The following is a 144,179-nucleotide window of genomic DNA, read 5'->3' on the forward strand; positions in this document are numbered from 1 at the left end:
ATCCATTTCATTCTTAATCCTTGAAGATCTTGGTCTTCCTTTATCACATACTAGAGTTGGATTAGGATGAACAATTGGAAAATTAGGTTCTGGCCAATAGGCTTAATGTGAAATTGGATTAAATTGTGGTATATAACAACAACCATATACATCCATCCTATAATGTTTGTCAACAAATTTCCAACTATCAATCCTTGCACGTGCACATACAACTAGCACATGTGAACATGGGATACCAAATGATTGTCATGTATTACAAGTACATGTTCTTTCTTTCAACTTCATAATTTGTATATTGTTTCCTTTATCCATATGAAACCCATGGGGAGTAGTTGTCACTTTAAATATCTCATTTGAACAGTGAAAGATATTAACAGTGTGTCCATTAGCCCTTGATTCATATTTTGTTATTTTGTTAATGGCATAGGAAGTATACAAATCTCCATTTGCAATTCAAGTTTGTATTTTTGTTCGATGAGTCTCGAAATATGAAACACAACGATAGAAAGTTAACCGAACAAGAGCAGTGATAGGTAACATTCTAGCCCCTTTAAGTACTCCATTTATGCATTCAACAATATTTGTAGTCATCCACCCATACCGATGTCCTCCATTATGTGTCAAAGTCCATTTCTTTGTGTCTAACCTGTTAAACCATTCTAAATATTTCTTATATAATCATTTTAATTTAGTCATACATGACTCATACTTTCGTGGTTGATGTTGAGACCTAGCTCTATACACCGAGTCTTTTAACATCTTATTTCTATATTTATCATTGAAGCTGCTTGCCACATGCCTAAGACAATATCGATGGTGTGTATAAGGCGGGTTCCATCCAACACTAAAATCCCTAATGGCGACTTGTATTCCTACATAACGATCATAAATGAGACATATGTCTTCTCTTTGCGTGACTTGACTCCTTAATATATAAATAAACCAATACCAACTATTCGATGATTCTTCTTCAACTATTGCAAATGCAAGAGGGAAGATATGACCATTAGCATCGATTGATGTTGCAATCAAAAGTTTCCCTATGTATTTTCCATATAAAAAGTACCATCTATTTGTATTACTAGTCTACAATGCTTAAATTCTTCAACACATGCCCCAAAAGCCTAGAACACACACATAAAACGTACATTTCCATTGCAACCTGCTAGTACTGATGTCTTCCAAACAACCTTAGTCCCAGGGTTAGTAAGTTTAACAATATTCATCCACCTAGGTAAAACTTGGTAAGATTCATCCCAATCACCAAATATCCTTATGATTGTTTTCCTCTTTGATTACCAAATCCTTTTGTAATGAACATTATAACCAAATTTATCTTTCACTATTTGATGTAATGTAGCAATTGAAATTGTATGATCACTTTGGAGTACATGTTGAACTTCTCGTGCAATGAATGTGGAGTGTAATTGTGAGTGGTCTTGTGATAGTTTAGGGTAAACACAAGTGTGAGGACCTGTGTATTTTGTTATCTCAAACAAACCATGAGATTTACGACGACATGCACGAAGCCTCATATTACAACCCTCATACCACTTTTTGCACTTTACAACCCACATATCTAGCTTAGATTCAATAACAATCAAATGTTGATTCCTACATATGGAATAATGTTTAACAGCATATTGTAAGTTTACCTTACTCTCAAACCACAAACCCTTAAATAATTCATCTGATTCATTCCATAAGCTAGTGCATGCTGTCAAATCCTTGTCAGCCATAGAGTTAATTACATCCCAATTCAATTTTCTAAATATTGGGGAAGGGACATCATGTTCACCACCACCTAGCAATGATGTATCATTTTCTATATTTTCATTATCCTCCATGTCCATAATATTCTTATTACCATCATCTTCATCAAATAACTCTACATTGTCACTATCATTTCCAAGTAAAATATCAATATAATTTTCAACTATTATTACAATTGAATCAATGACCCGCACCAAATATACCCTAACTATAGGTTCCATGTCATTATCATAACTTTGCATATACATAGGGGAAGAGGTGTTCTTTTCTACCATTTGTTGACTTGGACCTACACCTTCAATATGCATTAGGGTAGTAAAACTACTTGGCATGGAGTGATGATCAATTGAAAAAGTTTGACGATATATTTCAATAGTATTTGGAGGAGCAGATTGTACGATAATAGTAAATATTATGCTCACGTCACCATTATCTCAAATAGGTAAAGGGACATAATTAACAGTACCCATTCCATTTGGAAAGGGAACTGATATCGAAACACTATATTTAACTTGGTCTAAGTACAATTAATATTTAGAGCATGACACAATTTTGTTTCTAACTCATCAAATGTTATCATACTATTGATTGAAATACCTTTCTCAAGAGGACGATTATAACATACCTTAAATTCACAATCAATAATTTCACCACTAGTATAACACAACACTGTGGTGTAACCATCCATTATCAAACCTATTTAAAATATCAACAAAGTGTTATCATCAATAAACTTTATGACAATGATTGATACACCATATAACAAATATGTATTTTGTAAATCTATTTTACTAATATTATAGTGCATTGTCCATTACTAAATCTATTTTTTAAAAGTCATACTTTTCAAAAATAATAATACACGACTACTATTTTTATTGTTATATTATCTACATTCAAATAAATGAAATAACAATTTTGTTTTATTTCTATTTCTATTTCTCATATTTTAATAATTTTTTAAATAATATTATATACAAAAAATAATTTAATACTAACAACCATTACTAAATTCAGTTTATTTTATTTTATTATATATAACAAAACAAGAATATCATCAATACATACAAGAACAAAAGAATATTTACCAAAAATAATATCCATCATTCGTTGGAATATCTGAGGAGCATTTTTTAGTTCAAATGGCATTACATTCTTTGTTATATATTTAGCTTATGTAAATATGTCTATTATAAATAGAGAAAATTTTGATTTAGTACCGTAGCTCATGGATCAGGGAATTGTAACATCTCATCAAATTAACAAAGTAGAGGCACAAAAGGATGGCATAATTCATGACTACTCAGAACAATTAAGAAATGCAAATAGATTAAAAAACCTTTATTTTAATGTTAGCAATAAATGTGTTCACACTTTAATTCGATATAAAACTTTTATAACTCAAAGTTAGTAAATATAATGTTAAAGGAATTTAGTAATCCAACATTACTAGACGAACAAGCAATTTTATTTGTCCATCCTCTAATTCTAATCCTAAAAATTCTATTTGAGTTTAGTAATTAATATAGGAGAAGAAAAACTTTGTAGATATTGTAGTAGAACTTTTAATGATTATCAAAAGAACCTACCTTCTTCTTTTGAAAAATTTCCTTTGATTATTATTTGTAAATATTTCCATATACAAAAAAATAATTTAATACTAACAAACATTACTAAATTCATTTATTTTATTTTATTATATTCTAACATTTTACAACTATATCTTTTTGTTCTTTTTAAAATGGATATTTAAATGTATATAATATAACATTTTAAATATAAATTTACTTATTATATACTTTTAATATTTAAATATATATTATATACATTTAAATATACCGTTACTATTTAACATTTTAAATGTACATTTACATATTATATACATTTAACACTCATGGTTTATACACAATTACTTATATATATATTACATACATTTAAATGTCCATTTAAATAAATCAAATAACATTTTAGTTTTATTTATACTTTTATTTATATTTGTATTTTTACATCTCACTGTTTTACAACAATTTTTTTATTGATTTATGACTAACATTAATTTTAAAAAATATATGCAATAAATTAATAATTTTGGATAATGTTGTATTTCTATTTTCTATATTTTAATATTTTTTAAAATTATATTTTATGCTAACATATAGATATATAATTATTCTATTATTATTATTTTTCATTCTCATTTTACTAATATTTTATTTTATTTTTAAATTTTAATTTTAATATTTTATAAAACATGCATATTATTTGATTGATAAACATAAACAATAATCCTATTATTTCATATTAATTAAATAAACTAATATCATTTTTATTTTTTGAATGATTTAATCCATTCGTCTCTATATAATGATAATTTACAACAAATAATATTCTAAAAAAATTAGCATAAATCCAATAAATTAACAAATATATATAGAAATAAATATCTATCATGCATTACAAAATAAATATAAAACAAAGACAAAAATATTACCTAGCAATAAAATAACATAAATTTTATTTTTTTAATGATTTAATCTATTTAAACTAAAAAAAATTTATAAATATTATTGAAACAAATATTACATAATCCAAATAAATTTAAAAACTTATATAATAATAAAAACCATACATTACAAAATAACTTGAAATAAAAATAAAGCAAAAATATTACCTTTCAAGATAAGCAGTGTGAATGTCCGAAGAAAAGAGAAGAGATATGCGAAGAAGTTCCCAAAGAGAAATGAGATGGAAAGTGAAAAACTGGGTTTCAAATAGGGAAGAAGAAGAAAATGAGGATGAAGAGATTTGAAGCCGATTTATATTGTAAGTGAAGTTTGGAAGAGGTAGAATAAGTATAGTGTGAAGGATAGGAGGTGAACATTTGAATGTTTCAGAAGAAATGACAATACCTGTAACAGTCAAATTGGTGAAGTGTTTAAATATTTAAGAAGAAATGACAAAACCTCAAATGGACTTCAAATTGGTTGAGTGTTCCAATAAAATTGCAGTGTAATAGTGTGTGAAGTGATGGAGTGCAATAGGTAAGATTCTCCTATGGGCTGTGGGTGTAGTAGATTGTTGGACTTGGGGAAGTTGGGGAAATGATATGATACTGTAGTGGAAGCTTTGTGGTAAGTTAAATTCTCTTAAAAAGATGTGAAATTATTCTTTTTACAATCAAATTTTAATTTAAAGATTAATATTTTTAATCTTAAAATTTATATAATAAAATTAATTTAAAAAATAAAACAAAACAAAATTATGTATTTTATAAATAATTATTTAATAAATTAATAATAATTTTTTTAAAACTCATTTTTCACATAAATTGATAATATTTTTTTTTTAAATTCCAAAGTAAGAGAAAAAATAAATAGATTATTTATCTTATATTAAATTTAGTATGTTATTTATATATTAAATTTAGTAAATAAAATTAATTAATTTATAATATATATTTATAATAATTGTATTATTGTATAAATAGAATAAAGAATGAAAAAGTGGATTTTTGAAGGGTTTTTATTTTTACTTTTTATTTAAAGTGAGGATTTCTCACTTTTATGGTTGTTTCTTAAAAAGACGATTTCTCACTTAGTTTTATTTATTTATTTATTTATGTATTTTTAAGTGAGTGTTTCTCACATATATATATTTTTTTTTTTTGTGGAAATCATCTCTTTAAGAGACAATTTCTCACTTGGTTTTATTTTATTTTATTTTTGAAATCGTTTCTTCAAAAGACGATTTCTCACTTCTTAATTTTTTATTTTTTATTATATTTTTTGTGAAAATCGTGTCTGTGAAGAGACTATTGATATCGTACTTGTAGGAAAACTTGAGGAGAAGAAAGGAAAAGAAAAACTTAAATTTTCATATAATAAAATATTTGATAAGGTCAATGATGATATGACAGAAGGTGGTAGAGAAGATTGACGGTGCACCCAAGAGTGCAAAGCTTTATGATGAAATATTTGGGCAGTGGAAGTGAGCCCAGACCCAGAGGAGCAGCTAATGTTTTGATCCTTGGAGCAACCAAATTGAGGTGTGAATAGAGTTGTACCATTGTGAGTACTAGACATATGTCAATCTATGAAACCTAGGAATGGCAAAGCAAGGTAAGGTTAATTAGCTAAAATCACCTCCTAATAACAATCTAATGCTAAGTGGGTTGGAATATGCATTAGAACTAGTAATGCTTACAAATACCAACACAAAATGATTCAATGATTCAATGATTCAATGATCTAGGAATAAGTATAAAAAGAAGAGATGACATCAAATGAATCAAAATGGTTTGGACATGATTCAATGATATTTCTTCTACTCAAATTTGAGCATAAATTATTATTATTATTAGTGTTTTTGATAGGTAAATAAGAATTACATTAAAAGAAAGAAAGTATAGACGTCGTATACAAAATAAACAAAAGATCAAAAAAGGGCGCAAAAACACAAACCCATTATTGTGCCTTACAAAGAGCTTATCCAATTTACAAAGTCTAATAATGACAAAAAATCATCCCCATTATATGATCTAACCCGATCCCAAAAAAGATACAAGAAATAATTTTTAATTGTTTGGTCCATTCTTTCACAATCATTAAAGGTCTCATATTCTTTTTCTGTCATAAAATCCAAAACAAACATGTCGGAGCAACCTTCTAAATCTTTTTCCTCTTTTTATCAAAAAAAGGAATCATGCCAGGTCAGAAGGACCTCTTCAACTAAAAAGTGCATCATCAATTGAATATCGAAAAATGTAAAAATCAACTACCACAAATTAATTGCTTGAGGAAAAATAGGAATTGTGTCCCAAAGCAGAAATACATGTTAGGTTAATTAAATGTTAGCACCTAAGTATGAATTTCTAAAAATTGAAAAGAAAATCAGCAAAGCATCTAAATCTGCAAAAGAAAATTTGATACCATCAACACTTATCTGGCAATTGTGATGTGCTCTCAAACTTTCAACCAACATGATTTTAGTTTTGTAGGAGAGACATCTGGACAGTTTTTTAGCAAATTGATATGGTATAGATAATTTTCAAGAACAGAGTAAGCATGAGAGTAACCGGTCATGCCATTCAACTTCAAGGGAAGAACCAATATAAGTGAGTAGTCAAGTTTAGACATACAAATTAGTCAAATCTTATGCAAACAAAAATGGACACAGCCAGTCATCATTCTCCAAACCATTTGCAGTCCCAACAGCAAGCCCATTTTCTTAAGAGAAAAAAACCCTCCATGCTTCCTAACTCCCTTTGTGACTAAGCAATCAACCCAATGCTAATCATTTCTTGTTAGCTTTGCATAGTGGACTCGCTTTGACTTAGGCATCAGAGAGGCTTGGTTGACCCTCCTCTGCTTGCTCTACTTGGCAAATCTTGCATATTGGGAGAAGATGGTTTGTTCAATCACCATTTGGAGAGGAGAAAATTGTTGGAATAGCCCACTTGTCAACTCGTGTTAGCTACTTGTTCACCAACAACTACTAAATTCAAATTTTATAGTCTAAAATTTAACTTGAAAAATGTAACACCAAAGCAATGACAAACTACTTGAATTCTTGTACAAAAACTTTCCTTCAAACATTAAATTTGATAGAAAAATACAACATTAAAGAGTTAGTATATCAAAAATTTCATACCCCAATCATCTTTTTCTTTTTTTTTAATATTTTCGGTTATGTTCTTTGTACTTTATTATATTCTTGTTTACAGCCGTTCAAGTGAAATTGATATAAACGATAAAATTGAAATGAAAAAAATGGGAGGCAGGGAAGTGATTCCGTCCCAAAGAAGATTTGTTGGGCCAAGCCCAACTCTGTCAAGAGTTCGATACAAATATAGAAAAGGTTAAGACATCGTTAGGGCCAATCCAATTCTGTTCAACCAAAAATTACCCAGCGATGCATTTGGACAAAAAGGAGGTCCCCACCTACACATCACCCCCAAGGCTTGCTACAAAACCAATGGCGTGTTTGGTAACTCTTTTTTAAAATGGTTCTTAAAAATGGATTTTGATAATAATTTTTTTAAATTGTTATATAAAAAAAATTTATTTGAAAACTTGAAATACCTTTTAATATTTTTAAAAATAAGTTTTATGTCTAATGTTTTATTTTTAATCATTTTAGATATTTGTATAATTATTTTTTAAAATAATCCTAAAAAATCAAATGAAAACAGCTGAAATAACTAAAAAAAATTTCTCAAAACACCTTGTTTCTATTCTTAATAATAAAAAAATATAAAACAAAAAATAGTTTTTGGTTATCAAAGTGTTGTATTCCTTATTTTTTTTATCACGAAGAATACAAAACTGCTCTCGAAAACAATGGCCAAACACACCATATGTTTCTTGGTTTTTCCCTTTTCCCGGCGTAACTTCAATATATACATGGTACACCCCTTTCCCTGTCCCTATTGGGCGAACCTAGTGAACTGCTACCTTATCTTCCGTCGAGGGCATTGAGCGTTCATTCGCTACCTCTAAAGTGGGGGATCCTTGCTTTATCGCTGGCTGAAGACTAGCTACTGCAACTGCGCTTCTCTGACTCAAGGTTCATGAAAACACAGGTCTTATGCCCTTAGCCAGCTGTTTTGACCACTGGAACTAAATGAATCAGGCTTCAAAGAGAGCCCTTTCATCTTCCTTTTCTGTCCCACTAAGGATTTCCTTTTATATAAAAACGAAAAAGACCAAGCTCAAACACTCAAAATCACCCCACCCAGGGGGAAGAAGGTTGGGGAAAGTTCACTAGCATGAGGTGAGCTGAGGCCACTGCTTCACATCCATCACTGCCTCACGTTGAGTTGTTTTACTTAATTCATTTGAAGTAAAATATACAAAATCAAGGTGTTTGGTGTGATAGGGGAAGAGGTAGATCATCCGGCATGGTATTCGTTTTTGGACCAATTCAATGATCCATGGTCTATGTTCGTATGTGTTGAAAGAAGCGATGGAGGATGAAGAATCAGACGGAGAAGCGTTTTGATTATCTGAACATTTGATCAAGCAAGATCACAAGCGCCATAGCCACCGGCGTATCCATCTCCGGCTGCACAATGAGGCGGAACACGTCCACACCTAGAGCCACTCCCGCCATCGCCTCTTTCCGCTTTATCTCCGCCACGCACCTCCGCCTCTCGTCGTACACTGCGCAGCACCGCTGCGAGTACGACCCTTCGATCTCGTACATCGCCTTCCTCATGCTGCTGCTGCTGCCTCCACTCACTCGTGCCAGCGACTTCGAGCTCAGCAGATTCAGATGCTTCCTCATCTGAAACCGCGGATTCGCCGCAGTTTCTCCATCGTACACCAGCCAATTATCGCCCAAACTCAGCCTCTGCAGTCACCACCACCATTTAATATCAGAATCAAAATCAAAATCACAGAGAATCAATTCATGAACCAAACCATAAACAACATCACACTACTTGCATACCTTGCGGCGGATGGTGAGAAGAGGCTTGCCGGAGGCGTCCATGAGGACGATCTCGCCCTTATTTCCCGCAACATAATTGTCCACCCTAAAAACCAAATTCCCCTTCCCGTCGAACACCGTGAAGCCACTGCAGTTGAACAGCAGCGACTTCTTCCATACTGTCAGAACCGCCGGGTCTCCTCCGCCGATGCACAGCTTCACTCCCTCCGATCCGGAACTCGCTGCAGTGGCATTGGGATACACCTTTGTCATCGCCACTCACCTAATCCAATGTGAGGCTCTCCAAAGTTTACAAGTTGGAAGAAAGTGGTTGCTGTAAGACTTAACAAGCACAAAGCAACATTTATAAATCATAGCGAGAAAGGCTGAGGACAGGAAGGAACGCGTGCGTCTGTCGTTATCGACAGACGTATGATGGGACGGAAAGAAAGAGGTAAGGACGGGCTGAGGTTACCAAGTATTAATCCTTATCATTCCGTCGACTGCTTGAATATCTTAATAATTGATGCCGTAATGAAAAAACAACGATAAAACTCGTGGCTCCCAGCCATTCTGCGGTGGTGGATGTGGCTCCTGACATCTGACATCTGACACCTGTCCGCCCCAGTGGAATAGATAATTTCTTTGTTCATTGCTTTGACATGGTAGCAAATTCATTTGGACGAATATTTTGAGTAGGGAGGATCCAATGGACCAATGGACCAATGGACGGCCTTCTTTTTCTAGCTAAACAAACAGCACGATTCCCCATTGGTAATTTTGGTGCAAATTCTGAATTTTCAGTTAAAGTTTCTGAAAATAACAATTATTTTTGGGGGCCTCGGTTTGGTTTGATTGTGATTGGAGAGCCAATGAAGGGTCGGAAGCTTCTAGAATAATGGTTAGGATGTTAGGCATGGTGTGTTAATATGATTGAAATAATTTTTACCCATATGTTATATCAAATAGATGAAATAAAAGTTGGAATTCATATTCAAATTCAATGAATGAGCCAAGTTGAAAAGACTTTTAGATGAAAAAGTTCTCAGCTAGAGGATTTTGATTTTGATTTTGATTTTAAGTTAGAACCCAATTTCTATAACTTCATTAATTTTGGTTTTAATTGTACGTGTGAAAGGAATGGATTAACAAATATAATTTTATATATTTTTTTTGAAGTAGTCATTGAATTTAATTTTTAATTTTTGTTAGAAATGATAATGAAAAATTTTCATGTATTTATATGTCCACCCTAATGGGATGGGTTTAAAATTAAAATAAATTAATTATTTTTTTATAAAAAAAAAATGACAAGTTTAAGTATTATCTTACCTTGTTTTTACTAATTATGTATATAATTAAATTAAAAGTAATTTAATTTAAAAAATATTTTTCAATTTTTAATACATAAAATAATTAAAAACCTTTTTTTTTTTTTACTAAATAAGTTTTAGATATATATATATATATACTAGGATGATAATGGGAAGTTTTCTATGGATCATTTCTATTTCATTTATATAAATAAATTTTTATTTCTATCCCAATATAAAAAAATTAAATGAGAATAAACAAGCATAAGAATTTCTTGTACCTACTTCAATTGTTTAATTTTTTTTATTGGGATAGAAATAAAAATTTATTTATATAAATGAGATAGGTATGATATTGAATGATTTTATTAGAACAATATAATATGTAAAAAAATTTCTTATAAATTATGTCATTCCATTATCTGATGCTGGTCTTGTTGTGGGACGGTCAATACCTCAAGGTTTGATCACTGTGGATAATTCTAGAAGCTTGACTAGTTATTCGGTTATAAAAATAAATAAATAAATTATGTCATCCCATGTCATTTTTGGTTTGGTATGATCCTAATAAATTTAAAATACTTTAAGTGTGCTTGGAAGCATGGGCAGACATGAGGGTGACGGGGCGGCTAGAACTATTTATGAAATATGTGACCATTGGAGGGTGGTGGGGCCAAGAGACACACATTCTCAATTATGGAAAAGATTTTTTTGAAGGTTAAGGGAGAAGGCCCAAATAAAAGGTCAAATTTACGGATTTAGCCACGTGGCATTGAGATTGAGTTGAGATACGAAAAATGTGGAGAAGTGCGAGAACATTATGACAAAATTAAGAGGGGACATAAAAGGAGAGTGACACCCTCCTAAAAAGTCTCTGAAATTGTTCTCTAACCCAACGTCCACCTCTTGGAATAATGAAATGAATTCGATTCCCATTAATACCATTTGACGTCCAAGCAAGCAACACTTTTCTCATTTGTCTTCCACTTGAATACTGCACGATTCTTTTGGGCTCCATTGGACCATCTTACTAAGTGTCGGTGATGCCTCTTCCATCCTTTCTCACTTCCTCATCCCAACCTTTATTATTCTTCCCATCAATTATCTCCCATGTTACCTTTTCTCTCTTTTTCAAAATTTTTCCATGGTCGGTAGGTGGTTGTATGTGATTGTGACAGCGACTTGTTAAGAGAAAATGGAAAATGTGATAAATTGAACCGAATAGAAACACGGTGACTTCCGTGTTTTTTCTATCCATTACTCAAAACAAAACTTCGTTGTATCTTTACAGCTATTTAGACCTTGTTAGGAATTTTTGTAAGTTTTATTGACTTTTTTATGTTCATTTTGGAATTTCCAAAGTTGTAGTGATTTGCTATCTTGAATGTGAATTTTGTTCGCTTTGAGTTCAATAGATCATTTCACGTAAATATTGTATCTTTTAGATCCAATCAACCCTCATGTAATTTTTTTTTTTAAAAGAAATTTATCATATATATAACACAAAAAAGTTATTTTGAATTATAGACCACTCAAATACACATACCCCTTGTGGGGTGAACTATATAGGTATAGGTGATTCTGCTAAGCCTATTGCTCTGGTTGTGGTTTCGATGGATGTAGAAAAGGATAGTAACAACCTTGTTAACCCATTCATGCACGTTATTAATTAGACTACCTTAAGAGAGTCATAGCTACTCCCACCGTTTATCTGCACTTGATTGAATTTCTTCACTTTGACATTTAGAGCATTGGGCAGAAATCAGAGCATTCGCAAAGACCATCACAATGCTTTGTTTTAATAAACAATCGAATTCCCCTTGTCTGTATCCGTTCTAAGTCAATTGTTCGACACCCGAGGAAGGCCCCTAAGGGAGTCGTTCCCAATCCGACCAAGATGACTATGAGAGAGTTTTTTTGGGTACTTGTCCCACCTATTATGGGACAAGTTTAGGATTAAAATAAATAGGTTAGGCATGAGTTTGGGCTTTCTCTTTAAACTTAGGATGAATTCGAGTATTACCTTCTTTCGTCTTACTTTACCTTGATTATATATGCAATTAATTTTAAAAAATAATTTAATTTTCCTATTTCAACATATATAAAATAATAATAAAAATACTTTTCAATAAAATAAGTTATAAAAAATATAATATTTTATTTATGTATTTATTTTTATTTGATTAAAAAACTATATTGAATTTAATAAATATATTTATTTTTAGGCAATTAAAAATATTTAAATTAATTTTAAAAAATTAATATTTTTTTTAGAAAAATTAAACAAGGTGATGTGAGTACTAATTTAATTTTTTTATTAGGGTTGGGATGAAATTTACTTTGTATAAATGGGACAAGGTCGTGATGGGGGCAATCCATTCCAAACCCACCACGTTGTGGTAGCTAAAGTTTCAAGGCAAATGTGTTAATATAAGAACATAAATATCAAACAATTTATATATAAAGTTTTATCGTGAGTCAACTAATTATGCCTACATTCATGAATAAGATATTCATTTCATTATACCATAAAATATCATAAGCCACTACACTATAGAATATCATAGAGATAAAAACTAGATACAACTATTGGATCAAGAAATATCTTAGATTTTTTCACTCTTTATAAATTAATATTTTTTTTTAGAAAAATTAAACAAGGTGATGTGAGTACTAATTTAATTTTTTTATTAGGGTTGGGATGAAATTTATTTTGTATAAATGGGACAAGGTCGTGATGGGGGCAATCCATTCCAAACCCACCACGTTGTGGTAGCTAAAGTTTCAAGGCAAATGTGTTAATATAAGAACATAAATATCAAACAATTTATATATAAAGTTTTATCGTGAGTCAACTAACTATGCCTACATTCATGAATAAGATATTCATTTCATTATACCATAAAATATCATAAGCCACTACACTATAGAATATCATAGAGATAAAAACTAGATACAACTATTGGATCAAGAAATATCTTAGATTTTTTCACTCTTTATATCTACACCTTAAATCACGAATCCCTTGCTTGATTAGATGTTTATGAATCTCCCTCATATCTTCATTCACCACATATAATCTTCATAAGTCCTTCTCAATATCATAAACTCGCCTGACCTAAAATATTTATAAAAATATTTCCAATAACTTGTAGATATAAAAAATATTTTATAGAATATTCTTTTTAATAAAGGGAATTTATACTATCTGTTATATCTGTAGCATAACACTTTCCAATAATAGAACGTTTGGATATGGGGGATACATTCTAATATCATTTTGTAATAATCCACTCTCTTATATGTACATATTGTTTGTTTTGAGTCTAATGGACCTTTGTGATTTCAAAATGCGTTTACATGATTAAAAGAAATCCACTACATATATAATATAATAAATCATGCCTTTAACCAATGTAAGATATTATGAAATTTCAATCTTTCTATAATCTTGTGTGAAAGTATTTCCCTTTTCATAAACAAGTTTAGATTACAATCCTAACATTATGTTTCATAGGTATTCTCGTTTGTATCTAAACTCAATAAAATAGAGAAACAAATGAGCAAAGAGGCATGCACTCTTTGCCTTCACAAAAATAAACTTATAACTAATGAATAGGTTTTTTTTTTTTTTTTTAACACGAGCTAATAAAAAAAAGTAATGAAGTTGGAATTGATAATCTTTTGTTAAACAAACAAGGTCGATCTACCAATTTATTAAGCTAATAAAATCACTAACTTGAATGAAAACTCTAAGACTATGTTTGGTTCCCGAAAAATATGAGGGAAAATGCAAGGGAAAGAAAATACAAAGGAAACGTAAAAATAAAGAAAAAGTGAACAAAAATTAAAAAAAAAAAAAAAGATTAAAAGTCGATAAATTATTTATATTTGTTACTTCAATCTCATTTTATTTATTTTAACTCATCCATATAAAGATTAAATAATTTAAACATACATAAAATTTTAATTATATTTTATTTTCTTTTATATTTTCATAAGATAATCAAATATGAAAAAATTATTTTTCTTTATATATTTTTTATTTCCTTAGTATTTTCCGAGAACCAAACACAACCTAAAGGATTTCATATAAAATTATTATTATTATTATTATTTTGTAACAAAGTTGTAAGCAATCAATGATTGGAGTACATACTATATGACCTTCCGTGGCAGCATAGGGTCAATCCAATGTGATATATATATATATATATATATATATATCCTAGTTGGAATGGAGATAGCCTCATGCCAATTCACATAAATCCATGCCTAATAAAAAAAACTAAAAATAAAAAATAGAAAAAGAACCAAACAAAAACCCTAATGGGCGTTTGTGATTGTTGGTCCAAATAAGATGCCCAAGAGGGGGACCAAACCACAAAAATAAGATTGTGTGAACATTGAAAGCAAAAGCCTGAGAAAGAAAGAAAGAGTTCACTCATCACATGCAAAGCACATGGAGCAACCAAAACTTATGCAAAAAGGAGGCTTCTCACCAAATTTGTTTGGTCATTCAAGTCCAATTTCAACTTAACTTAAGATGGGTGCTATTTTGATTTCTAATTCTAATTCTAAATGATTTCTACTTTTTGTGTGTGTATTCATTACTTGTTTCATTTGAATTGGGTCTAAGATTTTTAACAACTTTTTCTCATACAATCATAGTCATAGGAGTCCTCTATGTAAAGGGTGTTTAAAAACCCCAAGTAATTGCAATGTTTTATCAAAGAATTTCCAACTCCTTTTGCTGACTTAGCTCTTAATTAATTGGACAAGAGTACGTTTCATACTTTTTAAGGAAGCCTAGAGATTCATTTGAAGGAGGTTTAACTTTTTCTTGGGTGAAGTACTCTTTTCAAAAACACTTACTTCCGGATCTCTCTATACTAATGAAATAATGGTTAGCTTGTCTCTAAAGTTATATCAATCAAGGATCATGCAATTATTTTTTTTTTCTTATATATAATTGCTTTTTATTTTAGTTTTATTGTTTTATACCTTGGTTTCTTTATTTTGTACCATGATAGCAATGCTAGTAGCATCTCTTCCACTTCACTTCTAAACGTTTTCCTACGATCGATGATAGAAACCCACTTGGGCAAGATCTTCTAACTCTTACTTAAAGCTAGATTAATCATCGAGTTTTGGAAAAGACTAACTTTCTAAGGTAAAGAATTCACTTCCCGACATTCTTTGTACCATGATCCTATATATTTGAGTCCTTATTTAATAGTCCATATATTATTATACACTTAAATGACTCATATTTAAACTCCTTTACAGAAAGAATAGCATAAAATTTTATTCACATTAAAAATGAGTATATTTAAAGTAAATTTTCCTCCTACCAACATTTGGATCAACTAGTTAAAAGTCAAAAGCACTTTTTAAAATTTCATAAGAGCTTTATGATGTTTTCCCCACATGTGTGACTAGTTGTTTCATGTTGGATAAAAATTTAATGATAGAAAGATTATTCTTTTGACCTCATTAACTATAATTTTACTTTCAACCTCCATATCTAGTAAATATAAAAAGTACAAAAGCTATTTCAAATTTAAAAAGTATTTGGTAAAACAACTTAACAATTTAATGACTTAATAAACATGTTTGATAAAATAACTTAATATCAAAACTTAAAATTAAAAATGATGTTAAGTATTAAGTTAAAATAGTCAATTTATTCTTAATCTCAATTTTCTTATTTTATCTTATTTGCTCACATCTAAAGAGAATATATTTAATAACCATGACTCAATATCTATAACTCATTTTCTATAGTAAATATTTTAAAGTTATATTATAAATCTACAGTACTTTAAATATGGATGTTTAATAAACAAATTTATTGTTTAAAATTAATGAAAATAAAAATTAATTAAATTTTTTAATAATAAACATTAATTACAATTAATGGAATAAATATGTCAATTTAATAACTTAAAATAAATTTTAAGTTAATTTTACCAAACAACCTTAATAAAAAATAAGTAATAAGTTTTAAGTTAACACTTAAGAACAATTTAACTTAAAATCAATTTAAGTCATTAAGTAATAAGTATTAAATTTTATCAAATACCTTAAAATTATTTTAAAGGAACCACAACTTTTAATAAAATATTTATCCAAAAAGTATAATTTAACATGTAAAAGAAATAATTCTCAAATCTTCATTATCATTTTATTTTAAATCGGTTTAGGCCCGATCAACCTTCATGGCTTTAAACTACATTTACCTAATTAACTTTTTCCTCTAATCCATGGAGGATACCGTGAAAAGTGTATCAAATGGAAGATTCATCTCAAACTAACCAATATTTTACATAAGAAACCGACTGAGTTTCTATGGAGAAAAACGTTAAAGCTATAGTTGTTCCCAAAAAATACTAAGAAAAAATTAATAAGAAAAATGGTTTTTTCATGTTTGCTTTCACTGTAAATATATAAATATAATTAAAATTAGTTAAATTTTATATATTTTAAAATTATTTAATCTTTATATAATGTAGGGTAATAAGTGAAATGAGTTTGAAGAAGTATATAAAAATAATTTATATACTTTAATTTATTTTTATTTTTATTTCTTTTACATTTTCTTTTCTTTTTTATTTTTCCTCTCTATTTTTTTTCCTAGCATTTTCCCTCGAATTTTCCAAGAAACAAACATGCCCTAAAAGGAAATGAAAATATGAGATACCAAGTTCAAGATTGTGTCAACTACTTTACTAAACATATGTAAGGATGTAGTGAATGTGGACATATTCCTAAGCCATGTGTTTATTAGGTGCAAAGCTGGCATTGCAAATATCAAATATATACTTTTTTTCTTTAATAGCTAATGGTCATTTTTGACCTACTTGATGGGATCTGTAAAGCTCAATTTGAGTCTGGCAGAGGAAAAAAAAAAAACCAAATTGTGAAAAGGATAAAGAAAAATAAAATTTAATGAAAAATAATTTTTTTAAAATTCGTATATTTTTAAATTAAATAAAATAAATAATTTTGAAGAAGATTTTTTTTTATTGAGTTTAAATCTATTATTTTTCTAAAATTTTCCTAAGTCCAAATAAAAGAGATGAGTTACAAAGTTGAGCAAGGTAAATTTTAAAAATTTGTAGCTTGATTTAAAATTTTGATAAAATTTATGGGTAAAATCAATTCCTAAATATACATGTTTCCTTTGGGAAGAAGTGGATTGTCAAAGAGATTGACGTATGATATATGGATATGCAAGTTAAAAATAAAAATAGTAGTTTTTTTTTTTGTTAAAATATAAATTTGATAAAAGAACTTTGAATTGTTAGGTATCGAAACCAATACTATTAAGCAGTGTTTTTACTCAAAATAATTTTGATAGAAGTATTTTTTTTTTTAAGTGCTTTTAAAAGAATCATTTATCAAAAGTTTCTCCAGAAATTACTGTAAGCGATTTTTGAATATTTTAAAAGTATTTTCTAAATTTTATAAAACATAATTTTTTTTCAAAAACACTTTTTAGTTTAAAAGTGTTCACTCTTTGTTACTATTGTGATCCCAAAGTATTTCTTTTGTGCTGTTCAAAAACAATGATAATTTGACACATGAATTTTTTTTTCTTCTTTGAATCTTGTACTTGTGAGTTCAATAAAAAAAGAAAAAGAAAAAGAAAAAATACAAACAAACAAACAAATGCTGAAGTTAAAACCTGGGTTTGGTTAGGGATGTTTTCAAAAATAATATTAAAAAAATAAATTTTGGGAATAGTTAAATTATTTTTAAAATGAAATTTTATTTAGGAACTTCAACACAAAAAATAGTTTTCCTAAATTACTCTCCATAAAAGTGTTATTCACTATATAAAATAAATAAATAAAATATAAGACCTCAAACATTACCTCTTAGGAAATAGATATATCCTAACCTTATAGTGCATTCACCCAAGCACCCACGGCGAACACAAAGGGAGTTGATGGACGCGGCCAACACTCCAATCTGCTAACACCCGAGGCAAGTTAGGTTGTTAAAAGATATAGTGAGGATTAATATATTTTTTTAGAATTAAAAAATATTTTATTTAATAGTTAAAAACTACAAGGACCGCTCAAACACTCGAGGTGCTAGAGCGATGGTTAAGTGCACTTGAGCACTCTTGTTGAATATGCTAGACTTTGACAATATATTTTTGAGATATTCATGCAAATCAAGTTTATAAACTTTGAGATACCAATTCTCTACAACTTCTATGTTCATATATACCTTAATTTAACTCTTCTAGGGTTAAAGATCATAAGAGATTTTTAAGGAACTTTATAAGAGAACAAGTTTAACAAGCCACACCATTCTCGATCTCTTATACAAAGGATTCACTTGTTGAATCTAGTTGGTTGAAGACTTGCATCCCTTCAAAGAGACTAAAGTGCATTCATTGAAGCAATTGGAGGTTGTTGTGTCACAGACGTGGAACAAGTTGTAGGTTCTAAAGAGTGAGCCTTTAGGGTTAAACAACTAGATAAATCTGTGTAACTTGTTCTTGAATAGTGGATTTAGATTAGAGGTCTTAGAACTCATGGTTTTTTATCTCCATAATTTTGTGGGGGTTTTCCACATAAAAAAATCCTTGTGTCTCATTGCTTATTTATGTGATTTTGTAGTTACTTTGATCATATATATTATCCTTGATATCTCACATTTAATTGGGTAAAAAACTGATCATCTCCAAAATTTTTAAATATGCACATTCACCACCCACACCAATCCCCACCCTCTAGGTGTTACCCTACTCAACCTCGCTTTTTAAAAAACAACTTGTTTTTAGAATCAATTCTCAAAAAACTATTTATGCTAGAAGTTTGCTAAACATATTTTTAAAATTAGGAAACTATTTTACAATTTAAAGAATATAAAACTGTTTTTGAGAATAGTTTTAACTAAGTCATAATTTTGTGAAAATTAAGGTCAAACCGTTGAAAACTTCTTTCAAAAATAGTTTTTAAATAAGTCAAAATTTTTTGAAAATTAAGGTCAAACCATTTTTGAAAAAGAATAGAAAACATATTTGACAAACTTTAGCAAAAATCAATTTTTGAGAATTTGTTCTAAAAGTATATTGTTTTTTACAATACATTTTAGGTGCTTTAAGTTACTTTCTGTAAAATGTTTTAAACAACAATTGAAAGTATGAAGAATATTTTAAACAATTTTAAATTATAAACAAGTGTATGTAACTATTATGGAAAACATGGTAAGAAAATTGTTTTTCATATTTAAATTTTCAAACAGAATTTTATTCTTAAAATGATTGAGAGTTGTTTTAAAGATTTTTTTTTCTTAAAATCATTTTTTGAAAAATTTTCCAAACAAGTCCGAAGATTGCCTGAGATTCTAATATAAAGTTAAGACCTTCATGTGCATGATTCTAAGAATAGAGAATCATGAAAAAGTGGATGCATGAAAAAAGGTTAATTATGAGAAGTTGATGCATTTGCAAGTTCAATGTATGCAATGGGTGCATTGGTGCCTTATGCTTGTAAAGGCCCCTCACTAACCTACTTTTGACTTCCATGGAGCTACAATCCACAATGCTTTAGCCTGTTTGGGCCGAGTTCACCTTGAGAATTTTGGGTTAAAGTCTTACTACAATTTGTATCTAAATCCAATCCAAGTCCAACTCCACCTACAATTTTATAAATTAAAAACAACTGAAAACATTTTAAATTTGTTTTAAAAAATACAACCTATTTTCATAATAAATTAAAAAATATATATTATCAAATGTTTGTCAAATATATTTTCTAAGTTGGAAAATCATTTTTTGTTCTAAAAAAATAGAAAGTTGTTTTCAAAATTAATTGCCAAACAAATCCTGAATTTTAAGTCTAATCCTAGCTCCAATTAAATTCAAGACAAATAATGTTGAGTTTTTTCTTGTCAAGCCCATTTACATGCTGTCATTTTTAATTCTTTATGATAGATTATGTTATCTATTGTTACGCCACCAATATAAAGGGGAATTTATTCTAATCAATATTGTTGGGATGGGATTGTAGGTGCATGCATCTAAGACCTTAGGGCTAATACATGTAAGAAGAAGCAGAAACAAATAGGTTTTACATTAAAACCTTAAATCTAGGCGTTGTTTATTATTATTTTTTTTTATTTGAGTCTTCCATATAATGACTTTGTATTGGATGCTTAGCACTAAGGATGACAATAGGGTAGTGTGGACCCCGTATTTCGCTCGATGTGTTCCCACTTGATGACAAAACTTGTTTTTTTTTTATTTGGTGAAAATTGTAATTTTTTGAAAAAAACTTGGAGTTGCCACTTATTTTTGTTTTATTTTTAAAGGGAAAATAAAATAAGAAAGAAAACCCTAAGTGCGACTCCTTATTTGGAAAAGACGATCTGTCAAAAACCAAATCTGGGTTCGGGAATCAGGTTACTTATTGGGAAGGTGCGATAAAGACCATAACACTCCTCTAAGTCCCTAAAAACGGGTCTCTACTAAATAAGGTGAAGCAAGTGTGACAATTGATAAGGAAAACAATGAATACCAAATAATAAAATGAATCATGCATGAGATTAAGTAAAGTGGAAGTAAGATCGTACCTTAGCAGCAAGTAAAGATGCGCTATCAATGAAATGGGGTTAGTTCAAGTATAAAATTATTACATGCATTAGACAAAGATCAAGTGATATTCATTAAGCATAACAGTTGACAATCAAGAGAGAAAACTCATATATAGGGCTCCCACCAAAGCCCAATTGATTTTGCATGAAATGATCCCACAAATTCCATTATTTTGGAATTATGAAAATTGCATTCATGCTTATTTTAAATCAAGAGAAACAAGATATTAGTTGAAAATCAGGGAAAATTAGTGAAAGTGCTTACCCGAAGGGAAAAGTAGCAAATTTATTAAAAATGAGATTTTTGGTGACTTTAAACCCTAATGAAGGAAGAAGAAAAAGAATGACTTAAAATTATTTGAAAATCAGGGTGCAATTAAAATTATTTGAAAAACTGAAATTTGAAAATTGAAGTTTCCAAAATTATTTTGAAATTGAAAATTTGAAAATTATTTTAAAATTGAAGTTTTGAAAATTATTTGAAAATTGGAATTTTGAAAATTAAATTTAAGAATTGGAGTTTTTGGAATTAAATTTGAAAGAAATTGGAGTTTTGAAAATTATTTGAGAATTGGAGTTTTGAAAATTAAATTTAAGAATTGAAGTTTTGGAAATTAAATTTGAAGGAAATTAGAGTTTTGGAAATTAAATCTGAAATAAATTGGAGTTTTGGAAGTTAAATTTGAAAGAAATTGAAGTTTTGAAAATTAAATTAAAGAATTGGAGTTTTGAAAATTAATTTTAAGAATTGGAGTTTTGGAAATTAAATTTGATAGAAATTGTAGTTTTGAAAATTAATTGAGAATTGGAGTCTTGAAAATTAAATTCAAAAATTGGAGTTTTGGGAAATTAAATTTGAAAGAAATTGGAGTTTTGAAAATTAATTGAGAATTGGAGTTTTGAAGAATTATTCGAAAATGAAAGTTTTGAAGAATTATTCGAAAATGAAAGTTTTGAAATTAAATTTGAGAATTGGAATTTTGAAAAATTATTTGAAAATGAAAGTTTTGAAAATTATATTTTAAAATCGGAGTTAAATTTAAAAAATGGAATTTTGAAGAATTATTTGAGAATAGGAGTTTGGAAAATTAAATTTAAGAATTAAAGTTTGGAAAATTAAACTTAAAAAAAATGGAGTTTTGAAAATTGAAGTTTTAGAAATTATTTGAAAATTCAAATCTTGAAAATCAAATTTAAAAATTGGAATTTTGAAGAATTATTTGAGAATGGAAATTTTGAAAATTAAAGTTTGGAAAATTAAAGTTTTGAAAATTAAACTTAAAAAATGGAGTTTTAAAAATTAAATTTGGAACCGTACTTATATTGATCAATCATTCACCTTGTGTTCAATTTGAATTTTGGGACCGCACCTATATCGATCGACCATCTTCTTGTCAGTTTGAGTTTGAGTTTTCAAGTTGGGATCGCACCTTTATCAATCTGTCATCGTCTTGTCAGTTTGAGTTTGGGTTTTGGGACCGCACCTATATCGATCAGTCATTGTCTTGTCATTTTAAGTTTGAGTTTTTGGAACCGTACCTATATCGATCGATCATTATCTTGTCAGTTTGAGTTTGATTTTTTGGGATTACACCTATATCGATTGGTCATTCATCTTGTCAGTTCAATTTTTTGTATCATACCTATATCGATCGGTCATCTTTTAGGTCAGTTTAAGTTTAGTTTGAGTTTTTGGGACCACACCTATATCGATCGACCATCTTCCTATCAGTTTGTGTTCAATTCGAGTTGGGGTTGCACCTATATCGATCGATCATCTTCTTGTCAGTTTATGTTCAGTTCGAGTTGGGACCGTACCTATATCGATCGGTCATCGTCTTGTCAGTTTATGTTCAGTTCGAGTTGGGACCGTACCTATATCGATCGGTCATCGTCTGGTCAGTTTGAGTTTGGGTTTTGGGGTCGCACCTATATCAATCGATCATCTTCCTATCAGTTTGTGTTCAATTTGAGTTTGGGTTGTACCTATATCGATCGGTCGTCGTCTTGTCAGTTTAGGTTTGAGTTCCAAAACCGCACATATATCGATCGGTCATTTTTCTTGTTAGTTTGAGTTTTTGAGATCGCACCTATATCGATCGGTCAGTTCCATGTCAATTTGAGTTTTTGGGACCACATCTATATCAATTGATCATCGTCTTGTCAGTTTGAGTTTGAGTTTTTTGGGCCGCACCTATATCGATTGATCATCTTCCTGTTTGTGTTCAGTTTGAGTTTTCAAGACCGCACCTATATCAATCGACCATTCATCTTGTCAATTTAGTTTTCGGGACTGCACCTATATTGATCAGTCATGTCCATGTTAGTTTGAGTTTTTGGGACCACACCTTATACGATTGGTCACATCTTTGTCTTTTCCTTAGTTTGGTGATTTAGGTCATGATGATCGCGTTCCGTCTGTTTCAGGTGATTTCAGTCATTGAGACCGCGTCCCATTTAGTTTAGATTATTTCGATCATAGCGACCGCGTCCCATTCTTTTTTTTAGTTTGGTGATTTTGGTCATTGCGACCGCGTCCGATCTTTTCTTTGGTTTGGTGATTCCGGACATTATGACCATCTCCCATTCCTTTCTCTATTTTCAGTGACTAGTCTTTTCACACCTTGTCCTCACAACTTCATATTTCACCCTATTTCGTATAGTAGATGTGTGGTTTTCCCCTTTATGCTCGTCTCTATGCTCCTAGGTGGTTCGACTGCTACTCAACTTTGACATCAATCTTTGAGTCATTTTTAGAGACATCTTAGAGGGAGTCTGGATCCATAGCACAACTTTAGAGGCATTCTGAGAACTACCATTCTCTTAGGATTTTAAAGCCATTTTTGTTCATTTGTTGGTTTGAGCAAGTTTGTGTTCTATTTGTGTACCTTTAGGGGTATTTCTTTTTCTTCGGTAAAGTTCACTTCATTCTACTCACTATTCGCACTTTCTTTTCACTCTAGTATTCATATTCCTTACACTCATGAACTCTACCGAAGAGGGGCATATTTGTAGACCTCTTTATGGAGAAGGTTTTTTTTTTTTTTTTTTTTTTTTTTTTTACCATCCTGGGAAGAGCTAGCAGCATGTTGGAATGAGTGGGAGTTGGTTTCTTCAAGTGCTAAAGGACTACATGGGATCACATCTATTCATGGAAGACCACCTATCTCTACGCTCATGATGGGATATTATGAACAGAGGAGTGGGGTGAGTAGAAGAGTGGGTGAAAGTTGGACTGAAAAGAGGTAAGGGGGAATAGAGAAAGAAAGTATGAGGTGTTTCGAGTTGAATAGAGGAAGAGTTTGTTGTTTTGGTCCAGGTATGATTTTAGCATGCTTTGCATTTTCCATTTCGGTTTGTTCTATTTCATTTCCTACCAATTTTGGGTTCATCTTGGTGCTTGAATAAGGTTTTGAAGATCATGTTCTTGCTTCCTTTTGATTCCACCTATATCCAGCCCATTGATCTTTATGAAATGGAGGTAGGTTTAACAGTATTATTTATGTTTGTGCATGCTCTGTTTTTTTTTTTTTTACTTTCTCCTCTGTTTTTGGTATATTTTGGAGTGTTAGACATCACGTTTGAGGTTGGCCATCTTGGTTGGGGGTGTTTCTAGGATAGTACCATGAGAGCCATTTTTCATACTGTTGGGAATTTGTGGATGTTTGAGAGCCATATGGGCCACATTGAAATGCTTAGGAAAAGATGTGGAGAGGGATGTGGGACTTGGAAGAGTCGTTCATCATAATCGTGATCTGATCCGATCGGAGCTTTTGCGGGTCCAAAAGCTTGGTACTGTCACATGGGTCGTTGGAGAGTGTACGCAGACTTAGAGTTCCGAGATGTGCATAGACAAAGAAGAAAACGACGACGAAAAAACGGTTCTCATTGAAGCTGGACTCAGATTCTGGCGTCCAATGGTCTACGGAGCATAATCGGATAATGGAAGAGAAAGGTTGATTTTGAGTTCCAATGGCGATGTCGAATTATCCATGGCGGTGAAGGGCAACATCTCCAATGATTAGTGGCGAGAACAACTTCTGGGATGGCGGTGATAAGGTAGTAACCAACCATAGCGATGGGTTTGTGTGGCAGGAGATTTCTTCACCCAAAGGACAGACGTAGATGCACAAAACTTGAGGCCACGTCATCCGGAGTAAGCAGTCCGACAGGGCCTCTAGCTTGGACCATTTCTCTACTCTCGCTAAACGGAGACATGACATTATTGCAATATGGAAAATGGGTTTGTGGTGCTACTAGTGCTTCACCTTTTCCATTTATTTATTCCTAGATCATGTGTGTACGCGTTTGGCCAATGATACTAAGGTCATATGTCTTCTTTTTTTTTTTTCTCTTTTTTTTCTTCAACTTTTGATGCAAAAAATTTAATTTTCAAAATTTTAATCTTAAGATAATTTTTCAAAACTCGATTTTTTTAAGTTTAATTTTCAAAACTTTAACTTTCCAAACTTTAATTATCTTTTTAAATTTAATTTTCCAAACTTTTATTTTCAAATAAATTTCCAAAACTCCAATTTTTAATTTAATTTTTCAAAACTCCATTTTTTTTTCAAAACTTTAGCTTTCCAAACTTTAATTATCTTTCTAAATTTAATTTTCCAAACTTTCATTTTCAAACAAATTTCCAAAACTCCAATTTTTAATTTAATTTTTCAAAACTCCAATTTTTAAGTTTAATTTTCAAAACTTTAACTTCTCAAACTTTAATTATTTTCAAATTTAATTTTCAAAATTTCCATTTTCCAAAGTTTCAATTTCCAAATTTAGTTTTTTAAAAGATTCCATTTTCAAATTTAATTTTCAAAACTCCAATTCTCAAATAATTTTTAAAATTCCAACTTCTTTCAAATTTAATTCCCAAAATTTCAATTCTTAAATTTAATTTGCAAAACTCCAATTCTCAAATAATCTTCAAAATTACAATTTCTTTCAAATTTAATTTCCAAAATTCCAATTCTTAAATTTAATTTTCAAAACTTCAATTTTCAAATAATTTATGAGACTTCAATTTTCAAATAAATTTCAAAACTCTAGTTTTCTTTCAAATAATTTTAATTTCACTCCAATTTTCAAATATTTTTTTAATTCTACCACTTTTCATCCTTCATTAGGGTTTTAACTCGCTAAAAATCCCGTTTTTAAATAAACTTGCTACATTTCCTTTCAAGTAAGCACTTTTCTCAAATTTTCTTTGATTTTAAAATAATTTTTTTCGTTTTCCTTGATTTTTAACAAACATGAATGAATTTTCGTAACTCCAGAAACAATGGAATTTATGATATCAATTCATGCAAAATCAATTAGGCTTTGGTAGGGGCCCTACACATGATCTCTTCTGATTGTCAACTACTATGTTTAATGAATATTTTTTTATCCTTGTCTTGCTCTTTGATATGCATGTAATGATTTTATGTTTGAGCTAACCCTGTTTCCATGATAACACACTATTACTTGCTACCAAGGTACGCTCTCACTCCCACTTTGCTTATTCTTATGCGTGATTCATTTTAGTATTTGATCATTTCATTAGTATCCATTGATCTCCTAGTTAATTGTCATATTTGTTTCACCTTATTTAGTATAAACTCATTTTTAGGGGCTTAGAGGGGTGTTACGGTCTTTATCGTATCTTCCCAATAAGTAACCTGACCCCCAAACCCAGGTTTAGTTTTTCACAAACCGTCTTTTCCAAATAAGGAGTCACACTTAGGGTTTTCTTTCTTATTTTGTTTTCCCTTAAAAAAAATAAAACAAAAATAAGTGGCGACTCCAAGTCTTTTCTGAAAATCATATATTTTCACCAAACAAATAAAATGAAAAGCGAGTCACACTATTAAGTGGGGACGCATGAAGCAAAATATGGGGTCCACAATAGGTTTTTCCTAGTACCGACCTCTAATAGGAAGGATTTGGGATAAACATAAATATATTTGGGGCAAGTTTTGAAAGTTTTTAAGAACCTATGATAAAAGATGGTTCAAATATGGCTTTGTCTCGTCTATCCTACCTTGATTATATATAATTTTAAATAAAAAATATTTAGTTGACTATTTTTCAACTTTTTTAACATAAATAAAATATTACTTTTCATAAAAATAAATTATAAATTTTCTTTATTCATATATCAAATTTATTTTTAATAAAATTTTAAATTTTAAAATAAAAAAATTGAAAAAAAAATAATTAAATGGGATGGGGTGGGATAGGTGTGGGAATTTCGTATACTTACCCCATCAGCCCTGCCCACCTCGCCTTGGTTATCTTCTCTTTTTGGGTAGAGATGAGAATATACATAAATAATTGAGATAAGCTTGGGATAGGGGTAACCCATCTCAAATTTGCCCCATTGTCATCCCTACTTGGCACATGTGTAGTGTTCCTATATAATCTTGAGAGAGAGACAACGCCCAAGGTTTTCTCTAGAAGAGAAAAAAATTTATAGGTAGATAGATAACTAACCCTAAATCTCAAGAAGATTTACATAGCTTTTATTGGGCTTTAAGTGGCTTGAGCTCACCATGAGCTTAGGTCACTTAATTTACCTTATTAGGTCTTAAATTAATTAATTAGCTATAGTGAGTTTCAATTAATTATCTAGTCTAATCCAAAAAAACCTATAAGTTCTTATGTAATCTTGTATTTTTACCAAAATACTCTCATGCACACATATGATTAATTAAACCCAATTTTTCTCAATTTTTTTATGCGAACAAAGGTTGTGAGTTCAAACATGGATCATTAGGATTGATAGAAAAATCTTGACTTTCTTAGAATCTAGTTCTAAAGTTAAGATTTCATTAAAAAGAGTTAATTGCACTTCAATACTTTATGATATTACATTAAGATGAAATTGATTAAATCTTATTTAATCAAATTTTCACGTTTGTGATCTACTATTCACTACGATGAATTCCCCATGAACTAGTGTTCATAATATAATTGATAGTAGTTATAACCTCTCAATATTACCTCTAATATTCTTAAGTCTCAAATCTGCCTATTTTGTGATTAATTGATATATTCTAATCCACGAATGACATGTCAAATCTCACTTAAAGAGTTACTACAACCATAGATTTCGTGAGTGCAAGCCTTTAGGATTACCCAATGAGACACTTTGTCTCAATACATGAGATATCATTGTATTTATCTTGAGAATACTTGTTGTCACTAGCTTTAATCAATAATGATCCAATTTATAGGGAATATGTGACTGCATTAAGATCTCACTCATAGATCAAAGCTACTAAAGGCCTCAACATTAATTCAATATTTTCTCCATGTTTAGAACATATGCAACATGGTAGTTTGATAAGATTATGACAATCTAATAGTCAATATTATGATTCATCGTAGGTTTTGTTTAATATGTAACCATATACATTGATGCACTCACTATAAGAAACTCATCCCAATGACAGGTCATTTGTCCAATTATGAGGTAGAGAATATTACAATCTCAAATGGATGGCCTAAACTCATAAACTGATTGAGAATAACTCAAACTTACAAGGAACCTATGACTTTTAATATACTTAAGTCATGTACAATGTAAGTGATATAAATTTGAATGTTTACATGAGTAATAACGAAATCATGTATAAAAAAGTGAAACTTGAAATCACAATATAAATATATTATTAAAGCTTTATTTTATTTCATCATATTATACTTTTAAGGGTTCTATCTCAACAAAATGTTTGCAATGGAATTGACAAATTCATTTTTCCAAAGTTCTTGTTTCTCAAGATTGATATAAAGTGAAGATGAAAGAAAACAAAGAAAAGTAAAAAATAAAATTAAATAAATAAATAAAAATTAAATTAAATGCACTAATTTTTTCATATCCCATTCTAATTTCATTTTATTTCCAAGTAGAAAACAAAATGTTTATATTAAATTGTTGACATATGCACTTTACTAATATTTGTTAAGGAAAATTGGAAGAATTTTTTCTAAATCATTTTTATCATATTTTCTTAGGTTTTTTTTTTTTTATTGTTCTTAACTATATATATAAAAACTACTTTCTAGGATCTAAAAAATTACAAGGGCTTGAAGAACTTTTATATTAGAAACAATTCAACTACCTCTTTGCAATTGGATGACAAGTGAATTTACTATAAATTAGCAGATTTATCATCAAGAAAAAACTAAATATTTTAGTCCATTTTTCCTCTCTTTTCTCATAAAAAAAATAGATCTAAAATTTCTTATTAATTGTTTCTAATAAACAAAATCAACTATATAAAAATCATTTACTTTTCATAATAAATTAATATAAAAAATTCACAAAATTCCAAAATTAAAAAAAAAAAAAAAAAAAATCTACCACATGGAATTACCATTTTTTTTTGTCTCAAACTAATCTAATTTTCAACAAGATTAAATTCCATAAATTTCTATAGATGCCTCATTCAAAATGAAAATAAAAAACATTAAACTTATAAAACTTGGATTACAAATAAGTTTACTACAAATTTTCAAATTAAACTAATTTTTTAAATTTATATAAATTATATTCGTTAATATATTAATTTTATAATTAAATTAAATAAATGTACTTGGAAACAATTTAGATTGATATTATGTTAAATTTATACTATTATATTTACAAGCCCAATATATTCATTTTTGCTTCTTTATATTTTATTTTGTCTGTATATAAAATATTTTCTGATATTATATTTATATTCCACAAGATTTAATCACTTTTTTTTGTTATTATTTATTATCTTTTTTTTTTTTTTTAATTTGGATTGAACATTGGGCTCAAGGATTGTGAGTCGTACATTTAAATTCAGAACTTGGGCCTTAATATTCTGTTTCGACAATATTGGGCATGGGTTTTGGGCTTGGGCTTTGGTTTAAACTTTATTATTGTGGGTCTAGCATATGATTATCAGACTTGGGCTTAATTAATTTGGACTATTTCACGTAGATAATTGGATTCAACATTGGGCTTCAATCTTTTAATTTGAGCTTGGCTTATTGATTGGATTAATTTGGGGCATAGATTATAATTTTTTTTGGGTTGGACTATTTTAAGTTTGTTTATGCATTAAGCTATTTAGATTAAGTTGATAATTTTGTCTTTCATATGATTTACCCTGATTTGAAGATTCAACGTTGCTGTAGAATTAACTCGGGATTAAATAGGTAAGTTTGGTTGAGTTGTTTGAGAACAATGATATAAAAGACATAAAATGAACTTATGAAAATTAGAAATAAAATTTATTTGAAAAGAATTTTAAAAGAAAAATATTTTCAAATAATAAAATTAATTTGGAAAAAAATTTAATTGAAAACTAAAAAAAAAAATTTCAAATCATTTAAGAAATTTAGAAAAGATATTTGGAAAAGAATTTAAATTAAGAATTTTGAAAGGAAAATACTTCCAAATCTCTTTGAATTTAAAATATGAAATATTTTCAAATCTTTCTAAAATTTTTAGGTTTTTAAATTGTTTCCGGTAAAATATGATTTATAAATTGATTCCAAATCTGTTAGGTTTTTTTATATACATGCCTATCGAAAATATATATATATATATATATATATATATATATTTAAATCTAATGCACCCAAAATTTTAAGTCATTATTTTTGGCACTTAACCTAAAGCTCTAAAAAGTTTGTCACTCTTATTTTTAGGTTTTGAAAGAGAATCACATCAGATTAATTTGTGTAACTTTTTTATTTTCATATTTAGTGGATTATAACTCTATAGTATTTGATTCAATGGTTTTTATATTCAGAAAGTGGGGGATTTTCCACATAAATTTTTTTTTGTCTTATACATTATGGCTATGTTTGGTTACGAAAAATTTGAGGAAAAATGTGAGGGAAAGAAAATAAAGAGAAAAGGTAAAAGGAAATAAAAAAATGAAAAATAAAAAATAGATTTAAACTTAATAAATTATTTTTATATATTTTTTCAAACTTATTTTACTTAATTTCCTCCATTATGTAAAGATTAAATAATTTTAAAATGTATAAATTTCTAACTAATTTTAATTTTATTTTTTTTTTTTTTTTAAATTATAATGAAACCACACAGAAGAAAACCATTTTCCTATACATTTTTTTTTCTTTCCTTGGTAGTTTATTGGAGCCAAACATAACCTATTGTTTTTTAGCTCTTCCCTATATTAAAGGAAAAAGTCAAATATTTGAAAATATTTAATTTTTAGGCCAAAAATAATTGAACACCTATCCACCCCTTTAGATTTTCCATAAGCAATGTCTACAAACTTTCAAAGTTAATTAGGGATTTTCATTTGGCCTTATACTTTGGGTTGTGGGTTTGGCCAACTTAATTTGGACTTTAATTAATTTTTGGGTCTCTTATGGGTTGAATCTAGGTTGGAAAATGTGAGTTGAAATATGAGGTTATTGGAATCTTATTCCTATGAGTCAAGATATGTGAATCATACGTAACTTCCCCTATTTTGTTCATTTCCATAATCTACTTTGTCTTTGTCAGCATATTTGTGTTGTATGTAAAATTGGATCTCACATTTGTTGACTAATTAATTGAATGTCTACATCTCCCTACATTCATTAATAGAGATCGAGTTAAACTCAAGCTTAGAGACTATCTCCATGCCTTCCTACCTAACCCTTCAATTAGATCTAGGTTTCATAATACTGCTTTCCATTCTTTGTCGAAGTCAATTAGAGTTCTCATTTTCTTATTTTATCTATTAGAGTTCAAATATTTTCAAAGAATAAGAGACATTTCCTAAAAAAAGGAAATTTAGTCATCGAGTGGGTCCATGAAGACTTTTTTTTTTCCCCTAAATCCGAGATATGTTGTTTAATTTTTTTTTCTTACAAAATGATTTAACCCAATAATCACTTCAAATGCTTTTCTAAAATTTAAAAAGTTACTTAATGTCTTATTTTCATTTTAAAAAAATTACTTTCAAGTATTAGAAAACACTTCTGACTTATTTCAAAGTCAATACTCTAAAAAAGAAACCTCATTTGAAAGTGATTCTAATGAAAACACTTTTAGTTTGTGGTGCTTTAATTCATTAGTAACACGTCTAATAAAAATAATATAAGGAGAATCATGGTAGTGTTTTGAATATAAACAAATATATATATATATATATATATATATATATATAGTAATTTATTATATAACAAAAAAAATATATTTCTTTTTGGAAGAAACACTAAGTAATTCCTTTTTTTTTTTTTAAATATCAAAAAACAGTTTTAAAAAACAATTATCCAACATGCCCTAAATTATTAAGTTCTTCTATGAAAAGTACTACAAATAATTTTTTAACCTTTTAAAAATAATTTCTAAATTTTATCAAACCTCCGATTTAATGTTGTCTCTTTGAACCATAACAATCCGGTCCAAACTTTCCATCTGAATAGTGCTATAACACATGTATACCAATTGATCTTCCATCATCACCAACCTGTCTCTTTCTCTTCATGGCAATCCTCCACTTTCAAAACCATATATAAAAATTTTGCAGTGATTTTATTCATTTGAACATCATGCCTGATAGACATGAATGCTTCCCAAAAAACATTGACAGTATAAAGGCATGTAATAATTGGGAACCTAACAAAACAAATCTTCATTCATACATGAAACTACATCTTTTCATTAATTGCCCAAATTGCTCTATAAACATAAGTTGCTAAATCAGATGAAAAAAACCCGAAAAGAAATTGGGAGCCAGGATTCATTGTCCTTATTTATCATCCTTTCACCTAGCTAACAGCCTAACACAGCATACCGGCCACAACCTCCTATATTAATGAAATTTTGTCCCAAGTCCCAACACAAATTCTGTCTGCTGCATGAATGTTTAATTACACAGATGGCAACACAGACCCTCCAAAACCACTTCACCAAGCATGCTCTGATCTTGCTCTCTCGCTCATGGCTCCATCCACCGCTGTAACACACGAAGAAGAAGAAGAGCAAAAAGAAGGAACCATGGACGACTTATTACCAGTGAGGCTTTGCACCAGGCGCATGAAATCCTGAGGCTTTACATGGATAATCGTGGGAGATCTTAGGTATACTATAACAGGAGAACGCCTTCGATTCTTAGGTACAGGCTTCTTGATCATCTCTGAAGAAGTACTACAACTCCTGTTTACAGTGAGAGGCGTAGGCCTTGGACCCTGCATCTGCACTCTTCTAATGGGGGCCATTGCTGCTGAACCTTAGGGTTTGAATGAACTTCTTGCTAATAAGCGCTTATAATAGATATGGGCATACAAGGAAATGATGAATAGAGTGTTTAGGAAAATGCCAAATATATACGAACTGGTTTAGCTTTGAAATGGTCATTTGGATTAGAATATTGGATGGCGGGCTCCAGATCTATTTGTGAAGAAGTCTTTTTGACCTTGTGAGGAAGAATAAGACAAGGGCAACGTGACAAGGTCAAGAGGAAATGAATGAATGTGGGGGCTGGTAGAGAAAAAGTGGTATGAAATGGTCATATTTTCTGGCTCCATAAATATGTACGTTTGACATGGTTTTCTACTTGGAAGGTTGCAAAGGACAGTCAATGTGAGGTGAAGGCCTGCAATTAGTAAAATATAATTAAGAGGTGTGGCCCATGGTAGTTGGAACTTGGAAGAGGGTGACACCAGTCCTCAAAATTTTAAGTTTGCTTTGAACATGATATTCCTGATAGTGGGAGAGAATATTCAAAGTAAATTAGGAGAGGTAAATTAAGCCTTTTTTTTTTCAAGTTATAATTAAACCACATAGAGATTTTTATTGAGTTTTTTAGCAAAAAAAAAAAAAATTAACTCCAAAACCAATTGAAACAAAAACTCCTATTATCTATCACATTTATTTACTTCAAGTATCATTTCTATAATATTAAAATTTGGATTAATTTCATTAAAACCTTCGTAAATACATTCAACCACTATTGATTTTAAATTTCATTATAAGCACCCTTATAACTTTATTTGAGTTATTTTTTTAGATAATTTCAAGTAAAAATATTTTAGATAATAATATTTAAAAATTCTTTAAAAACTAAGTTTTATTCTCTAAAAAATAAAATTATATATGAAATATATTTATAAGGGTACTAATCGACAAAATTTGAAACCGGTGGCTTAGTGTATACACACTATATTAATTATTATGTTTTATTATTATTTTAATTCAATGATAAAAAATAAAAAATAAAAATTTAATAGCAAGATTTGATTATTATAAATGAGTAAAATAAAGGTAAGATGTTGTTTTCAACCGTGGCAATGATTTTACATTTTATAATATAGATATAATTTTATTTAAAAATAAAATTAATTATAATATGATTGGTGTCCTAGATGTATATATTTCTTCGTGAATAAGGGTTTTCATGGCCAGCCCATAAACTAAAAATGGCAAGAAGTTCAAAAGCATTGAAGGAGGAGGTTTGATTTGGACTGCAATCTCATGTAACAAGAGGGTGGTGGAGTTGAGGTCTAGAAGATCCCACCGAGTCTAAATTAGACCATATTTCACAAATCATGGGCAGAAGTGGTGGCCACTTACGTAACTCAAGGCAGCTTTTGCTACCAACTCTCTTTGATTTTCTCTGATGCCAATTTTCTCTTTAAAAAGTGGTCGAATATAACGACTTCTACTTAAGTTTCTAAAGTCACTACAAGGGAATAGAGGTCAAAGATGGCCCTTACTGGCACAATCATCATTAATGTCTATTTTAATAGTCATTAATGATATCTTAATGTCATCTCACCGAACGAAGCTTATCTTTCTTCCTTGTTATAACTAAAATGGGAAATTACATTTATTTTTAAAATAATTTTCATTTCATGCACTAAAATCGTAATTTTGTGTATATTTCTAACACTACCCTCCAACCACCTCAAGATGGGTTATCACCTAAACAAAGCAAGCTTATAGGTACAATTAATTGGACCCACATGCACGATTATCATATTGCCTATCATCACTTTAGTCTCTACATCAGGCGTGTCATTAGAAATAGTAATATTGTTTTTACATAAAAGTAACAATATTAATAAATAAAAATGTCACTTCAGATAAAATATATATTATTCTATTTATTACTCATCACCACTCCTCTCTACATCAAACATGCAATTAGAGATAGTAACATTATTTTTACTTAAAAATAACAATATTAGTAACTAAAAAAGAATCACTGTAAATAGTCTATTTAGTTTTTTTATTGTTATTGTTATTGTTATGACTTTGACAGTAATTATTAAATAAAATGTCAAAAAAACACAAAATGTACTTTTTTAAAACATTATTTGTTAAAAATAAAAACAATTTTAATGGTTTAGATTTTTAATTAAACAAAAATGTAATTTTTTCCATATTTAATTAAAAAACATTAGTTTTTTTTTTCATATTGATGTATTATGATGGGAATTATGAATTTATATAAATAAAAAATTAATGCCAATATCTGTAAAATTTTAATTTTACCCACCTTCAAATATTGCTTTTAAAATTAAATACTCTTAAAGAATGATCATAACTAATTTTGTATTGAATGAAATTAAAGGTAAATTAAATTTGTTTATATTATTTTTCTGTTTTTATTTTGAAGAAAACAAAAAAAAAAATAGTTTCAACAAATGTGGATAATGGTTTTTTTAGTTTTATTTTTAAAAATTTTAGGTTTAATATTCTATAAAAAAAATATAAATATAAAAAATATAAAAAATGAAATCCATAATATGAAAATTATAAATGTTATAAATACAAAAATATTATGAATACAAAACAAAATAAAATATTATCTATATATATGTATTTGAAACGTGATGTTAAAATAAAAATTTAATAAAGAAAATGAATAAATGAATTGTACTTTTTAAAAAATAAAGTTTGTTTTTAAAATTAAATAGATTTTTAAAAATAGGGAAACATGGGAATTAGTTCACAAAATTAATTAAAATCAAAGTATTAAAAAAGAACAAAACTTAATTTATTTAATTGTAATAAAAAAAAACTTAATTTAATTTGGTGAGAAGGTGGGAATGGGGGTGGTTGGGTGAGGGAAAAAATAAAAAAGAAAAAAGAAATGAGTGGGGAGACCCAAAAATTGGGTCATTGAAGTGAGAAAAAAAGGAAGATAAGGTAAAAAGAAAGAAAAACAAAAAAAAATATTAAAAAAAATGGGGGAGCCCACCTTGAGATAGTTTGAGGATAATATTTGAAACATGCATAAAGTTATTATTTTAATGCATGAAATGAGAATAATTTTCCTCAAAATATACTCCTAATGAAAGTAATTTTTATTTTTATTTTTTTGAATTCATCTATAGTATATATATGTAATACATATTTACATAATTCCCCCTATTTTAAATTGGTTATCTCCATCCTTTATTGATTATATATATATATATATGTAAAAGTAATAAAGAAAGGTAAAAATTATTTTCCCATATTTGATTATAGTATGAGATTTAAATATAATTAAAATTACTTAAAAACTTATATATTTTTTAATTATTTAATCTCTATTTAAAAGAGTTAAAATAAATTAAATGATTTTGGGATTATATATAAACATAATTTATTGATTTCAAATTTATTTTTTATTTTTCTTTACTTTTTTTTTTCTTTATTGTATTTTTCCTCAAATTTTCTTAGAATCAAATATAACGTCAATGATGAAATTGTTAAACAAAGAAAATTAATAACTTGTTGGTATGGTAATGGAAACTTGTTGCAAATGTAGCATGATTTTTATATTTCAAAACAAAATAGAAAATTAAAAAGGAAGACGTATCATTCACTTTGCAAAAGCAATATCTCTTTATGCCAACTAGTCCAACCGTCCATCATTGACCTTTTCGGCCCAATTCGATCACGGGCCGACCCTTGAGGAACTGTTCAATGCCACCCCTTTTATTCAATTCAAACAGGCCCAGCCCGCCTCCCTTCCCCATTTTATTTAATTCAAACAGGCCCTTTTTATCATTAAAGCCTAGCTGCCCCACTATCATTAAAAAGGCCCAGGCCCAATTAAACAATTTCCATTTAAATTTTTAATGTTTTCACCTCAAAATCCCACCTAAAAGATTTGAACTCTTTGGACCTCAAAATCATTAAATAAATTAAGATCAAGGAGGAAAATATTGTGATATGTTGGAGATATATCGTCGATATATCATGTATCGGGAGGGGTCGACACAATATTTCATGGAGAAATATCGGTCAGACGATATTTCGGGAGAAATCCCCAGAATATCTCACGATATATCACATGGTCAACGCGGGTCAACGGCGGTCAAGCTCGCTACAATGAAAGTCAATGTGCTACAATGCTTGAAAATCTCTTATTGCTGAGGGGATTTGACCCATTTACCATCCAAGCAAACTCACCCTTGTTATATAATATGCAACAAACATATATATATATATATATATATATATATACTTAAACTCATTATATAAAGAAAATATTTAAAGAATATTTTAAAGAGCAAATTAATTATAATTATTTTATAATTAAATGCAAAATTTTCTTTTAATTGATTACAAAAAATATAAAAATTATATAATTTTCTTCATAATGTTTTTAATATCATTAATAATTAATTAAATATTAAAAAATTATACATATATCATAATTTGTTTTATATTGTTTAATACAATTGAATTAAATGGATCATAATTTTAATATTAATATATATTTTAAAATTAGACATATTACAATCAAATATCATATTTTTATCAATACATGCGATATTATTATCAAATATGATAAATCATATTATACATATATCCAATTATTTAATAAAGCAACTTAAAAATATCAATATACTTCTAATTACATTTTTATGAAGTTTTTCTTATATTTTTATAAATTTTGATCAATTTTAAGTTTATCAATATTTTTTTCTAAAATATCCACCGATATATCTCAGATATATCCATAAAATCGAAATACCGATATATCCGTGATTACCAATATTTTCATCATTGGATACTACTCGCTACATCCAACTTGTTGCTTCATATAGCAAAAAAATGAAATATTTTCTTTGCTAAAAAATTATAATATTAAATAAAAATAATATAATATTTTTAAAATTTATAAAATTAGTTAAAATTAAATAATTAAATTTTCTTTCATTTTCAATATATTCACATTTAAATATTATATATTTCATTTAATAAAATTTAAAATATTAATAATTTATACTTATGCATAAAATAAAAACTAAATATTATTGATTTTTAATTTATTTATATAATTTTTAATTCTTTTGTAATTATTTTTAATTTTAATAATATATAATAATATATTTACGATGTTATCGATTCGATTGTGATTCAATCACCAGTTCGACCAATGAACCATGAATTGATAATTTTTTCGATTCAATTATCGGTTTAATTTTGAAAACATTAAACATAATAGAAATGTTAAAACTATAAAATATATAAATTCATGTTATTAAAGTTAAAGTCTAGGAGACAAAGTTTGTCATAATTTGTACACTAACAAATATATCCCAAATATATAAAACTTTGCAAAGATATGTTGCAATTCTTCTTTCTTCTAGAAACTAGTTTCATAAAACCTTGCAAAAGCTCTCTAATGAGAGACCAATAGCCTTCCAAGAAGTCAGAATTTATCAGCTAATCCTCCAAGTGTTAGCAAGAGTTTGATAAACTCATTTGTTATAGTGAAATTCATTATTCAATGGGTGTGGTGCTCTAAATTCATTGAAAGTAATGAAATTTATACAATATTAAATAGAAATGGATCAAATATGAAGTCTTGCTTTAGTGGGTTGAAAATAATTTCCCAAACTAGCTTACAAATCTAAACAACCAACTCAAGTGTCCTATTTTTTAAAATGCTTTTATATATGTCTCAAGGAAAATTGAATAGAAATTATTATGTCAGTTTGAGAATATAAAAAGAAAAAATCATCTAGGCTCCATGAGTGGAATATGAACCAAAATGACATAGAAGACAAGTCACTACTACTAATACTATCATATTTTTATTATAGACATTACATGTTGAATTATTAGTTACTAAACAAAGGCTATATAACTAAAAGGGCATTTGGTTTAAGTATCTTCCATGTATATATCAACTATAACTAAGAAATATATTGTATTTATCATCAAGAAATATATTATATTTATCATGTTTATAGGAAACACAACTTTCTAGTATGCAATAGAAATCCTCTCATATCCAACAACGTATGAAAGTGGGAGAAAAAAAACATTGTACATTTTATAAAAAAATATCTATTCACTTCCAAAGTCTAGATGGTACCTAGTCAACATGTTCTTTTTTTTTCTTTTTCTTTTTTTCCCTTAAACGATTTCATATGTTTGTTGAAAATATAAATGTAAAAAAGGAAAAGAAAAAAAAGAGGTTCATATACTTGTTCAACATGTTCCTTTATTAAGTATAAGTTTAGTTATGTATTCTACTTTTCATATCTTACTTGATCAATTTCTTTTTGAGAATATATTTTTGTTAAAATAGAATCTTTAAAAGCTTAACCTGATGTATCAATAAATGAAATTCATTAATATTTATATCATGATTTTGGTTTTTCTTTCCCTATTCTATATCTATGTTGAACATTCAAGACAACATCACTTGCATTCACTACAAGAAAAATGGCTTTTAGCAACAAGAGTTTTAGTGGTATTTCAAATTTCGCCACTAAAACCCTATTTTTAATGACATAAATATATTATTGTCAATAAAAGTATTATAATAATTATATTTAATGGCAAAATCAATATTGTCACTAAAAGTATTATACTTTTAATGTCATTAATTATTTGGCACCGGTTTAATTTGGAGGGGAACAGATTTAATGACAATTATTATTTTATGGTCGTTATGTACCGTTTTGATTTTAGTGGCAATAATACTATCGTCACTTATATATATATATATATATATAATTTTATTAAAAATAATAAAATAATTTGAATGCAAGTTTAAACAAGCATTTATATTATATTCCTTATATAAATTTTATAAAAAAAAATTATCTTATAATTAAATTTCACATTTAGGATAACATTTTTCTAATTTTTCACTTCATTTATAGTTCAAAATTTTAATTTAATTTATTTTTTTTTATTCTCTCAAATTTCATTTTAAGAGTCATTGTGAGTAACTAAAGTAAGAATAATATACATGATATTTATAATGAGTTAATAAACGATTAATTTATATTTAAATCAAACATAATCTAAATGAAGGACTAAACAATAATTTGTATTGTATTCATATTACACTTTAAATATAAAAAAAAAAAAAAATACCATTCCTATAACAGGTGGAGCATACCCTAGCTAAGTCAAATATTAACAAAAGGAAAAAATAAAAAAAACTTTTTTTTATTATAATATCTTACCAAATATTTTCCTTTTTGTCTTTTTGAGAACTTTAGCATATTAAAACCAAACAAAGAAAACTTTCTTTAAACAAATTATTATATTAAATGATTTGCCAAAATTTTCAACTATTTCCTTTCAAAATTTTATCTATATTAGAAGGGACGTAGAAAAAACTTTCTTTAGAAAATTATTTTATAGAGAGATTTTGCTATAATTTTTTCTCTTTCCTTTTAAAAGTAGTTTTTTAATAATAGCAAAGTTGTTTTATTTCTTTCATTTTTTTTTTATCTCTCTCATATCTCTTGCCTCAAGGTTGAAGGCAATACACATTTCTCTTTGGAGTATTTCGTTGAAAGAACAAAAAGATATTTAAATTAGTCTACTTGTGTTTTTTTTTTTTTTTTTGTTATGAAGCAAAATTTTATATATAGATTTAAAAAAAAAAATTCTAATTGGTTTTTAGATTTGATAGTTTTGATTTTTTTTTTAAAAAAAAATATGTGAATCAATAACAATAAATATTAATTACACTTTATTTTTCTTAAATATTAATATATGATACATTAAAATTAATTTTGCACTTCAAATATATTAATTTTATATTATCATAAGAAAATATTATATGTGGTACCTTTTTTAATAGCAATTTGATTATTCTTTATTTGTTTTCTTGCAGGTTGGAAACATGTGATACTATACAATTATGACATTGTATTTTTTTTTTTTCAAATGTAATTCCTCTAAACTATTCAATATAGTGATGTTCATGTATAAACAATTATTTAAGAAGATTACATAAATTGATTATGAAAATGTAAATTTTTTTAATTATTCATTGTGATGAAATTTTATATTCTCATTCATCTATAGCATGTAAGTGATATATATACACACAAAAAAGAATAATTATGGATAGATTCATTTAGTGATATTGTATAATTGAAGCTAAATACAGTTATTGATGATAACATATTTTAATAATAAAAATAACATATTACGAATGATACAGGATACCTAATAACGATTGAAAACACATTTTTAATAGCAATATAAAATTGTAGCAAAAAGTGTAGATTTATTATCATATAGAATTTCTTATAAAATATATATATATAATGGTGATAAATAATTGTCACTAAAACATTTCTTTTAGCCATGATATAAACTTGCCACTAAAAGCATAAATCTAGTGATAAAATATTATCATGGCTAAAAGCTCACATTAATGGTCATAGATAATTGTCACTAAATTTTATTATTTAGTAGCAACTTTGTACTTTGTGTGGCAATTATAATTTGAAATAGTGGTAATAAGTATTGCCACTAAAAAAAAAAAATATTTACCAACAAAAAATCTATTATGGCTAAAGTTGTTATAATTAGCAACAATATTTTAAAGTGGTGGCTATAACTTTTAGTGACAATACTTATAGCGACAATCTTGTGGCAACCAAAATATTGTCACTAAATCTTTTAGTGACAATGTTTAAACTATTAGTTGCAATTTTATTCACGGTTAAAAGCCTTTTTTTTTTGTAGTGATTGTATATGACTTGGGTACATTAGGAGTTGTATGAAAGATCTAAGTCATAGGTTTCTAATAAAATTAATGAGTTGTTCATAGCAAGTTCATGGATTTAGTCAATTCATTTGAAACTGTAGTGCATTTCCTCTTAATTGAAATGATGACTTGCCTTGGTCATCGAGATGAGTTTTCCATATTGAATACACTAGTGTATATGACTATACATTGGATAAGACCTATGGTGAATCATGACATTAGCTATCAGGTAGTCATGATTCGCCAAACTATTATGTTGCATGAGTTCTTAACCTTGAGAGAATATTGAGCTAGTATTGAGGTCTTCAATGACTTTAACCTGTAGTTGAGACCTTAAGGTGGTCATATGTTCCTTATGGATTTGGCCACTATTGGTTTAGATAGTTATCAATAAGAATTCTCAAGATAGGCATCATGATATCTCATGGGTTTGAGATAATATATTCCCTTGTGTGATCCTAAGGACATATAATCATGAAATATATAACCATAGTAATTCCTAAAGTAAAATTTAACATATGCACTTTGTGAGTTAGAATACGTTAGTTGATTACATAATAGGTGTTATGATATAGCCTTATAAAACATGATGTGATGTAACAATTTTAAATTCATTAATAAATTTGTTTATTTATGATTCTTATTCTCTTCATTATCCCTTATGCATTAATTGGTTATTTGAGCATTCATGTCCACATCATTTTACATTATACATGATTTGGGTACATTAGGAGTTGCATAGAAGATACAAATCATAGGTTCCTTACAAGATAATATGTAGTTCACAATCACTTTATGGATTTGGGAAATCCAATAGAAATTGTAGTATACTACCTCCTAATTTGAGGGATTACTTGGCTTGGCTATTGGGATGATGTTCCCATGGTGAGTGTACCCATGTTTATGGTTATACATCAGACAAGACTTATAATGAGTCATAACATAAGGCTATTAGGTTGTCATGATTTATCAAGTTATCATACTACATGAACTCTCAACCTTAAGAGAATATTGAGTCTATGTTAAAGTCAATAAAAGGTTTTAACAGATTGGTGATACCTCAAGATGGTCATATATTCCCTACAGATTGGGTCATTATTATAATGGCTAATGACAATATGTATTCTCAATTGAGACACCATTATATCTCATGAGATTGAGATTGAGTATTGTAGACCCTCCATTTTGTCCTCTTAGCATATATGACTCTAGGTGCCTTCTTGTACTTCTTTCTTGACTCATAGTCATCCCTTGGCTGCCTTTTGAGCTTAATTTAGGCCTCACTTAGATCATTTTAAGGATAGATTTCACTTGGGCATTTTTAGGCTTAGGTCACTTGATGCTTTGTTTAGTTTACTTAATTTTTGGTAAGTTTTTCTTTTTGAAGTATTTTTAATATAGATTATTTGATGATGTGTATGTAGAGAAAATTTTGTTAAGTTAGTTGTTTTTTTGTTTTTTTTTTATTTTTTTTATTTTTTTAAATTTAAATTTTTAATGTCACGTACATAAATAGTTTTGGTAATTTATTTTTTAAAATGTTTTAATGAAGGTTTTAATATTATGTATGTAAATGGAATGCTTATTTTTTTTATAAAAAAACGTTATGGAAAGGTTGGATTTATTTTTAAAGTGGAAAATCATTAGGAAAGTGGTCAAAGACATGTAATATTGGAGATCCGAAATTGGAATTTTGAGAAAGGAATGTGGCCGCTACTTCATTCCACATATAGGTTGCATTGAAGGGAATTTTGGGGGGATCCTCACACAACCATAAATGGAGGGAGCTGCCATATAAATAAAAAAGAATATGGAGAACCATGAAAAAAGGAAGAATTGGGACTTGAGAGAGATTAAAAGAGTTTTGGTGGAAAATGAATTGCATGGGGAAGGAGCGAGCTGTGATTTTCAAAAAGACAGAGAGAAGTCTTCGAGAGGAAGGATTCTGAGGAGGATAAAAAGGTTTTTTGAAAAAAAAAAAAGAAGGAATGAATGAGAGAACAAGAGAAACAACCAGAGAGAGAAAACGAAAAGGAGAAAAAGAGATTCAGGAGACGTTTGGGAGAAGGATTTTGATTTTCAAAGGAGAGGTAACATAATTTTCTTTTAAAGAATGGTTCTCGAGCTGGTAGACGAGGCACAACATAGCTAGAAGCCCAACAGATCTTGCTGGCGGGGAGCATTTCCAAGTACGTTTGTTGTAGGTTCTTTGTTCATTTCCATTACCCTATTTGGATATTATTTTGATATAATTAATGGTAGGTTTTTAAAAAAATTCCTAAATTGTTGTTTGATAAAATTGATGTTAGGTTTCTTTTAAAAAATCTTTGGATGTTATTTTGATAATATTTGATGTTGAGTTTCTCTTAAAAAAATTCCTTGGATGTTATTTTGATAAAAATTGATGCTAGGTTTCCTTTAAAAGTTCTTTAAATGCTAGTTTGATAAAATATTGATATTAGTTTATAATAATCTAACGTTGGTTTCCTTTGAAAAAAATTAAAGCTATCTCTCTTTGTAGGGATGTTTTCACTTAGTGCATGGCTTTTTTTTTTTTTATCACAAATGAGAGACAACCCAAGGTTGCTTAATTGATATTTTCTTTGATTTTGTTTTATTCATTTAGTTCCTTCCTTGGTTGCTAGTTGAAAATCTCTTATCTTGTGTTTTTGTAGTGTTTAAGATTGTTTGGTATGTTTATTGCTTGAAGACTAGTTGTCATTTATTTTTATTTTATTTTAAAAAAAAACTTTTTAAAGGAGTTTAAAATATAAACTATGCAATAATTATTATTATTATTTTAAACTTGGAATGCATTTCTTTTGGTTTTCTAAAATTCATATTTTTAGCACATAAGTTTAAACTTGTGATCCCTAATTAATGGGAGGGTTCTTGGTTTTAGTGAATGAGCAAGTATTCATTTGAGGTTGAGGATGTACAAGTTGAACTTACGTAAATTGAATGAGAACTTAGTGGCAATGTTTTCAGAACTGGACTGGTTATTGAACTGGAAAAGTTACCGTTCACGGTTCACTGGTCGAATTGGCGGTCGAACCGATGACGTCATATATATATATATATATATTATTTTATATATTGTTAAAAATTTTAAAAATAATAAATTCTATATAAATTTTGATAGCATATACTTTTTTTGTTGAGTTTTTTCACAAAATTTTTTTACTTGTAGAAGTCATCAATATCATATATGATATCTATAACACAATATAAGATGTTATACATTTATAATGTCAATAAACCCAATATTTATCAAATAATCAAACCATTTCTTTCCTATAATAACCAAATTATCAAAGAGTTGTTAACTTAACACATTGTCCATAATAGATAATACAAATGTCAACTACAACACTTAAATAGTTACTCAAAATATAACATGTCAATGTTTGAATATTCATGAAGATTTTTGCATACTAATAAATATAAAATTCATGTCTTCATTCATTTTGGAAATTGAAATATGGAGATTGAAAATGATCACTCGGAAAACCAAAGTTCTCCACATCAAGCCCTTCTATAGCCACACCACCACCATCCTCATCATCTACAAAAATATTGAATATATATCAACAAAAAATCATTTTTTAAGAAAAAAATATAATTATTGAACTTTTATAAATTTAAATATTCTACTAACCAATGTGAGAACTTGAACCTTCCACTTCATTTATTGGAATTCACCCTTCTTCATAAAGAAGATTTTCCAATTCTCCAACATCTAGCTCTACTGGTTGATCCTCATCAACTATCCAAAAATCGGTCTCATCAATGCATGCATAGTCATTGGGATCATAGATTCTTTTCTTGTTATAAAACCTAAAAAAAAAAGAATATAATTATTCATAATTGTGAATAAAAAAATTTAAATTCAAAACAACTAAGAAAACAATTATATCGATTTTTTTTAGCCGCAAATTGTAATGAACATATACAAGATCATTAAGCCTTTGATGTTCCAATCTATTCCTTCTTTGGGTATGTATATGTTTAAAGACACTCCAATTCTTCTTACATCCAGAAGACGACGCAGTTTGGCTCAATATTTGAATGACCAACTTTTACAAATGTGGTGCACTGTATCCATGTAGCCTCCACCATTCATCTAGTTACCATTTTCACATTAAAAATAAGAAAAAAAAATTATCAGGTTTAAAATATTAAATAGTAAGTAGATAACTAATGAAAAAGAACAAACACTAATAAATGAAATTATATTTTACCAGGTTGAAATACTTCACATGAAGAATAAGCAAGGTCTCTTCCAAAACGTCCCAATCGATCACGAAACAACTTCATTTCATTCATTATATCAAACTTGCATTTTAGAACTTTTTGATCAACAACATCCAAAACACCTCCAATAACAATTGGCTTATTACAAAAGTTTTCCTGATCATATTGGAAACATGAATTCAATCAATAAGTTGTCAAATGAATGTCTTTCTTTAGTTGTTGATCTCAACGTTGCTTTATGATCTTTGTATAAGGTTTGTATAGTTTTTTGTTGTAGTTAAACAATTTCTTGATGCCCAAACAAACCATATACATGCCTTTATACACATATCCCATCGAAAGCCTCTCATCACAATCAACAATACATAATAAGCGCATTAGTGGAGACATAAGATTCACAACAATCAAACAATCATTCCAAAATCTATTATCTAAGATGATGAAAACGACAACTTTGCTTTTATTATCCCTTGAATATCTAGAGTCCACTAAGAACTTACTAGTCACCAAAGCTTGCAAGTCATGTTTATGATCATGAAGACTCTTGAGTGCAATGAATGTAGTAGTAAAACGAGTTGCACTAGGTTGGAGAATCTTTGTCCATCCTTCTCTTTTTCTTAACCAACTTAACAAAGCAACACGATTATACACAAAAATTGTCACCTTTGATGGACGTCCTACAAGTTCAGCAACATGGTCCATCTTACCAATATCCTTAAAAATCAAATTAAGACAATGAGTTGCACAAGGTGATCAATTGATGTGTTTATGCTTCTGAGAAATCAATCTCCCTACGGTCACATAATTTGCTGCACTATCAGTCACTATATGAATTACATTGAGTGGACTCACCCCTTACCTCATTAAATAACTTAAACAAATTAGTTACATCATTGACAATGTTTGGAACATTAATAGATTTCACAAACGATATTCCTTTAGGACAATATACAAGGAAGTTGATGAGTGTTCTTTATCTATTATTTGTCTAAACATAACCCATTATTGTACACCCAACTTTTTCCCAAATTGAACAATAAGAGTCCATAAGCAACTGAACTTCCTTCTTGACATCCTTTAAAAGATTAACCCGCAGCTGATGGTAATTTGGACCCTTATATCCAAGACCAATTGCAAATATAGCATCCAACATTAACTTGAAGTAAAAGGAGTAGGAATGCATGCATCATAGAAGAATCTCCCAACCGCCATATCTACTCTTCAAATAGTTTTTTTCCTAACTAATACACTCTTCAGGGAAGGTTGAGCTTCTTGAGTATTTCTTGGTACAAAATACTTATCCACTATTGATTTTTTTCTTTTTCCATTACTAGCTGTCATAGGACTTTGCATTTCTTAAGCCTCTTCTTCACTTTCTACTATATCCCCTTCAAATTGTGACACATTAGGACCATAAAGATTTTTATATTCATATGCTTCTTGCGTTGCTTTCTTGGAATTCACAACTCTTGCAAAGAATTTTCCATTCGAAATTTGACATCAGGAGGAACAGATTTACATGGACCAATATTTCCTTTCACTCCAACAAGATGTTGTTTCATTCTATGAATACCTCCACCTTTTACAATTTTTTTACAATACAAACAAATAAGAGTTTTTCTTCCATTTGTATATCTTTCTTTAGAAACATGCTTTCATGCAGGGTCGGTATGACTTCTAGTTGTTTGTAAATTGGTAGTTGAATCTTGATCAGAGGATGGGGTCAAGTTTGATTCCATTTTTTATTTCTCTATCAAATTAGAAACAAAAATCCCACATTAATCTAGAGAATCAAAGTCATCAACAATTTAATTTTGAAAAAAAAAATGAAGTCATTAACAATTTATAAAAATCTCACATTAATCTAAAGAATCAAAGTCATCAATAATTTAATGATTTATAATCAAGTCATCAACAATTTTATTTAAAAAAAAATCAAATCATCAACAATTTATAAAAATCTCACATCAATATAGAGAATCAAAGTCACCAATAATTTAATGATCTATAATCAAGTCATCAACAATTTAATTTTAAAAAAATATCAAGTCATCAACAATTTATAAAAATCCTACATTAATCTAGAGAATGAAAGTTATCAACAATTTAATGATCTATAATCAAGTCATCAACAATTTATAAAAATACCATATTAATCTAGAGAATAAAAGTCATAACAATTTTAAAAAAAATCAAATAATTAAAAATTTTGATATTTATTAAAGAAAAAATTTTCAACGTGAGAAATTTACTTTTAAACCAAACATTTATCTAAAATTTATAAATCATTGCCATTTGCCACCACAACTGGAGGGGTGGGAGAGGGGGACTTTGTGAACATTTGAAAATTCAAATCTTGCCACCATAGCCCACATGCTCATTCAAATCTCATACTCTCTTTACTTCATCTCGAAAATAGTCTATGAAATAAGGGTTGCATACATCATGAGTTTAAAATTTCACCAGATATCACTCTTAATTTGAATCGAAATAACATATCAATCCCAAACTTTCTCATGCTCATTCCATGTCACAATATTTAAAATGTTTATCCAACTCCTCAACAATGGATTGTAGATAACAAAATTTTTTATTTCAGTAAACCATACACCAATGAAACCTAACATCTGAATTGAAATGAAGACAGGGGTTACATCTTACTTAGGATGAATCAATGGGTAAATTTATCTAAAATTTATAAATTAAAATGTGTAATAAATAAGTTAAATATTAAATATTAAACCTAAAAAATAAATATCAAACCTTTGCAGCTATTGGTTGAAGTGGGTCGAGTGGAGGCTTTACAGCACGCGTGGGGAGAGGGGGGAGGAACGATAGGGGGGGTTTGTAACGATGCGGAGGGAAGATGCGGTGTTGTAACGGCCGGTGGAGGGGAGGTTTTGCAAGGTTTCCAAGCCGCTGATGAGAGTTGTCTCAGCGTAGGTGTCGCTGCGCGTTAGGGACGACAACTTCTGTGGTTTGGACTTCAAGATGGAAGATTTGGAAAGTGGTTTTATATCTTCCAAAACGGCGTCGTTTTAATACTGTAAAAAAAATAATTAATCAAACCGTCCAGTTTGGAGGGAACGGGTTGGTTTGTTTGGTTCACCGATCGGGCCATCAGTTCAACCTATTTTCGGGCCAATTGATCGGATCGGACTAGAACCATGACCGGTGGATTTGGTTCGATTTTTAAAACCATGCTTAGTGGAACCCCAATATAAAAAGAATTTCAAAACTCTCTTGTTGCCCTTTTAGCCTAGTTAATGCATCCTCAAAAATAAAATTCGACTTGAACCTTTTGTAGTGTCTTCAAATTTTTTCTAAGGGTTGTGGAATAAACTCAATATTTTTTCAAGGTTGATAATCCACACAATAAAATAGCTTGATAAATCATGACATAATTTACCGTAAGTCATATCCAATGTATAACCATACACAGTAATGCACTCACCATGGAAACTCATCTCAACAATTAAAACAAGTAATCTCTTTAATAAGAAAGTAACACACTACAATCTTTGTTGGATTGCCTAAATTTATGAACTAACTATGAACTACTTATCATCTTACAAGGAATTCATGACTTGGATCTTTTGCGTAGCTCCTAATGCACCCAAATCATGTACAATGAAAATGATATAGGCATGAATGGTCACTTGCAAGGAACCCATGACTTAGATTTTCTAAGTAAATCCTAATGCACAAAAATCATGTACAATGCAAGTGATATAAACATGAATGGTCAGATAACTAATTAATGCATAAGAGGATAATAAAGGTATTCAGAAGCATAATAAATAAATTTATTAACAAATCTTAATATGTTATATCATGTCATACTTTCTAAGGCTCCATCCTAATAGAAAGTCCATCATAGACATATCTTTTTCTTAAAAAATAACACTTCTTATATAAAATGTATTTAAACTATTTTCTCAATATAATTTGTATATGTAGTATTTCGAGGAAAACTCATATTACAACCAGAATGAAATTTATCCAAAAAGGTATAGTGTAGATGATGTTATGATACATGTACTTAGTATATATGCTTCTAGGCATAACTTGAAATTGGTTAAATATTACTATAACTTGCAACAATTTGTAAATTCAACTATTCCACCAAATTTGTAGGTGATCAAGGAGAATAAAATAACCATACTTCTAGTAGCATTATTTATTATTAGATACCACTCTTTTATCATAAATTTTTTTTAATTAAAATGACTTCTAAATATGTAAAGTAATTGATATCTTAATCAAAACAATCTTTCTTATAACTCTACATGACATGGATCATATAAATACCTAATGAATAAGGAGGATGTTGAGAATTAAAGTGGCTTCTTAATCAAGTAATATACCTTACAAATCTTCCTTTTTTATTCATTTGATTAATTTGTTCACCATGTGCACTTTGGGATGGAAATTCATGATTAGTGGATCATGTTCATGTTGTACCCAAGCTTAGGTAGTCAACTAAATAGGTGAGCCCAAACAGAACATAAATAATAATTTGGTTAAAAACATAAATCCACATAGTACCTAATTGTTAAATAGGTAATATGATGTGTAACCTATTTAATAATAAAGCTCTATTTAATAATAAGGTTAAGTTATGTCTTATATGAATTTACCTCCCAACTTAACATATTTATAACTTAATTGACTTATTTATTCAAAATCAAATTTGAAATGAATCAAATATGTGTTAAATATGTTATAGTCAAATAAATTAGTACGATAATTCAATAGGTCTATTTAGCTTAAGCTAAACTTGCAAAAAATACGTGTTAGGTTCAAGTCAGGTTTGTAAATCATATTAAACTTTGTCATCCTTATATGCATTAACCAATTAGACTTATTTTTTACAACAAATATGATCTCTATAATAAAAGCAAAGTTAGAATTGATGTTAAAAAGACCAACACATACTATCTCTTCCTCACTGAAAATGTGATAACACCATTAATAATTCTTTGTTTAGTGGTTAGTTTTCTTAGCTTTTAGTTTTGTTCTTGCTTCATTATGAGAATTCTATTGTATTATTTCCTTGTAAAGCTCATATATGAGGGGTTGACGCACATTGGATTAAGAAAAGGGATTATTCTTCATTTCTTGTAGTGAACCATGGAGGTTAAGGTTGAGGACTTGAGGGATTCTTCCCTACAACTACTATTAATGAAATGACATAATGTGGAAGCTTTATGGCCTTGCTTTATTTTACTCTATATATCACTATATCTTTTTGTGGACCCCGCATTTCGACTCATGCGTTTTCCACTCGATGGCGAGCTTGATTTTACTTTGAAAATGATTTTATTGTTTGAAAAAAAATGACTTGGAGTCGCCACTTATTTTTGTTTTATTATTATTTTTTTTTTAAAAAAAGGGTAAACAAAATAAGAAAGAAAACTCTAAGTGTGAAAAATTGGAATTGTGGGAATTGGGGATTAGAATTTGGAATCTGGAACTTGGAGGAATTATTTAAATGGGTACACAATAAACTAGAAACATACATAATAATAAATAAGTAAAAAGATAAAACTCATGTCTCATATGCTAACACCTGGACCATAAAGAGGCTTGGGGTTTTTTTTATTGTTACCCCAAGAACATTCCTTTGGCTTGCACGTGGCCATTAACTTTTTGCAACCAATTAAATAATCTTTTCCCTCCACACTCTCCTTCTTCCACAAGAATTATTACAAAATTCCATGGTATTTATTTCTACAGAGATACACTATATATCACCAATCTTCAACATCAAAACTGAAAATATCAACTATGAAAACGACATCTGAACTGAACATGACAAAATCACCCAAAGATGCACACACAACATTCAACGTCAAACGCAAAAATTATATTAACTATCAAGGCAAGAGACGAGCTGAAAGTGATAGAATCACCCACAGATGCCCACACTTCGCAGCCCCCGCAGCGTTGAAAACCGGGGAAATTCAAAGACAACCAAGGCATATAGAATCATTTTTGCAGTGGAAGGCCGAGTTTCGAGCAAAATTACTTTTGAAGCCTGAAAACTCTGAAAAATCAAAAGCTAAAGCTTCTGCTCATATCCACCATTGAGGCAAGAAAGTGGAGAAGAAGACAGAGCATGCATATATATATATATGTAAAAGAAAACTGTTGGGTCTTGCCTCATTCCACAGATGCCGCTGGAAGGGATTTCAAAAATCAAATGCAATGACGAGTCTACACTCAGGATATCCCAAAACAAGAAGCAAAAATGCACAAGTGGTCTCCAGATATCAAAGGGATCCGCAAATGACTAAAAAAAAAAACAGAGGAAAACAGTTCAAAACAGGGGAGAAGCAAAATAAATTAGAATCATACCTGAACCCAAAACCCAGAGAAGTCAGGGTGAGTGGATCCTCAGATCCTTTTCCTTTCTCGTTTTCCCCCCGGATATCTTCCTTCTTGCAGCCTCTAAAATCCCCCAGCTTACTCTGTTTTTCCCTCCGAGCTCTCTCTCTCTCTCTGGATTCCTCCTCTATTCTTACAGTCCCCTCCCTTTTTTACAGATCCCTCCTATTTTCCCTTCAGTCGACCCCTGTTTTCATTTTCCTTGGCAAGTCTCTACTTGCTTTCCTGTTCCTCTCATCAGCAGCATGACGTCTTTGACCACTAGCACGGTTGGCGTCTCTGCCCCTCTCCATCTACACGTCTCATGCAGGCGACATCCAAACTCAGCTGGGGGTCCCCTACCCCTCCAACAAGATAATGAAAATTCAAAAAAACAAACCCCCCGGGTCCTCACCACTAAAGGGGGTCTACACTTTTATTAAATAATGTATTATATCTTTAGTTTGTTTTGAGAAATGTTTAAGGGCATGGACACCGACAACATAGGAATAAATATGGAATAAACTTTTCTCTAAGTGGAGGGAGGTGGGTGGGTGGGGATGGGGAATGAATTTGTAAGGATGGAGGTTTTTTTGAAAAAAAAAATACAACAATTTTGAAAAATATTTATTAAAATATGGTAATTTGAAACTATTTTCAAATGTATTATATTTTTTACAACATTAATGGGAGGTTGTCTTTTAAAAATACATTCAAATTTGGAATGTGTATTTTCAAAAACAATTTCAAAATTTAATTAAAATTGTTTCTTCAAATGTCAATTTTTAATTAAAATTTTTGAAAGTATGGTAAATTTTAAAATAGTTTTAAAAGTGTCATATTTTAATAAATATTTTTAAAAATGACTGCATTTTGTTTTTTAAAATCACGAGTCGAGGGAGCCCTTCTAAACCCTATCCTCTACCTTTTACATCTCTACTAAAAATAAAGTAATGACTTTTAAATTAATAACTTAATAATAGATTAATATCTATTTAAATTATTAATTAATCAATATTAAATTAATTTACAAAATATCCTATCTTAAAATCAACTTAAACTATTAAAGAATAAATATTAAACTTTATCAAATACTCCCTAAAAAGAGTTCTAAAAAGGTATCACTTGAAATAATTTTTTTTAAACTATTTTCTCCATTTTGTAAATAGGAAGAAAATAAATTATTTTAATATATGTGAAAGGAAAAAATCAATAAATTATTCAAATATATATATATTTACTTTAAATTAATTTATTTTATTTATTTATTTATGGAAAAATTAAGTAATTTAAAAATACATAAATTTTAATTAATTTAAACTATATATAAATTTTTAAAAATTCCCTCACTCCCAATTTTCACTTTGAAGCATTTGGAAAGATAGATACTAAAAATGATAGAATGCAAGCAACCAGGCATCCGCATGCAATAAACGTAATCACCAACCACAAGATAGTCTCAAATTTGTCATATCATTCATCATGCAACTTTAATGGCGTCCCTCTCTCTCTTTCCCTCTATTCATTTCTGGAGGATGATGAGCAAAAGTTAATACGCCATACCAGAAAGGCCAGCCACCCTCCTTCTTCTTCACTTTTCTCTCTCTTTCCTCCATTTTCTCCCAAACGCCCCCATCCCTTTTTGTTTAACCGTTTCTTTGATTTCTTCATCAATTGGTTTTCAAATTTTGAGATTCTTGGTGCATTTGGCGAAGGCAAATTTATTAGTTTTGCGTTCGATTCCGAGAGCTGTGCTGTTTGGAGCCGAATTGGGGTTTCAGATCTGTAGATAGAGTGTGAATGGGATCGAGAGAGATTGATTTGGATGTGGGAATTGAAGATTGATAGTTGATTGATGGGGAACACATGTGTAGGACCAAATCTTGCGGCCAATGGTTTTTTGCAATCGGTCTCCGCCGCGGTTTGGCGAACCCGGCCGCCGGAGGACATGCTTCCGCCTCCCAATGCCGACGGAAGCAGCAGTGGGGACAATGCAGGTTCTGATGGCGCCAAAGGATCAGATCCCCCAATGCCGGTGCAGAGCACCCCGCCTGAAACCGTTAAAATCACTGCTGAGGTGCAGAAAGCCGAAAAATCTGATGGGAATTCGGGAAAGCAGAAAAAACAGACTCATATGAAGCGGCTTTCCAGTGCAGGGCTTCAAATAGATTCTGTGTTGCAGAGGAACACTGAGAATTTGAAGGAGATCTATAGTTTGGGCCGAAAGCTGGGGCAGGGGCAATTTGGAACCACGTACCTTTGCGTGGAGAAGGCGAATGGGAAAGAGTTTGCATGTAAATCGATTGCCAAGAGGAAGTTGACGACGCGGGAAGATGTGGAGGATGTTAGGAGGGAGATTCAGATTATGCACCATCTGGCAGGGCATCCCAATGTGATATCAATTGTGGGTGCTTTTGAGGATGCAGTGGCTGTTCATGTTGTTATGGAGCTTTGTGTAGGTGGGGAGCTTTTTGATAGGATTATTCAGAGGGGGCACTATACGGAGAGAAAGGCCGCCGACCTTGCAAGGGTTATAGTTGGTGTTGTGGAAGCATGCCATTCCTTAGGTGTTATGCATCGGGACTTGAAGCCCGAAAATTTTCTCTTTATCAATCAGGATGAGGATTCACCGCTTAAAACAATAGACTTTGGACTTTCCATGTTCTTTAGGCCAGGTACATGTCTGGATTGTCACATATTTCTTTGTGTTGGTAATCTTATAGATTACATTGAGGATGATTGGACTTAGAAGCTAGACGCCTTATTCACACGAGCATTATGTCACTAGGGCATCTAACATTGACCATTATAGTTAACAGAGTGCTATTTCTGTTCTAGAACAATTATATGTTGGTTTTTGTTATGGGTAAAGTTATATTTTACTTGAGCTCACCTGATTCTTCTGACTTCAACAACAAAAAATTTATGTTGATACTTTGTAAAATGTAATATCAGCTCCTATGTATGACTTATAAGCTATGTATCATTTGATTGAATATGCATTACACAATGTTTTTGAATGTCTTTTATACCTGATTTCTCATTTATTTATTCTTATTTTTGTAACAAGTCAAAATGGGAGACAAAATCTGAATGAAGCTGTCTGGTCTAATGAACAGGGTTGAGGTCTTCTATGTGTAGTTTAAAATCTCATAGCATGGAAGATATAATTTGTATACTACATCAATGTGTCATTCTTCAAAATAGAAGAGATAAAAAGTTTCTGGTGTAACAACAAACTAGTTTAAAATCTTCAAAGCAAATGAAGATGGAATGTAAAGATGAGTTGATGCAATTATTGCTTATGAGTCGGTGCAGGTAGGTGAGCACAGTTTTGATACCTGCCTTGCTATGCCTTAACAATTAATATAAAGCATGATCTAATTGAAGGTCATGGCCACTGGAACTGGAGATTTACTTAGAGCTTCCACAATTGGGAATTGGAAGAGGTGGGGAACTTTTTGGTTTTTATATACTAGCCTGTTGTTGGAGGGTCTAGAGAAGATGTTCCTTTCTAGTTCTGCTAGGGTGGTCCCTTGTACACTTCTTTGTACTTGGGCTTGGCTCCTTTTGGCATTTTAATCTTATGTACTCTTTATCTATAAAAAAAATAGAAAACTGATGAATTGGAAAGCATTGGGACAATAGAAAATATCTTGAAGAGGATTTAACAAGATCCAGCCTTTTTGTTTCCTATGAGTGCTTAGGACTTGCAAACTCGTAATTGATGAATATCTAAACTTGTTCAATACACTTATACTATTCATCACTGTAAAAGTACTTAATCTAACAATAGTATAAGAAATACACTGAAAATATTGTTAATTAGTAAAATTGCCAGAGAATATTAAGTATAAACTGTAGAACTGAACTGAGTCAAAAAGAGTAGTAAATATTGAAGGTCATTGTTTTATACAATACTAGTTGTAATGTGTCCTTCGGTTATTACCGAGTTTTTCAATTTAAGGTTTTAACTCGATGTTGTTGTTGTTTGTGGGTTCTGGTTGCTATAACAGGAACCCATTGTAGTGTTTGATTAGTCAATTTTATTTTTAATAGGCAAATAAAATTATATGGATGTATGAAAAGCGCCATTTTGAAGTGGCGAACATAGTATTGGAAGTATACATGTGAGAACACAAAAGATGCAAACTACAACAACTACAACCCCACTCTAGAACTTGGAGCACAACTACACTATAAAATCTATCAAAGATAGTGAACTCGTTTGACCATCAACTAAAAGATGCCACGAGACCACACACACAAATTAGAAATGAGGGAGTCTTTATAAGAGATTGGATAGAGCGTTGCACCCCCTCAAAGGTTCTTCAATTTTGTTCCTTCTAAATTGTTCAAAAAGGGCAAAGAAAAGCTATTCTCTAAGCCTTTCTTCTCTTCTTACCCACAAAACTTCCATTCCAACCCACTAACCCGAAAATGGGAGAACCCGTAAGATGCCAAAAAAGAGAATAGAAAGTATCATAACTCTTTAGCTTCCCCACAATTGATTAAAAGGTGATCTATTGATTCTTTTGAAGGTTTGCACACACTGTGATCACCAGCCAAACCCATCCTCTCCTATTAAATTGGTCCATGGTTAGAATCCTTCCCCGAGCTGCTTCCCATGCAGAAAAACTCACTTTCATAGGACCCAAGAATCCCACACTATTTTTGAGGGAAAAGACACTTCACCCTCTTCTTCCAATGCAGAGTGAACAGACTTCACTAAAAATTCCCCACTTTTACTAACCTTCCATACCATTTTATTCTCCTCTCATCTATTTCTTCCTAACAATTAAAGTTTTATCCTTCAATCTCTCAAACATCATCCAGTCCTCATACCAACATTTTATTCTTCTGCCATGACCCACCTTTTGGCTTTAAAAATTCCCCACCTTTTCATGATTGACTTCCACACGCCAAAGCCATAACCTTCTCTCCCTACCTGAGAGCACCATCCTTTTGGCTCTTCTCCAAACTTTCCTTCTATAAGCTTTCTCCAAGGCATATCCCTTTCCAAGGTGAATTTCTAACACCATTTATGCAAAAGTGCCTTATTGAGTGGACAAATCCTTAATTTTCAGTTAATTGCAACCAGTCAAACGGAAAAGAGAGGAGTTGAAAGAGGGGTTGGGCTATGGTTTTTGAGTGTCCATGAAGTTTAAGATCTTTGGATTTCTATTGGAAGGTTTAGAGGTTAAGGGTTTGGCTCTCCTCAAGGATAGGTTGGATAAAGTTGAGGAGAGGGGTGGGGAGGGTAGGAGAAGAAGGATTTCATTCTCTACAAGATCTGAAAGGGATTTAGAGAAGTGAGTTTGCTATGTAATGTCTAAGGGGGTAGAAATTAGATGTTCTAGTAGTGGTAAGGGAGATTGGAATGGCTGCAGTGGGTAGCAGAAGTTTGTATTTTTTTGTTTTGGATTATTAGAGGGGATAAAGTCAGTGTGAAGAGGTAGTATTTCATGGCTTTGATCAGATTGCAATAAGCGAACTTGGTTTGCAAGCAAGAAGTTCATCTCGGGCTTTCTGTTATTCTTAGGCCATTAGAGTGGTGTGTTTTTTGTTTCAGGGTGTGGTTTGTTGTTTCTCTTTTTTGCTTATACTCAGTGTGTACTTTGGGTGCTTTTTCCATATATATATATATATATATATATATATATAAAGCCCCCAACAAAAAGAGAGAGCAACCTAGGTACACTGTGAGCATACCGAGAGCAACAAAGGGCTATAAAACAACACAAGAAAATAAAACAACCCTATGCACAACCCAGATTCTCAATGAAGTCTAAGAAAGCACCATTATGGACCCTGCCACTTTTAGAGACCAAAGAACTGGAAATTTGAGGAAAATATCTTTCTCAGACAAGAACAAGCTCTCTGAGCCCTCAACAGTTCCTCAGTGCTGCTTTTTCCACCAATATTAAAAATAGGTAAAGAGGGGCAAGTCTCAGCACCTTCTTTCACCTCTATCCCACTTCCTGTGCTACCCTGACAAAACTTCTTTGACTTTACAATGAACTACTTAGGATATGGCAATTCGAAAGAATGCTAAGGACCAGAACGAACTAACTTCACTGTGGATTAATGTATGTTTAGCCAACTTCTTGCTCTTGTTGTATAAGCAACACCCACCTATTAACTGATCAGTTGTGAGGATCTTCTTTGAAGCTACCTCATAAAGAAAGAAACTAAATCTTGAATGAGCCAACAAACACCAATCCCCTTCCTAGCTTCCTAGGGAAACAACCATAAGCACTTAAACCAAGAATTGTAAAAAGTTCCCCAAATTTACCAATGATGATTCTCCTTCAAAGGCAGTTCTCCTCAGCAATAAATCTCTCTAAGTGTGAACCAAGAAAAGCGTTATAACTACAAAAAGACTTGTAGTACCCAATCCTCAGTTTTCCTCATCAGAGTAGATAGTGGCCTGCTTAACTAGGTCCATTTTTCTTTTAATTTGATCTTAAATCCCACAAAAAATCTCTCTAAATTATCCCAAGGAGAATCCTTACTGCTTTGGTAATCATGAACATAGACATGAAATATGTAAGCTAGAGAGGCTGCTCTCAGTGCATGTCGATCTTCCTCTCTAGACAAATATTGCCTCTTCCAGCAGGTCAAACTCCTGTGAGACCCTTCATCAATTGAGTCCCCCACCAATCCTGACTAAATATAGAGCACCCAGTGGCAAATGCAAGTAAGTGGAGGGTAAACACTCAATCCTACAACCAAGAAATGAGAGTAGGGCTTCTATGTTTGCAACATCTCACACCAGAAAGAACTTGCTTCAAATTTATTCTCAGGCCCGGCATTATCTCAAAGAAAAAGCCAGTCCATCTCAAATATAAAACCTACTAATAGTCCGCTTCAACAAATAATATCCTCCCAAAAGAGCAAATGTAAAATATATAATATTTATCCTGTCCCTACCTTTCCTCTCTACCTTAAAGCCATTGATATGGCCACCCTATGAAGCCTTGCAAGAGGTGGGGTTGTTGAATGCTCACCTAAAGCTATGTGAGCTCAGGAAAAAGGTAGAAGGGTCTCATTAACCAACACTGAGAACCTAACTGTAGAAATGCCAAACTTGATCCATCCAATTCTCTCCTTTTGACATAATCATAGGTTTTCTTGATGTCCTATTTTCACAAACACCTACCCTTGAGCTTTTCAATCAAGAGTCAATAACCTCATCGACAATAGAACTACATCTAATTTGTCTTCCTCCACAAACACATTCTAAAAGTCTGACACCACAAGACCTTTGCTTGTTTAATTTTTCACTCTGATAGCTTAGATTCAACCTGTGATCAGCTAGACTGTCAGAAAAGCAGTCAAACATGGCTCATTCACAACCTTGGTGGACTATACCAAATGCTACTCTTCCCCCCTTAGGCCTTATCTGTAAAATAATGGTAAGTTTTATGTCTTCTCATACCAGTAATATTCATTTTTCTTAAAGTGCTAAATTCCCTCGAGGGGTTGATACTTTCACTATTGCCTTCATATTTTGGGAATTTGGTAAATATTGCATGTTTCCTCTTACTGCAGCTTTTTTTTGGGTTCTTCTAAATCTGTTTGATAACTAATAATTTGTCCATTTAGGTGAAATATTCACTGAGGTGGTTGGCAGTCCCTACTATGTGGCCCCTGAAGTATTGCGGAAGCATTATGGCCCAGAATGTGATGTTTGGAGTGCTGGGGTAATCATTTACATTTTACTAAGTGGGGTTCCCCCATTCTGGGATGGTGAGATTTTCATGGTTTTCTGCTTCTCTATTTTTGTGGTTTCATTTTATTGTTCTAGGAATCTAACCATTAGATACAATTTTCGGATATGTTGCATCTTGTTCTGATCAGAAACCGAGCAAGGGATATTTGAGCAGGTTTTAAAAGGGGATCTTGACTTTGTATCGGAGCCATGGCCTTCTATATCTGATAGTGCAAAGGATTTGGTAAGAAAAATGCTTGTAAGAGACCCAAAAAAGCGTCTGACGGCCCATGAAGTTCTGTGTGAGTATACATGTTTTAATAATATGATCTTCTCATTTTACTTTCAGATCTGAGTTAATTAGACCATGCATTATTGTGTTAGAGATGCCTTCCATTCTTCTCTATTTTTAACCAACTTTTGCAGTTACGTCATAACGTTACCTGCTTAGAAGGGTTGAAACAAATGGGGGCCCTGGCGGGAGCTGAGGACCCCCAAACTTGGTTAGCTTCTTTATCATGTATCCGCTACTTTAGGAGCTAACGTAAAAAAAGGTGTTGGTTTCTGATTTTGATTTTTTCTGTTCTAGTTTATTAAACCTGAGCAGTCATTGTTGTAATCAGAAATACAAAGGGATGACTTTTGAAAGTTTTGCTGTAGTTTGTAGACAGACATGTGGATTGCATCCCCCCCAGGAACATGAAGTGTTAGAGATGGAAATTGTACAAAAAAATTGAGTCTGAGGAACATGGTTATACATTTGTGTATTTGTGAATTTGTTATAATAAATGTGCATACTTGTCTGTGTTGGTTCGATATCAATCTAAGGAAGAACCCAAAAGAGAAAGGTAATGACAGAACTGGTAACTTCACAATTTGCACAACAAAAAGCTATCGTGAACTTGTTTAATTGCTCATCAGAAAAAGAAAAAACTTGTTCTACTTCACACTCTTTAAAGTAGAAAAGGGTAATGCAAGTATGTGTGTTGTCAAGCTGCTGGTGAACATAGTGGTTATGAGTCTTCTATAGTTGCCAGACACTAATCCTTGATAAGTTTCTTACAAATCAAAGAAGTTGATAAAAAATAAATTAACTTGTAAAAGATTGCAAAGTTAAGAAAAAAACTAATAAAATCATTTGTTATGTGGCCATTTTTCATATAAATTTTATAACAGACGATTCGTTCAAGTATAGATGCTAACTTTTTTATGAATTTACCCTCAAAAAATTATATATTAGTAGAACATTATAACAAGCAAAAGGAAAATGGTAGCTTCTAGTAGTTTGACATCTTCTACTATACACAATAAAGAAATATTTGAACTCTTATTTGGATGATTTTGGTTGCCTTAAATTATCAAAATAATGTTTTATATAAATGAAATTGAGTGATCTTATTATCTGCACCAAATTTGAATGGTTGGATCAATGAGCAAAACTAAGCTACATACATGGAGTGATGGCTTAAATCTATAGTCACGGACTAGATACAACACATTTGTCTTCAGACACACACACACACACACACACAAAGCCTTGCAAATCAAGTCATATAGGCGGACATGGCTGCATGACTGTACAAAGCTGCACCTGCATCAATGTTTTCCCGGATGAGCCCTGGGCACCCTCCCCCTCCCCAAAGATATTAGAGTTCTAGATTCCTACCTTCAAAAAACAATGAAGGGCCATGTTTTAGTGGTTGCTATGCTGTTTCAAACTATGAGGGAAAAGTGAATATTTAATTTTCATAAGCAACAATATTTTGCTTGTGCGGTTGTGCCAAAAAATAAATACTTTGATTTCTTGGTTTTTGAAAGGGTACTTTTGCTATGCACTTCCAATCTCTACTTCTCTCTTTCCTTTTTTTTTTTCTTTCCACTTTTGTTTCTCTGTTGTACTTTTTTTTTTTTTCAAAAAAGTAAGAAATTAGTTCTAAAATGCTATAAAAATCATAATATTTATAATGTCACATTATGCTTGAGAAAAAAGTGATATAATGTAGAATTTTACGATCTAAATGTCTAATTCTTATCTAATTATTTGAATCCATTAAGATAAGTATATTCTTGCATTCTGTCTGTTTTAAGCAATTGTCATATATTAATTAGTTCTTATAATGTTTTCAGGCCACCCTTGGGTTCAGGTCAATGGTGTAGCTCCTGATAAGCCTCTTGATTCTGCTGTTCTGACTCGATTGAAGCAATTCTCTGCCATGAACAAGCTCAAGAAAATAGCCATTAGAGTAAGTACTTAAATCATTCGTCTATAAAGTTGATGATATTAAAGGATGGTAATTTCCAAAAAGTTTGATGTTTCAAATTTCTTTTGGATTTTTTCTTCTTTTTTTTTGTTTGAAATTATAAGCACAGAAAGACATTATAATAATATTATATTATCATTATATGGAGTATAGATGGGAATATTATTTGTTTTTAAAATCCATTTTCAGGAGAATGTAGCAGAGGCAAGTGCTACTAGCTTTCTGATTTGTATTCTCTATTCAAAGTTTTTATGCATTATGATTTGTATTCTCTATTCATAAAGTTTTTATGAAGTATCTTGGAAAGACTTTAGTGTGTGCATCTCAATCTTTATCTTATCCACAACTTGCTAGTTGTGATTTGTGAATGAGTGCCATTTTTTTGCAGGTCATTGCTGAGAGTTTGTCTGAAGAAGAAATTGCTGGCTTAAAAGAAATGTTCAAGATGATAGATGTCGATAATAGTGGAAATATCACTCTTGAGGAACTAAAAACTGGTTTGGAAAGGGTGGGTGCTGACCTCAAGGATTCAGAAATTATTAGGTTGATGCAAGCGGTAAGTACTAGTTTAAAGATCCACTTTTGAATGCTTTATGAAACATTTGGTCACATAAATTGTTAAAAATGAGAGTTTATATCAAGCATATGAATTTTTCCTTGGATGTTGGAATGTATGAAATTTTAATACCATGTTTTGTTTTTACTACTGATATGAGCTGATATAAAATGCCATGCTCTAGAGATACCTGAGGACCCACGTGACACTTAGATAATTCCTATCCTTCTTGAGTTTCTATATTAGCCCGGCCTACAGCTGCTAGATGATGTCTACACTAGTAAAAATAGAAAGCCAGCAATGATGCAAGTGTATTACAAGCTCTTGTCAACTTTAAGGTGAGGTGAGTTGAGGTGCTTTGACCAAATTGGATTACCATCTATTTATAGGCACCTAGGACCATTATGGAACATGATGTTTTCTCAGACTCTTCATAAGCTTCTTATACAACGTCGTCTTTATATACTGTGGTGTTGTAGGTACTCCCTCCCCTATTCAAGGCCATAGCATTTCAAACTACTTTGGGAAAACCCTACCTAATTCTAGAAGCATCTAAGTATTTGTCCATTTCTAAGAAGCTTCAGTAAGGGACATGAGTTGATTTCTCTGTGGTTTTCTTAGCTGTTGGGATCTTGAGTGCCCCATTAGCATTTGCACATAGCACAACAAAGAGTAAGCTATGGGAGCAAATAGAGGTGTTTGTACCAAATTATGAAAATTTCTGATAAAAGAAATCTAAAATCTGCAAGTTTTAAATGGAGAGGAACAGAGTAATGAAAAACAGTTAATGTAAGCTCCTTTTGTTATTTCTTTCACTATTTTTACCCACTCCTAGTAGACTATAGACTATTGTATATACCTTATGTTGTAGAACTCTCACTTGATTTGTTTTAATGTTTCAGTTTTGTTACAAAGGAACCACAAGCGTTAAAAATCATCAGAATTTTGAAAATAGGACTGTAGAAAAAGGAAAGTCATTCATATAAGTAATATCAAACTTTACTAGAGGATTTTAGGAAAATAAAAATAATTCTGTGAAGGTATTTGGCCAATAACTACACTTAGCACAAGGAGGAAAAGGTGGTGTAGATTAGTTCTAATATATATATATATATATATATATATATATATGTAATCAAGAATGATGTAAGGAAAATTTTGCTTAATTGATATCTCTAATATTCACAAATAATATATGAACAAACTACTCTCGGTTTATTGCAATAGTTACATTATTTATCAAAAAAATATATATATATAGGAAAATTAATTTCACCAAATTCATTGGGAGGTCAAACCTAGAATGTATTTCCTAAGCTATGTTTTGGAGTAATACTATTTTGTCACCAAATTAACCATTACATCATAAGCCATAAAAAATTCAATGCTAAGAAGGTTTCCTGTTATAGGATTTAGGGAAAAGGAAAGAGCTGAACAGGTGATCAAATTTGTGGATACCAAGTTGATTGCCTCTAAAATTATGTCATTAACTATAAAAGAAAGAAAGAAATTGCAGAAGGAACCTTAGACATACAAAGTAACTTTAAAGGAAGTCCATTCTCTCCTTCATTTATGAGAAAGAAGTTATAGGATTTGACTGAAAATATCAGTTGTATGTCAATTGACCACTTACTTTTATCCTCCGCATAAACGAAGATTCACTACCCTGCTCTTTTCTTAGAAGGTTTTGCTTCATTTTTGGTTCATTTATGATGATATAAATGATCCTATATATATTTTTCTAATAAAGATAAAACTTAATGTTTGTCTTAATGCCCTAGTCACTATTAGTTTGAACAAAAGTGGGTTGGGTTATGATATCCTCTATGTTACTACTGCCCAGGTACTTGAGTTGTCTTCTTGCCATGAATTTGATAAATGTAGTTAATAACTTAATTGTGACATGATTTCCTAAAATTTAATGGAGGGCATTATTGTAAGTGTAAATCATGAAAATCTATTTATATATTCAACTTTAAAGAGTTGGATATTAAGGCTTTGATGAGTTTTGCTGCAGTAACCTATGCTATTTCTTCCACTGTGTCTTATTACACTTTTATTTCTGTTAAATATTTCAGGCTGATATTGACAATAGTGGCACAATAGACTATGGTGAGTTTGTGGCTGCAATGCTCCATCTAAACAAGATCGAGAAGGAGGATCATTTGTATGCAGCTTTTTCATACTTTGACAAGGATGGGAGTGGCTATATCACCCAAGATGAGCTCCAACAGGCCTGTGAACAGTTTGGTCTAGAAGCCATTCACCTAGAAGATGTTATTCGTGAAGTTGATCAGGATAATGTAAAACTCTTCCTTATCAATTACTTTATTTCGATATTTCTATGGAATCAAGTAGTTGATCATTTTGTTTTTTTACCGTGTTTTTTCTCAGGATGGGCGCATTGATTACAGTGAATTTGTGGCCATGATGCAAGATAGAGATTTTGGCAAGAAGGGATACAAAATAACCTAACCATTGGGTTTAGGAAAGCCTTAAATCACAATTAATACTTGATCCTTGAATGCCACAATAGCTGCATCATGTATGATCTACTTCTACAACTAAATAGATTTGGACATGCATATTTCTGTAATTGTAAAGATAAGTAGGTTTTGGGGAGGGGAAGAGGGTGTCCTATCCACTTTAGTTTTTTCAATTGTATTTACCACCCAATTTTTTTGTTGGTTATTTTGGGTTTTATTAGGTTGTCATTTTTATTTTATTTTCAAACATTGTCTGTAATACCTAATTTTATATTAATTTGTCATTTTTTTTTTTATGTTAGCTCCCACTTTTTAACCCTCCAAAGTTTTAGACAAAACTTAGCATGTGATTTTGCATTCTATTTCATTTTGACTACCATTTTGAAAAGATGCAAGTGTTCTATTTTATCAGATTGGGGATGGTTGACCAGAGTCTACTTGAAAGAATGCAAGTGTTTATAGGATTGAAACAATGGAGAACTATTTCAAAGTGTAAAGATTGTTTGTTTAGAAGAGGTCTTCATTTGTTTATAGGAGCACTTATGGACTATTCAAGAACCATTCTAGAAAACTTTTCAGTACCATTCTAGAAAATTAGAAGCCTTCATATACTTCCAAAGGATTTTACAGTGTTTGTAATTTTACCTTTATGGTGCTCCAGTGCTTTCCATATGTACTTGTGAGACTAGACTTTCAAGGTAATTCTGAGATGTTCTTAGGAGAGTTGTAGAACATTCAGCCTAACTTTACACAAGAGTTTGTTCTTCTCTTTCCTTGGACTTAATTTTACAACCTTTTAGTTCTTCTTGTCACATGGCCTAACTATACAATCTTTTTAGTCTTAAGTTTATTAATTCTAATTCTTAGTTGATATGCATGACTATTTTTTTTTTTTTATCCTTCTATTTTTTTAACTTCTACACATGAAGTTTATACTATGTCTGCTTTTTGGTTGATTTTTACCTAGTTACTTGCCAGAGCCTTTTGTTCTTGTCAAATTTGAAGCATTAGTGCAGAGGAAATCATTAATACTAAGATTAACTACATGCTACTTCCATTTCTACACTTATTTGGCTAAAAAGAACTCATTATTGAGTCAGTCTTTTAATTTTGTAGTAAATTGTAGAAGTAGAAAATCAATGAGTTTGTTTTAGAATTATTTGTTGTAATTCTTCTACTGAACAAGGGTTAAGGCTTAGAAGAAATGTGCAAGATAAGTCTATAATACTCATAGATTATGAAATCACACATGAGTGTAAATTTGCATATGTTTTGTCATAACTTATGTTCTCTCTTAACTGGTGTAATTTTTTTCTTCTTCGTGAAGTTTGTTGATGATTTTTCTTCTTTTTTCTATTTTTTTTTTCATTATATTTCTGAACTTGAGATGGAAATGTAAATTGGGACTTGGTGCGTGATAATCTTGTAGACATAAAAAAAAATTGGTGGATTAAATTACACTAAATTAATCATAAAAAATTATGACTTTTTAGCTCAACAAAATTTGAAGTTGACAAGTGATGAGTCATACACATTTGATCACATGATAAACAATTTTAAAGGTGACACATGGTGAAATCTAAGAGATTATAAAATCAAGTATTACAAAATAAAATAAAATAAAATAATTGAAGTCAAAAGAAAAATAAAAAGAGATTCTCTTGTTGGCAAATTTCATAAATGAAGGAAATAAGTTGTTAAAATCAAGGACATAACATGGATGTTCTTCTTAGCAAGAGTTATTGCTTTAGGATATTTGAAAGACATTGTGACATTAAGGTGTCCAAGATTTAGTTAAGGCTTAAGTTAGGACCCCATTACTGATCTTATTTGATTTGGTATTATTACCACGAAACACATAACTTTAAAAGTCATGATAATATTATTGAGGAACGCCTTTATCAAAACTTTGATACTCATAGTTTATAAATCACACGAGTATAAATTTGCATATGTTCTATCATAACTCATGTCCTTTGTTGCCTGGTATAATTTTATTTATTTATTTATTTATTTTGTGTGTGATGTTTTGTCGATGGTTTCTCTTCTTCTTCTTCTTCTTCTTCTTCTTCTTCTTCTTCTTCTTCTTCTTCTTCTTCTTCTTCTTCTTCTATTATATTTCTAAACTTGAGATGGAAATGTAAATTAGAACTTGGTTCATGATAGTCTTATAGACATAAAAAAAAAATTAGTGAATTAAATAACCACTAAATTAATCATAAAAAATTGTAACTTTTTAGCTCAATAAAATTTGAAGTTGACAAGGGAATGTGACATGTGGTGAAATCTAGGAAATTAAAAAATTAAGTCTTACAAAATAAAATAATTAAAGTCAAAAGGGAATTATAAAAAGATATTCTTTTATTGGCAAATTTCCTAAATGAAGGAAATAAGTTGTTACGATCAAGGACATAACATGGACAATCCTTTTAACTAGAGTTATTGCTTTAGGATATTTGAAAGGCATCATGACATTAAAATTTCCAAGATTTAGCTAAGGCTTAGCTCAAGAGCCCACTATTCGTCATATTTGATTTGGTATTACTACCACACAAAACATGACTTTAAAAGTCATGATGAATTATTGAGGAACATATTAATCAAAACAATGATGCTCATAGTTTATGAAATCACACATAAGTGTAAATTTGCATATGTTATGTCATAACTCATGTCCTTTGTTGTCCGGTGTAATTTTTTTTCTTCTATATGATGTTTGTTGATGGTTTTTTTTTTTCTTCTTCTTCTTCTTTTTTCATTATATTTATGAACTTGAGATGGAAATGTAAATTAGGACTTGGTGCATGATAGTCTTGTAGACATTAAAAAAATTGGTAAATTAAATTACCACTAAATTAATCATAAAAAATTGTGACTTTTTTAGTTCAACAAAATTTGAAGTTGACAAGTGATAAGTTATACTATGACACCCCAAACCCAACTTAGAAGGTAAAATCGTAATTTAGAAAAAATAATTAATTTAATTTAATAAGGGTAAAAAGGTCTTTTTGTATTTAAAATCCCTAGGTATAAATTAGATATTTCTTCTCTTCTCTTTATAGAAACACTTTTACATAGAGATCAAGAGTTTAAAGAACGTAAAGTAACGTAGGGCTGAAGATTTGGAGGTTTAGGGTTTGAAGATCAGTTTTCTAGGTAAGATTCTAACCCTTTGTAAGTTTGAATTAATGAAATAAAATGTTCGACTTTGGTTTATATGGTCCTAGTCAACGGGTTATAATTGTTAACCTTTGGTTTTGTCTATCTTAAAATGAACAAATTTGAGGCTAACCACTTACTTATGAAGTCTTGCCTATTGGGCATCATTTGTTATTTGATAACCAGAGTAAAGATATTTTGAATGTATTTAATTTGGTTTTGATATGAAATTGTTTTGAAATGAATATGAAACAGTTTTGTTGAAAAGCTTTAAATGTATTAGCATGTTTGAACTCAAAAGTTTATATGAAAAAAAATTATATGTTGTATCTCGTATTTGCTATTATAATTGAAAATATTTGATTCATGAAATTGTATTAATATTCCTTATTAAGCTTTAAGCTCATTCCCCTTTATTGATAATTTTTTAGGTACTCTTTGTTTGGGTGAGGAGTGATGGCTAGGTTGAGGGATTTTCTTTCTTAGGATTTTGGTTCAAACTTTATTGTGGACATTATTTTAATGTTAAAATTTAATTACAGTCTAAATTATTTGAATTTAAAGTTATTTGGACAATAAAACTTTGGTTGATGTGTTAACTTTAAAGTTGAAAATTAAGGATTATAGAATTTATTTATTTTACTATTCTGAACAAGAATTTAGTAATTAAAAATCATCCGGTTACAAAATAAATGTTTGCATCATTTTCACTTTGAGTCTTTGGGCTTAAGGTGTAAAATAACTGTCATACCCTTGGAGTGGGTTTTAGGAAGTGACACATACACATTGATCATGTGATAGACAATTCAAAAGGTAACATATGGTGAAATGTGGGAAATCATATGATCAAGTCTTACAAAATAAAATAAAATTAAATAATTAAAGTCAAAAGGGAATTAGAAAGACATATTCTCTTGTTGGCAAATTTCCTAAATGAAGAAAATAAGTTGTGTTAAAATCAAGGACAGAACATGGGCATTCTTCTTAGCAAGAATTATTGTTTTTTATGACATTTGAAAGGCATTATGACATTAAGATTTCCAAGATTTAGTTTAAGCTTAACTTAGGACCCCACGACTCATCATATTTGGCTTGGTATTACTATCGCACTACACATGACTTTAAAAGTCATGATGATATTATTGAGGAACGGCTTTATCAAAACCATGATGCTCATAATTTATGAAATCACATATGAGTGTAAATTTGCGTATGTTCTGTCATAACTCATGTCCTCTATTGCTTAGTGTAATTTTTTTTCTTCTATGTGATGCTTTGTTGATGGTTTTTCTTCTTCTTTTATTATTATATTTTTGAACTTGAGATCAAAATGTAAATTAGGACTTGGTGCATGATTGTCTTGTAGACATAAAAATAAAAAATAAAAAAATAAAAATTGGTGAATTAAATTACCACTAAATTAATCATAAAAAATTGTGACATTTTAGCTTAATAAAATTTGAAGTTGACAAGTAATGAGTCATACATATTGATAATGTGATAGACAATTTGAAATGTGATACGTGATGAAATCTAGGAGATTATAAAATCAAGTTTACAAAATTAAATTAAATTAAATAATTAAAATCAAAAGGGAATTATAAAGAGATATTCTCTTGTTAGCAAATTTCCTAAATGACGGAAATAATTTATTAAAATCAAGGACACAACATGAGCGTTCTTCTTAGCAAATATTATTGCTTTAGGATATTTAAAAGGTATCATGACATTAAAATTTCTGGAATTTATTTGAGGCTTATCCTAGGACCCCATGACTCATCATATTTGGTTTGGTATTACTCCCGCACAGCACATGACTTTAAAAGTCGTGATGATATTATTGAGCAACATCTTTATCAAAATATTTTAACTTCTCATTTTTGGCAATTAGCAATAATTTTTTTAAGGACTTCTAAATTTTTTTGAATTAAACAATCAAATCTTAGAGGTTCCAAATTTAATCTTCTAACTTCACCTATAAATAAGGTGACCTTCTTTGATGGAGAGGATCGGGAAAAACGACTTGATCACAAAAGAAAAGAGGCTTCATAGAGAGAAAAAGATTTCACAAGAAATCCCCACAAAGTCCAAGAAAATACACAAAATACTGTATATTTATTCTTCACCATCCTCAAAGTTTAACAAAATCATTTAAGAACAAGCCGCGATAGGTTCTCGGTTGAACTTTAATTTTAAGAAAATACTCACATTATCATCCCTTTCATTGTCAACGAAATGATGGAATAAGAAAGAAAATATTCTTTTGTAAAAAAATTGGCAAAGAGAATTGTACCTCACAATCATTTTAATACAAAAATTTTGTTAGCCTATTTTCTTGTAGTTTTGCTTATTTTTGTATGACCTCGGAAATCGGTGCGGGCAAGTCTCCTTCAACTTTTCTACAAGGAGCTCTCATGGATAAGCGCATATTCCAAAGTGATATTCCCAGATATGTCCCATCCTTCATCCTCTTTGATTATTATGTTTCTACTATCTCCACATTGTTGTCCTTGATTCAGCCATGTGCATGATATGATAGTGCTCATCCATATCTCTTTTCTCGTGGGTACAAGATTCAAGTGCTTGCTCTTGTCAATTGAAGTTCCTATCAACACTATCAGAAGCTGGTTGAAGGCCAAAGCACCATTGTTCTTGAGTCTTGCTTTAGGTCGGTGTACAAAACAATCACCTTTTCTGAGTGCTTTTTATTTATTTTGTGTACAAAATCAATGAACATGGAGGATAAGATGCCTTGTTGTGTCTCCACGGAGAATTGGGGCGACCAGTCCACTTCCAACCTTAGCTGGGATTCAAGTTAATTCGATACGATTTGTTTAGATAGTCATGTTGTTCTGGGGGTACGCTTGATGGATTAACATCACAATGCCCTTCCAAAGAGGTAATCTACCCCTTTTGAAAAATCTGTATCTGTCAAAACTTTCATACTGTACAATCTTCTGGCCAAGACAAGTGTAGCAGTAATCAGAAGTTTTTTTGTAAAAAACCAAGAGCCAAAAGCCCAGATGTGACTATCACTGTAAGTAAAAAGTTAGAACCCCTAATACCAAGAGTCATGTAAAGTTGAAGAGTGAATTGAAACAAACTGCCTTTTGGGTGCAATTATTAACCTAGTATGACCTTTTTTACACCAAAAGGGCCCAAAGCACATGACACTTCACCTAACACACCATCCTTTTTTTTTTTTTTCTTTCAGGACTTGTAGCTACCTCCTTCTCAACTTTCCGGAGACCCCATCTCACCATACCTTTAATTCATCTCTCATTTTCAGGGACTTTTGCCCTGCAAGTGACACAAGAAAAAAGCTCACCTTTGCGTCACATGGACCACTTCCCTTTGTTTTCTTACTGGAACAGTTCAAACAGTTAGAAACAGGCTGGTGGATGAGGGTGCGGTACGCCTTTTCTTGATTGTTGCTTTCTGATATGGCACATCACGGCTTGTGGACACCATGAGGATAATGTGTCTTTGAGTCGTTTCTCTTTTTATTGTGACAATTCATTCACTATGGACTCTACTTTTCAATCCTCTCAACTCTGCCACCCACTAGGTTAGGTGCCCAAGAACAACTCAAAATCAATCCCAGTTGATAAATAAGTACGATCTCAACTCAGTCTTTTGTCCAGCAAAAATTTCATAAACATTGAATTGAAGCATTAAGCAAAACTTGTGGGATAAGATGATGAACTCAAAAATGGAGTGGCCTCAAATTCAACAGCTAACCTAGAAGAAAAAAATCATTGCCATGCCCTGCAGCCTGCTGGTGCTTGGGAATATCCTAAGTCCGTGACATTATGCTAAAACGACATCCACGCCAAGGTTATAGTCTCCAGGACGTCGTCCATCATCTATCCAACAATATTGTTGCGGACAGCATTCCATGGTAGTGGTTATTGCTTTGGCACTGCTATAACGCATTACTAGGAGTTCTTATCCTCTCCAATAATGTAATATAATGCATGTACTGTAATGTCCCTAGTCTTACCTATTTCATTGCCACTGTCCTTGTCACAGCCTAACAGGAACCAACTTTCTTGCTTTCAAAATCTTCATCATTTGTATTAGTTTTCATAATCTGCTTCCACTTTGGTCTTTCTTCATATATATATATATATATAGATGGATACCCCGTATCAATTCATCATATTGGTCATACCAAATTGCAATGAAGAAAATGTTGAACTACCAATTTTTTTAAGGCTATGTTTGTTCCCATAAAATTTGAGGAAAAATGTCTAAAAGTCCAAGCTTACTAAATTTGAGCTTAATATGAGCACCCTCTCTCACATGAATGGAGGAACAAAATTTAGATTTATATCTAACAAATATGAGAAATATGAATTGTAAAAATGGTAACAAGTAAATAGGTAAAAACACAAGTTATAGAGAGAGATGGGAGTCGAGCTAAAGACTTTTTATTAAATCAAGTTCTGAGTGATTATGCTAAAAAGAAAAAGTTGTTTATGGAAATCACTAAATTATGTTTTTAAGAATGAATCTTGAAAATTTGTACAAATTTTCATCTCCAACCATTTGAGAAAAATGGAATAGTGCTTAAACTTTTATTATTATGTCTTCTTTTCTATCTCCCCTCTTACAATTTTGAAGATTCAAACGGAATGACGAAGAAGATATGATATGAGATCTTCTATTAATTGTTCAAGTAATCAAGTGGAAACTTGAAAGCATTATAATCAGGCGGAGTCAAATAAAATTTATTGAATAGTATTTAAGATTGATGGGATTTACAAGTGGACCATTGAAATCATGCATAAGATCCTGCCGAAACTAGTGGCCTTTTTAATTCAAAATTTGCATCCTTTTAGTATGTTTACATTGAGAGTCTTTGAAGCTAGAAACAAAGGGGTCTGTTGGTGACAGAGTTTGATGGTACAGGTCATCCTTTTAATGGCTTGTTTGGGGGAAAAAATCTAGAATCTATTCAGAATTCAAAAGATCTGCATGATGATCATGTCAAAATATCAAAGAGCATTGGCCACTAAACATTTCCTAAGAATATCTTTCTTCACTCCTTAGGATCTTGAAAACACCAAGAAAAAGAGAGAGAAAATCAGAAAAAAAAAAGAAAAAGAAGAAGTTATAGTTTAGTTTCAACTATTTGATTATAATGAGAAAGAAATTATTACGTTTTGAAATTCATGCTTTCAAAAATTTAGAAAAGAAATATTTGGTTAAAAATGATGAAATAATCTCTAAATTGTGAATGTAATATTTTTCATGTTTTTATTTAAAAAGTAACTTATTTTTTATATAAATATTTTTTATCATTTCAACTATCCATATATAAGTTTTCAAAGAAAATGTTATTTTTATAAGAAAATAACGAGGATATTTTTGTCAAAATGAAACCAAAAAAATGATAAAGGATTAAATTTTAAAAATTAGGTTTTTATTAACCATTTTAATCAAATAAGTCTTTAGAAAAATGAGTTATCAAAGCATTTGTTGCAGCTAATTTTTTTTTTAAAAAAAAAAAAAAAATCTCTTATCTTATATAGCCTTAGAAGAGAGTAATTTTTTAGCATACGAAGGATCATATTGAGTATTTACCATTTGGGAAATTGCAAGAAGATCATACCTTTATAATTAGTGTTAATTTAATATTGTATTAAACCTTTAATTCTTGAAAATTTTGGGAAGTAACTACGATTTATGTGTGGTTAGGGTTTCTTCAATGATGAAGTTTTTATGAAATGAAAAGAGGTACAATTTTAACATAATATTTCAAAATTTATTAATGTGTAAGTCGTTGAGTAATGATCGATATCTCAAATCAAGATTCATGATGATAATAATGGTGCATATGATAATGATTATAATGTCGATTTTTGTTTTAGTTTACTTATAACCATATCCTCTTTATGACATCAATCAACTTTTTGAAATGATGTCATAGCTTTTCTTGACTTTGTATTTTAGTAGTGTGAGAAAGATAATTGCCTAGAAATTGTTTTTCTTGGAATGCTTGGATTTGAGGTAGTTTTCATGAAACGTGTGATGGTAATTGATTTGTGGCTGTTTAAGTTTTCTCAGCCAGACAAGATAATTTGTAAGAATGAAATAGCCATTTTAATTGAAAGAAAAAATAAATTGAAGCATGAGGTTAACAATTTTCTTAAATTTTATTTCTAAATTTAATTTTTTTTTTTTAATTTTTTTTATAAAGAAACTCTCTTTTATTGCCAAACACCCTCAACCACAATCGGGACAACTACAACTAGGTGGGTTAGATTCGTTTTACATTCAATCCCAAATTAAATTAAGAAACACTCATTATAAACCCATCCAACCTTTTGATGTATGACCCGATGTTTTAAACCCAAGTTCAACCCAATCTTATTTTTTTCCAACTCAATTTAAGAACAATTTAAAATCAAAATGATTATATTGAAATCGAGTTAACTGAATTGATAGAGTTATATGGGTGAAATTCAAGTTGGGTCACATGAAGTTGCATCAATTTGCAATATTGTCGTAGACTAGGTTTTTAGTTAATTTCATGTTTTGATGATAACAAAACAAGAATTAGATTTTAATGTTTTATAATTTAATGTAATAAAGAAAATAGATTTCCTTAAAACCTTTGAGAAGAAGATTCATTAAGTAAAAGAGGAAACTAAGAAGTTTATAAATATTATTGTTTTTAGGTTATTTTTATGTAAGATTACATATGTAGAGTACACACCGTTGTTGTTAAAGCACTTAGTACCCTAAAACTCATCCAATTGAATTCAAACTTGTCTTAAATCTTTTCAAATTTTGATGAAGAATATTTTTAAACGAAACTCACCTTTGATTAGCTTTATTCATGATTAAAAAGGTTTCCAAAAGATCAAAAAATTTACCTAGTTGGGTTCTCAAGAATTTTGAACTTTATAGAGTTCATTTATGTATTCTTTTATTTTTATTTTTTACAAAAAAAAAAATGATATCAGTTATTTCAATGATATGAAATAATAAAAACTCATGTTTTGATATACATTTCAGTATTAAAAAGAAAGTTTCACTCTTAAGTTTTCATATTAAAAAAATTTGAGTCATTAAAGATCACTTATGTATCAATTTCTTATGTTCATTATATAGTTGGTCAATGGTTAACCAAATCAATCGACCACGAAGCATTTCAACATGATTTTAACTATAATCAGAGGTTGAAAAATGATTATTATTTTTTTTAATCTTAAGTTTTCATATTAAAATAATCTAAACCATTGAAGGTCAATCATGATTGAGGGTGTTGAAGTCTTTCAACATGATTTTGGCAATAGGCACGGGTTGAAAATAGTGTTTCAATCTTAAGTTTTCATATTAAAATAATATGAGCCATTAAAGGTAACTTATGCATTGATTTTTTATGTTTACTATATAGTTGACCAATGATTGACCCAACGGATTGGCCTTTACCCTTTAAGTACTCCAACATGATTTTGGCAATAGCCACTGATTGAGCTGGAAGCATGGACAATCAAGCTACCAATCAATTGCCAAGGTCAATCGGTCAAAGTTTGTAGCCTCCAAAGACTATCTATTATACTTGATGCTTCCTACAATTATGCAATTGATTGATCACATATCGATTGATGTAAACTCTGTCTTACAACTACTTTACCATGCAAGTCCTATATAAGTTTCCAATACTTCATTTATTAAGGTAGGAATTGTTCCCATCTTTGTGAGAAAATCCTTTGAGTTTTTGAAAGTATTTTCGTAGAATTTTGCATTTAATGCACTCTTCATTTAGAGTGTGTTTTATTTGTATTTATTTAGGGTGCATTGTCAGTGATTTTAGAAAATGTTTTTAATTTTTTAACACTCAAAATTTTTTATCTTTCAAATATAAAAAATACTAAAAACATTTCCTAAAATCACTACTAAACGCTTTCTTAATTAAAAATTAAAAATTAGAAATTTATATTAAAAAATTTATTTCTTGTAATCATTATAAAAGAAGAGTTTAAAAGTAAGATATCACTTAAAAATTTTAAATCGTAATGTATCACTTGAGAAATTGTTCAATAGATACATCTTTTGAGATTTATAAAAGATCTTTCGAAATAAAGAATGCAAGTGTAAAGCTTCAAGGTTGGGTTTAGAAGTTTGGGATTAAAAAGAGGAAAGTGCACGTAGGTGATGATTAGGGTGAACTACCATAAAATCATTGGTCCGATCCTATCTCCGTTGTTTACTTGTTAATTGGGTGTTTACCTTAGGTTGAATTAACATCAGGTGGTGTTTGATTTTTTGCTGTTTTATTTGATTGAAAGTAACATATTGATATCAATCAACATAACTAAATTGATCATATTAATAATAAGTTCACTTTAATCATATTGATTGATATCAATAAGTTACTCTTAGTTGAATAGAAAAAACCAAAATATTTTATTTTTCTATTCAACCAAAAAACAAACATCACATAAATCTAACATATTCTTTTAAATTATATTTTTTTTATAAATCTATATCAAAATTTAAGTAATAAATAAGAAAAGATTTCAAATTTAATAAAATAGACTTAAAATTCCTAGCAAAAATACATTCTATTTTCTAAATTATTTTTAAAAACTTGTAAAATGATATTATCATATAGGATAATATAAATTATGAATATTAAAAGAAAAAATTAATTGGGTTCGAGCTTGACTTAGATTGCATGAATCTTTAGACTAAATGTAGTATGAATTGATATCTTGTTGAAAAAAATTTTAAATCAACTTCACCACTAAAAATGATCACTCAAACCTAGTCAAAGATTAGGTTAGGTCGGTGGGTTCAAGCTTGACTTAGATTAGATGAATCTTTTTTCTAGTTGAAATTTTTTAAAATCAACTCCATTACTAAAAATAATTATCCAAGTCTAATTTTCATTTTTCCATTTTCGAAAGTAAAATGGATCTAGATTGATTAAAACTTAGATTAGGGTTTTTATTGGTTAAAAAAAAATAAAAATAGAAGAAGAGGTTGAAGAAAATAATTTAGGGTCTATTTAGCAAGGGTCTTCCAAACAATTTTCTATTTTGGAAAAAAAAAAATATATATATATATATATATATATATATATATATATATATATATATATATATGTTTTAACAATAAAAAATAAAAAATAGAAATTTATTAAAAACAATAAATATTGTGTTTTGAAAACAAAAAACCTTTTAATTGTTTTATATTATTTTTATTTGTTTTTTTAATTATTTTAAAAAAAAATTATACAAATATAGATAAAAATATTAAATAAAGTATTATATATAAAGGTTATTTTTAAAACTATATTTAAAATATTTTAAATTTTCAAAGAAACATTTGTGCAAAATTTGATTTTTTAAAATTATTCTCAAAAACAATTTTTTAAAACTGTTTTAAAAAACAGTTATCAACTTAAGCATTATGTGATTGGAAGGGTGAGTGTATTATAAATTTTTAAATTTTAATGAGGTGTATAAACTAGATGAGGGTAAAAATAAAAAATAAATAAAAATGACAAAATGACTCAAAATATATGTTTAATTTTATTATAACTTTTAGAAAATTACGCAAAAAAGGGCAAGTGTAGGGTGACGATTAAAGAACTTGTGGTCCCATTTCATATCATACATCCTCTGGCAATTCCATAGTCAGCCCAAAAAAAAAAAAAAAAAAAAAAAAGAAAAAAGGAAAAATCTGGAAAATAAGAAATCAAAAAGGGATTGCCCTGTGATGTACGTGACATGAAATCCACATGGAAAAAGGAGGGCGTTTGAGGGCCAAGTGTTGGAGCATGTAGGGGGGACTCATAGCCATCCAAAATAATATCTTTCCTCTGGCCCTACACGTGGCAAGAGATTTACGTCTAAAACAGTTCCAATCCATAATAGAGTAAAGTGGACCCTAACAGGAGTGGTCCTTGTCACGTGGCTTTCCCTCAACAGGGCGGCACCGCCCCTCCCAAACTCTTTTGCTTGTTACCTAGATTTTTTTGTTCATTTACCATCATACCCTTTTATATATTTATTTATTATATTATTATTAATTTTCCTTTTTAAGTTTGAAATTTGGAAGGTAAAGGAAAGGACAACCTGTCCTTCTTCCTACATTTGGTTTGAAGAAATAATTTTATTATAAAGTATAATTAAAATAAATATATATTCATTTGAAATTTATTTAATTTTTATATAAAAGTAGGAAAAATAAATTAAATTAAATTAAATTAGCATATAATATAATTTACTTTTTATTTTTTCTTTATTTTTTTTTCTTTTTTATCATTTTCCTAAAAATTTATAAAAACCAAACACAACCTTCTATGTTAAGACTTGATAAAATGATAACCTTAATTAAAAAACATTTTTTGTGAGTCCCCTAATTTGGTGTCAATGTGTTAAATTAATAATTTAATAAATTTATAATTTAATATATTTTTTGAAAGCCAAATATTTTAAAAAATATTAGATAATATTTAAAAAATATGTGCTAAATTAAAATATTTCAAATATATATTATAATTAAATGAATAAAATATTTCCTTGAGGATCGGATTACCATTATTATTATTATTTATAATTTCAAAATTTTCAAATATCTTTCTTATTCTGAATTATAGGTGAGATAAGTAAAAATATCAAATGAGAATGACAAGAGAGACGTAGAATGAAATTTCAAACCGATTGAGATTAAACCTAGTGAGAGTTCAATGAAATTAACTTCTTTTTTTTGAAAAAATAAAATTAAAAAATGACTTCATTTAAGGAATATTGTGTTATATATGTGTCTACAAATACAACTATTCAAAAGAAAATTGTATTAGTTATAATTAATTAAAGCATCTCAAAAAGACATGAAGTGCAAAAATGGTCAGCATTGAAGAAGAATTGTGGGCTTTTATCTGAATGATGAAAATTTGTGAAGAAAGTGAAAAGAAAAAGAAATTGGGAGGAAAAAAAAAGAAGAAGAAAAGGAGGAGAAATAAATAAATTAAATGTATGTTAAGTAATTTTTTTTTCTCTCATAATTTTGTTTTATATATTTTAAAAGGTTTTATTATATTCTATTTTCCAAATCAAGTTATAAAATTTTAGGACTTGTTTAATTTGTTTTCTTAAACTTACTTTTTAAAAACCGCATTTTATTTTTAATTTAAATTTTTTTTTTAAAATACATGATCAAGGGGTTTATGTTTTCTTTTTGTTTTTAAAAACCGGTGAAAACAATTCCTACTTATTCTTTAAAAATTATTATTTATTTCACTTTATTTTTAAAAATTATTTCAAGAGAACAATTACCAAACAATATTAAAAAAATTTAAAAATACTTTTTTATTTTTAAAAATAGAAAATCATTTTTAAATTACACGATTAAACAGACTCTTTAATTTTTTTTTTTCTCGTTTTTATTTGTTTTTCAAAGCCCTTTATAAAAATAGTTGAATCTTAAATTTACTAAATTCTTACTATTAAATATATTATGTTATGTTTGCTCATCTAAAAGTACAAAGAAAAAAAAAATTAAAAAAATAATTTTTTTTTTATATTTGATTGTACTATAAAAAAAATTTAAAAAATTAAATATAATTAAAATTAGATAAAAATGTATGAAATTTTAAATTATTTAATTTTTATATTAATAAATTACAAAAAGTAAAATAATTTGAAGTAATAAATAAAAATAATTTATTAACTTTAAATTTTTTTCTTTTTTTTTTCTTTTCTTTACCTTTTCACCATCGGTAATATCGGTGATGTAAAATCTGATAAGAAGAAGTAAATGTTTGAAATATTTTTTATTTTTTTTAATTAATGTGGTGTTGTAGTGCTTAGTGATAACACCCCCCACTATACCACTATGATGGGTCTCAGATGTGGTGCGTAATAGGAAATTGATTTTGTTTGTATTATTTGATTTGGGTTGGTCATTAAATATAGAAGCATATATTTAATAATATAAAATGGATGAATGGGATGCCGCGTGGCAAATTAGTGATGGAGAGAGGAGACAGAGGAGTGAGCAAGCCATCCACCCATCACAGAGTTGCAGACAGCTCCTTATCAAGAACCATCGAGGCTGTTTCTTTTAGCCCCACTTTTGTCCACACCCCACTCCCATTTCTAAATTAATCCCCACCCCCACTGGCTTTGTGGAAAAAAGGACCCACTTCAAATTACTTCACTACCCTTCATTCTTCACAAAAACTTCTTTCTTATTTCCTACTTAAAATAACAATTTTAATTTGACTAGAATTTTTTTAGGTCATATTTGGTTTAAAAAAAATAAAAAACTGTGAAAAAAAATTATTTTTTATATTTGATTTATCATAGAAAATATAAAATAAAATAATTCAAATAAGTGAAAATTTAAACATTTTATAATTATTTAATTTTTATAAAAAAAAATTAATAAAAAATATGTAAAAATAAATTTATTTTTAATTTTTTTTCCTCCTAATTTTCTTCCTTCACATTTTAAGTTACATTAACGTTGAGTTAAATCCAATTTTGGTACTTTTAAGCAACAAAATTAAAGTAGCATAAAAATGTTAAGTTAAAGGCCGTTTCCCCCCAAAAGTTTCTCCTTGTGCTCCGCTTGCATCCGATGGCAATTAGGGCAAAGACAAAAAAGTATGAAAACTTTTTGGAATTATCATATGGTAATGATTTTAGAAAATATTTTTAATATAAATTTTAAAGTGTTAAAAAGTTTGAAAATAATTCTTAAAATTACTATCAAATGAGCTAATTCGTTTAATATTGAATATTTAAAGATTTAAAGATTTTTAATTTTTTTGTACATAAGAAATAATAAATTTATAGAGTAATAAGTTAAAAAAATTTCTTCAATTTAAGTTAGATATTATTATTATTCATTTTTTTTAGTGTATTTTCTTTTTCCCATATTTTTTATTTTATAAATTTGTTTCATTCTGAATGAATCCTAAGAAATATAGGTCATATTTAACAACTATTTTTCTAAAATAATTTTCTGTTTTGTAATATATATAAATGTTTAACAAATTGAAAACAAAAACTAATTTTTATTTATTTTTATTATATTTTAATTATTTTAATTGTTTCACCTCTGAGGAATGTTTTACAAAGTAATTGTAAAAATATAAAGAATGATTGAAAATAAAATATTACAAATAAAATTTATTTTTTAAAAAAAATTAAATATTTCAAATTCTCAATAGATTACAAAATATCAAAGAATAGTTTTCAAAATAAGTTCTTAAATTTTATTTTTTAAAACTATTTTCAAAAACCCTTCTACAAAACATTAAATAATAGTTTTAAAAAATTATTCTTGAAAACCATTTAGGAAACCACTTCTCAAACAAAGTCATTATAACAACCTGCACATAATCGTATAGATATTTTCTTATCTGAACCCAAAGAAGTCATCACAATTTTAAAACACGTTTACAATGTTAAGAGGAGCTCATATTTATATAGTATCATTAACTTTTTTCCTTATCCAATGTAGGATATTATAAACATATCTAATGTAGATACAACGTCCTCGTTATATCCCATAGGATTACGGGGCTAAACAAACAAACACCTCTTACAATGCCAAACAACCCCCAACATAGGGGTTGATGATCGACTCTAATACCATTTGTAATGACCTGTACCTAATTGTGTAAATATCATATGCTCTAGACCCAAATAAGTCCTCATGGTTTTAAATCATGTCTACAAGATTAAGAGAGACGCATACTTATATAATGTCAGAAACTTTATCATTTATTCAATGTGGGATATCGCAAACACTCCTTCATATAGACACAACATCCTCGTTGTATTTCATATGATTGCAGGGCCAAATAGACAAACACTCCCTATATGGTCAAACAAACCTTTACATCGAGGTTAGGGATTGACTTTAATATCATTTGTAATGACTCGCACCTAACCATGTAGATATTGTCTGCTTTGAACACAAAAAAGTCTTCATAGTTTTAAAATGTATTTACAAGGTTGAAAGAGACCTATATTTATATAGTATTAGATTTTTTTTCTCCTATTTAATGTAAGACATCACAAATTTTTTCTCAAGAACAATTCCTACCATTCTTTTTGGTTTAGTGACCAACATACAAATATAAATTTCTATACATGAATCAAATATATATTTTGCATAAAAAAAAGTATGTTAGAGCATTTCCTTTGTTTACAAAAATGAAAATTGTGGAGATATGATGTTTTTGTTTTGTAGGTTTGAATTCATGAAACAAAGTATTTGACTCTAGTTTGTTTGACCCTAGTCAACGGGTATCATTGTTGACATTTTCGACCCTAGTCAATAAGTTATAATTGTTAACCTTATGACCCTAATTAACGTGTTATAATTGTTGACCTTCACATTTTTTGGTGGGGAATGTATTGAAACCCTAACCTCTAAGGGTTTGGTTAAAAGTCACTTATTTATAAAGTCTCATCTAATTGGGCACCATTTGTTATTAGATAATCAGAGTAAAAAATATTTTGAATGTATTTGATTTGGATTTGATACAAAATTGTTTTAACATAAATATGAAAATGTTTTATTGAAAAGTTTTGAATGTTTTAACATGTCTGAACTCAAAAGTTTGTATGAAAATGGTTATACATTATATTTCCCATTTGCAATCATATTTGAAAATATTTTATTCATGAAACTATATTAATATTCTTTATTAAGCTTTAAGTTCATTCCATTAGTTGATAATTTTTTTAAGGTACTCTCAATTCGGGGAATGAGCGACGATTAGAATGAGATTTTGGCATTATTAGGACTTTTGGTTTAAATTTTATTTTTGGATATTGTTTAAAAGTAAGAATTTAATAATTGTTTGGACAATAATATTTTAGTTGATATGTTAGTTATAAAGTTGAGATTTGAAGATTAAACAAAAATTTAGTAATTAGTAACTTCTAGTTACAAAATGAATGTTTGTGTCATTTAATATAGCCACTGCTACTAAGAATACTCATGGTGATGCATGACATAAAAAAAAAGCAACAAAATCCTCTGAGAATGCCTACTCAATCAAGGCAAAGGGGATAAAGTCCAATTGTCGTAAATGTAGCTCCGATTTCAACAGGCACTCTAAATGATTATAAGGACTCCAACTGGATGGGATTGGATTAGGATTGGTTAGAGCCGAAAATAGCTTACAAGAAATAATCTCTCTTTCTTTTTTTAGCAGCTAAGGCACGAACAAGAAGACCAAGTTCTTGGCATCTGAGAATTAGAAGGAATGTCTCATTCCCATTTTCTTTCTTGCAGGCATGGAACTACTTTAAGCCTTTGGACTCAAGGTGTGAAATAACCACCCAGCCCTTGGAGTGGGTTTTGGGATGTGATAGCCATAATCTTACACTAATAGAATAATCAACTTCATAAGATTTTACTATTAATATTTTTTAACCATTTCAAAATATTAAGAACATTTCAAATTCCTTACATAGACTTTTGTTTACAAAACATTAAATATCAGTTCTCAAAAATCATTTTTAGAATTATTTAAAAAAATATTTATCAAAGAAACCATAACATTACATGTTATAGAATAGCCAACACGATGAGATTTTTCTAGTAATAGTATAATTTGAGTAAAGTTCATCTAATTAAAAGATGATCACATGGTGACGACATTGGTGAAGATGATGATGATAATGATAATCACTTCGCAAAATTTTGGTACCATTCAAAATGGGGCAAATAAGTTCAAGTCAACAAAGAAAAAAAAGTATGAAAATTCTAAAATGAAAGGGAAAATTTATGCAAATAATAGAAGCAAAATTGGAAAAGGTGTCTCAATTCCCTCCTCTAGGGGTAATGTTAGGTTGAAGCAAGACCTCATGTTGTGGACAGGGAGGGCCTCCCATGCACACAACTGAGGCCCTCTAGTGTGTCCCGTCGTGCCACTTAATTATATAAGCGGCAGTCCAACTACCATATAAGGTTGAAAATCATTATTGTTAAAAGTCTGCTAATACACTTGAAGGAAAATGTACATGGATGTGTGTCCGAACACGTGTACGGTATGGATAGTAAGGCTTGTTGAGTACGATTGACGTTGGAACAACTTGTACCTATCATGTTTTTCTTTTTCTTCAATTTTTTTGGGAATGTAATCATCACAATTATGGACCCATATGGTACAGTCGTTATTAACGGGAAGATAGAGGGTAGTTCTGTAACTTTGTGCTCGGCTCTTAATTGCTCCTTTATAAGAAGAGATCTGCAGCATGGAAGGCTTTGCAGTTGAGCACTTTCGCTACACACAAAAACACTTCTACTTCTCCTCTGTTTATTCCCTCTTCTTTCTTTCTTCCCGTTTGGTTTGCTTCTTTCTTTGCTGTATCGGAAGGTATGGATGATATGTATATATTTTTAGTCATACAACTGTGTGCATATGTGCATTTCAATTTTGATCTCGTGATCGCCATTGTTCTGCAAAAGCTGATCTCTGTTTGATGTAGAAGGATATTTTAGGTTTTTCAAGTTCACTGCTATTTCATTGGTTTTAATTTTTTGGCGGTAATGTAGATGGAGAGACCGAATTCGTCGTCAGGAATAATGAGGACGAAGTCGGACCAACTGGTGGAGACGGCAGAAGCGGTGGCGGCTGCGATGAGATCCCCGACGTCGGGGGAGGCTACGGGAGGGGCGGAGAGCGGTGGAACGCTGTCGAGGAAGTCGAGCAGACGGAGCATGATGTCTGCGTCGCCGGGACGTGCGGGTGGCAACAGCAAAAACACTCACATTAGGAAGTCGAGGAGCGCCCAAATTAAGCTGGACTTGGATGAAGTCAGCAGCGGCGCGGCGCTCAGTCGAGCCTCTAGCGCCAGCTTGGGCTTCTCCTTCTCCTTCACTGGCTTCACCGTGCCTCCCGACGAAATCTCTGATTTTAAGCCGTTCAGTGATGATGATACTCGTGAGTTTTTTTTTTTTCTTCTGCTTTTCGTACAGTTATACAAGAAGTTGAAAAACAGATGTGTGGTCCTCGCGCCACTTCAATGATTTCCTTTGGCGTCAAGGACTTGGATGCCACGTGGCTAATTCGAATGCACTAGAAGCACATAACTTCTCATCTTTTATAATTTTAAAAGATGTATAGAAAAAAAAATAGATTTTTTTTACACATAGAACTTTATTAATTAAGAAATAAATGAGAATAATTAATTTGTTTTCTTATTATTAAAGAAGCATAAGTGGAAATTAAATGGTAGATTCGAAATAGAGATTAACAGTAATTAGGTAGTTGTGATTACGTTGTGTGAAAGGGAGTAGAGAAGAAGAGTAATAAATGATGGGTCGAAATCAGAAAGAGAAGGGTTAAGGTTAACTAATACACACTCACAATCACAATCACAAATGGAGCCACTCATCAGCTTTAAAGAAGTGGTCAACACTCACTGCAAGTCTGCAACTACCATTTGGGAAAAAAATAAAAATGTAAGGTCTAGTGGACACGTGTGGTCCGCCCTTTTCGGACCAAAATGTCGTACTCTAGTACACTTGAATTCCCCATTCCACCCCTCTCCCCACCCAAAGGGGAAAAAAAAATATGGTAACACACCAAAAGATCTAACATCGACTTACTCCCTTTAAAAAACAAATGTGCTTCAATGCAAAATCAAACTTCATTTTTATTTTATTTTATTTATTTTTTAATTTTGATAATGAAAAATCCATGCCAATGATAAGATACTGAAAGCACTATCCACCATTGTGATAGAATAAATAACATTTTTTTTTTTGTAAGAATTCTCATAAGGTGTTTATTTCGTAAGACTATGTTTACTTCTTAAAAACTGATAAAGAAAAAGAGAAAAATATTAAGAAAAATAGTTTTTATATTTGATTTTATTGTAAAAAATGTAAAAAAAAGTTAAATATAATTAAAATTATTAAAATTTTTATGTATTATTTAATCTTTATATAGAAAAATTAAACAAGTGAAAAAAAATTTAAAATAATATATAAAAATAATTTATTAATTTTAAAATTTTTTATTTTTAATTTTAATTTTTTCCTTTCTTATATTTTTTCTCTCTAATTTCTTTCTCTTACATTTTCCTTTAAACTTTCCCCAACCAAACATGGCCTTGCTATCATGAAGCAAAGAAAACATCATTTGTGGGTTGCGTGCTGCACTCACTTTGATATTTTTCCTATTCAAATTTCTCAATGGGTTTCTTCTTATAGTATGTATTGTTATTGTTGTTAGATAATCACGTCTAAAGGTTCACTACTTTAAGAAAGAGAAAGATAAACTAAGTTTATGTTTAATAAATAAAATAAGAAGAAGATTGAAGCATTCTACACAAGTAACATTTCCACAATGCTTTTCCCTGTTGCAGCTGATGATCTTGAAGCCGGAATGCGGAAGCAGAGGATTCAAGCAGAGCCCACATTGCCAATTTACCTCAAGGTAAGAGCAGTTGCCTTGTACGAAAAAAGTCTTACGTTTCCCCACTCTTTACCCTCCAAATGCATCCTACGGTGTTCAAACCTCTGTTTCACTAAATGCACATGGGATTAATTCAATACTATCTATTTGGACAGGCAAAAAATTGATCCAAGGTGGAGATTTTTCTAGAGGTCAACAGTATCCATAGAACATGGCTATCATGGTCAGGATCCGTTTGTCTTGTACAGAAGAGTCTCATTTTACATGACATTGTTGTCCAAGACTCTTCCTTTTGTTCCAACATAAATGAATGCAATATATACTTGATACCCTATTTATATCATCATACAACTTGTGTTTGGGGTCTAGGAATCAAAGAAACTAGTTCAGAAACCCCAAAAATAACCACTTCAGAAACCTGCATTATGGCAGGAAAACATGTCATCTTCACTTGTTACTAGGACTAGACCCAGTACCTAAGTTGGACTGAACATTGGACAGAAAAAAAAATAAAGAAGAGTTGTAGAAGGTTTGATAATTGATATGTTTTAGAAATTTGTTACAAATATTTTGGGTATTCTAATGAATTGTGCTAGCTATTTACTGAATGAAGAATCACACTTTCTCTTCAAAATGCAGTTCAAGGATGTTACCTACAAGGTGATTCTCAAAGGAATGAGGACTAATGTGGAGAAGGAAATCTTGAATGGGATTACTGGTTCAGTTAATCCAGGAGAAGTTTTGGCGCTGATGGGGCCTTCAGGAAGTGGAAAGACAACTCTACTAAATTTGCTTGGTGGCAGGTTGAATCAGCCCACCGCAGGTGGTTCAGTTACTTACAATGACCAGCCATATTCTAAGTCCCTAAAGAGCAAGTAAGAACCCTAGACACTCCATGCACAAGAAAGAATTACATCATGTTATGCAGGCCTTACTGAAGAATCAACCTACGAAACTACCTGCTTTAGTTTCAATAAGGTGATTCTAATCCATGAAAAGAAGGAAAAGATATCAAATTCAACATCTAAATGGAAAGCTACTGAGTATTTAGCAGCCATTCTAAGTGTATACTTAGAGTGGAAACTTATCAGCATATAAAAAAAAATCAGTTCTCTATGAACTACCACCTTAGTATGAAGTATGAGCTGCATCACCTATAAGGTAGTTTCCATACTGGCCAACTAATCTCAGCCAAGTTTCATGGCAGGCCCGAACATACCGACCGTTGGCCTCCAAGGAATTTGGCACCAATTTATAGAGAATTGGCATTAAGGCTGAAGGTAATTCTTCATACTAATGGCAGTACAAAAAGCAGTGGCATCCACAAGTAATTTGGATACATATTATGAGAATGAAATTGGTATTTTTCTGCTATGATGAAACTCTCTTCTTTTTTTTTTTTGGTCAAAGAAGAACATCATTGAACTGGTTTTGTAATTTCATTCACCTATAAACTTGCAAAGTACAAGTAGGCTGTTATATAATCTGCAAATTATAGTAGATATAGTTCATCATACATTAATGCAAATGGGAATTGCACTCCATAATAACATGAAACTATATGGCAGGATAGGGTTCGTGACTCAAGATGATGTTTTATTTCCTCACCTTACAGTGAGAGAAACATTAACATATGCAGCTCGGCTACGGCTGCCAAAGACATTGACCAAACAGCAAAAGGAAAAACGAGCCGTGGATGTCATCTATGAGCTAGGCTTGGACAGGTAGTACTCTCTTTCTCACTGCAATTGATGTCAACCACAGCTCAAAATAAATTCCTCATCCAATAAAGATAGAAATAGAAATGATATGGATTAAAGGACCAAATATGATGGATCTTAGCTGTTTGCAGAAGCTAATCAACAAGGGAAATATCAACATGCAGGTGCCAAGATACGATGATTGGAGGTTCCTTTGTTCGGGGAGTTTCTGGGGGAGAAAGAAAGAGAGTGAGTATCGGCAATGAGATTATAATAAATCCTTCACTTCTGTTTCTTGATGAACCGACATCTGGCTTGGATTCTACGACTGCTTTGAGGATTGTTCAGATGTTGCATGATATAGCTGAGGTATGCTAACTTTTAAATAGTGTTTGTTTTTTTTTACTTTTTGTTGAAAGCAATTTGTTTTTAGAATTTTAGTTGTTTGTTTTTCTACTTTTTCATAACTTAATATAAACTTTTTACTAAATAAAAAAAGACAAAATATGTAACTTTTTCTAAATAGAAAAAATAACATATTGATTTTTCTTTACTTTTTAATACTTAATAGAAATAAAATACTACAAAAACAAACAACCTAATATTTAACACTATTAAGCATTAAAGTTCTATTTAGAATTAAGTAAAAAAACAAACACCACCTTCTTTGGGATCTCATTTCCTTGTGATTTTGATTGGACAACATTCTAAACATTTACGTTCTCAGAAATTTTAAGATCTAGAGATTTGTTTCAAGAATACTAAACACTTGGGGTGTATCCACCAGTGAGTCCCTTCTTGTAGCCTAGATCCAAGTCCTGGTATCCTGGTATACTTGTCCCTGTGATCTTCAACTTGAAGCAAGGCACTTCTCCATTCATCACACTTGACCAAACCATCTTATGCAGCATTTCTCTTATTTTGTACTCAATTTGATGTTAATGTCATCTCTAGTATCTCATTGTTGTTTTTTCATTGGGTTATACTTATTTGAATGGTTCTAAATAGAACTTGAGACTAAATAGTGCTTAATAATGTAAAACATTAAGTTATTACTTTTTTTTTTTTTTACATTTTGTCTCTATAAAGTATTAAGAAGTAGGCCAACAAATTTACTTTAGTTATGCCGGTTGAGGATATTGGTTGGTTTCAACATGTTACTTTTAACATTCATAAAAAAGTCAAATATTTTATCTTTCTATTCAATCAAAAAATTTAAGAAATAAGTAATAGGTAAAAAAAAAAAAAAAAATCTGAAATTTGAAGACAAGTTATTTTAAGTAAAAAATTAAAAAAACAAACGACACCTAACATTCCTAGACTACCCAAAATAATACAACAAAGATCATCGAAAGCCAACTTGTCATCTTACAAATTTTTTTTGTTCAATTTGGCAAGCATTCATATATTCATTTCTCATTTTCCTTCAATTTGGCTTACATTTATATGAACATCTCTCTCTCTCTCTCTCTCTCTCACACACACACACACACTTCTAATACTATGGGAAGATAACAAAAGAACTCTCATTTCACACACATTTCTAATACTATGGGAAGATAACAAAAGAACTCTCATTTCACACATTTCTAATACTATGGGAAGATAGCAAAAGAACTCTCATTTCACATACATTTCTGATACTATGGAAGATAACAAAAGAACTCTCATTTCTGAAAATATCTGGCTACCAAATTCAACTATTCTGTTAATAATGATACCAACACTTGATTGCATGTATTAGAATAATCTCAAATACATCTTTTTTATTTTGTTGCATCTCGCCACAGATTTAACCTATGATGCCCCAACTCTAGCCTAGACAACTTAAACTACAATGTCTGCTAAAGCAAAATGCAATATTGAATTATTTCCTCAGATAACCCATTCTTTCATAGATTGTCAAGGGGAATAACTTCAATGAACAAGATCCCTTGTACCTTACTGATCTTTTGGTATTTTGTTTCATTTCTTAGTCTCTAGACTCTTCCAAAACTCAGCACCCTTGTTCCTTTCTGTTAGATGCGGTTCTCTCTACTTATGTGGCAATTTTTAGTTGTCACAATCTGGTTGAGCAATTTAGTCAATAAGACCAGACAAGGCATACACTTAGAATATACCACCAGCTCCTAGAGTATTTTTTTTGTGTTCCCTTTTAAGAGGTTTTTTTTATCTTCCACTAGTTTAATTCTTTTATGTACCTATGATTTCTCACAGTAATTAGATTAATTTACATAAATAATTGTTTCTACAGACCAAATCACGTTAACCAATGCTGCAATATGATCTGAAAAAAAAAATTCAGGACAGTGCATTACCAATTTCTTTCATCATATGGCAGGCTGGAAAAACAGTGCTAACAACAATCCATCAACCATCCAGCAGACTCTTCCACAAATTTGACAAATTGATTCTTCTTGGGAAAGGAAACTTGCTCTACTTTGGGAAGGCATCAGGAACAATGGAGTATTTCTCATCCATAGGCTGCTCTCCTCTCATTACAATGAACCCTGCAGAGTTCCTGCTAGATCTTGCAAATGGAAACCTAAATGATGTCTCTATACCATCAGAATTAGAAGATAAAGTACAAACAGAGCATTCAGAAACTGAAACAAGGAATGGAAAGCCATCACCTGCAGATGTGCATGAGGTAAATGTTCCTTGATTTGAAAACTAACCAAAACTTTTGTTCCTCAATATTAACAGAAGTATGTGTTCAGTTAATTATCATACCAGGCAACCAAATTACAAAGGTAACTCCAAAACTACATTGGTGAAACTAGATCTAGCTAGAAAGTCAAACATGAATGGGTAACAGTGTCCCACCACCCATGTACATCCCAATCAGATTCCCATAATCTTTATATACCCACTTATCTGGCGGGTATGTTAATCAGGTAGCAGAGCTACCTCAGTAAGCTGACACAGAAAAAAAACTCCTATTCAGAATCCATGAAATAGTGATTGTTAAATGCTGCCCCTATGTTGTAAATCCTGCCTCATTAGTTACAATGATTCTTAAGAGATCAGCCCATGAATATGCCTAGACAACAAAATCAATTACAGTTAGAGCAGAAACTGCAACTTTACTATTCCACACATGAAAATCAAATTTTCATGACATGCATGTTTTGGTTCCAGTACCTTGTGGAGGCCTATGAGACACGGGTTGCAGACCAGGAGAAGAAGAAACTTATGATTCCAATTCCCATTGATGAGGAGCTCAAGTCAAAAGTCTGTTCTCCAAAGCGAGAATGGGGAGCAAGCTGGTGGGAACAATACTCTATATTATTCCGGAGAGGACTGAAAGAACGGCGGCATGACTATTTCAGCTGGTTAAGGGTCACCCAAGTTGCATCAACTGCAACTATCTTGGGATTGCTCTGGTGGCAATCAGAAAGTACTAACCCCAAAGGCCTGCAAGATCAGGTATGAAACCATTGCTTTTTCCAAAGTAGACAAGTTAATTTACAACTGTAAAGAAAAATTCACTCTCCTCCCACCAAAAATGACTCATCAGTATCTGGAAACGCACACTCTACAAAATAATGATATGTTAACCGTATAAATCATCAAATATCTTGGGTTCTTTCTACTAATCCCATTCAGCGGTTCCATCTTACCATGACATAGCTTTTACAAAGCATGTGTCAGCAAGCATTTTCTTGTCAGACAGTGGCTTTTTCAGTCCTCAATGGTTTTTTGACAGCCTTCAATCTGTGCTAGAGATTCTGCTCTAATACCACCACAGGTTATTGTTGCTCAAAATTATTTATATTCATCTATGAGGAAACCTATTAGTTTGCTAATATGCATTTACTTGTGTCTTTCCTAGTCATGAAAGTAATAAGGTCCCAGGAAGAGAACTATAGCAGCAAAACTTCATAGAGGGTGAAGCAAAGCAACAAAACATAGGAAACCAAAGTAAAGAAGGGAATGCAAGAAAGATTATCTCATTACTTGTAAATAAATAAACTCATGTAAGCACTGCACAACTTCAATCCACAATGCATAAAATAAACTCGAGTTCCAATGTTAAAAGACTAAGCGGATCGTGAAGCAAAATATAAGGTTTGAGAGAATCCTATTCAAAAGAAACCATCCACTAGATATGTAACTATCTAAAGTGAAATAATCATAGGCAGGTTATTCATGTAACATTAACTTGACAGTTAATTCTTGCACATGGATCATACAATCATCTTCTAACCTTGAACTTAAAATCTACCTATGCTGCAGGCAGGGCTGCTTTTCTTTATTGCTGTGTTCTGGGGCTTCTTTCCTGTCTTCACAGCAATTTTCACATTTCCTCAAGAAAGGGCCATGCTGAGCAAGGAACGAGCAGCTGACATGTATAGACTAAGTGCATATTTCGTGGCTAGGACTACAAGTGACCTTCCACTTGACCTCATATTACCAGTACTTTTCCTTATCATTGTATACTTCATGGCAGGCCTGAGAATGGATGCTGGTTCTTTTTTCCTAACCATGCTCACAGTTTTCCTCTGCATTGTAGCGGCTCAGGTATTCTTCTTTGATATTAGCTGGTTTAAAAAGATACCGTAGCAACATGTAATAAAATTCACTAAGATCTGGGCATAATGACAGGGACTTGGGCTAGCTATTGGAGCCACACTAATGGACTTAAAGAGGGCAACAACTTTGGCTTCAGTAACTGTGATGACCTTCATGTTGGCTGGTGGATATTTTGTGAAGGTAAGCACAGAAATTTGCTCAAATCTACATTTAAATTCTTTCTCAATAGACTTCAAATCAAATTAAGGAAACAGCTAAGTTCATAAGATAGAGCTTCCTATGATTTCTTAGAGTAACACATGGTTTGAAATTTTTTCAGAAAGTTCCAATATTCATATCATGGATCCGCTACATCTCTTTCAACTACCACACCTACAAACTTCTTCTCAAGGTGCAGTATGAACACATTACACCTAATGTAAATGGCATGAAAATTGACGGCGGTTTGAAGGAAGTCAGTGCACTCGTAGCCATGGTTTTTGGCTACAGACTCTTAGCATACATCTCTTTGCGGAGGATGAAACTCCACACTGGAGCATAAGCAATAAAGGCTGAAGGAACACAAAGCTGGGCAGATAAGTTTCCACTTTTCACTGCTCTAAGAGATATATTAGGAAAGCGTGAGTTACAACGTTAAAAAGGAAAACTAGCAAGATCACTGAACCGGACCTTCTGGTTTTCTGCCTCTTAAGAGATTGTAAGTTCATATCTTGCAACATAAATAGCATAAAAGAGGGTCTTACACATTATCCTAGGCGTGTCAACAGTTTTTACTGCCTGGAGAATCCTTTGAGATGTTTTTTGGATAATCTCAAACTCATGCTTACAGGTTGGTTCATTATATTCTACTGCTAGTTCTGCATCAATTACAACTAACTATAACTATATCTATTAAATTGACGCATGGACTCCTATAATTCAGTTACAGATAAAGAGGCAAAGAGCAGGGTAAGGTAATTAATTTAACTGAATTTGGCTATTGATGGAAATATATTACAATAGCAACCATCCTGTATACAGCTAACACTGGTAATCAGCAACTAAATTAAACAAGAATTCTCAATTAAATATAACAAAACCACTTTACAAAGGACCTCTTTGGTTTACACAGTTACATCCAAGGAGTCTAGACAAGAATCATGAAAGATGATTGTTCAATGATCTGGAATTGATTAGATCCCAGTGTTATAAAATACCTCCTTCAGGTCAGAAAAGCAAGCCAACCCACCAAAGAAAAAGTTGGGAGCATATCTTCATTTTTAGACTTGCTGTAGATCATTGCTCTTCATCAGCAAACAATGCTTTCCTGCCAGCTGGTCATGCTGAATCTAATATCCATATATATATATATATATATATATTAACAAAATATCCTATGCCAATGTCCTTAACCAACCAAGTAGTCGAAGAAGGGCAGCATCCAGCACTGGGGACTTCTTCTCAAGCCCTTCGAAGTAAAATGACGGAAGAAAGTAAGTATAGTCAAACGAAAGCAACCTATTTGACGCTGATATTAGAAGCTATCAAAGTGAATAATCTATTTTAGGAATGTGAAAAAGTTTGATTCAGTCAAATTTTGGAGGAAAAATTAGCTGAACCAATATGGTAGGTTTATGCTTGTATCAAACCAAGTTTCGAAAGATAGAAAAACCGAAAAACCAAACCAAACCAAACCTGTCTAAGGTTGGTTTGGTTTAGATGATCGGTTGGATGTAAGCCAGTTTAGGTCTTATGTACAATTGATTTTTACAAGTCATTTAAAATCCATTAGAGTCTAAAGTAAAAACTACATTTAAAATTTTTAATCCAAAATATGATAAATGCATTTAAAAATCACTTTAATACACAATATATAATAATGAATATAAATAAACTCATCCAACATTAAGCAATTATAAATCACAAGAAATATGTCAGAATATTGGTTTTGCTAAAAATCAACGTGAGCTTCATAATTTTTGAAAACTGAAACAATTTTGCTGGTTTTAGTTAGGTTGAATTGATTCTATCGATTTTTTTTTTTTTTCACTTATGCCTATAATTTATTTTGCATCTTAAAGTGAGTCACATATTTTTGTAGATCAGCAAATAATTCAAGGATGTTGACAAGGTTCAGTTACTCCTAGTAGAAACTAGAACTTAAAACTTTTCTAACAAGATAGCCAAACCAATAGGGAGGACTCACATCTCAATTCAAATTTCTAGTACTAAAATAGTTCAGGCAAGTTTCACAAGAAATCAATGGATATATTTCAAGTCAATGGCCAAGCAATTTTTACAATAAAGCAGTCTCTAAAACCCAGCTTACCAATATCTGCAGCCACTCGGTGTGCACACATTACACCTGAAAAGGCTACAGCTATAACACCTTGTCCTGGAAAGCAGCTATCCCCAACACAGTAGAGACCATGTATAGCCTGCAAGTTCCATCATTACATGATCCAGTTCATTCACTAAGCTAAAAACCAAATAAAAAATCGCTAAATACTTAACCATCTACTGATTATGGTAAAACTTACAGTTGTATTGAATGGCATTCCCAATAATCCCTTAGGTGTTCTGCGAGGCATTGGTCCATACGTGCCATTATCTCGAGCAAGATAACGCCTGTGTGTTTTTGGTGTCCCTACCTGCCATTGTGACAGATACTATGAAATGTAGGAACCCCCTTTTTTCTTAATAAAAAACAAACTAATTCTTTGATATGGATTTTTAAGTACAAATTAAGAAAGAGAAATTTTTCCAAAATATCCAAAAGCTAGTCAAAAAGAAGAAAAAAAAAATAGAAAGCAAAAAGAAAGAACTTCTTGAGAACAAGATAGCTACATATCTCAAAAATATAACATAAGCATGTATAGTTAGAGGAGCAGGAGAAACCAAGAATGGATGAAATAAGGGACTTTCTAACTCTAACTACTCTTAAAAAGGTTTGGAAATTGGAAACATAGTGGCTGATTGCCCAACCCCAAGTCTTTCAAAAAATGAATCTTGTTGATGAATCACTATGGATTTGTTGACTTGTTTTAACAAAGGATAAAATCCCTGTGAAATTGGAACTGTATACTTTTGTATAGTTGTATTTTTTTTCCTTATTTCACAAGTGGTTAGCAAGTTAGTTGGTGAGTCCTAATTTCTAGGAACTAATTCCTAATTTTGTGTAAAAGGTAGGTTCCTAAATTTGCTAGATCTCTTTATATGTATTCTTCTTATTCATTAATGTAATTGAGATTCAATTTGTCTACATAGTATTAGAGCTATGGGCTTATTTTTTCTGCAATCTCTCACCTCGGCCTTCATTTCTGTTAAACCGCTTCTGGTCTGTACAGCCTTCATTACTGCAAGAGTATTTCCATCCCCGCAAACCTCTGTTTCAGCCTTCATTGCCATAGTAAATCTAATTCCAGTTTTTTATCCTTCTTATTCTTGCAATGTCAGAAGCCTCAAAAGTCTCCACCCTGATCAACCCTGCTCTATCCCAAGACAGCAACCTGCCACCCTCAGAAGAATATCAGAACATTCAGCCATCCTTCAGACTCAATGGTTGAAATTACCTGATCTAGTCACAACTAGTGAAAACATTCCTAAAGGGGAAAGGGAAACTCAACCACCTTATTGGACCTATGCCTGGTCAAAGTGATCCTCAGTTTACTGCCTGGGATGAAGCCGATTCTATGATAATGACATGGCTATGGAACTTGATGCTGCCAGAAATCAGTGGAAATTACTTGTATGTTCCTGACCACTACAAGAGATATTTAGAAAACAGTGAGGCAAACGTGCTCCAAGGCTCAAGATGCCTCTCAAATCAATGAAAACAAAACTAAAATCCATTCAACCAGGCAAGGTACGATGTCAATAGAAAAATATTATCAAGGGACATTTGCCCCTGGGAGAGGTATAAGGCTGGGCTTGTGGCTGAAGGCAACACTTAAACTTATGGAGTAGATTATCGGCAGACATTTGCCCCTATTGCAAAGATGAATACTACTAGGATTTTGTTATCCTTAGGTAATAATCTTGAAAGGCCTTTGTAGCAATACAATGTAAAAAATGCATTTTTGCATGGTGACCTAGAAGAAGTCTATATCGAGGCACCTCCTAGGTTCACCAAGAATTTCAAAAACAACTGTGTATGCAAGTTGAAGAAAGCTCTATACAAATTAAAATAATCTTCTACAGTGTGGTTTAGGAGGTTTGCTAAGGCAATGGGAAACATGGAGTTTCAGACAAAGTCAAGGGGATCATACACTCTTCATCCAAAAGATCAAGTACCAGTAAGGTTACAATTTTGATGGTATATGTAGATGATATAATTGTCATTGGTGTATGTAGATGATATAATTGTCATCAGAAATGATTTTGAAGAAATTGAGAAACTCAAAAAGCAATTGGTAAAAGGGTTTGAGATAAAAGAATTGGGAGCACTCAAATACTTCTCTGGGATTGAAGTGGCTTGATCAAGAAATGAAATTTTTATCTCTCAACAAAAATACATCTTAGACCTTTTAAAAGAAACAAGTATACTGGGCTGCAAGCCATCATACACTCCTATTGAACAAGACCAAAAACTAGGGGAGATATCAAAGACTAGTTGGAAGACTCTTCTATATATCTCACACAAGGCCAGACATTGCTTATGTCATGAGTGAAGTCAATCAATTTATGCACTGACCTAAAGAATCCCACTTGGAAGTTGTTCACAGAATCTTACAATATCTAAAGTCTACCCTTGAGAAAGGTATTTTTTTCAAAAGGAATGAGGAGCTAAGTTTAGAAGCTTACACAAATGTTGATTAGGCCAGATTAATGGTAGATAGAAGATCGACATCATGTCACTATAATTTATGTGCCGGTAACTTGGTAACATGGAGAAGTAAGAAAAAAGTAGTAGTGGCTATAGCAAATGCAGAAGCAGAGTTTAAGACTACGACACATGAGATTTGTGAGTTATTATGGTTGCAAATAGTCCTTGAAGATTTGGGAGTTAAGTGGATAAGAACCATGAAACTATATTGTGATGACAAATTTGTGATCAACATTGCTTATAATCCAATACAACATGATCACACTAAGTATGTGGAAATAGATAGACATTTCATCAAAGAAAAGCTAGACAATGGTCTAATTTGTACTTCATGTCTTAACAACTAGGTAGCTTGCAGACATTCTAACTGAGGGCCTGCCAAGTCACTTATTTCAATAGATCACAAGCAAGTTGGGAATGGACAACGTTCACTCACCAGCTTGAGAGGGTATGGATTTGTTGATTCGCTTTAACAAAGGATAAAATCCTTATGAAACTAGAACTGTATACTTTTGCTTACCTATATTTTTCTTCCTTCTTTCCTAAGTTGTTAGCATATTAGTTGGTTAGTGTGGAGGTAATAGAACTTGTTGGCGTTTGAAAAGGAGGAGTTATTGGTCCAAAGGCTGAAATATTCTTTTGTATATAATTTGTGGTCTTGGTCTAAGGTGTCTATAGATATGCGCCTAATTCTCTTGTTAGTTTCATTGATTGGTTAGGCTTTGATTAAGGGTAGGCAATGTTTTTTGTTTTTTCCCCTTTCCCTCTTGGGTAAGCGTATAGGCTTCTGCTGTATATATCCTATATACTCGAGGGCACTATTTTGGTGTTTCCCCTTTATTTATATATACTTTTTGCTATTAACTATCAAAATAAAAAATAAAAAAATTAGTTGGTGAATACTGATATCTAGGAACTAATTCATGATTTTGTGTAAAAGGTAGGTTCCTAAATTAGATAGACCTCTTCATATAAATTTTGTATTCTTCCTATTCATTTACGATTCAATTTGTGCACAAATGTTTATATCATCATCCTCCAAAAAGAGAAGATGATAGGAAAATAAAAAAATAAAAAAATTTGTGCAATAGCTTCCAAGGGTACAATGTTGGCATTCCAACCATTGGAACATGACCCATGGATACTCCAAGTGAACTTGTGTCATAAAACATTACTTGGAAAAACTCCATAACCACCTCCTTTTCATGTATTAGTCCTTCCAACTAGTACTCACTCAAATTGGCATTAGTCCCCCCATCACTCCCCCACCCTCAGCACTTCTAACACAAATTGATAAAGATTAGTTTATGATCCTCTAGGAGACTTATCGTGGAAAAATATCATATGTGGAACATCCTAGATTTTTAGGAAGGAAAAGTTTTTCGATTTTTTAGTAAGAGTTTGTTAATACAATTAAAAAAAATACAAATAAAATAATTAAAAATCACTAATAATTTTTTTTTAAAAAAAAATTATAAATTAGCATCATCAATTTACCAATGATGATTAGTAAATAACAAGAACTCTTGTAATTATATTAAATAAATTCTAGTAATAATTTGAATTCCTTATATAAAATTTAAAGAAATGTAATTAGATATGATGATACAGTAAATTGATTAATAGAACCTAGTAAAATAAGAAAGTAAAGACTAAAAACATATTTTCAAGGAAGATTAAAATAAAAGGTGAGTATAATATTAGATTGTAACAACCCAAAATTTTTTATGAGTACAATTTGGGCAAATTTCTCTAATTTTTATGGCCAATTAAATTCTTCTTGAATCAGAACTTTCATAACTTCAAAATATCAAAGATCTTACCTTAATTCAAGTAATAAAAAATAACTAGGAAATTAGGGAGAATGGTTAATTAACTTAAAGTGAGTAATTTTAGGTAACACTTGGCACACTTAGAGAATTGTAGGGATTTTAAGGGTATTATTGTTATCCTTGTGTTAGCTAGAGACATTTTTGTCACTCCACGAAGATAAGGTGTAATAGTAAATTCATCAGGGATGGCTCTATGTTGATGCTTGATTTTGTGGATTGGTTAGAAACTTCATAGGGTGCAGTTGTTTGTTTTTGTGTATCTGCACCTTTTTGCTTTTTGGTTGCTTGTATATATTGTGTATACTCTTTTCTTTTTAATACAATTGCTTTTACCTATAAAAAAATGCATAGTTGTAAATTCACAAAAACTTCGAAAGTACATAAAGATAAATGGAAGAGAAAATTCATCATTTCTTCTCTTCTTTTTCATTTTGGTGGCGAGGCTTCAAAGGTGTATGTGAAGGAAAGCAAATATTAGGAGTCTCCAAGTTCTATGTGAATAATTTAGTGGTAAGAAAACCCTTTTTATTTCTTTAAAAATCACTTTTAATTTTAATACTTAGTTCCTTCTATAGCTCTTAAAACTAATTAGGAGTTTTTCAAGTGAAAACTCCTATGTGCCTGTTAAGGAGGTATAATCAACTTCAGAGAGCAAATCACTCGGCACTTAGCTCTAGTGTTTTTCCTTATTAGACTTATGGGAAATGTCGTCCATTTCCTCTATGTTTTTCAATTTCAATTTAGTTATTCTCCGCCATGTGACACATTTTGTAAACCCTTGCTTCCGTTGTCAACTTATCTAGTTTTTGTTGCTTCATTAACACCACTTAGCTGCATTATAATTTTTTTTATTACTTTATATTTATCTATTGAGGTGACGATTCCACTTTAGATTCTAATATAGAATAAGCTTATTGTCTCTTAGTGAGCCCCTTTTAAGGCAGGTCACTGCAATATGTGGTCCTAAACCTACCAATAAAATTCATACTCTTAACTCAAGAACCAAGCTTACTATGAGGTCATTACTAGATATGTCTCATTTTGCACCCAATTCATGTGTTCATAAGGTTTTATCTTATGTGGTTTCCTTTACCTCCTAAGCAAAGCTTCCCCTTACGTCATTATCTATTAAACTTTAATAATAATTGATCTATCATAATAAAATAGTTTGGTAATGAGTACATGCAAGACAAGGCAGACAACATAAATGAAAACATGATGCAATCTGCGCCTCTACTTCCATCCCTAACCTTGTGATCACCTATACTACTCAAACTCTCTAACTTCATCTAGCATATATGTGTCAACAGGATATGCCATGGGTATGTGAGCGGAATCCTTGTCAAATACTCCTACTTTGCTTAGAATATGACTAATGAATATTGATTGATTTTATTTCTTTTTTATTTTCAATTTCATTAGTTGATTATTATATTTTTTAAAACAAATTAAGAACATTTAGGTATAAGTAAATAATAATAATAATAATAATAAAGATAAAAGAAAGAAGACAGGAAATTGAAGATATCTTTACTTTTAATTGATTGCTAGTTGATTTTTTTTTTTCCTTTTATTATGCTATATCCTTGTATCCATATCTAAATTTTAGATCCTTTTTAGCCGATTCCTCATATCCTAAACTTTGGAGTTAAAAGAATTTGACTCCTAAATATGTACCCACACCTAAGTCCAAGCATGGGTGATCATTATTATACCAAACCCAAAGACCTAACCAATAGGGCATAGGTGATCACTATCTCTAAATGAATTTTATTCCCATAATAAACTTATCTAGAAACTAGAAACTAGGGACTAGGTGAAATAAAGCCATGACAAGCCCTTGGGAACTTATTTAGAGCCTCCACCATATAAATGACATGCAAAGAATAAAAAGGATCCTCATCCATACTTCCAATATAACTAATTCATTCTTCTCAATCCATTGGCTTATGTAAGAAGTGATTTGATGCTTGGATTCACCACATAAAACTTTTAAAGAACTTCATAAAAGATACTTGTTTTCTTTGAAGAATGCAATTATATCCAATTAGAGACTAGCAAAGTTTACTTAGGTGGAACACCCTAAATTGTGGGCTATTGAAACGCAACCCACATTGTTCATGGTGCAATGGAAGATTTGTTTCCAAACGAAACAAAAAAACACAAAGATCACAATAGGATTTGAAAATTAAGGAATAATTCGAAAAAATTATATTTAACTCCTTCTAACAATTACAATAAGCCTTTAAATAATGTTTGTAATGCAAAAATAAAGGAAATTACTAAGATAGGAAACTTAAAATAAGAAACTAATGATGAACTTAAAATAGAAATTAATGATGTAGGAAACTAATAATGAACTTAAAATAGAAACTAATGATGTAGGAAACTAATAATGAACTTAAAATAGAAACTAATGATGTAGGAAACTAAGGATGAACCTTAATAAAAACTAATGATGACTTGAAACTCATCCTCGAGTTTTGTGGCTGCAAAGAAAACTAATCCGGGGGAAAGTATTCAAAGATATCAACAACATTGAAAGTATTGGAAATGTTCATATCAGCTGGAAGATCAATCTTGTAAGCATTATCACCAATCTTACAATAAACCACCTCTTGAACCTTGGTGGGAATATCAATAGTTGCTTCAAATTGGCCCTTAACCACCAACGTTACAACAAAATTCGGCTCCTTGACTTGCTTAAAGAAATCTAGGCTCGTTATGATGGTGAATAGGGGCTTATCTTTCTTAGTAACCAAATTGTCTTCTGACAATTGAGACTGTGGCATCAAAACAATCTTCTTGTCAGCCACCAAAAAAAAAAAGTATTATCTCGACCCTTATAAGTGACATCAACATCATTGTGTCACGACCTCCCCAATAAAATATGACAAGCGTCCATATCCACCACGTCACGTACGATCTCATTTTTGTAATACTTTTCGATCGACAAAGGAACCTTGCAAACTTCTAACACTTGAACTTTTGGGTCCTTCTTAATCAATGCAATCTTGTATGGAGAAGGATGCTTCTTAGTCTTCAAATTTAGTGCTTTCACCAAAGCCTTGGAAACAATATTCTCGCTACTGCCACTATCAATGACCAAGTTGCATACTTTATTACGAATAGTACATCGAGTCTAGAAAATTTTATGTCGTTGAGAGTTGTCTGACTTCTTTGGGGCAAGCAAAAGTCGTTGGACAATGCATGCCACTTCTTTTCCCACATCTCCTTCTACAAACTCAGTACCCTCGTAGATATCTTCTTCAAAAACATGTTTCTCGGCACTACCACCTTCTTATGCAAAGTCAATAATGACCCGGCTAGTTGCACTACCATTTTCCAAGGTTTGGACGCCCATAAAGGTCATTATTGACTTGTTTTTGTTGTTGATTTCGGCCTTGAGTATTAGATCAAACAAGGGCTAAAGTTCCACTTTGATTTTGCATCAAATTTTGAGTTGAAGGGGCATCTTTATTGTTATTATCGTTGCTTCTTGAAGTTGTTAACCCCTTTGAAGTAGAAGAAGCTTCTTGGGTTGGTCGCCGAAAGTTACTCTGAGTGCGCACTGTAGAGCTATTGATATGATTTTCCACTTTCATCGCCAAATTAATTGCATCTGTCATGGTCCAAACCCCTTGAAGAGCCAATCGATCTTGAATAACTAACTTTTGGCCTCCAATATAATGAACAATTAATTGATCCTTCGTCTCAGACAAATTAACTAGGGCATTTAATCGATAAAATTGCTTCGTATATTCGTTCACAATGCAGTTGGCTTATCCACAATTTTGATATTGTTGGTATAAAAATTGTTCATAATCCGAGGGGAGAAATTGTCTTTATAACAATCGTTTTATCTTGGGCCAAGTACTAACATGTTGTTTTCCTTGTTGTTGACGAGTATATTGAAGTTGTTCCCACCATGAAGAAGCTCCACCTTTCAACTTATACGCCACAAGCTTTACTTGATTTTCTTTTGAAATATTCAAATAGTCGAAAAAGTTTTTGATGGTATGGACCCAATCAAGAAATCTTCAATGTGTAATCGACCGTCAAAACTTGGTAAATCCATCTTCATCTTAAATTCTTGGTTATTTTGACCTCAATTGTTAGCTTGATAATTGAAATGAAAATCATCTTCTTTTCCAGATGAATAATTCAACCTCCATTGTTGCTTTTGTTGAATATTCCTCCGTTGTGGAAGTCGCAAATCATCACCATCTTGAAGAGGTGGAAAAAACTCATCTTTTTCATAATAAAAACCCTTGCAACTACTCAAGGAAAGCCACCACCAGCTTCGAACTCGCCGTCACCGTCGGTAAGAACCCCTTGCTAGAGGTTGCCGTTGTCACGTCGCCTAGGAGCTCCCTAATTCCGACGCCCATACAACTGTAATGGAAAAGGCTCATGAAAATCGCGATTTGTGGCTGGACCCGTGCAAATCGCGCCTCTGTCGTTGATTTCTATCCCGATCCGACGTCAATCATCATAGTCGCCCTCCTGCTAGTCACCACACTGGTCTGGTCATCCTCCACGGGTTCACGTTTTCCTTCGAAAGTCAATGCAGCCACCATCTACGTGAGGTTGCGAAGAGTTTCGTCGATCTTGTCGAGTCGCGACTCAAAGTTTTCAAATCGTCGTTTGTCATCAATGGTTCATTTTCCACTAGAACCATCATTAGCCATGAGATTGAGGTAAAAATCCTTACTCTAATACCAATTTTGGTGCAGTGGAAGGTTTGTTTCGAAACGAAACAAAAAAACACTCAAGAACAAACATAAAGATCACGATAGGATTTGAAAATTAAGGAATAATTCAAAACTATATTGAACTCCTTCTAACAATTACAATAAACCTTTAAATAATGTTTGTAATGCAAAAATAAAGGAAATAACTAAACTAGGAAACTTAAAATAGGAAATTAATAATGAACTTAAAATAAAAACTAATGATGTAGGAAACTAATGATGGACTTAAAATAGAAATTAATGATATAGGAAACTAAGGATGGACTTTAAATAGAAACTAATGATGATCGTGTGATGAATCAGTTCATCTCTTATGAGCCTCATTATGAATATTTTACTCTATTTGATTTCGGCATATGGGGAAAGTGGAAATTAGAATTTGGATTGGAGAACTCTCCATTACTGGACTTCCTACAAGGCATCACTATGGATTGATAATATTTCTTCAGCACTTAAAAATGATGAAAAGTGGCTACTTTCTTTTCTTCTGGGATGACATTTTTTAGAAGATATGTAGGAGATACTAGATACATTCAAGTTAAGCATGTAGAATCTAAAGAATATAGCTTAGTGTGAATCCAACTAGCAGTATAAATGCATTTTCTTCCAGATTTTGTTTTCCACAATCCAAGGAAAAACCATTGTCTGGATTATGAGCTATCAGTGCCCACCTCATAGGTTTATCATCTTTCATCAAAGAAACTTAATTAGATCAGCAATTACATCATATGATGTCATGGCTTTGAACTTGTTATGAACTATTTTCCAAAACTAAATACAGTATAAAAGAGAACAAAATCTAACTGAAGTTGTAAAAGCAGTGTGAATCAGACTATTTTGTTGGATTTAAAGAAAGCACACCTCAACAAACTGTTTCCAATTAATTCCACTTCTTTGTGCACCAAGTTCAGTTTGAAGTCAAAGTCTAAAACATTGTCCATAATTGCTATAGAATTATTCTGTAAAATGAGGGAATAATCGTACCTCCTTAAAAACAATGGATGATTTGAGCCCCGGAAATAGTTTTTTTTCCAATCTGCTTATGATTTCATCTGCCACAAGTTCTTTCTTTGCCTCATAGTCTTTTAGAGGGAGTCCCTGATAGATTCATTTCTATGTCAACTAAGAATTTATGTAAGTGGTGGATATTGCATAATCAAGATCACCATAAGACATAGCTGTGCAAAATTAATTGTCCAAATTAAGATCACCTTCCAGTCCTCTATGGGAGAAGTTGTAAAAATATGAAGAATATGGCGACCTTCTGGAGCCAATGATGCATCAAGCATAGTTGGAATGCTCAAAAATATGCTTCCATATGGCTCCTCTAACCTTGACCAGTCATTCTACAAAATTAAGGTAAGAGAATTAAGTGAACATATGATGGCAGTCATGCCTGACTAATATCCTCATAATTTTTAAGGAAATAAAGGTATGTAGAAACCCAAATACCTCAAGAACAAAATGGTGGCAATCTGTATCAGGTGGCAAAACCTCAGCTTTAACCCCCATGTGAATGGAAAGAAATGATGGGGCCTTAACATAGACCTTTTGAAAGTTCACCTCTTCTTTTGGAAGTTCTTCACCCTTTAAAAGCTTTCCTGCAATATATGAATTTTTAGTTTGGTTAATTAATTACTGAGAGAACTGATATAGCAGTGCAAGGTACAACAAGGCAGGAACTTGGCAAAATAACTCATAAACATCCAAAAGATCCTTGCAGAACTAACCAAATGTATCCCATCTAGTAGCATTAGATACTATGGTTTTGGCAAAGAACTCCCTTCCATCTGAAAGCTTCACTCCCACCTACAATGCAAAGCAAAATAAAAATCTCACTTCATCTATAAAATAAGTACCAAGTATAGGAATTTTAACATCATCTATCCACAAGACTAAGGTCAAACTCACGGCCTTTCCCTGCGCCAATATAATGCTAGTCACATTTGCCTTATAAAGTATTTCACTGCCATTTTCAACTAGACCTTTTGCCAAGGACTTAGCAATTCCACCAACACCACCAACAGGGTAGTTAATTCCCCCAAAATGCCTATCACATAGAACCTGGAAGAAACAAGATTTCAGGAAAGCTAAGAAATAAAAATAGAGAGAACAAAAGGCAATTAAAAGCTTACCATGCTCGCATTGATCATTGGTGTCTGCAAAGCATTAACTGTGCTCACTATAAAACACTGCAGACATACCATAGTTAACATTGATGCTCATGAAAGTAGTGGGATATGCCATATGAAGGTTCCAAAGCTATCAATAAGAAAAACTCAACATCAACTATGAAATAACTGCGGCAAACCTCAGCATCTATGAAAGATAACAGCTGGGGATCCTTTATGTACTTGCGGGCTATGTCTCCAGCATTTTGGGGCAAATAATAGGCTGCAGAAGATAACATCATATAAAATAAATACAAAATGACTTAAAAGAGAAAACAGATGCGTTAAAGCAAACTTCTATGGACAACACTAGGTATCCAGCATATAGCAGAGATATTAACCCATAAACCAGTCGCCAACCAACAGTCCTGTGCAAATATGGATCACACAAATGAGGAAGGAAACACATGTTCAATGAATCTTCTCTTTCATGAGTCCCATCCAGGAACTAGCCATGAAGAACAACATAATCATTTGTACCCGGTCTCTATTCCAAAAAGAATCACCATATTCAGTACTTTAATTTACCATTCAAAAGAGTTCAGCGTGGATCAGCTGTATATAAATGTACAGCAATCTATTTCATTTATTGCATCCTCTGTATACCCAGATAGAGAGGATTAGTCTTTATTGAGTTGTGTTGAGGATATCTTATGCATACCCATTTGACGTACCAAAGTAACTACAAATATTATGTAGCCCCTCAACACCTCAAAACATTTTCTCACATCTTATGGAAACTTAAAAACATAAATACATAATACTTCACAATTGGAGTCAAGAAACATAATAGTACAATTATCAACTCTACCACCATGACATGATCACATATTTTTTGTTTATCATATGAATAACTGCATATTAATATCTAAGCAATTTTCTGGAGCCTGGAAAAACAATTACCAAGTGTCAAGCATTCAAGAGGCTTCTGAAAGAACTGTCCGAAAAGGTAGATTGGCTCCTCAAGTGACTTCAATTCCAATGAGTTTAGGGCATTGAAGATCTACTCAATACATATGCAAATTCTTAAGATAAAAATTACAAGTAGAGGCAAAAATGCCCAGAAGAAGATTGAGTCACCTCAATCAAAACAGACCTTCCAACATTCATTGTAGAATTTGAGGATCCCTTCCTTTTCATGGGGAAAATTCTTGGTAAGTTCTGCAATGAATTCACCGTATTGTCTATGTACTCGGACCGAAAGGTTACTGGGTAAATGGAAATGGACAGTAGTTGGATCAGGTATCACCTGCATCTTACATCCAACTGCTTCCAGTGCTTGGGTTATTAAATTTAAATTTCCCTGCCCACATTTGAACACAAAATGTGAAGAACTTATTACCACTAACAACTCAACAATGCCAAATTGGAAAATAAGTCAGAATTTTGTAAAATTCAAACAAGCAGAAAAGGAAAAAAAAATAAAAAATCTACCATAACAGTTCCTAATTTCAGAGTGCATAAATGGAGATTAAAATTAAAGACCTAAGTCCTTGAGAAAATCTCACCAAATGCAATTAGCATGAAGCTTCAGCTTTTGTTAGATTTTTATGTTCATAAATTAGCAAACTGCACTCTAACTAAATGCCATTACTTTGTAAAACAGAGATTTTAGAATTTAAATTTGAGTGCAAATTAATACTCACCAAAAAAAAGAAAAAAAAAAAAGAAAAAGAAAAAGCAACATACTAATCTCGGCTATTCCTTCAGGAAATAAGGTGTTCAAGGCATTCTTTTCACGTGGAAATCCTTTCCCTCTCTGCCCATTTTGATTGAAGCAGTTGGCAGGAATTTTTCAGGGGGCAAATGCTCTGTTGCATAGTTTGGGGATTGTCCATCATGTCTTCTTAATTACATTCATGAAAAAATTTATCTGAAAACCTGAGGTTTAGTTTCTTTCTTGAGAAAACTTCCCTAGAAATACCATTCATAGAAGAAATAAGGAACCCTGAGTTATAAATTCTGGTTTTCTGGGACAGCATCTGGAAATCTTGCAGAAACCAAACAGCATCATCGTGTTTTATGTAACATTTCAAGGTACAAATCTTGCAGAAACCAAACAGCACCATCGTGTTTTATGTAACATTTCAAGGTACAAATCTACCATCTTGAATTGGTCCATTACAATCAACCACTACAATATAGTCATTTCAAGAAACTAGAATTATAACATACCAAATTTGTGGTTATAGTTCCTATTTTCCTTCAAGGCCTCCTTGTAGATGGTGAATTCCTACTTTAAAAAACTACATACAACAATAATGATGCCCCTTTGAAGTATGAATTGCAGCAGAACTCTAAACATGCCCTCAGAGAACTCACATCATATTAACAGTACGAATACAATTTTGAATTTTCCAAGAAAATTAAAAGCATATTTTAAACTAAAATTCTGTTAAAATATATATATATATATATATATATATATATATATATATATATATATATATCCTGAAGATGAACTTAAGTGAAACGTCACTTGTTTAGTAATTATTGATAATACTAGAAAGAATCTCCGTTGTTCATTAAATGCTCCTGCACTTGTATTAGTAGGGTGGAGTGATCTTAAGAATGACTCACTCTCCTCTGCATGGTGGCTTAGGGCACAAATAGTACTGGGAAAAATACATGGGATATCAGTGAGTCAAATCTAAACAGTATATTTCAGCCAGCAAATTACTATTTTGCTCCTCAATAAGTAATCCATCCATGAAGCATAGCACAAAACATCAGTATGGCAGTTGTGATCACCTTCTATCATCCCAAAATATTTCTCACGATCACTAACCATCAATCCTAGATTTTTAAATTGTTTAAAATGATACAAATCAAATTCAGTCCACTCCAGAAGCAAATGACAACCTGAAGTCAAAGCTTAAGACCTTCTACACCCATAGAGTAAGTTGTGAACTTCAGTAAAGCTAATAATGTCCAATAAATTAGTTATTTTTAATTCACTTTTCACCTGAAAAAAAAATAAAATTTAAAACCTTGTTGATGGTTCTTCAAGGGGTCAAGCTAGAACCAGCTCTAAGTAGAAACTCCAGTTGTGAACTTGTTACAGAGTTGCCTATGGAACAATTTGCATGGCAAAACTCTTTGTTCAAAATATAGCATGAAATTAATTCCTTTTGAAAATTGAACAATTTTGAGTCAGATTATGATTGAGATTACAGGGGTTGCACCCATCCATCTTCCAATAACCAATCTAGACAATTGTTATGAATCAATTTCAATATGATCATCTTAAACTCCTAGTTTTTAGTTGCTGATACAAAAGGACAGTGTATAATTCAAGAAGGAATATAATAATTATTAAAGCCGACCTTATCGCTGAAACCAAACATCACAGAAGACCCAACATCAAACGTATACCCATCTCTCTGGTAGAACCCAGAGCTCCCACCAGGAATCACATACTTCTCCAGCACCAACACCCTAGCTCCCTTCACTGCCAGCTGTGTTGCCGCAACCAACCCTCCAATTCCCGACCCGATAACAATGGCATCGTATTGCTTTTCCTCTCCTGTTCTTCCATTCCCTTCCCTCTCTACCACTTCATCCACACTCAGCACTGATCTAGGCCTCACAACACAGCTTCCACTCCTACTCCACCTATAGACCCCTAATTCAACACCACCATGCTTGTAACCCTCCAATCCCATGGTTTTCACCTGGTCACCAGACATAAATCTATTTCCCAAATTTCTGGGCCTCAAACTCCCCAACTGTAACTGACAACTGCAAAACCCTAAACCCATGCTACTCAACTTGTCACCTCTGAAACCCAGGGTTCCCACTTGACCGAAATTCATGTCACCCAGCTTGTAACAATGAAAAACCAGGTTTCTTTGAGGATCAACAGATTGAAATTGGAGCATTTGGTTGGTGGGTCTTAAACTGCTCAACTGGGTGGCTTTGTAGGGACGGCAGAGTTTATGAATTGTTTAGTTCATTGGAGGTGCAAACGTGTGAAACCCCAATTTGAAAATGAGGAAGTAAGCATGTGGGTTGGGTTGGGTTGGATTAGGATTGAGAGGATTTGTATATAGTCATGGTAGTGAGTGGTGTCTGATTCCAATCCATGATGCCTCTTAGAACATGGGAAATGGGACAAAAAGAGCTAAAAGACAATATAGAAGGTCATGTTTTAATGGAAGAAGTGCTGGATCGTCTGTTCATGAAATTAACTGCATTGACCATTTTTCTTATTATTTTAATGGTGCATTATTTAGTTTTTAACAAATGGGGATGCTAGATCAATACTGTTAATGATTTAATTTCTCCTACTGCTTTAGGGTTTTCAGTAAAAATAATCTTTTTTTCCCCGACCACATTCACATTCACATTCACATATGATTTTTTTTTTTTTTTTTTTAAATTTCATGGGAGACCTAATTAGGAACTATGATTTTAGCTTTTAGGTTAAAACCATAATCACTAATTATAATTTTAATACGAAAAATAATAAATGGACCTTGATGTAGTGAGATTACAAGTTTAATGAATATTTTAAAAAAGATATAGATTTAAAATTTTATAAAAATATTTATTTCTGAGGAGAAATATATCTACTTTTTATTACAGACAGAAAAAAGTGAAAAACCTAATAAATAATTCCATTTTAAAGAACAAGCATCATTTAATGGAGAAAAAAAATCTCTTTTTGAGGACAAACATCATTTATTTTAAAGTAATATTCATTGTAAAGATTTTTCTAGATTTTTTATGTTACATAAAGCAAAAAAATGAATAATCTTGAAAAAAAAAATGCTTTCATGATTTCATAATTCTTTTAAAATTTTATTTTTTTTATTTTTATTGTTTTCTTCTAAAAATTAAATGGTTATCATATTTATTAGCCCTATAGTTATCCTAATTGAGTTTTAATGATTACAAAACAAGGTCACAACTACTAATTATTAAAATCAAGTTAATTATTTTAGATTTTATTGGAAAATTTAAAGATAGTTCAAAGAACTAAAATAGACGGCCAATACATTGAAGACTTGAGCTTTTTGAAGACTAAAGAAGACTTAATGTAAGATTGCACTTACCACTGCACTTGAATCATAAAAAATTTTCATGTACTTAAAGTTTCAAAAAATCATCCTTATTAAACTTAAATAGATTGTCTTCCCTTAAAATCATATGATTTTATTCTTTTGATGAAACCCTAACCTTATTATTCTTAAACTTGCTTTAAAGGGTTATTTGAGCTTAAACATGTGTTACTAAGGGTTCATAACCTTAGTCAAGAGTTGTTTATGCATTTTACACTACAACTAGTCGAGTCAAGGGAGATATGGTTGAGCCTGATTAGATGATGTGCACTCTATCTCTTTTACTACTCAGTTTGAAATAATTGACGTTGGAGCCTCATCCGATCGAGGATTGGTTGAATTGATTGCTTAACTAGTTGAGATCCAAAATACAAATAGTGATTTGCCTATGCATTTAGTGTACAACAACTAGTGAACTGGTCAATTGCCAACTTATTTTCTTCCTCTCAATCACAGCTCTTTTAATTGATTTATTCTTCAACTTGCAATTCTTTTAAGTGCACCTTTAAGTCCATCCTAGTTGTCATTGTATTATGAGTTAGATCAATTAATACCATAATTTCTCATATCAAAATTAGTCTAAATTGATTATATCATTTTTTTCTTCTACACAACAATATATATCTCTTCTAATTTTTTTAACTAGCCAAATAAACCTAAAATCATATGAAACATAATTTGTTGATCCATTAACATTCTAATAGTTTATAGAAATAATTTGAAACTTGAAAATTATACCAATTATTATGATAATAATTAAAAAGTTAATTTATATATGTAATGGAGAAAGTTGGATATTTTCATATTTAATAAATGAAATTTATTTATTTTTATAATTATTTTAAATAAAATATTATTATTATTTAACCTTTATCAAAAGATTTTTATTTTTATTTTTAACTTATAAATATCATTTATAAATTATTAACTTATCAATATTTATTTTTTTTATAATTTTTATTAAAATATTATCATATTTTAACAAAAATATATATAATTTGTTTTTTTTTATTATGTGACAAATTTATCATTACATCATTTATTGAAACAATTATTATCCATTTATTTCTTATAATTCATTATTCATTTTAAAGTAAATAAAAATTTATGTAAATTTGTAAAATATTATGTTTCATTATTAAACTTTTTCAATAGTACTATTGATTTTCAATGAAAAATATAATTAGAATATTTATCTAAAAATTTATGTTGAAATCAGATTATTTTCAGAACAAATTTGCACTTGACAGGAATATATGAATGTAAAGTGTTCAGTGAGGCCAATAATTTTGATGACGAAATGACAAAGGATTGAAAATGTTGTTTCTTAAAATGAGATGCCTTCCAAGACGGCCAAATAAGTCTAAACAGAAAGAGTCAGAGTGATTATTTCTCACCTGGGTCCTGACAGAATGGACGGCAACTTGGGAGAGGCAAAACCCACATTAATCTCCCCCCGGTGAACTGCTTCAGTGGCTTCTAGTTCTGATGAATTAAAGAAATTGTAGTCCAGATTATCTTCAACATCGATCAACCCCTCCAAGACCTTGATCACCATTGACATAGAAGGCCTTCTACCAGTATAATTTTGTAGACACCATGCATCAAGCCTCAACATCTCTACAGCTTCTGCTCCATGTAACTGCATATCCTCACTGCACTTATCAACCAAATCCAACATCTGATCTTCCTTAGCCTTTCTCTTAAAAAGACTTAACAAATGTATACCTTCGCCCACACAAAATTTCCAAAGTCACAGTACCAAAACTATAGACATCCACTTTCTGTGATTACCGAGCTCAGCCATTCAGGAGCCAGATATCCGGGAGTTCCTCTCAAGGTTGTCACAACTTGGCTTTGGTTCCTGTCCATGAGCTTGGACAGTCCAAAGTCAGAAACTTTTGCATTGAAACTTTCGTCTAGAAGGATGTTTTGGGGCTTAATATCTAAATGGATGATTTCTGTCTACATTCTTCATGGAGATAGGATGGACCCTTTGCGATATCCAGGATGATGTTCCTCCTTGTTTGCCAATCAAGAGCAAGCTCTTTGTTTCTGTGGAAGATCTATTTATCCAAGGAACCATTACACATATATTCATAAACTAAGAATCTATTTGATTTGTTGGCACGGTACCCAACCAGTCTCACCAAGTTCAAATGGTGAATGCGGCCTATGGTCTCAACCTCAGCTAAGAAAGAATCCTTTGTCTGAGATAAACCATTGATACACTTCACAGCAACTTTTGTTCCATCTGTCAGAATCCCTTCAAAGACTGAACCAAATCCTCCTTTCCCAAGCTCCCAACTAAAATTTTCAGTGGCAACTACCAAGATTTCGTGAGAGAATCTAGTTGGCATCCCTGGTACTTGGAGCAGATCTTTTTTCTCCCCGTCTTCCTTGGTATCTTTTCCTTTCAAAATTAATTAGATATCTTCCTATGATGATAATTATAAGAACCAGGCCAACCAAAGCACCAAAAGTAGGCAACAGCTGACAAATGATATTCTCTGGATTTGAGGAAGCTTGGTACCATGCAGTTGTCTCACTCTCACATGAAGCATGTGGCCATTGATTTTCATTTCATTCATGATCAAATTCAAAATGTTGCTTTTCATGTTGCTCATGCGAAGTCAAAAGATTAACTATCGGATGCTTTGATAAAACCACTATAATGTCATCACTTTCTTTCTCTCAAGACCAAAATTAGAATCTCCTATTAGAGCTCCATTTTGAGGGAGCATGTTAATGAAAGTTAATGTTTATCTTTAATTTAAATATTAGTCTTTATCTATTATCAATTAACTTATAATAGAAGATAATAATTATTAATTTGAATTAAAGTAAAAAATAGACTTGTTCTCTTAATTTTCGATAGTTGAGGTTTATGCCTTCAAATGTTATTTGTATAGGAATATTCATCAATCATCAATAAGGAAGGAATGCCATATTTTCTCAATCTTCTTCTTTCACTATAGATATCACATCTTTTTGCATATTTTTTTGTTAATTCGATACATGTGTGCATGTATGCTTTAATTACTTATTTTTGATAAATCTCTTCATTAATTAATATCCTTTTTTTTTTCTCTTCACCAATAACTTATTTTGATCTCTTTCAAAACTTACATAATATTCAATTTGGTAGCATTATTTTTAGATAATACAACATTAATTTAAAAAATATTTAATGAAATGAAATTTTAAGATTATAGAACGATGTTTAAGATTATAGATTGACATCCAACTAGTCGTACACATGATCAATTGTGCAAACTTTTGAACACTCAAGGGTTACACATATGACCAAAATCAATAAGTAATTGTAATTAAGAAATAAAAAATTATATTTCTTGTAGGGATATAAACTGAATTTTGTGATGAAGACATTTGATGGATAGGCTTTTATTTCAGGAGTGGAAGCCTACGATGGGTCATTAAAATTCACTTTTGGGGGAATTAATTAAAAACCTGGAGACGTTAATCAAGATTATAACCAGCGAGTGAATAGAATTTCTTTCTCCATTTGAAGTTGTCGGGGCTACATGATGACAATTGGAAAATTAACTCATCCCCGTCCTGAAATGCCAGGATATTCTCAATTCTCAATTATTCGTTTCTGTCCATCCTTAGTATTACACGACAATATATAGGAAAATTCATTGGTCACCTTCCCCAAATAATATGTATACTGTCACGATATTATCAAATCTTCATCGTACAAGGAAAATGTCAAAAGATGACGCTTTTTAAGTGTCAAGATAGATATAAGATGACGCTTTTTAAAAGCGTCATATATTAGACTGTCATCTTTTTAAATCGCATACATTGACACTTTTTAGAAGCGTCATCTTCTTTGCACGTCAACCATGACGCTCATAGTAAGTGTTATTATTTGAAACATTGACGCTTTATAAGTGTCATCATATGTTAATAATTTCATTCATGTCAATATTGACACTCAATGAAGCGTCATTGTATAGGTAGAAGCAACATTGACACTCAATATAAGTGTCATCTTATAACTTTTTATTTGTAGGAGCAAAGTTGACACTAAATAAAGCGTCATTGTATAAGTAGAAGCAACATTGACACTCAATATAAGTGTCATCTTATAGCTTTTTTATTTGTAGGAGCAACATTGACACTCATAATAAGTGTCATCGTATAGCATTTTATACCTTGACACTAAAAAAAAATGCCATGTTTTTTTAACATCAACCTTGACGCTTTTGAGAAGTGTCATCTTCTGTTTATTCAAGTAAAGCATGACGCTTTAAAAAAGCGTCATCTTATCTCATATAAAATTTTAATAGCCCAGAAATTAAAATGTCCTAATTATGCCCTGTTTTATATTTTTCTATCAACAATTAAATTAATAATGAAAACTTAATTTAAGAATCTCCATTGACAAAAAGTATCAAATATGATCTTCCTTTTTCACTATTACAATTTATCCATAAACATCATACATAATCAACAACTAAAACCAACAATTTTACAACTTCTTCTTCAACTTTGAATTGTTCATAACCTTCACTACATCTAGTTTTACATCATTTTTCTTCCAAGTGCAAAAGGATGGTTGTAACTCACTTTCTAGATGCTCAATCTACAAAATAATTGAGAGGGCTACATATTTATTAGTATTAACAAATAGTTAAGAAGCAACTTTGTAAATGAAATGTGTATATGCCAATTTTTAAATTTCCAAAATATCTTTCTTCCATTGCAATAAATTTCAAAATATCAAAAGAACTCAACAAACTCCAATAATTTTATTACACCAAATTTCTAAATATTTTAGAACTCTTATTCTATATTTTTTTTAAAAAAAAAAAAAAAAAAGTTTTTATCTCATTGACTATTTTGGTATGATTTTTATCTTATTTATGAAACTTCAACCATTAACATCTTCTCATTCTTCTTATAGGTTGTACAAGACATTAGATGTTTTGCATGAGAAGGAACTAAGGAATGAAAAAAATAACAAAAAAAACTAGAAGTCCGAAAAATTATAAAATTGTAAATTAACATATTTATGTAAAATTATAAAATTGTGTTAAAATATCTATGTTCTTCTTATTGTATTAGTATATCAACATTTAATAATATGAGGATATCTATTATCTAAATATGGAACTTGCATGAAATGATCTCTAAACATGGAATTGATTCATAAAACTTACAATAACCACAACATGTTACCTCAAAATTCTTTTGATGATATATTTTGAATTGTTTGTGGGTGTCCTTCATCAAGAGCAGTAGTGACGTTGTTAATAGAATGACCTATGCCTTTTTGTACAACCTGAAGAATATATAATAAACAATTTAACAACCAATTAGTAAGAGGTGCTATTTCCTTCCATAGGCTTATTTGTAAGAAGTCTTAAACTAACTTCCTATTTTTTTTATGTAAAAGAAAATGGAAGTACAAGATATTATAGACTTTAAGCCCATTAGTATAGTAGGAGACCTTTATAAATTTAGATTAAAGAAGTTTATAAAGCTAGTAATCTTAAAGACCAAAAATGCTTTTGTAGAGAATAGACAAATTCCCAATTCATGCACATGTAATGAAACTAAAGGCTCTACGAAAATGAGCTTGGACATGCAGGAATTTTTGTAGCTATGCTATTGTAGGATTTCTCCAAATCTAACTGATAATAATTTGTAGAGGAAATATACAAAAGTTGTTACGCCTACCATGTCTACTTGGCTTCACCTCTCAATATGCCAACTATACATCAATCATAATAGAGCAACCCCCAAAATGATCCATATTGAAAACACTGCCAACTAGGAGTACAAAGATATACATTAACAAATTATCATTGTGAATAAATCCATTATAAAATTAACATTAACAAAATATTGACTACATCTTTAAAAGAATATGAAGTTGTATTAGACTATAAGTTATAAGAGGTACCTTCAAACATGAGTAATGATTAACTGAGTCACTAACATAACCCAATCTGATCGAACTTCATTAATTTCCATTTCACTATATGATTTCTTCCCGCAAAATTGAATTAGAGTGACATATACAATTCACTAAGTTCAATTGACCAAAAATAAATAATAAAAAAATGCTATAGTAAAATGACCAACCATATGAATTGAATTGAGTGCAAACCTTTGATGTTAGTTGGTTTGGATTAGCAATGATTTCCTTCATATATCTCATCACGTAATACCCACATTCCACACTACCTGGTTGTCTTGGGCACTATGGGAAAAGTATCAACAATTGCAATAAACACTAGAATGATGTTCTTACTTCTTTAGCATTTTATTGATGATCATATTAATAACCATCCATTTTCTAATTTTGTCATAAATTAAGTGGTGAAGCAATATATTTTAATCCAAACAAATAAGTACTTACAACCACTTTCACCCAAGTTGGCTCCCTCTTTGATGTTTTCTGTTTTTCCGGTGGGTTGATTCTCATTGCCCTACAAAAAGAATTAAAAAGATGTTATTTAGACACTATCAATTGTATTAAAATATGAGAAAATATATACTTACATGTTAACTATGTCCTTAAGATCATCACATGGTTGACAGGCCATTGGATCAAGGTAATATGCAATCATTTTCTTCATCTCCAATGCCACTAACACCCAATGGAAACTAAAGAAAAGAAATGAAAATTGTAATATAGTATCCACAAATTCAAACATCACAAACTAACTTACAAACACCATATTGATATTTAGGATAAAAGGTTACTCTGGGTTGTATGGAATAAGCATATATTCAGCATGCTTTGTATTCTTTAGTTGATCTGCAATAACCCTTGACCTGTTTTCCTTGCTTCCCTCTCCCATTCTAGCTTTTGAGACCAATGATGGATTGACAAAAACATATCGTTCGGCCTGCTTTGCATCAATCAACTTTCTATGCAAATGCCTGATTATAACCCACATGACAAGTTATCAATAATCATTATAGGTCATTAGAAAATAACCTTCTATCTCATAATCTTGTGAAAAGTCATTCAAAAATTATAAAATCCCTTACCAGATGTAGTATATAATACAATTGGATGACTCTTCTTTTGATGATATTATCATTTCCATATCTTCTTTCATCATGAAGGTCTTGAAACTCTCACCAAAAACATCATCTGGGAAGTTTATAGGGTGTGTTCTTGATGTACTCAGCATGAGGCCAACCAATGTCTCAAAAATTTTCATATCTTATGGTTTTTCACCCTTGGATTTGACTTCAACTTCATTTACTTTTTGTTTCTTTGCTTTCTTAGATGCCTGTACAATTAAGAACCATGGTACAAATCAAATTAACTAGTTTATATATATATATATATAAAGTCACTATAAAGTTTGGTAATTAAATTTACTTACTAAGATGGGAGTACGGATGATGACCAAATCAATTGGCCACAAAACTTGGTAACCAATTGCAGCCCCAACAGTAGTAGTTTGTCCAGGAATAGGAATGGGAAGGGGTGCACTTGAATCATAAGGAGCATCAACAACTACTAAATAGTTGGGACCACATTCAAGTATAATTGTTCCACCTGCCACTATATTTTCCTTGGTGCCTATGGCCAGCTCACATTTTCTAACCTACAAAACTCAATTCACAATAATCACTTCAATATTAGTGGGTTTATACAAAACTAACATAAATGCATTATCATCATCAATCACCTTATAGCTCCTATTACAATGATAAATGCAATTTCATTTACATTCAATTGCAACAAACTTGCATGATAACATTTCAGTCCATTGCATATAACTCAACCCATAATTTAGACATATCCTATTATATGTTGCCACATCAAAGAAGACCATATATGTTGCCACCAACATTTGAAGTTAATTCAAACAACAAAATTAAATTAAATTATTTCTCGTATTAGAGGAAACTTTGTCATCAAATTAGCTTAACTGAATAAATACCTTCTTCTGTGGTTCTATTGCTTCTGGTGAGGTCACATCTTCAACTTTACGGATTGGCTTATCCACTGCTTCTAGTAGGAGAAGTTGTTTTTGCTTCATGTTTGAATTGCTAACATCAGATTGGGGAGTAACAGCTCCTACTTGAGACAGTTTTGCTAGCACTTCTGCCTGAAATATTCTTTGTTCTTCTTTAGATGTTGCTATGAAATCCCTGACAGCACGATTTGCAGCACTATTGAAATATTGGCGAGGTGTGTAGTGCTTCCCTTTGGCCCTAACTCGACCACAATGCTTCCACAAGTATATCATTACTTCCACTAACACTTCTACCATTCTCTTGAGACTCTTTCAATAGCTTGTCCTTAAAAAATATTAATTATAAAGTTAAATTGCAAATTTGTTATTGTAAATAACTTATTATAAATATATGTAATTAAAATTGAAAAATATTCACTTACCATTTTCTCAATTACTGGTATGGCCACTTCATCAAAGGTGCCGTCCTTTTTTTGCCTTGCTTTCTTCCACAATATGCTTCGATCAATAGTTTCAGTTGATCCACTTGCAACCATATTTCAAAATAGGACAATGTATAATATAATTATCATATAACCCTATTATGTATTATGCATAAAATAAATAAAAAACAATTAATAGGCTTACACTTACCATCTCTTCCTCAAGACCGGCATATCATTTCCTACTTAGATGGTGATTATAAATGTTTCTCTTTCTTCTTTCTTTTTGAATTTCTCGATATTCCTATAAATTAAAATTTTATAATTAATGAATGTGAATAAGAGGTATGTAAAGAGTCTTAATTATACCTTAAAGTTGTCAGACAATCTATCTTTAACAAATATTGTCCAATCTTCATCCTCAATAAAAGTATATTGAATTGGTGGTCTTTTGAGGAGCTCCGGTTGGTCTTCGAAAGGAAGAATGTACTTCATTGTTAGCAAGTTCTTAAAGGACTGAAAGCATTTTCCCATTGTTAACATACAATTCCTCCTGCTTTTATGATTTAATGAAAAAGCAGTCTGCACATTAATACCAAACTTTAGTAATTTCAAGAGGTTAAGAATGATAGACATTTTGCATCGAAGTGATTTAAATAAGAAATGGTTACCTCAATGCTGTTCCATAACTTATCCTTCAACTGTTTAGGTACAACATGCCAAGTTTTATATCTTATTGGCACCATAGTGCGTGCTAACACGCCTAAGTAGCTTGTTAGATGAACTGCTGATTCTCCTATGAAAATGCCATCAAGATTATACTTAACCAACAACTTAACCCCCTTGCTTCTATTTTTTATAATCATATGCTTCCGTGTCATCCCTCTGTACTTCCTTTTTATGGGTTTTTCTCCTTCCTTTGTCTCCATTCTTGTAACAAAAAAAATAAAAAATGATAAAGATTACTTAAAATTATATTGCATATAACCTAGTCAAAGAATAATTGTAAAACATAACTTTTCAAAGAAAAAAATCCATAATCATTGCACAATGAAATGCAATAGATCATGAATTCAATAGATCTTTTTAGAATTGTTCATCATATAACAAGGATAACACTTCATTTAAACTTTTTTTTGTCCCGCTTTGTTTAACATTTCATTTATTTTAAGCAACCCAAGGGCCTTTGTATAAGAAAGCTAAATTTGCAGTAGGAATTTCCTATAAGAATCAACATGGAAGGAGCACATGGTTTCAACAAGTTCATCAAGTCCATAAGAACTTATGAAAGCTTTTGGACTATCGATTTGTGTTACATTAAGTTTGGAAAACACAACATGCATATTGATAATAAAAAATTTCATAATTTTTTTACTCACAAACATAACTAATTTAGTATCTTCCATGCACAATTTAGGGAAAAGGTTTTAGTAAATATGTTATTGGGAGATGTTAAAGAATGGTCAATATTTTGTGCAAAAAAATAAAGAAAGGATAAAAATTACCTATTTTGTGGCTGTTGCAACCCATTCCATGGCCTTTATTCATACATTAGCATTAAAATACAGCTACATAGAGGATTTGTTCTCAATCCAAATCCCCTCACAATCGCCTCGCATACATGTTGCATCTGAGTCATCCATTACATCAAATGCTTCAATTTGTGGCAATGCCCCTATAAAAGGATGGTGTTCAATCGAATTGTCAACAAAGTCTTCACCTCCTTCCATATCCAAGAAATCTTTTTGAGGAGTTGACAAAACAACCGACCATCTTGGATCAAGTTGGTCTTGCACATAAAATACTTGCTTAGCTTGGGATGCCAAAATGAAAGGATCTGATTTAAGAGTAATTTTGCTAAAGTCAACTAATGTAAAGCTAAGATCATCAACTTTTATGCCATTTTTATTATCAACCCAATCACACTTGAAAACCGGTATCCTAAACATGGTATAATCAAGGTCCCAGATCTCGATAATAATGCCATAGAAACAAAGCTCACCAAACACTGGATTTTGATCCTTTGCACTTGCGATTTGCATTGTTGAAGCTACAATACTAACTCCACTATTTTGGGTAGCTCGTAAGTCATCTCGTTCCTTGGTATGGTATCGACACCCATTAATGACATATCCATGATATTTAGAGACATAATGGCTAGGACCATGAGCTATCTACTTAAGGGTTTCAAATATAGGTTCATTATTACCAATTGCAGCTTCAATATGTAATTATAAATAATAGTTATTATGTATGTTAAACATTAGTAAAAAGAATACTTCACATTTTAACACCATTCCAATACCTTTTTTCTCAACCAATAAGTAAAAGTCCGCAGGTGTTCATCCTGGAGCCACTTTTGTCTTTTTGATTGACGAGGATTTTTCAATTTCAACCATTCCATGTGCTCTCTATGTAATTATTTATAAGAAATTCAAAGTTAATGTCTTAAAGTTATTTTAAGTATCAGACACAAATATTAAGTGTTAGTGGTTCTTACTCAATATAAGGTTGAACAATAGTTGTATTCTCTAAAACATAATGATGTGCATGTAACCACAAATTGGAATCAATTGTCACAACTTGACCTCCAGGTATTGGTGCCCCAACTTTTTGGTCAATGTTTGCACTAATAGGAATCCCAGTCGCATCTACATTTGATAAATACTCTGTACAAAATTCAATAGCTTCCTCTACAATATAGCATTCAGCGATACAACCTTCGGGCCGATTACGGTTTCGTACATACCCTTTCAAAACTTTCATGAATCTTTCAAATGGGTACATCCACCTTAGGTAAACTGGTCCACAAAGTCTCACCTCCCTTACAAGATGTACAGTAAGATGAAGCATGATATCAAAGAAGGAAGGTGGAAAGTACTTCTCAAGCAAGCATAATGTCACCACCAAATCGTTTTGTAACTTATCCAGTGCAGACACATCAACCACTTTGCTACACAGAGCATTGAAAAAAAAACTCAATCTGCAAATAGCATGCCTTACATGCTTTGGAAAAAGGGATAGTAATGACATTGGCAATAACTGTTGCATTAATGTATGATAGTCATGCGATTTAAGACCATAAAGCTTCAAGTCTTCCATTGACACAAGGTTTCTCATGTTAGAGCAATAACCTTCAGGAACCTTTAATTGTGATAAAGTTTGGCAAAAAACCTTTTTCTCCACTTTAGATAACGTATAACATGCAGGTGGGAGATAAGTTCGATTTGATTCAAACCTTGGCCCCAATTCACACCTTAAGCCCATCTCTAGCAGGTCTAGGTGAGAATTAAGTCCATCTTTCGTCTTACCTAGAATGTTGAGTAAGGTACCAATGATGCTTTCACAAACATTCTTCTCTATGTGCATTACATCCAAGCTATGACGAACATGTAGGTATTTCCAATACTCAAGATCAAAGAATATGGACTTATTTTTCCAACAATTTGTAGTATTGACATTCACCTTGCCTCGGGAGTTTTTATTTTTTCCCCATGAATTAGAAATGACATCAATTTTCCTTAGGATTTCCTCTCCACTCAATGGTTGCGGAGGTGAGCTAAACTCTTGTTTACCATTAAATGCCTTCTTTTGTTTCCTAAAAGGATGGTTGCAAGGAAGAAATCTTCTGTGACCTGTATATGAGTTCTTTTTCCTATGCTTCAATCTGTGAGAGAATGTATCTTCCCCACATATGGGACATGCAAAATATCCTTTAACTACACAACCAGATAAGTTTCCATATGCAGGAAAATCATTGATTGTCCATAGTAGAACAGCTCTTAATGTAAAGACCTCTTGCTGATGCACATCATAACATTCAACCCCTACATCCCACAACATTTTTAAGTCATCCAATAATGGTGCTAAATAAACATTAATGTCATTTCCAGGTTGTCGTGGACTTGATATTAATAAAAATAGCATCATAAACTTCCTTTTCATACACAACCAAGGAGGAAGGTTGTAAATGACCATTATAATAGGCCAACAACTATGTCTACTGCTCATTGAACTATGAGGATTTATACCATCTACTGAAATGACAAGTCTAAGGTTTCTAGGTTCTGAAGCAAAATCAGGCCATCTGTGATCAACTAGCTTCCATGATGGGGAGTCAGATGGATGACGCATTTTACCATCAAATTCTCTTTCTTGAGCATGCCATATGAGGTCTTTTGCAATTTTTGGGGACTGAAACAATCTTCTAAATCTTGGAATAGGAGGAAAATGCCACATTACTTTTGTAGGGACTCCCTTCCTCTTTTTAGTACCTGTTCCATCTAACTTCCACCTTGAAGTTCCACAAGTAGGACAAGAAGTTGCATCCTTCAACTCATTTCTATACAATATGCAATCATTGGGACATGCATGTATTTTCTCATATTCCATTCCCAATGTATTCAATGTTTTTTTTTGCTTCATACATAGACAGAGGCAACTCATTGTTTAGAGGCAACATATCTCCAAGAATACTTAAAAGCTCTGAAAAGCTTTTATCAGACCATCCATATCGTGCTTTCAGGTTGTATAATTTGACCAATGCAGATAACTTTGTAAAGTTTCTACAACCAGGATATAAAGGTTTTTGAGCATCTTCAAGTAATGTTTCAAACAATTTTGGGTCATTCTTACGATCATCATATACAACTTGAACCATTTCTATTGTACTATCCACATCATTAAATTCAACTGTATGATGCCATTCTGCCCTACTAGTTGGTGGTCCACTTGGAGCAGCGTCTCCATGCCAATACCATGTATGGTAACTCTGATCAATTCCATAGAAGAGTAAATGTTCTCTAATTTTTTGAGGAGTGTGGAATCTCATATTACCACACTGAAGACATGGACATTTAATGGAGTTTTTATATGTGGAATATTGTAATGCAAATGCGATAAAGCTTTCTACCCCATCTGCATAATCCTTTGATCTCCTATCCTTTGACATCTAAGAACGATCCATTTGATGTACAAGAGATAAACACAACTCCTAGATACCACCAACAACTAAAGTTATTAATAAAATCCTATTAATAGGCTTAAAATATATAATCTACCAAATTAAAATTTCCCACACTGTCACAAAACTTAGACCAATCCAAAAAACGACAATGTGCAAGTCATCTAACAATAAGCAATATGACAAGAAACATAATTAGTATATTAGGTTATTCAATATTAGCATAAAAAATGGATCTTAGTTCATTCATGATGTTTGCTTTATTCATGAATAGGAATGAAAAGCAAGATCTAACTTTTAGTCTTCTCTTATATTATTGAATACACCAAGTTTGAAAATTTTAAAAACACATAACCACATGAGACAATGATACCATGAACTAAAACAATTAACGAATGGAACTAAGATTCGAATGAATAGAAACAAGTGACTTATACATGATTTAGGCATTCTAACATTTCCAACATCCTTAATTAGGTGGTGGTTCCTATCCTATATAGGAATACATAATCCCTATGTGTCAATTGCCAATATACTTAAATTCATTTTAAAGAAATTTCGGAAGTATTTCCCTATAGTTCTCCAAGTACACAAAATGGATAAGGTACAATATGTGACCTTGTCCAAATATGCACCCAGAGAACAAGAAGAAAGACTACCAAATTTTCTAAAAATTGAATTAAGAACAAGCAATTAACTTCATAGATATCATGTTTTCCTATACTGTCCAACTAGACAATTCAAACATCATTTGCAGAGAAAAGATCTTTATCACATGGAAGACAAATTTAGTAGTTGTCAACTTGAAACTGGCTTAAATATACCCACATTTCACATTTTGACAACTTATTGTCTTAGTATGTAATAAGAGAAACTTCTGTCTCACAATGATACTTGAATGGGAATTCTAAGGTTTCATGTATGCATAGTTGATTAAAACTAAAACATAAATACTTATTAAAATATTACATCTAGTTATGTATTATAAATTATTCATATCAATTGCAATGGTGAGAATAGGAAAATATTGTTTGTAAGCATCACATTTTAGGCCTAAGTTCACAAACTTGGCTAAATCCATTAAAGACCCACTACATAAAGTTCATGTTAAAATTGGTTCATCTCCAACCCCCAAAATGATTTATCAAAGTTACTCATTTTTTAGAGTCTTGATTAATTAGATAATCAATATAGATTAAGGGTTTCCAAAAAGCCCGCGGCCCGCGACCCGGCCCAAGCCCGCCGGGCCCAAGCCCGTTTATGGGCGGGCCGGGCTGCGGGCCTAAATTTAGGCCCGGCCCGGCCCGTAGGCCCGCCTTTAATTTTTTTTTTTAAAAAATAATATACTTTATTTTTATATATATATAACTAACTCATTTAATAAGCACAAAAGGAATGTAGCTCAGTTGGTTAGAGCCTTGAAATTTAAGCTTGAGGGGAGGGGTTTGAATCCCCCCCTCTCCCTTCCTTTATTTAAAAGCCATTTTGGCTTATTTAAAAAAGCCCGCGGCCCAGCCCGCCCCCCAGCCCGCCAGCCCGCTAGCCCGCGGGCTCATAGGCCGGGCCGTGGGCCTAGCATTTTAGCTCGGCCCGGCCCGTTGACCAGTCAACTGGCCCATAGGCCCGGCCCGCCCGTTGGAGACCCTTAATATAGATACATATAATTTGTATTAATATAATATCATGATATTTTTTTCATTTTGTTTTTAGGCTTAGACTTGGGTAGATTTCCTAAGTAAGGCTAAAGTAGAGCTAAGCCACACCTTGAAATGTGTTCTACTTATGTTGGGGGTGACCATTCTAGTTTGTGGTCATAAGTGGGGTGTCAAATCTCAATTAGTTTATTGAATAGATGAACCAAACATGACGTTATTATTAATTAGATAACATGTTGTGTAACCCATTTAAAAATGAAGTTGAATAGCATCTTTTGTAACATAAGCAATGAAGCCTATGTCAGATTGTGAAGCTTAAATTAGTAGTAAAAGGTGCACTTCGCTTGGGATGTCGGGGGTTGAAGGGGGCAGCGCCCTCTGAAGAAATTTTTTTTATTTAATTCGAAAGCCACATGATTCTGCTCATAGGCAACAATTATTGAGTTCCATGACACTACATCCCTTAATAAAAATTGTTGAAAAACTTTCTATGCATTCCAAGAGCCCATATCTCGAAATGGCATTTCATCAAACAAGTTATAGGCAGTACCTACAACTCCATGGAAAGCAAGCTCCTTTCGGCATGAACCATTGTACACAAATGGAACAACACCAGAACCATTTCCAAATCTTCCAGAGAACATAAGAACCAGAGAACAAAAATAGAGGAGAGACACAACTGAGCCTAAAAACAGAGGTATAGTATCTTTTTATTGGAGATGCAAACCAAGAAAATAACTGATAATAAACAAAAACCACAACAGATTTACAAGCATTCACACTCAAATCCCAGAAATCAATAATGAAGAATGTGAATCCATGGGAAAAAGAGAACATATGGGCTCGTACCCGAAAACTCTCTCTTCTGGGTTTTTTCTTCTCCCTTCTTTTCTTTCCTCTGTTTCTCTGGTTCTTCGACCTTTTGTCATTGCTTACCTCTTCAACCGAAGGCACCTGCCTTTGCTGCCTCTTGCCTCTTCCAACCTACGAATCTAAAAAAACCCTAGCTTTCTCTCATATCTCCATTCATTTCCTTTCTCTCAATCCAGCACCCAAATAGTCAAATCGGTGGAACATCCATGAATGCTATCTTCTTGATTTGGACTAAGAACTTCATTTTCTCAATCGAAATTGGCTGGAGCTTGTTGGTTCAGTTAGAGACAGATTTGGTAATGAAACTTGAGTGTGGGCATCGGGTATTGAAAAGGCTTTATTACATTTATCTCTTTTTTTTAATTGAAAAATGTGAGTAATTATAAAATGAATAGAAAATGACACTTTTAAAAGCACCAAGGTTGAGGTTCTCCTACAATGGCACTTAAAAAAGCGTCATTATTTGAAATGTATTGTACAATGACGCTTTTAAAAGCGCCAAGGTTGAGGTTCTCCTACAATGGCACTTAAAAAAGCATCATTATTTGAAATTCATTGTACAATGACGCTTAAAAAAGCGCCATTATTTAAAAACGTCATTATTTCTCCCATTAAAGTGCCAAGATAATGCAAGCGTCATTAATACCCATTTTTGAGAATAAATAATGGCACTTTATATAAGCGTCAAGAAAAAAAGCGTCATAAATTACGTTTTTTGTAGTAGTGATCATTTGTTTCTTTCTATCCATCATGTTTCAATACACCTTGAAATTGCTGGTCATATACCATTTTAGATCCCTAAATGTTAACCACCAAGGAAAGCCAAGCATTGTACCCTAACTCTATAGAAAACATAAACATATAATTTTTATTCCATGTATATTTATATAATTATAACATCTTCTTTTACTTCCTTTTGTCCGTTGAAGCTATGGGCATCAGCAGAATTCTGGGTTGTCTTCTTGGGTGTTGATTCGACTCTAACTCCAGTCGGGTCATTTAATAAAAAACATTTATAAAACCTATGACCTCATACTAGCGTAGCAAAGCTACTATCCCCGGCAACGGCGCCATTTGATTCGACTCATGGTAGCTTAGCTTTAAAGGCGTATCAACAAAATTTATACCTTGAATACTATTACTAAAGTAGTCAAGCTACTATAGCATAGTGGTTCTAGGATCGTTCACTGGGAAGGGTTTTCGCAAACACAAGTGATATTCAAATTAGGAAAATAGGTGATTTTCTTGTGGATGTTAGCTTTAAAAGAAGATGTAAATGTTTTAGAAAGATTTAAACTAATTTAAGCTAACATTAAAGACTAAAATGAAAGGGTGTAAAAACAAGTTTCTCAAAGATAGGATAGCTATGCTCTGGCTCTTATGCAAATTGGAAATCTCAGGATAGGCTCCTCGCGTTGGGGTTGCAACTATGGTGATGCTTGCTTCCCGAACCGGTATGGATTTAGCAAATCAAGTTTTAATCCTTTAAAATGGCAAAACAGATGGTAGTGAATTTCATCAATGGTTATTCACCTTAGACTTCCTTTGAATGGCTCTTAAGAGATAACTAATGGTCTAAAGCCAAAAGCTTACCAAATATTGGCAACTCAAAGTCATTCCAAGTGATAAACTCACCTTTCAATGGCCATTGAAATTGGTTCTAACGGATTAATGCAAAACTTGGAATTGAAAACCTCACCTTCCAATAGCTCGTAGGAGATAACTAATCGATATAAATCCAAAAGCTTATCAAGTATTGGCCGTTGGAAGTTGTCCAAAGGAAATAAAAACCAAACTTTGCATTAATGAACCTTTAATGAAAAACGACTACCTTACCTTCCGGGTGCGAGAAATTTCCATGGGATTGCATCCAAGCCATCACATAACATCCATACTTTGAGAAACTAAAAGTTTTAGCCAATCATCCTTTGAGGAAAAGCCCTTAGAGGATGTTTGGCTACTAAGAAAATAGAAACGGGAGAGCTCTGTAAATATTCTAAGTGTCAAACGTAATATATATTATCTATATCCAAGAGGTGATTTCCACCCCTTATATAGTCTTTACAAAAGCAAAAGCTTGTGATTGGTTAGTTACAAGGATAAGAAAGGAAATTACATCACAAAATACAAAGGAAAATATCTAAATTGGAGTCGGAAAAAATAGAGCAAAATTCGCACCAAGCATGGGTTATGCGAATTTTGAAGGTGTTATGCGAATTTCGCATAACACCTTGTGTCGTGCGAAATTTTCGCATAACCTGGAGCAGTTGTCTTCCGAAGGCCATATCTTCCTCATTTCAGCTCCAAATCGTACACGGTTTGAAGCGTTGGATTCTTGACTTCCAGAGATTTGAAATGGTATATAGCATGTAAAAAATGGACTTCGGGAAGTGCTCCAAAAGTGCGAAAGAAGACTGCAGCTGCTGTCCTCTGATTTTTTCACTTTGCTTTCCTCTTCTCCATTGTTCTTTACTTGCATACTTTGAACGACTTTGGCAAAGGGCTATGGAGCTACAAAGCTTGGTTCTTCATGAATTTGAGCTTCCAAAAGCTTTGCCATAACTTGTCCAAGTAGCTCCTCCATCATTTGGCATGCTTGAATTGATTCATAAGCTGATAAAAACATGTAAACTTGCCACAAAATGGTTAAAACCAATTACTAAGGACCTTAATGAATTAATTGGGTTAAATGAATATGATTACTACTCAAAGGTGCTTAAAACCATTATAATTAGGTCTACAAAATAGCACTTTTTGGTAGTAATCAGGTGTCATATTCTTTTTATTCCTTTTTCCCTCCCTCTCAATGCCCTAACAGCCTATGACTCTGCTGCCAATCTTTCATCTTCATGGATTAATAATGGGTCTCGAGATATTGGTGTTGGTTCTGAAGATAACTCCACGCTAAGGCCAATCTTTTTTGGATAAGGCATCAATATTGCAAGTTTCGCATGTGGCTTCTACTGCAATTATAATTGTGAAGGTTACCTTTTCGCTATCCTCATATTCCCACCACCCAGAAAAGACAAGTATCTAGAAGTCCAAATCCCAAAAGTAGTGTGGTCTGCTAATCAGAACTTTCTGGTTAGAGATGATGCAACCTTGCAACTCATGCAAGAAGGAGATTTGATCTTGAGAGATGCCGATGGTACTTTAGTTTGGTCCTCTTAACATATCTGGTAAGTCTGTTGTGGGCTTAAACTTGACCGAGACAGGAAACCTGGTGCTGTTTGATAGCAATAACGCATTTGTCTGGCAGTCTTGTGATCATCCAACCGATAGTCTAGTTCTAGGACAGATTCTGGTTTTCGGTCAAAAACTCACAGCTAGCGCATCCAACAAAGACTGGTCTCAAGGTTTGATTTCATTTTTCATCACTAATGATAATGTGGTTGCTCGTATTGGGTCCAATCCACCTTAGAACTATTTTGCTCTCTCTCATGGTTATCACAATAGTACAGAATCAAGATATGTTATATTCAGGAAAGAAGGTCTCTTCTTTCCCTTCGCTCAGCCTTTTTTTTTTTTTTTCCTAACTCATTTTCTGCTCGGTACATGAAGTTGGAATCCAAAGGTCATTTGAAATTTTATGGGTTTGTCAATGACATTTGGAAGGTTTTGCTCAATCCCCCTTTTGGAGAGTTAAACTGTACATACCCTATGATATGTGGCAAATATGGAATTTGCTCAAACCAGCAGTGCTTTTGTCCACGACCAACTGTAGGAGAAACACGATATTTCATGCCAGTAAATGATGAGGAACCTGACCATGGGTGTAAAGAAATTACACCCCTATCTTGCAATGCTTCTCATTATCATAGTCTTCTTATGCTCAGAAGCAGTGTCCGCGCTTATTCTCCAATTAAATAAGACTGAGATTGGTAATGAAACAGAAAGTGACATAGAAAGTTGCAAGCAGGCCTGTTTAAGGAATTGCTCCTGCAAAGCTGTCGTCTTTTGGTCTAGTGTGGAGAATGGTGAAACTTGCTATCTACTACCTGAAATATTTTCGCTGATGAAGGATGCTTATCTACCAGACTGGACTACATTCATTAAGGTGTAGAATATCTCAAATCCAGAGGCTCCTCGATCTTCCTCAAATCCAGAGGTTCCTCAATCTTTCTCAAATCCAGAGGGTCCGCAATCTTGTAGCATTGTCATGAAAATCATATATAAGTGGGTGATAAGAGCCAAAATATGTGCTCCAATAGCACATATTATATTATTTATGCAATATAAAAAGCTCAAAAAATCCAACTTAACTAAAATCAATGCTAAAACCCCAATTATGGATCTAATTTCTATTTTGAGCCTAATCCTAGGTTTAAGAGATGAAAAAAATGATAAGTGGAAAAGTTATTATCAACCAAGGATGTAATTAAAAGGGTTAAACATGCATAACTGAGACTCAGACTTGTGAACCATGAAGAGTCTAAGCGAGGGCATGATGAGCAACTCATAGGCATAAAATACTAGCAACAAATATTATGGATTGAGATAGAGGGCAAGCAACAATAATGGAGGAGGTTTTGAGGCAAATGCAATCAAGTTCATATGGAAATTTGGAACTCAAAATCTAGCCATAGCATATATTCTGACTTTAAGGTAAAATTTGGAGTACTTTCCAATGTTATTTTTAGGCATAATATTTATTTTTTTAAAGCTTATAAATTCAGGAGTCCAACGCTTCAAACGGTATGCAAATCGGAGCTAAAACGAAGAAGTTATGACAATTTGAAGACAACTACATAGAGTTGAAGGACCATTTCAAAATTATTTCAAAATTCCACTTATGAATTTGAAATTCATTTTGAAATGACTCCAATTTCACCCACTACCACTTTGATGTTTTTCCTGCACCTTTAGAGTTGCATCTTAGGCACTCCATCCACCCTAAGTGGCCCCACACGATAATAAATCACCTTCTTATTATTTTTTTAGTCATTTTTAGGTATTCTTTCTCTTTTTATTATTGAATAAATTATTATTTTTAATTTATTTGAAATCAAGAATGGTTATTTCTTATTCTTTTATGGCCTATGTAAGAACATACCCATAAAGGCTAAAAAGCCATCTTGGAATGAAACATGAAAACTTAGGGTTCAATCCAAAGAGAAACAATGAATGAAATGAGATTAATAATTAAATGAACGAAAGGTTAGGATACTAGTATTGAGATCAAAATACCCTCTAAAGTTAGTTTGACTTAGGAGATGGTACAATCGCATATTCCTTAATACTAAGGATTCTTGATAATTCTTGATCCCTAGTTATCAAAAGTTTTGTCATTGTTATCTATCTTAAGGCAAATCTACACAAAGTGGTAAAAGCCTAAAAACCTTAGACCTAAACCTAGATTTCATGTCCATTCATCTATTAAGTAATTCACTGGAATAAAAGGTGTGGAACTCAGGTTGATCTCGTTAGACCATGCATTTTGATTACCTTAAGACTATTAAATCATATGCCTATGTTTCGCTTAAAGGTTTATACTCGAAGTTGGATTATGGATCCCCACTCTTGATTAATTGAATTTAAAATCAATAATTATTATGTAATCTAAATAGGTTTATTTATGATTTTTTTTTCCATATTTTATTCTAGTTTATTTGAATTAGGCATTTTTTTTATTTTTTATTTTACCTTTAGAAAATAATTAATCATTTGGATCTAAAAACAAATAAACATATTAGAGCTTATTTCAGAGGACAACCACCTGGAATACTACAAAGCCAAGTAACTCTATCTCTGGTTTTTCTTGACCAAAGTTATAATGTAGTTAGGCTTTAGTATTTTATTTTTGGGATGGTGTCCTCAAACAAAATTGAACCAAAAATTTTGAGAACAAGAGTTCCCTAGCATGTTTACATACATAACACTAAGGTCACAACATTGTGTGTCACTCTATGCTAAAAGATGAATAAACTAATTGCTATATGTTCCCCAGTGGTTTTAAATTAGCCTCATTATATCTATCAAACTTTCCATAGTAGACAGAACCTTAAGGATCATGCCTACCATAAAATCCTATAGGAACTGAATGTTATAAGGAGAAGGAATCACTGATATAAAATGACTAAACAAAGACAAACAACTAAACGTTTGTCCATTAATTAACGTGATTATCCTATGCTAGTGCTATTCCTAAAAATAGGTGAAGAAGACTACCATAACTACTAGTAAAAAGATAAACACGTTGTGGTGGAGCCAATTAGGTTGATGTATTATGTTCTTTCCCTTGATCATTGATCATATATATTTGTATACCCTTGACTTCATTAACTCCTTCCATTTAAATTTAAATCTCAATCAAGTGTAGCATTTATGTGGTAGCTTATACTTTAACGATATCATATCTATATCTATATATATATATGATCTAGTTTTTGTTAAAAGTAAATTACCCCATTGTTAATCACCTTCGCATTTATGTTCTCATAAACCATTAATATCTTTAAATTCCAAAAAATTAATTTTCTTGATCTAACAACTTTATTGCATAAACCCACTAAAGTCTTATGTTTACATAAACTCCTCGACCTTGTCACCTCTCCTTTTAACCTATATAGCCAATGTGCCCACTTTTCCTTCTCATTTTCCTATAATTTGTTGTTGTGTCCTGCTTACCTAGCTTACTTTCTTCTTTTTTCTTTTTGATTTTTTTTTCATCTATTTAGTTTGCACCATGTGAGCTATCAAGGTAACACTCAAACAAAGTGATAGATATTCATCAACTCGTCTATGCTATATCACATGTACTGTTAGTGCAACCTTAATTTTTTTTCTTTATAAATTAGTTTTTCTTAATATACTTGAGGAGAAAGAGCGCATGTAGGCATTACTTTATGCCTCTGCAGTAGGTAGCCTTATGTATGTGATACTATATACTAGACTAGATATATGCTTTGCATTAGGCATGGTAAGTAGATATCAATCAAATCTAGGCTCTAGATATTGGATAACTATCAAGCATATACTCAAGTATTTAAGGATCGGAGAATGAGGGATTATATGCTTGTATTCCAGAGTGATGAGTTAGTACCCAAAGGGTACATAGATTTAATTAGACTTTCAGTTTGATAAGGATTTTGGTTGGGCCACTTTCAATTTTGTTTTTACTTTTGGTGGTGCAACTATTAATTGGAGATGTGTGAAACAATTTTGCATTGTTGACTCAACTATGGAAGTGGAATACATTGCAACTTCTAAAGTAGTAAAGAAAGCCATTTGGCTTAGAAAGTTCCTTATTAGACTTGGGTTGTGTCCTTGGCTAAACAACCCATGATTCTATTTTGTGATATCAATGAGGTTGTGGCATAGTCTAGAGAAACAAGAAACCGCTAGAAAGGTAAACACATTAAGAGAAAGTAGCATTTGCTTCTTGAGATAGTTTAAAGGGGTGATATAGTGGTTGAGAAAATACCTTCTATGGATAACCTAGTGGATACATTCACCTAGACATTGATAGGAAGAGTCTTTGATGGTCATAGGGATAACATATGTGTCAAATGTGTAGCTAGTATGCTTTAAAGGCATGATGCTTTGTGGGCTAGTGGGAGATTGTTAGGATAGAGCCCTTAAAAACATGACATAATAAAATATATTTTTAGATTTTATTTATTTATTAATAAAGTTCTAGTTTACTTTTATCTATCCTATTTCTCTGCATTATACTTTGTAAACATTTTGACCTTCACCTCTTACACTGTATGTGACTTTGGTGCATTAAGAATTATACAAAAAATCCAAATGATAGGTTCCTTATAAGTAGATGACTTGTTCATAGTCAGTTCGTAGGTTTAAGCAACCCATTAGAGCTGGTAGTGCACTACCTCCTAATTGGAGGGATAACTAGTCTTAACCATCGAGATGGGTTTCTCATGGTAAGTTCACTAGTGTGTATATCAATCGGTCATCGTCTTGTTAGTTTGAGTTTAGGTTGTTAGGATCGCACCTATATCAATCAGTCATCTTCCTATCAGTTTGTATTCAGTTCAAGTTAGGATCGCACTTATATCGATCGGTCATTTGTCTTGTCAGTTTGAGTTCAGTTTGAGTTTTTGGGATCGTACCTATATTGATCTGTCATTCATCTTATCAATTTAGTTTTTGGGACCGCACCTATATTGATCGGTCATTCATCTTATCAGTTCAGTTTTTGAGATCGCACCTATATTGATCTGTCATTCATCTAGTCATTTCAATTTTCAAGGCCGCACCTATATCGATCGGTCATTTTCCATGTCAGTTTGAGTTCAATTTGAGTTTTTCGAGACCGCACCTATATCGATCTATCATTCATTTTGTCAGTTCAGTTAGAGTTGGGGCCGCACCTATATCAATCGGTCATTTGTCATGTTAGTTTGAGATTTCAGTTATTGGGACCGCATCTATATCGATCGATCATTGTCATGTCAATTTAGTTTGATTCATTGTGATCGCATCCCATTCCTTCCTTTAGTTTGTTGATTTCGGTCATTAAGACCATGTCCCATCATTTCCTTTAGATTTAGGTGACTCTAGTCTTTGCACACCTTGTTCTCACAACTTCATATTCCATCATATTTCATATAGTAAATGTGTGGGTTTTCTCTTTTGCTCGTCTCTATGCTCCTATGTGGTTCGATTGCTACTCAACTTTGACATCGATTTTTGAGTCATGTATGGAGACATCTTAAAGGGAGTCTAGATCCATAGTACAAATTTAGAAGCGTTCTAAGAGCTACCCTTCTCCTAGGATTGTAAAGCCCCTTTTGTTCTTTGTTGGTTTGAGTGAGCTTGTGTTCTACTTGTTTTTTTTAGGAGGTCTTTCTTGTTCTTTGGTAGAGTTCACTTCATTACACTCATTATTTACACTCTCATTTCATTTCGATGTTCAATTCCTTACACTTGTGAACTCTACCGAAGAGGGACATATTTGTAGACTCCTCTTGTGGACCAAGAGATTTTTTTCTCAAACCCGGGGAGTTGGTAGCATCTTGGAGGAGTAGGGGGTCGGCTTCCTCAAGTGCTTTGAGCTACATGGGAGGCATGGCCAAGGACACCACCATCTTGCCATGGTGGTGGTTGAGAGAGGGATGTGTGGGAACAAAGCATGATGGTTGGAATAGAGTTTTTCAGAGAATAATGATATAGGCATAGGAAAAAAAAAAGCTAAACTGAGAAGGAGGTCGGGTTGGTGGAGGTAGGGAGTGAGGTGAGAAAGGAAAAAAAAAACAGAGGAAAAAAGTCCAAAAAAGAAGAACATAAGTATGATTTCTATAAGTTACCAAGTTATTTCTTTTTCATACGGTTCCATCATGTTTTCTGGGTATACCGGTATTTTATTTTGATGTCTAAATGTGAGCATTAGAAGCTTTTGCATATTTTTATTGCATATGAGTTTGTCGGCATGCATTTTATGCTTGATTCTAACCTATTTCCTTCACTCACTGAACCCGTCACCATATCAAACCACCTTCAGCTTATCCTTCACCCATTCCTCGATCATTCCATCACCGTAGCCGCCTTCAACTCATTCTTTTCAACTTCCCCATGTGCATGAAACCAACATGCATGTCCACTTCAGTGCATGCATGGCCTTCTTTAAACACCTCGCACTGCCTACACAACCACCACATAACCTGCATAGCCCATACAGTTATCACCTACTTTCGAAAAAGAACTAAACAGGAGAAACAAAGGTGTGGGGTCTTCATTTTTGGAATGAGGGGTAGAGAAAAGAAGTTGAAAAAGGCTAGCCGTGAGAGCAAGGAAGAAAAAGAAAGTTTTTCTTCAATGGCGGAAATGTCATGCCTCCTTCATCTTTGCGAGGACGAAGAGGATCATGACCACACTCCTGAGCATATCGACACCCTCGATTCTCTTCCCTATTAGGGTCTCTGTGACTTCAACAGCTTCAACGTTTTTGTTTCTGATCATCCTCTTATCACTATCCATACCATTTAACTGTTCCAAACACCACCGGAGCGTTTGCTTCATGCTTGAGCTGTAGACGACACGTTCGAGCCTGATTCCATCACCATCGTGGATCTATTAGACCATGAAAATCATGAGGGTTTTTGGATTTGAATTTGGTGAGTCATCCACAGTTTCTACGGTGGAACCGTTTGGGAGTAGTGTAGGTTATGTTGGGTTTGAATCAAATTCGGATGAGGATGTGAATGTGTTAGAGGGAATTGATCTACAAGCTGAGGATGATTTTAGGTTGGACCAAGCTCATGATGATGATACAAGTATTCACCTTTGTTGGGATTCACTGTATTTAGACAATCATAGGGAGACGAATGAAGATTTCAAGTGGGAGGAAATGGATGGTGTGATTGATGAGAGAGAAGTTTTAAACATGGTTCTTGGTCTTGATGAGGAGGAACCCATTCCATTATTGCCTGTAGGTGAGCCCGTGGAAGTGGATGTGGAGGAGGGCCTAACAGTAGCAAAAACCTAGAACATAAAAAGTGTTCCAACCTTCAAGATTTACAGGAACAAGGGTAAGGTCAATGAAAGGATTTGTCCTAGCCATTAATACTTGGAGTATTATAATCTCTAAAATGGATGTGCATTTGTGTCCTCCCATTGCCCAACCCCACTTCAAATTGGGCTCTTCCCAATATCCCATAACCACGTGTCATCCTCTTAATTCATCTTTTGATGTTAAAATTTTAATTTTTTAAAAATTCCATTCTCAAATGATTTTCAAAACTTCAAATTCCAAATTTAATCCTCCAAGATTCCAATTTTCAAAATTTCCATTTTCAAATAATTTTTCAAAATTCCAATTTTCAAATTTAAGTTTTAGAAAAATTCCATTCTCAGATATTTTTTTGAAATTCCAATTTTTAAATTTAATTTTCAATATTTCAATTTTCAAATAATTTCCAAAACTCCAATTTTTAATTTAATTTTTCAAAACTCCAATTTTTAAGTTTAATTTTCAAAATTTTGACTTTCCAAACTTTAATTATTTTTATTATTTTTAATTTTAATTTTTTAAAGATTCCAGTTTTAAATAAATTTCCAAAACTCCAATTTTTATTTTTATTTTTATTTTTCAAAACTCCGATTTCTTTCAAATTTAATTTCCAAAATTCCAATTCTTAAATTTAATTTTCAAAACTCTAATTTTCAAATGATTTCCAAAATTCCAATTCTTAAATTTAATTTTCAAAACTCCAATTCTTAAATTTAATTTTCAAAACTCTCATTTTCAAATAATTTTTCAAAATTCTAATTTTCAGAACTCCCATTTTCAAATAAATTTTTTTTTCAAAATTCTAATTTTCAAGACTTCAATTTCCAAATTTAATGTTCAAAACTTCAATTTTCAAAGCTCCAATTTTCAAATAATTTCCAAAACTCCAATTTTCAAATAATTTTCAAAACTTCAATTTCTAAATTTAATTTTCAAAATTACAATTTCATAACTTGAATCGTCAAATAATTTTCAAAACTCCAATTTTCAAGCAATTTTCAAATTCCAGTTTTTTTTCAAATATTTTTAATTGCATCCTGGTTTTCAAATAATTTTAAATCATTTTTCTTCTTCCTTCATTAGGGTTTAGAGTCACTAAAAATCCCGTTTTTAAATAAACTTGCTATGAACACTTTCACAAATTTGCTTTGATTTTGAAATAATTTTCCATTTTTCTCGATTTTTTTAAATAAGCATGAATATGATTTTCATAATTCCCAAACAATGGAATTTGTGAGATTAATTTATGCAAAATCAATTGGGCTTTGGTGGGGGCCCTATATATGAGTTTTCTTTTTTTATTATTAATTGTTATGCTTAATGAATATTGTTTGATCTTTGTCTTACTCTTTGATATGCATGTGATGATTTTATACTTGAACCAACATTGTTTCCATTATAGCGCACTATTACTTGCTGCTAAGGTACGATCTAACTCCCACTTTACTTATTCTTACGCATGATTCGTTTTATAATTTGATCATTTTATTGGTATCCATTGATTTCTCAATTAATTGTCATGTTTGCTTCACCTTATTTAGTAGAGACTCATTTTTAGAGGTTTAGAGGGGTGCTATGGTCTTTACCGTACCTTCCCAATAACTAACCTGACCCTCGAACCCAGGTTTGGTTTTTCACAGACCGCCTTTTCCAAACAAGGAGTCACACTTAGGGTTTTTTTTTCTTATTTTGTTTTCCCTTTAAAAAATAAAATAAAATAAGTGGCAACTTCAAGTATTTTTTTTTCTTTCTAAAAATCAATTTTTTACAAAAACAAATAAAAAAACGAGTTTCACCATTGAGTGGGAACACATCGTGCAAAAATACGGGGTCCACACAATCTAATCTTTATAATCACATAATCATTTACGTGACTTTTTTTTTTAAGTGTAAAGACCACAGTTACCAACGGTGGGTTTTAAAACCATTATTAGTAAATGAGCTTTTAAATTTAAAGCTAAAACGAAATTTTTAACTGTGGTTTTAAAATGAAATAATAATAATAATAATAATACTAATAATAATAAAGTAGAATTTGATGTTGTACAAATGCACTATTTTGACAAATATTTTTAACACAAGTTTACGTTAAAAAAATTTTTATTTTTTTATTTTAAAAAAAAAAACAGGTTACTTTGATCGGAAACTCCAAAACCCACATTATTCTCCCTTCGACGAACTGCTTCAATCGCTCCTAGTCCAGATTAATTAAATAAATTGTAGTCCAAATTATCTTCAACATCAATCGCCCCTCCAAGACCTTGATCACCATCGACATAGAAAGCCTTCTATCATATCATTTGTTAAATGCTATCGTTATGCTTAACATTCTGATATGATATGGTTGGATATTTGGGTTTTAAATTATTTATAAAAATTATTAAGTTTGTTAACAAATTAAAACTTTTAGTTATGCTTAAGGTTGAAGTTTAGTAAAAAAATTTCAAAAAAGAAAATTATAGGTACAAAATAGCAAAGCCATTTAGGATGAGTTTTGATTTGTGAGTTTTTAATATTAATTAGGTCAATCTCAATATATATATATATATATTTTAATATTAATTGGATCACTATTTGAATTTCAAAATAAAAAGAAGTAATTCCTATATATCAATTGTTACTTTATTTAGAATCTATTTACCTAATAATTTTTTTTATTTAAAAAAGTTAAAGAAAATTTAGAAAAATACAATAGTAGAATAATAAAAATGATATTTGAAGATTTTATAATTGGTTGGTAAAGAAAAAACAAAAGAAGAGAGAGATTGTGTTATACTTTATTTGCTTTTAATAGCTTTCTACTTTGTTTATTTTTAATGATTTTTCTTAAATTATTGTTATTTATTTTTTCATGTTTCTCTTTTTTTTTTTAAAAAAAATAAAAGTGAATTCTACTTGTTCTTTGAAAATAATTTTTTATTTTATTTTATTTTTAAAAATTGTTCCATAAAACAATAATCAAATAGTCTTATCAAATTTTAAAATAGTTTTTTTATATATAAAAAGAAATTAAAAACCGTTTTGAAATCAGTCTTAATTAATTCATCTTTACCACATTCATGGCATTGTGAATTTACCTCCATTCCTATTTCTATTCCCATTTTTGGTGCACCAATTTACTATTAATTGCTTTTACCTTGTAATCATTATCAAACCATAATGATATTCATACAATCATAAATATTAATGGGTTCAATAGTAGCATTGAAAGAGATACCTATTGAAAAATATGATCAATCAAGTCGTTATTTTATACCTTGTCTCATTCATTTATACCTTGATATAACTATTTGTATCCTAATTCTATTATTTATTTTTTTCATCTAATTAACATTAATCTACACTTTATATGCACTATTGATAATAGAAAATGAGAATTGATAGGTACCGAATTGATATCTTAATTTTTTTTCCCTTATTAATGATCTTTTTAAACAATTCTTAAATGAAATTCATCAAATTTTTTACTTTTAAAATCATTGTTTTTCTATCAACAATAATATTTTCATTTGTTACATTGTGAACTCAATATGGTTCGTTTAATAATTTTATGGCGAAATGAATAGTGATCGAAAATGCCTTCGAAGATGGCCAACTACGTCTAAACAGAAAGAGTGAAATGATTATTTCTTTACTTTCTTATTGAATAAAGGTAATAAAGACCTACGTACTTACTTCTATGGGAGTCCCTTTTCTCACCTGGGTCCTGACAGAATAGAAGGCAGCACAGGAGAGGCAAAGCCCACATTATTCTCCCTACCATGAACAGCTTCAGTCGCTCCTCGTCCTGATGAATTAAAGAAGTTGTAGTCCAGATTATCTTCAACATCGATCACCCCCTCCAAGACCTTGATGACCATCGACATAGAAGGCCTTCTACCATGCAGCAAGCCTCATCATCTCCACAGCTTCTGCTCCATGTAACTGCATGTCCTCACTGTACTTATCAACCAAATCCAACATCTGATCTTCCTCAGCCTTTTTCTTAAAAAGACGTAACAAATGTTTATCCTCCTCGGGCTGAGAGTGATCCAAATTTCTTCGCCCACACAAAATTTCCAAAGTCACAATACCAAAGCTGTAGACGTCCACTTTCTCTGTGATGGCGGAGCTCAGCCATTCATGAGCCAAATATCCTGGAGTTCCTCTCAAGGTTGTAACAACTTGGCTTTGGTCCCTGTCCATTAGCTTGGACAGTCCGAAATCGGAAACTTTTGCATTGAAACTTTCGTCTAAAAGGATGTTTTGGGGTTTAATATCTAAGTGGATGATTTTCTGTCTGCATTCTTCGTGACGATAGGATAGACCCTTTGCTATATCCAGGATGATCTTCCTCCTTGTTTGCCAATCAAGAGCAAGCTCTTTGTTTCTGTGGAAGATCTATTTATCCAAGGAGCCATTACACATATATTCATAAACTAAGCATCTATTTGACTTGTTGGCACAGTATCCAACCAGTCTCACCAATTTTTAATTAATTTCCCCAAAGCGAATTTGGAAAAAAGTGAAAATTTCAATGACCCATGTAGGCTTGCACTCCTGATCAAATAAAGGCCTATCAAATATCTACGTCACAAAATCCAGTTTATATATACAAGAAAAAGGAGAATTAGTGATGAAATTTTAATATAAGAAGAAAAAAAAATTGGTCACCAAATGTATCTATTAGCAACAAAATTTAGAAATCATCTCAGTGTTTGTTACATACAATCATTTTATAGACGCAAATGAACCTTTTATCCGTTAAACATATATATTGAGGAGAAGAAATTGTGTGAATAAGTTATTCATAAAATAATTTGTAATAAAATTCTAAATTAGTATTGTTATTTTTTTTTCACAAGATATATATTTTAGTGATAAAATATGTTATTCAATTTTTCATGCTAGAATTACTTCAATACCAGGGAAGTATGCAAGAGGCTTAAGGTCTTTGATAGAGGACCATTGGGTAACAAGGTCCACAAAGTGTTGGACCATGGCAACATCGTTACGTGTTATAATGATGTCATCAACATACATAAGAGGATACATAGTTTTTCTAGTAGTGTTGAGGAAAAATAGAGAGACATCAACATGAAAATTCTAAGATTCTAAGGTGGCAAGAAACTTATAGAGCTCATGGTACTAGGCACGTGGTTCCTACTTGAGGTCATGGATAGCCTTACAAAGCTTGCACACATAAGATGGATAATTTGGATCAACATAGCCTAGTGGTTAAGCCATATATAAGTCTCCTATAAGATAGCCTTGAAGAAAGGAGTTGGTGACAATCCAATTAACATAGAGACCACCCATGACTAACAACAATATTAAGAACCGGACACAATGGCAAACTTGACCATTGAACAAAATATATCATGATAGTCAACTTACCATGCGTATTTGGAGCTACTGGTCGAGAGATTCGATGATTTGAGATATACCCTTCTGCCTAGAGCGTAGAACCAGTTTGCTGATGCCTTAGCTACTCTGGCTTCCATGATTGACATTCCTGTCGATGCCACTGTTCGCCCATTATTGATCGAGTCGAGATCTGCTCCTGCATACTGTTGTCTGATTGAGAATAAGGAAATAGACGATGGTCTGCCTTGGTACCATGACATATATCACTTTCTGAGACTTGGCGTATATCTTGAGGCCACCACGAC

General features: G+C 31.4%; 7 protein-coding genes and 1 pseudogene across 9 annotated transcripts; 2 read left to right on the plus strand and 6 right to left on the minus strand.

Moving 5' to 3' along the window:
* Positions 1–7,984: 7,984 nt before the first annotated feature.
* LOC100246087 (protein LURP-one-related 8) lies at positions 7,985–9,912 on the minus strand. Its single transcript, XM_002269152.5, has 2 exons — positions 9,223–9,912; positions 7,985–9,123 (listed from the first exon to the last, which is right to left on the minus strand). The coding sequence occupies exons 1-2, from the start codon at positions 9,472–9,474 to the stop codon at positions 8,773–8,775; spliced, it is 603 nt and encodes a 200-aa protein (XP_002269188.1). The 5' UTR covers positions 9,475–9,912; the 3' UTR covers positions 7,985–8,772.
* A 22,823-nt stretch (positions 9,913–32,735) lies between these two features.
* On the minus strand, positions 32,736–33,394 carry LOC104879982 (VQ motif-containing protein 8, chloroplastic). Its single transcript, XM_010654935.3, has one exon. It carries the CDS (start codon positions 33,336–33,338, stop codon positions 33,027–33,029), a length of 312 nt encoding a protein of 103 aa, XP_010653237.1. The 5' UTR covers positions 33,339–33,394; the 3' UTR covers positions 32,736–33,026.
* Positions 33,395–54,078: 20,684 nt separating this feature from the next.
* On the plus strand, positions 54,079–66,027 carry LOC100246254 (calcium-dependent protein kinase 20). The gene is made up of 7 exons (XM_002267699.4): positions 54,079–55,392; positions 60,326–60,469; positions 60,581–60,733; positions 62,559–62,674; positions 63,081–63,248; positions 65,327–65,551; positions 65,643–66,027. The coding sequence occupies exons 1-7, from the start codon at positions 54,573–54,575 to the stop codon at positions 65,721–65,723; spliced, it is 1,707 nt and encodes a 568-aa protein (XP_002267735.1). The 5' UTR covers positions 54,079–54,572; the 3' UTR covers positions 65,724–66,027.
* A 19,115-nt stretch (positions 66,028–85,142) lies between these two features.
* On the plus strand, positions 85,143–94,293 carry LOC100240995 (ABC transporter G family member 22). 3 transcript variants are annotated; one of them, XM_010654937.3, is made up of 12 exons: positions 85,143–85,262; positions 85,442–85,829; positions 87,259–87,329; positions 87,948–88,183; positions 88,877–89,032; positions 89,194–89,377; positions 91,350–91,658; positions 92,150–92,437; positions 93,248–93,360; positions 93,462–93,532; positions 93,617–93,724; positions 93,864–94,293. In XM_010654937.3, exons 2-12 carry the CDS (start codon positions 85,442–85,444, stop codon positions 93,944–93,946), a joined length of 2,007 nt encoding a protein of 668 aa, XP_010653239.1. In that variant the 5' UTR covers positions 85,143–85,262; the 3' UTR covers positions 93,947–94,293. The 3 variants fall into 3 exon arrangements, with proteins under 3 accessions (XP_010653239.1, XP_010653238.1, XP_010653240.1); XM_010654936.3 differs by having other exon boundaries at positions 93,248–93,532; XM_010654938.3 differs by lacking the exons at positions 85,143–85,262; positions 85,442–85,829 and adding an exon at positions 87,464–87,531 and having other exon boundaries at positions 93,248–93,532.
* A 200-nt stretch (positions 94,294–94,493) lies between these two features.
* On the minus strand, positions 94,494–111,229 carry LOC100263250 (prolycopene isomerase, chloroplastic). The gene is made up of 13 exons (XM_002269518.4): positions 110,432–111,229; positions 108,202–108,408; positions 108,009–108,108; positions 107,246–107,328; positions 107,070–107,126; positions 106,846–106,998; positions 106,665–106,743; positions 106,387–106,535; positions 106,146–106,280; positions 105,919–106,032; positions 96,064–96,174; positions 95,853–95,961; positions 94,494–94,991 (listed from the first exon to the last, which is right to left on the minus strand). Exons 1-13 carry the CDS (start codon positions 110,984–110,986, stop codon positions 94,918–94,920), a joined length of 1,926 nt encoding a protein of 641 aa, XP_002269554.1. The 5' UTR covers positions 110,987–111,229; the 3' UTR covers positions 94,494–94,917.
* Positions 111,230–113,561: 2,332 nt separating this feature from the next.
* Positions 113,562–114,528, minus strand: LOC132254156 (G-type lectin S-receptor-like serine/threonine-protein kinase SD2-5; annotated as a pseudogene).
* Positions 114,529–116,605: 2,077 nt separating this feature from the next.
* Positions 116,606–120,680, minus strand: LOC104879983 (uncharacterized). The gene is made up of 11 exons (XM_019221513.2): positions 120,567–120,680; positions 120,109–120,399; positions 119,545–119,769; positions 119,394–119,448; positions 119,201–119,306; positions 118,910–119,089; positions 118,706–118,810; positions 118,563–118,632; positions 118,311–118,403; positions 117,878–117,970; positions 116,606–116,780 (listed from the first exon to the last, which is right to left on the minus strand). Exons 1-10 carry the CDS (start codon positions 120,678–120,680, stop codon positions 117,923–117,925), a joined length of 1,287 nt encoding a protein of 428 aa, XP_019077058.2. The 3' UTR covers positions 116,606–116,780; positions 117,878–117,922.
* A 21,724-nt stretch (positions 120,681–142,404) lies between these two features.
* On the minus strand, positions 142,405–143,562 carry LOC132254157 (G-type lectin S-receptor-like serine/threonine-protein kinase SD2-5). The gene is made up of 2 exons (XM_059738833.1): positions 143,425–143,562; positions 142,405–142,908 (listed from the first exon to the last, which is right to left on the minus strand). The coding sequence occupies exons 1-2, from the start codon at positions 143,560–143,562 to the stop codon at positions 142,405–142,407; spliced, it is 642 nt and encodes a 213-aa protein (XP_059594816.1).
* Positions 143,563–144,179: the final 617 nt, after the last annotated feature.

This window comes from Vitis vinifera, chromosome 8 (assembly GCF_030704535.1).
Source record: "Vitis vinifera cultivar Pinot Noir 40024 chromosome 8, ASM3070453v1".
Lineage (NCBI taxonomy): Eukaryota > Viridiplantae > Streptophyta > Magnoliopsida > Vitales > Vitaceae > Vitis > Vitis vinifera.

What these genes read in the sequence shown, in the direction of transcription:
- LOC104879982 (XM_010654935.3), bottom strand. Translation starts at nt 33,338, where the DNA reads ATGGCCCCCATTAGAAGAGTGCAGATGCAGGGTCCAAGGCCTACGCCT.
- LOC104879983 (XM_019221513.2), bottom strand. Translation starts at nt 120,680, where the DNA reads ATGGTTGCAAGTGGATCAACTGAAACTATTGATCGAAGCATATTGTGG. An exon ending in TACCAGTAATTGAGAAAATG is followed by an intron (nt 120,400 to 120,566) that starts GTAAGTGAATAT and finishes TACTTGTGGAAG; the next exon opens with CATTGTGGTCGAGTTAGGGC. An exon ending in CAACTTGGGTGAAAGTGGTT is followed by an intron (nt 118,404 to 118,562) that starts GTAAGTACTTAT and finishes CTTTTCCCATAG; the next exon opens with TGCCCAAGACAACCAGGTAG.
- LOC100246087 (XM_002269152.5), bottom strand. Translation starts at nt 9,474, where the DNA reads ATGACAAAGGTGTATCCCAATGCCACTGCAGCGAGTTCCGGATCGGAG. An exon ending in TTCTCACCATCCGCCGCAAG is followed by an intron (nt 9,124 to 9,222) that starts GTATGCAAGTAG and finishes TGGTGACTGCAG; the next exon opens with AGGCTGAGTTTGGGCGATAA.
- LOC100246254 (XM_002267699.4), top strand. Translation starts at nt 54,573, where the DNA reads ATGGGGAACACATGTGTAGGACCAAATCTTGCGGCCAATGGTTTTTTG. An exon ending in TTCCATGTTCTTTAGGCCAG is followed by an intron (nt 55,393 to 60,325) that starts GTACATGTCTGG and finishes TTGTCCATTTAG; the next exon opens with GTGAAATATTCACTGAGGTG. An exon ending in GGTTCCCCCATTCTGGGATG is followed by an intron (nt 60,470 to 60,580) that starts GTGAGATTTTCA and finishes TGTTCTGATCAG; the next exon opens with AAACCGAGCAAGGGATATTT.
- LOC100263250 (XM_002269518.4), bottom strand. Translation starts at nt 110,986, where the DNA reads ATGCTCCAATTTCAATCTGTTGATCCTCAAAGAAACCTGGTTTTTCAT. An exon ending in TATTGGCGCAGGGAAAGGCC is followed by an intron (nt 106,744 to 106,845) that starts GTGAGTTTGACC and finishes TTTGCATTGTAG; the next exon opens with GTGGGAGTGAAGCTTTCAGA. An exon ending in GCCACCATTTTGTTCTTGAG is followed by an intron (nt 106,281 to 106,386) that starts GTATTTGGGTTT and finishes TTAATTTTGTAG; the next exon opens with AATGACTGGTCAAGGTTAGA.
- LOC132254157 (XM_059738833.1), bottom strand. Translation starts at nt 143,562, where the DNA reads ATGTATCCTCTTATGTATGTTGATGACATCATTATAACACGTAACGAT. An exon ending in CATACTTCCCTGGTATTGAA is followed by an intron (nt 142,909 to 143,424) that starts GTAATTCTAGCA and finishes TTGGATAAATAG; the next exon opens with ATCTTCCACAGAAACAAAGA.
- LOC100240995 (XM_010654936.3), top strand. Translation starts at nt 85,442, where the DNA reads ATGGAGAGACCGAATTCGTCGTCAGGAATAATGAGGACGAAGTCGGAC. An exon ending in TATGAGCTAGGCTTGGACAG is followed by an intron (nt 89,033 to 89,193) that starts GTAGTACTCTCT and finishes ATCAACATGCAG; the next exon opens with GTGCCAAGATACGATGATTG. An exon ending in CTGGTGGATATTTTGTGAAG is followed by an intron (nt 93,725 to 93,863) that starts GTAAGCACAGAA and finishes AAATTTTTTCAG; the next exon opens with AAAGTTCCAATATTCATATC.